At 40.0% G+C, this 115,795-nt stretch overlaps 2 protein-coding genes and 1 long non-coding RNA gene across 3 annotated transcripts; 1 reads left to right on the top strand and 2 right to left on the bottom strand.

Annotated features, from left to right (window-relative positions):
• Window positions 1-29,641: 29,641 nt before the first annotated feature.
• LITAFD (LITAF domain containing) lies at window positions 29,642-34,459 on the top strand. Its single transcript, XM_075105322.1, has 4 exons — window positions 29,642-29,754; window positions 31,957-32,022; window positions 33,158-33,317; window positions 33,781-34,459. The coding sequence occupies exons 1-4, from the start codon at window positions 29,649-29,651 to the stop codon at window positions 33,887-33,889; spliced, it is 441 nt and encodes a 146-aa protein (XP_074961423.1). The 5' UTR covers window positions 29,642-29,648; the 3' UTR covers window positions 33,890-34,459.
• A 3,006-nt stretch (window positions 34,460-37,465) lies between these two features.
• On the bottom strand, window positions 37,466-38,294 carry LOC142062645 (uncharacterized). The gene is made up of 2 exons (XR_012662527.1): window positions 38,178-38,294; window positions 37,466-37,898 (listed from the first exon to the last, which is right to left on the bottom strand). It is a non-coding gene; the product is annotated as an uncharacterized LOC142062645 (long non-coding RNA).
• Window positions 38,295-40,341: 2,047 nt separating this feature from the next.
• USP7 (ubiquitin specific peptidase 7) lies at window positions 40,342-112,654 on the bottom strand. Its single transcript, XM_075105316.1, has 31 exons — window positions 112,257-112,654; window positions 80,934-81,038; window positions 74,948-75,146; window positions 73,384-73,522; window positions 72,576-72,664; window positions 71,772-71,880; window positions 65,544-65,674; window positions 62,566-62,620; window positions 61,954-62,034; window positions 61,768-61,858; window positions 60,867-60,949; window positions 60,321-60,430; window positions 59,335-59,491; window positions 58,080-58,224; window positions 57,353-57,483; window positions 56,167-56,301; window positions 55,843-55,944; window positions 55,049-55,154; window positions 54,566-54,658; window positions 53,628-53,695; window positions 52,319-52,419; window positions 50,802-50,955; window positions 49,412-49,479; window positions 48,164-48,272; window positions 47,989-48,066; window positions 47,502-47,602; window positions 46,804-46,903; window positions 45,831-45,950; window positions 44,462-44,533; window positions 43,845-43,935; window positions 40,342-40,968 (listed from the first exon to the last, which is right to left on the bottom strand). The coding sequence occupies exons 1-31, from the start codon at window positions 112,336-112,338 to the stop codon at window positions 40,862-40,864; spliced, it is 3,312 nt and encodes a 1,103-aa protein (XP_074961417.1). The 5' UTR covers window positions 112,339-112,654; the 3' UTR covers window positions 40,342-40,861.
• Between the last annotated feature and the right edge of the window lie 3,141 nt (window positions 112,655-115,795).

The raw sequence follows: 115,795 nt of genomic DNA, 5'->3' as shown, positions 1-115,795 counted from the left end.
AAGTTGCCTCACTGGCCGCTCTGCTTGCCCAGCTGCTCTGTGGAGACTCACATCCTCAAGCCGCCTCAGCCTCTGCCCTCTCCAAAAGCTTCGCCTATGTTTTCAGTTGATACACTAGCAGACTTAGCATTGCATTCATGATCAGGCCTGTTTTCTATGAACTTGCCATAAGAAGTCAAAAAGCCAGCTTGATTTCCATTCTTTACAGGGATCCACACATGAGCTTGTGCCAAGTTTTGCATTATGCATGCTGGAAGGTCAGGCCAGCAGCTGATAGGCAAAGGGCATTAACATTTGGAGACAAGATGCAGCATCCCAGGTGAAGTTTCCTTTCTAAGGTACAGTGTATTAAGGAGAAATTAATCTACAGGAGCGATAGAGAGCACAAAGCAGTGATTAAGCACTGAACAGTGGTTATCCTTCTGAGTATACAATCTACAGTGTGTCACTGGAGACACTAACATACTGCACCTCACTAGTATATAGCATTGAATTAAGAAGCTACTTTTTGGAATCCAAAATATAAAGCAGCTGCTCAACAAACATATCACTATGGCCTTTATACAGATTTCCAATTTTAAACTGGAACACAGATCAAACTGACTCATATTTTACTAGTTCTGACACACGTCGTGATCAAAAGATGACTACGAATTAACCGCAGACTACTAAGCCAGTCTTTGACAAATGTAGCATATATATAATGTTATCTGTAGTTACTTAAATACATTTGCTTCACCATGCACTGGATGATCATATTCATAATTTACTGATTTACAATGATGAATAATTATTATAATGATCACATAACTAATGCTTATGAAATGGAGATAGCTTATTATAGCTGGGGGGGGGTGGGGAGGGGAAGAGAAGCTATGCTCCATCCAAATGAACACATAGCAAAATCTTTATAATAAAAAAGAGCCTACAAAATAATCCTAACACACAAGTGGGTTGGGTTGTTTTTATGACCTGCCTCGAAAGATGGCAACTGCCTGGAGGAAACCCACGAACACCAAGTGTGTAGACAGCAGCATCACTGAACATATGACAGCTGCAGCTGCTAGGAACTGAAATACAAAGGCTGGTGATTTTCACAGACAGCTTACGGTAAGATGTTTCTTACTCCTTCACTATCTGCCCGTCTTCAAAATATGCACCATTGTCCTCTTTTCCCAGCTCGTCTATTCTGTTTAGATGCCAAACTGCACACAGAGGCCATGTCTGTGCTTAAACATGACATCGTGCAAAGAGCTGTTGTTCATTACCAATTGATTCTATATGATAGCTGTGATTAAACTGGTATAACTATCTTTACATCCTGAGTTGGGCTGAGATTACTATTTCTTTTGGAAAAAGACTGGCTCTTACTAGCAGTATGACTTGAGCGGGCAGCTAGATTCTTCCAAAATTATTGTAAATGCAACATCCTGCACAGCATGGAAAAACTGTCAACAACTGGAATTGTGTTCTTGAAAAAAGGATTAGATAAAAATCCCAATGGTGCTAGAACTACTAAGCAAAAGAAAACAGAAATGGAAAAGAATACGATGGAGAGAGGTCAGTACAAGACTCCAATGTGCTACCATCTGGAGGATTCTCTGTACTTCTGTATCTAGAAGTTTGTATCAGAAACTGCATTCACAGTCCATGTAACAAGATACTATTTCCTGTATTTGTGATCAATGTGATATATGGGTTAGAATATTTGTGTTTGTTTCATTTTGGGCACTGATCCCGTTAGCATTTTCACTCCCACACCAAGGAGAGAAAAATGCATTCTCCCAGCTACATTTCTTAATGAATGATTATTTGTTCCAATCTACAAGATGAGCTAAAGGCACACTGCTTGTTTGCATCTCTGTCCTTGTTTTCTCTTAAAAACCACTGGATTTAAAATTTCATGTACACATTACCTGAAGTCTTCTGAAACAAACAAAGGCAACTTAGATTTGGTGAAACAAGGGTGTTTTCACAGGGTAGCAAGCCTGTCACTCTTGAAAGCCTGCCAGATTTAAATATTTAATGATCAGACATGGTGTTCATCTTCCTAATCAATTCTTTTTTTAGATACAAGTCTGAAGAGTCAGTCTTGCAGTCAAGCAGTGACTGGAGACCTACATAGGCTGCTCACACCAAACTGCACAACACACTAACTACACTTGCTAGGAAATGAATAGGGAAGGCAGAATTTTTTGCCTGGTTCCTTTAGAAGTACATTGAAGCCATAAAAAGGGTAGATTACCTTGAAATAAATTGGCTTTAGAAAGCATTTTTTTAGATCATTCATGTTAGTGGCATTTTTTACTTAGAATTAAATGAAATGGAAACTTTTACGAAGTTGAAATAGGCAAAATTCTTTCTTGGAAGGCAGTGGACAGGTATAAGTTCCACACATGCAGAAGAACATCTAAGAGATGTCTGTTTACACACCTGGCACATGCGAATCATGCAGTGGGTGCATGCAACAGTTGGCATGAGTTTTGGGTTTGGCCAATGAGTAGGTTACACCCTTTGTTTTAGAACAACATGGAGTATGCATGGGCTGATGTAATATAGGAAATGTAAGTGACAGAAAGTCAGAGAAGCGTGTCTTAAGTCACCTTTTGAAAAGAACTTAGGTATTTTTAGGCAAAGGCTCCTCCTCTTCTGACTAGGATTCCTAACCCTCCCTTCCTTCAGGAGCCTAGTATTTATCCCATTCTTTTCTGCAAAACAACAGCCAGAGGAGGCTTGGTGCTTTTCCCCTTATTTAATAACTGAAAGGACAGGAAACAAGCTAAACGTGGGAACCTCTAACTAAGTCAATTCCCAGGGCAGACAAGACTGTTCTTCGGTGTGTCTCTCTCAACTGGTCTCTGTTGGCCCAAATAGACCATACCTCTAGTCATCTGAACATCAAGGCATCTGAAGAGGGTCTTGAGTACTGGACTCTCCTCATCCAGAAGATTCCCCACATCAACAGATGATACTATAATTCCTTCACAACTGGATTAATAAAACTTGGATTAGTCTTAGCAAAAGAAACTGCATCAACAAAGAGCTCCAAGACTGAAGACCACATAGGTCCATCCACAAGAGATATATACATGCCAGATGTAGGCTCAAATCCATTCAGACCGAAGAACAGACTAAACCCCACTTCTCCCGTATCTTTGGTGAAGCGTTGAGTTTTATGACATCTTTTATTGCAGAAAATAGTTCCTAGAAAATTATTTTGTGCTAACTGAAGCCAATAATAAAATTTCTGTTGTCTCCCAACACAATCCGAGCAAGGCTCATAATGCATTCAACAGCTAGAGAAAACGTTTGTGGGGATGTCAATGTTAACAGATAAGAGTGCTATCTACCCTTGCATTTCTGTTATGGGCCCCATGGATGTAAGTTTAACTGTGACAGTTCATTAGAGCAGCTTTCCTTTGGGCCCAGAGTTTTATACTCTGCAGTTGGCACTTAGATCATGATACAAATATTCATGTCTAAACAATAGAAGGGATTTATTATGTGATGACTCAGAGGGCATCAAAGATTGGTTTGAAAGAGGTTCAGCAAGAATTCTGGTTTGCAGAAAGAGGGGAATGATGTATACAAGGATAAAAATCTCTCCTTACAGAGCAACAGGATTGATCTGACTTATTATACCCACCCAATAAATGGTGGTACTGTTGGTTTTTTAACTGCAGATTGTCCCTATGAAAGAAGCTTGTTTATGCTTTCCACAATGTTCACAGGTTCTTTTTATGGCACTTCATATTTCTCTACTGCACAACAGAATAGAGACTAGAAAAAAAATATAGCTGTGCTTTATTTCAAAGTGCTGTACAATAAAGACTATTGTACAGTCCTTTGGGTGAAGTCCAGGATAGTGACAACTGATGTCATCTTCTTGCAAGGAGATGAATAGGATGAGCTGATAAAGGTGAACATGCTTAAATATGATTGTACAGTTCTCAGAGAGTGCTTTTATAGATCAGATGCCTGATAACAAAGGAGGTATTAGTTTTTTGGGATGGAAAATGCATGGGGTCATCAGCCGTCATTTTCTTGTGTAACTGGTACAGGAAAATGCAAACAATCCTTGACGCAAAGAATTCAATGTACTTTCTGCAAGTCTGTGTACAAGATAGGACCAAGCGCTGACAAGACCTTGACAATTATAACACTGAATAAAAAGCTTTCATTTAATTTTGAATCTTCATCAAGAGATCAAATATTGGAAAAGCTGCTCAAAAATGTTGGGGGTGGGGGTGTCAAGGACAAGTCAGTATCTTCTGTACAAATTTGAAGGAGAAAGGGAGTAAATGTTGCACTAAGTAAACAGGGAATAAGATGCAAAATTTTCAGGCGGTGCCATCTCCATTAGATGAATGTGTATTGAGACTGCCCCGTAGTCATTACGGGGGGAAGGATCTGGAACAACTGTGAGGGTGCTATAACTCATCCAGGAAGTAAATCAGTTACTTGAGTTGGTGCCTGCTAAGGTCAGCACTTACTGTGTTAGTGTGACCTTGTTTCTGCAGAAGCTACTGTAGCTCCAATGAGCTACTAGAACATTTTGCAGCAGAGTGGGCTGGTTACAGTTAATCTCAGCTCTGATTAGCTAGAAAGGCCCCTGTGGTGATGTTAAACATAGGACATTTCCCAACAATAACCGTGATCTCATCAAGAGGAAATACTTTCCAACACTTTTGTTTCAAACAGATAACACAAACAGGAGATACTCAGCTACCTTGCTCCCAGTCTTTTGCCATCCATTTCACCACTTCCTGCTTAAGTCTATTCTGGAGGAGAATGGTTTATGAAAACTGCTTCTTTAAAAGTTCAGGTTTCACTTACACAGGCAGCTTGAGCCTTCAGTATCTCACTGGCTTCTCCTTCCTCCTACCTTCATAGTGGGGAAAAGGAAAGAAGCAAAAGGAGGATGAAAACAGAAGTGTTCACAACATCTGCTTCTTTTAGAAAGAAGGAAATGCGATAACTAACTAAGGGCTACTTTTCATAGCACAGAGGAATGGTTCATGAATATTCTCTGTGTAGTGACAGTCTGGGATCCTTTGACAGTGGAAACTGGGCGTGCAGGAGCAGACATCATAGTATTCTTATTACCCTTTAAACCAACAATTCCAGGTGTCTGATTCCATTAGTTGAGGAGAGTTAATCTGTATTTTTGGATGTTGGCTCTGTATTTTTGGACGTTGGCTCTGTATTTTTGGAAAAACAAAACAAAACAAAACAAAGAAAAGCCAACAAAGAATTTAATGCAGTCCAACAATTTCCTGCTGCTTTCAGAAAATTTGGAGGCATTGATGCAACATTTAAAAAAAAAAAAAAAAAAAAAAAGAGGAATACCTGTTTGTATGATAAATGTAAGGACAGAAGGATTTCGTGTTTGTATCACACTAGTGTATGAAACAGGAAAAGAAAAGAATGGAAGCATAAGAAAGATCTTTGCACAGAGACAGGAGCCTAAAAATGGTTGTGGTTTCTGCTTATGATGAGCATCAGGGAGCTAGAAACTGTGGTGCAGAAATATCACTTCTCTGTAGTTTTCTTAGAATCACAGAATGTCCTGAGCTGGAAGGGACCTGCAAGGGTCATCGAGTCCAACTCCTGTCCCTGCACAGGACAGCCCCAAAAGTCACACCATGTCTCTGAGGGCCTTGTCCAAGTGCTTCTTGAATATCAGCAGGCTTGGTGCCGTGACTGCCTCCCTGGGGAGCCTGTTCCAGTGCTCCACCACCCTCTGGGTGAAGAACCTTTTCCTAATACCCAACCTAAACCACCCCTTGCACATCTTCCTGCCCTTCCCTCAGGTCTTAGGGAATATTGCATTGTTTTAATGCCAACATCATGGCAGCTGACAAAGAAAAGGCCAAGATAAGGGTGCTCTACTCAGGGAATTTTCTATATTTACTCTCCTTTCACCAGTCATATTTCCTCAGGGGCGAAAAAATCAGTGGAAAAGCATAAGAAATTCCCAGATATATTGCTTGAATTAAATTACATTTTTAAAACAAAATGTAATTGAACACTTCCTACTAGTTCATCAGGTCAGTTTCCACCTTATCCACCTCTCTCTCATTTTACAGCCACATAGCTGTCTTCAGGTGTTTAATTCCTTTCCTTTAATGTCTAAATATCTTTTGACACTCTGGAAAAGGTTTCACAGTGTCCATAGATAGCTGCTCCTGTAAAATAATGTTCAAGAACAATAACCCCATAGGCATTCATACTCAATTTTATATGTATTAATGACAAAGACAGCTTTGAGAGGTGTTTTACATTCTTAAGCCTCTTGAAAACACATGAAGCAGAAACACTTACCAGCTCTGATTTTTTCAGAATGACAGTGTATTCAGTTCAATTACAGATAAAGATGATGCCAGGACTTACTCCAGTTTCAGTTGGAGTAAATAGGAATGTTCTCGCTAGGAGAATCAACGCCACACAGAATAAGTACCAAAGTAAGAAGAGGGCTCCTGTTCTTCTCTAGGGTTTCTCTGTATATCAGAGGCATATCCAGGGACTACAGTAATGCAGTACTCTTCTTTGTCCCTCTTTAAAATTTTCTCCTGTTAAGGACAGTAGCCTTATGTTTTTTCATTAATCCTCCTCCTGCAGCCTCAAATTCCAGATCGACAGACTAGAATTTGCTGTATGAAGGATGCTTTTATTAATGATATAAATCTTTGTACGTGGTGCAATACTTAGCCCAGACACATAAACGTTTCAGTGGGCATGAGAAAAATAAAATTGTAAGTCAGACACAGAAAGAAGTGCTTACTGAAGTCATTACAATGAGCAATGAGGTGATCCCCCACTCTTATGTTAAATCTGCTGCAATTCCACCAATGCTATCATTCAACAGCCTCTGGCAATATCACCTCACTAATAGGTTTAGACAGCTTAGTTTTATTATTAGTTTGAAAATGTCTTAAATTCTGCATCATGGGACAGATACTTTATGCCAAATACAACATTCTATTTGGTGCAATCTATATTTTTCAATTCAGTTCATGTTTTGTTTTGAGCTGATTCAAAGTGAAATTGTTTTCAAGTTTTCACTTTGGCCATGCAATTGAAAAAAACGGTCCTTCAGCCTTACCACTCTGTTGCCAGGTACCAAATTGTTCAATGATGCTTTACAGACGCAGTTACTCTTCTGAAGAAATTGGCCAGTCTCAGATCTCGCACTTATTTGAAGTTCTTCACAATCTATTCATGTTAAAAAGGGCAGAAAAAAACACCAACACCAACACCAAAACAGACATTAATTACATTTTCAAGTTCACAATGGTTTCCTCAGCTGCTTTCATAACAAAGGAAAATGTACTGACAAAACTGACTTGCAACTAAAGATATTTAAACTTGACAGTGTTTAGATACCCCAGCAACATCCATTCTTTAAAACTAGGAATCAACAGAAACATTTTATGGTCATGGGTTGCAGCATTCACACTCCTAATTTTCCTTAATTTGGTAAAGATATTCAGTCTGTATCCCGGCTTTTCAGACCATCTTGTGGGAGAACTCAGAAGGAAGATCTTTTAGTTAAATAGCAGAAGGGTTTGAATCGGCCAACTCACAGCTCATTATCTGAGGAACGGCCATGCTTAATGTACAACAAGACTCCCTCTCCTTGCGTCCCAGGCCACAGACCGATGCAGTTTTTCCATCTTCTCAAACTACATGCATTTCTCTGCTTTTTAAGTACTGTGCTGTCTCTCGAGCAGAAGATCTGGGGGCAGCCAGTTGTCTGGCACAGTGAGTAAAAGAATCTGTGTGCTTTCTGTGGGGCAAAAGGAAGGTGACAGTGAGCACAGGAGTAATGTTGCTTTGACAAGGCAGCTTCACAGCTTTGATGTTTCTTCTCTCTCCTTTTTTTTTAATTAACTACATGGGTACTCTTCCCACAGAGCCTGAAAAATGCTTTTCCACTGGAGCAACCTTGGTATTATTTTTGATCTTCTCATGTTGCTATGTAAGTCTGGTCCATACCAGTATTCTTCAGTCTGTGGTCTGCAGAGATACTATGGACTATTTCTTAATTTGGGATATTGGAATATGGAATATTTGGGAACCTATGTACTATTTCTTAAGGCAACACAAAAAATTAAAAAACTGTCAGTTAGTGCAAATTCACTGTCCCAGGGTGAAGAGCTCAGTGATCTCCCAGTTGCAGGAACTGGGAAGCTGCCAGGCTGGGATGTCTCCATTGTAACCTACTGTCAGGCCTTTTGTAGTCAGCATCACCATAACAGGTAAGTATTTACTGTGCAACTATCACACACCATGGTCCTGCCTTTTAAAATATTTAAAATCTCACTAGAAAACAGTGAATTTTGTTTACACAACACACCTATCTTGTGGCTCCATTCTCGATTGAGAAACTGCTTATATTGGTTTTCCCTCAAGGGCTCCACTTACAGTAAACACAATTAAGACCAAACACATTATCTACTGTATATCATCATTAGAAATTGCCTTTTGCTTTTAGCTTTGTCTTTGGGTGTAGTCTGTCCTAGACACGAGCCATCCCTCAGTGAACAGGATGCTGCACCTCTGTACCTTAAAAACCCTTCTTAAGTTTAAGCAGTGGACAGGATTAGATGCTGCAGACTCTAAATCACAGTACAATGACATTACTTATAAATTACTCCAAAAGATTTTAAAACCTGTTCCAAATTTAAGCAGGAAAGGCTGTACTACGACTAGCTGGCACACCAAGCTGGCTCAGAAGTGGGATAGGATGGTGGTACAGGGTTCCCAGCAATGCAGAAATCCATCTTTGCATTTTCTTTCTGCATCAGCCTTGTTTTCACAATAATGGTGAGGGACTTTGTCAGGAGTATGTGTGAAAAGCCTAAATCAACATTTCTCAGCTTTGTCCTGAAAATGACTTTGCTCTCAGAGGATGCCAGCAGGACAGGGTACTGATAAACTATCCTTCCAGATTAACTGGGAAGGATATAATTTTTCACACTTGTGTTTTTGAGCACATGCTGGTTTAGTCTCACTAATCCCCCTGCAAAAGGCAAGTTGCAGAGACAGACACATGCTTTGAACACACTTCCTTCCAACAGATCTTGTTACAGTCTCTCCTTATGAGAGAATGAGAGGGAGGATCCAAATCTGAACTCTCCTACTCTGGATTGCTTTGGTGTCTCCTCCCTTACAGAACTATGGAAATACCTAGAAGTACCTTCCTAAACCATAAAAAGGGAGCTCTGACAGTAGGTTGTTTGGAACTGTAAAGCTACTCTTAATTTTCTCAGTCTCTGTCTCTTCCTGCCCTCCACACTCCACCTTAGCAAAGCCCCACGCTATGCCCCAATGCAAAAACACTGTTTAAGAGTGAAGCAGTGAGCTGACGAGATCAGGCAGAATGTGGCTGATCAGCCCATGCAAAAGCATTGATGAGGCAACATCTGGGTCTTTCTTTGCTGTCAGTCATGTAATTTGGTTTTTGCCGATTCTGCTGATTAATGCTGTTACAACTATCCAGAGACAGGCTGCTAGGGCAGATGGGAAAAAAAAAGAAAAACACAAAACAAAGTGGTATTTCTGAGCTTCTCAATGCACCGGCCTGAGTGCTATAGGAAACTCTTAGCCGTTTTACCATAAGCCATTGAGAGCAACATGCAAACAACAGCAGAGCAAAAGAAATATTTTTATTTGCTTTGCAGAAAAACCTATGTATTTCACAACAATGCCACTGGCTGATCTATTAATCATTCGACTCTTTTCTGAGAAATAAAATTAATTGGATGCCAGGGACAAACGTGTCAGGGAAAAAGACTAGGTCCAGTAATGAAAGGGTTTATTACCTTTTAACTTCTTGCATAATGTCTTCGTTACATTTGCAATTGATAGAGGCACCAGGAAACAGATGCATTCTAACATATCGCTCTGACCAGTATTTTTGCAAGAGTTAATGAGACAAAGAGCAGTGCAAAGCATTTCCAGAGGTACATAATCTAACTTACTCTTGTTTAATTATAATTTTTGAGAAGAAACACTCCCCCTCCATACAGGGCTGCTTGAGGTAAGCATGCTGTGTTCAAATTAACCTGCTCTTTGACCTGTTGCATGAATTTCTTATGCTCCAAAAGTGAAACCATTTGATTAGGAGCACCACTGTGTCTTTTGATCCTTCAGTATGTAATCACTGGGCGTCTTGTCTGTCAGAAATATCTGAGAAGCAAGTAGAGCGACTCACATACAGCAGTGAAAATCCTCCTAAAAACAGTGCCTCGTAAAAGACAGGGAAGATCTGGGAATGAATGAGGCTGGCTGTGCTCTGGTAATAATGATATGTTTGGTGCCACAACGTCACAGTAATAGCACTGTGACTAAGTGCTCATGATTTCAGTCCTTAAAGGAAGGACTACTCCTGTCAGTAGCATGTTGTCTTTGATGAAAGGCAAACAAATGATGAACCTCTTTTACCAGGGACAGATTTTGCCACTTCTCTCTGCTCACAATCCTTATTTGCCCACAGATGCAAGGCAGGCAGCAGAGACATTCTTGACTAATTTTCTGCATAGAAAATACTGCTTTCTGGAATGATCTTTAAGTAAAAATATATTAAAGTCATGATTTATTACTTCCCAGTTAAAGTGGGAGGAAGGTGTGTGGATACTGGGACCATCACATACCTATTTCCTTTTTGCCTGAAGAGGAATCAGAAGAGGACTGAAGACAGGTGTTTGGAGCGGGACTGGGCTGCTCAGCAGTGACTCAAAACTAAGGAGCCCTTCTCAGGACTCTGCTTCAACCCAAATCACTCCTAACTGAGTAACAGCTTCAACCTCCAGCATAGCACAGCTTGCTGCAGCTGACACATAATAGAGTTTCATGCTGAAGCAGTTAGAATCACAGAATGTCCTGAGCTGGAAGGGACCTGCAAGGGTCATCGAGTCCAACTCCTGTCCCTGCACAGGACAGCCCCAAAAGTCACACCATGTCTCTAAGGGCCTTGTCCAAGTGCTTCTTGAACAGCATCAGGCTTGGTGCCGTGACTGCCTCCCTGGGGAGCCTGTTCCAGTGCTCCACCACCCTCTGGGTGAAGAACCTTTTCCTAATACCCAACCTAAACCTCCCCTGGCACATCTTCCTGCCCTTCCCTTGGGTCCTGTCATTGGTCACCAGAGAGAAGAGATCAGCACCTGCCCCTCCTCTTCCTCTTGTGAGGAAGCTGCAGACCACGATGAGGTCTGGTCTCAGCCTCCTCTTCTCCAGGCCGAACAAACCAAGTGACTTTAGCCAATCCTCGTACAGCTTCTCCTCTAAACCCTTCACCAACTTCGTGACCCTCCTCTGGACACTCTCTAGTAGCTTTGTACCCTTAATGTACTGTGGTGCCCAAAACTGCACACAGTGCTCGAGGTGAGGTTGTACCAGTGCAGAGTAGAGGTACATAGAGTTCCCTGTACCTTCTTTTTTTCAGCCTAACATAACTCAAAAATGCTTAAAAATTAAAAATGGCATTACAGAGCTTCAGAGACTTCAGAACTAATCTAAACTGCATAACTGGAATACTCAGCTTGTGTTCAAGATACCCTATGCTGGCACAAAGACATCTTCATCTCTTTGATACTGCCTCCTAACAACACTCATGCAAACCAATTAGTTTTGGTTGTGCTATGCTAGTGTTATCTCCATCTGCTGGGGTCAACATTTGAAGGACCTTCCAGGAAAAAAAAAAACCAAGGAGTTTAGAGCACGATGACTCTTTCTTTGGCTTATTTTTTGTCTTCCCTTTTTCCTTCTATAAAAATGCACACACTCACACAGATAGCCAGGACAATTCCCAGTTCCTGCATTTATTGGACTAACTAGCCTTGTCAATTCTTAAGGGTGTACAATTTCTGGACTTTGGGTGGTAGTTTTCAATTATTTTACTATGACCAAACCATCGGAGGTTTAATTGCTCTCTCAGTAATCCAGAACAGTTTATGGTCCAAGTGAATGACATGGTAGCCCAGCCAGCTAGGTACCAACAATTGTACACTATGCACAGGCAGACTACTTATGTTTTCATGCCAAAGAAAGTGGATCAGTCTGGTTTTCACTTGACCATAGTGATCACAATGAGAAACCTCTCCAGGATATATGACTGTTTCTTTGTGTCACAGTGCCTGCAGAATGAGGACTGCATTAAAAAGGATAGAATTTCAGCAATTAAATAGGATTGAAGTCCAAGAGAGCAGAAAATGCCTTTAAAATATTCTGCCGAGCACAAATGACTTGTAAATTCAGAAGGGACATACACCAATGTAAGGATGTGATTTCACAGCCTGACAGGAGAGCGTTAAGCAAGTTCTACAGTACAGTAAGTACCTTAACAACCATCCTACTTAGAGCTGATTTCAGGATAATTCTCACTCTGGTCTCCTGTACTACTTTTGCACACCTTTAACTCTGCAAGTCCCTCTCTGCATAGTTCCAGCTACAGACTGATAAACACTGCTGAACAAGAGTTTCAAGAAATTGTTTCAGACAGAGGACCCTACCTTCCTCTACAGTGACCTCTTGTGTCTTTTGTTTCCATCAAGAAAAGCACTGCGTATAAAGTAGATGGGGTCATTTTAATTAGTAAGGACTTGGTACCTCAGCTACTGCTCAAGTCTCAACAATAGGGTCATTCAAATGTGAGGGCGCTCTGGGAACAAGTCCAAAAATAACTTTGAATGTACCTAAATTATAAGGAACAGGATTATGGAGGACTGTAGGTTCTGGCCCCAAGTTCAGCTACAGAAAAAAACCTCATCCTGTCCCTAAACAGATCATTGAAGGGCCTATTTTGAACTCAGCCATGGAAAGGATTCATAGCTTCTAAATGATAGTCTTCATGTAGCACATAGAGAGACAAAATACCGGATTAAAGACCATTTGTGAATGACCATTAATAGGCACAACTGTTTCTTCTTACATTTTTGATGGAATGGACAGGAAAAGATGTAAGTAGGTGGCTCTGGGTTTTTATGGGGTTTTGAAGTTTTGATTGGTTGGTTGGTTTTATAATTCTGTAATTTTGTTAATTATTCCATAATGTCACTTAGAAGCAGATATTTCAGGATAGCAAATATGAATACATTTAAACCTGAGGCTTCTAAAAGTGAGAAAGAGATCTGACAGATTTGTATTTATTTCGTCAGTCACTGAATCAGAGAGATATGGACCAATGCAGACTGCAGGTGGCAGCATCCAGTAACCCAGCTGCAGGGTGAGCTGAGCCCAGCTGGTTTTGAATCCATGTCCTATATTGCAAGCTCTTCGGTATCTGTACAATTTCATTCTGACTTTTCCAGTTTAATACAATATTGATTCTACTAGTTAATGTATCATTATTCTGTATTTTAGTTTTTGACATTTATGACTTTGCTTTCTACATATTATTGTCACATTCTCATTCAACTGTAGCTGCATACTTTGCAGGTAACTTGCACAGATTTCTCTTTGACCAACACCATCTTCATCAACACAGCAGCCACAAAGAAAAGTTGTTTTGTCCTTCTTGCCAAGTACAGAGGATGCTGTTCTCCCTAAGTGGAACCTCTCTTCTGGCAGATTTTTGTTAAGTGCTCTGGAAGCTCAATCAAGGGAAATAGCTAAAAAAAGATGTGATCATCTACTGTAAAAAGGGAATGTATGTTCTCTACTTACCGAGCAGTTGAAGTAATCTCCTAAGAAAGACTTGGTATAGGAATTTCAAGAATGCTTAGCATTTCCACAAGCTAACTGATCAGAATTTGTATCTTTGATTACATTAGTAGCTCAGCCATAAACCAACCACAACTAGTAGTAACTGTGCTGTGCTCTCTTCATCTTTTCTCTTTTAGATATAATGTTCTAACATACTGCTTCTTTCAAGTGAAGAAACTGAAGGAAGTTCCAGGAGTTCAAGATTTAAATTTATATTCTTCCCTTGGAAAGAAAAAGAAAAAATCAGTTTCAGGTCATTTTGTTTGCTTCCAGAAGCTGAAACCATTAGTATCATAGAATATCTCAAGTTGGAAGGGACCCAACAAGGATCATCAAATCCAACTACCTGCTCCTTACCAGACTATGTAAAACTAAACTTATGAAACACAGGTCTAAAAAAAAAAAAAAATCCACATATGCTCATAAGCTATGTATGCTCAAAATTAACAAAAGGGTGCATTTGTCAGTGCAGCGCCCCACACTGGGACTAAGATTCGTTACTGTCCCAGTTGATTAGGGGACTCAAGAGCCTCTGGGAGCCTCCCCCAGGTAGGCACTGGATCCTGCAGCACCTCCCTTACCGTTGGACTCCTGGTCCCAGGGACTTGAAGCCCCTCTTCAGGAGAGGTAGCAGGCAATGGGATTCTGTGTATTTGTGCCTTTCATGTCCTTTTCCTGTGCAGTACCCGATAGGTGTGAATTCACCTTTTTGTGTACAGCAGGGTCTCCTGGGGGGGAAAGCAACCTCTAAAATATTTTGATTGCACGCACAACTAGTCTTTGCAAAGCCTGTGCAAAGTCAACACAGTCTTTGCAAAGGGACAGATATTTTTGGCCTATTTAAACTACGTTCAATATCCTTTCCACATTGTCCACTTCTGTAATTAAAACAAAGTGGAGTTGTACGGACAACTGAAATACAGAGATACTTATTCTTCTGACTGCACCAAAGTTTGTAATTAGACAATAGTTCAGTCATCTGCCCACATACTCTTTCTTACATCAGAAACATCTCTGGCTTGCAAGCCAGTTCTAGCAATCAGTTCTTTCCAGCATCACAGCCCTTACCATCAAAGCTGATTACTTGGCTGTGGATAATGAATTTTCCAAAACGACCCCAAGGGCTAATGGTCCAGTCCTCTTGCTTCTGAGTTCACTATGATGATCTATAAATGTGGCTTTGTCATATGCATCATGTAGATGGAAATCCTGTTGATTCCCATTGTCTAGAAAAGTCAGAGCGCCCATTAATTCAAGCAGAAAATTTTACAGCTCTTGGACATGCCAAACACAGCCCAACTGTGTAACCATCGGTGTCAGCACCACGGTCATGCCAACAGAATAAGCTTTGTCCTCTTGGCTTCAAATGTCTCAATTCTGTATTTTTTCCAGTCTGTGAGTCTAATCCTTTGTGATTCTGGCTCTAGCAGTTGTTAAGGTGTGATAATAACCAGTAGATGCAATTTCATTCTTATAGCAGGATTCCTCTGTTGTTGTGTTCCATGCTGTGGTCCATTACTCCAAAGCATGAAGAGCTCAGCAGTAATCTTGCAGGTCCCAGCTGACTTCCTGGAGCCTTGCCTGCCTTGTCCAAGCCAAACTGTGTGGTGCCAGGTTGGAAGCACAAATGTTACTGTTGGTAGCAGGGAGGTATTAGCATGAAAGTAGAATTTGTTGTGAATGTGAGGATTTGACTACTCAGCTAACAGGGCAGAGTCTGCCTTTGAAAACCTTTTAACAGCCAGGCTGGTCAAAAGAGCAAAAATTAACAACATACTTTAAATAACTTCTGCATCAATTTTGAAACCTTCTCACTGACTTTTTCTGTGTACTGTTTCAAAAATACGATTTTTCAAATACCAAGTTAGGATTGTGGATATTTTTCAACATTCAAAATAAAAAAAAGAAAACAATGAAACATTTTTCATAAAGGTATCCTTGCAAACCAAGGCAAATGTTCACCAATTTTCCTACGATTCAATGATTAACTTTGAATTAAACTGTTAAGCTTTTTCTGCCTCACATCTTTGATGATGCTAAAAGCGTCTTTCTGACAAGAGGCTCAGAGCTTTTAGAACTGTTATATTAGAAGGGAAAAAAAAAAGAAAGGAAAATCATCACTTTTGTGCTACCAGCAAAACTAAGTAATGGTCCCCACTGTGGCTTGGCACACAATCCAGCTACAGCAGGCTGGGGTTTTAGGTCAGATTAGTTGCAGCCAGTACAGTCATTTTTAGGATTCCTGCATGGCATAAGGCTGGTTCTCTTTTCTACATCTTATTTTAATAGGCAAATTACTAGAAAAAGCCTATGTATAATTTTTCACATTGGAGTTGTTATTCATTTGGAAACCATTGTGTATAAGCGGTTTCTGCTTTGTTTTGAGCTATGTGCCATGTGTCACTCAAATATTTACTTTGTGTTACATTAAAGCAATCCATCTCTAGATCTTATCTGAAAAGAATATTTCCTATTTGAATTGCTCTTATCCTTCTCCTGTAACCAGTGTTCTAAGAAATATATTGCATTCAGATAGCACACAGGACAAGCAAGTTCCCAGTTCATAGGATGTCCATTCAGCAATAGTAAACTGGCATTTTAATTGGAAGAGGAATTTTATTTCTAAAGTTAAAAGAATTTTTATGTAAGGCACTATATTTATCGTAGGCAACAGCAGAGATATTCCGATATTGAGATTTCTTGAATTACAGAACACTTCTAGCTCCAGATATCACCGACTGAAATACCTGCTGGTGTAAAAAGGAGAGGAACTGTGTACACAAGGTCTCTGGTTTTTATAACTGGAAAGATGGTTCAGAGTTTTCTCCAACCTTTATTAGGAAAGGACCTTTATTCATTGTTAGTTTTCCAGGAGCAGAGAAGCTATATCAAAATATATGTTCTCTGTAATAAGACCTCAAGTCAACTTCATATTTGTCATGCTTTCACAAAGATTTTGGTCAACTGGGATAGACCCTGAACACAAAATAGCAAGAGACAATCATGCTTCAAAGAACATATGAACTATTTAAAACGGAGGAACACATTTCACAATTTCATCCATTTACATGTTAAGAACACAGCATAAGCCAGTTGGCTAAGGTCCCCCTAAAGTCAACAGAGAGATACAGAAGACTCCATTGTGCTCCATTCCTCATATATGGCATGAACAAGGCCTGCCCAAGGAGGAGAGCTGCCCTGCCCTAGCAGGGGCTCGCTGCAGTGTTGTGTGCAGTCTCCTGTGTGCATCCTCAGGATGCTCTCTGTCCTGGCCCAGGCTCCAAACATTCCAGAGCTTCCACTGGGGCAGCTTCCCCATGATGCTGCCTTATATATGGGCCTGTGTAGGGCTCAATATCCAGAAATACTCAATATCCACCAGCAGCCGTGCAGGAATCCCCGGGTGAGGTTTTACAGCCTGTATCATACACGGTGATCCTTTGATCTTAACTCCATGGTTACAACACTCACAGTCAGAACCAGGGCAATCAACTACACATGGGGAAAAAAAAACCCATCTTGAATCCAGTTGTCCCATCGCATGAGATGATAGGAAAGAAGCCCCCAAATAATTGTCAAAGTAGCACCTACATGCAACAAGAGGCTACCTTTTGTGATAGGAAAAGCAATCAGCACTGATGGACTCATTTATAATGATTATTACACCCTTGTTTGTCTCTGATAACAAGATATTCAGGGGGTTGATGTAATTATTCAAGGGGACTGATACAATCTTTCTCTTTGCTAAGTAACACACTGATCCTCTTAAAGCAAACAGTGTAATTAAGATTGCAAAAGAAAGCCAGTGATACACATGTAAACAGAAGTTTAAAATCACTCAGTACCCTCATAGGCTGAAGAATCACAGTGAAGTTGATGGGTGCCCACAGCAGGGAGGGAAGTGTGCATGGCAGGAGACAGGATCTTTGAGTCCTCTCAACTCACCTATGATACAGGCTGAAGACATGAGAACATGTGCATGCCCTGTACCACTTGGAATAGGCAAAACAGATCTGGCTCTCAAGTGAGTGCCTGCCTCCTGTGCACCTGTAAACAGCCCTAAGAGCTTAAACAGCTTCAGATTCTTTCATGAGCATCAACTTGGCAGTATGTTAAGCATATTAAAGCTGTTCTAAATATTTTAGCGCTTAAGCCACCCTACACCACAGTAAGAATTTCTTGTGCATGAGCACTTTTGGATGCATTCACGGTTTCATGACTTTTTTTCCTCTACTCTTCAGAGAAAGAAAAAGATTCCCTTCCCCAAAGAAACAGGCCCTTTCTTCCACAGATTCATTGCCTGCTTAGTGGCAGTGTCTCTGATTGCAATGTTACAGTCACTGAAAAGCAAGGAGGAGTAAGAGATTTCAGGTCTAGTGATTACCATCTTCACAACATAAACAAGAAGAATATACATAATTACTAAATTGACATTTTTATATGTCAACATAGAAGAGGGAAACTGTGGCTCAGTCTAAACTCTGTGCCCTCCAGAACACCCGGCGTATGTTCAGAGAAAAATATATTTCATAAAAAATATATAGTCTCACAATATCCTGCCACGAAGAAATACTCATTTGATATGCAACCACAGCCATCCTAAAATCTGTCTTTAACCTACCTCATCAAATGTTTCCACAAACAAAAGAAAATCCAGCCTGTGCCAAGTATCCACCTGATTCCTCACAGAACTGGGCAGGAGCAAGAAGGGGTAGGAGGCAATCCTGCGCAGACAGCCCCTGCAGCACATGTCTTCGTAGCCATTCCTCTTCTCCAGTCTCAGATGCTATGGACACTTAACTTGAAAAGAGAAACATGCACTTTCTGGTATCCATGGCCTTTTTTTCCCCATACATACATACATACATGCTCACAAACCTATTGCTGAGGTTCAGATCGAAAGAGACCATCTTAGAAGCATAATTTCACAGATATTTAGCTAACATATATATAAACAAGTAATAGAAGTATAAAGGGACTATCCTTGACCCCATTTTGTTCTATAGGTGTTACTGTTTTGATACTTCTCTCTTTCCTTTCTTCAATGCAGAGTATTTTTACTACACCTTAAAACACCTCATGAAGGAATGGTATGTTGCAGTATGAACATGCAAATACTAAATCTGATCCGGCCTCTGTCCATACTGACAGGTAAGTTCTACTATGGAACCCCTAAAAAGTTAAGAGCACAGAATGTGCTTCTCTAGTGCCAGCAGGACATGTACCAGCACAGACAGGAACACCCAGAGACGTATTCTGACATATATTCTCTATATTCTGTAATGTTCTGTGGTTGCCTCAGAGTTCCAGATTCATTCACAGTACATCAGTCTCAGAAGGCTCACTACCCTTTCCATTTTAATTTGTATTATTATTCTGTTTGTGAACATCATTACTTCATTCTTGATTTTCACCAGTGCAAAGCATGTCATGAATGAACACGAGTAAGATGTTTCTAAGAAAAGCTTACAAACGTCTCTAATGTGCTAGCAGAGGGTCAGATTTTTATGGAGGGATTTGTTGTTGAAGAATTTGAGGCAACTCTTGACTGAAAAACTTAGGCTGATGTTTGTACCTCACAGGAACCATGAGTTAATGACCACATGTGCAAGGAATGGGATGAGTCAAGACACACATAGAGTGAGAGTTTGTAGTGGGTTAACCTTCAAACCTTCACTAAAAGCCAAACTCCCACCCAGCCACCTACGCACTGTGGGGTAGGGAGAGAAAATAGGAGTAGCAGGAATGAAAAGCTCATGGGTCAAGATAAAATCAGAGGAATCACTTACCTATTACCATCATGGGCAAAACAGACTCAACATGGGGAAAATTAACTTAATTTATTGCCAATTAAAAAATAAATAGTTTCAGGTAGTGGGAAACAGAAAAACACTAAAACACCACCTTTCCTCCTCCCTCTCCCAGGCTTTACTTGAGTCCTGACTCGTCTACACACACCAAGTGGGGCAGGGGGAGTGGGGGGGGTTATGGTCAGCATGCAGCGGTTCCTCTCTGCCACTACTTCCTCCTCATAATTTTCTCCTTCTCCACAGTGGTCTCCCCCAATACAGTCTCATTCCTTTTACTTATCCCGAATTTCAGCCTCTTCAACCCCCTCTAACTACCTGTTGTATTTATACATTGTAGCTATGACTTATAGCTTGACTTTTAACCTCATCTAGATCTTCACATTAAATCCAAATATCCTCAATCCCCTACCATATTTAGCCACACTCACAGGAGTGATCTTTCTCCCTCATCAGAAATGACCAGTGAACCCTGAAAAATAAAACCTTTCCTAAGAAATATTGTGAAAATTATATCTCCCCAAAGCATTTCTGTTTAAATAAAGCAGGATTACCATCCCTATTAAAATTGTGTAAGATCATTATGAGTCTATTATCCCCTTTACACAGCGAGAAGGTAGAGGAGTGAATAACTTCCCCAATATCACACAGGAAATCTGTTAAAGAGCAAAGACTTGAAGTTAAAAAAAAAACACCATAGGATCAGCCATGGTTACTGTCAACCACCCCTTCATATTTTTAGTTTAGCCTACAGATGTGGCTCTTGTCAGGGGAGCCTGCAACTATTTTGATGGTGGTCAAATGTAAGTCATAGTATGTATGCAGTGCACAAAGTGCTGAACCTTAATTCTTGCCAGTGAGGCAAATTTGAGGAAGTGTACCTGCTCCTTCAAGTCCGGATGAGACAGGCAGGTGACACGCTTTCACCATTAACAAACCATCCATTAACAACAAAAATCTCAGTTGCCAAGACTTTCCAAGTTATGGTGACAAAAGGAGCATGAAAGCTTGGAGTGCTCAACAGTTCACTCTCTTCTTCCTTTACCTATTGGCAGTTTTCCAGCAATACTTTAGTTCAAAAACCATTTTGCTAATTATTGTGCAATCCTGACCACTCAAGGTCAGGAGCTTCCTGCACTGCTGCAGCTATTTCTTGGGTAAGACTTTGGTTGCCCAGTAGCCGAGCAAAAAGCATGTTTTGGACCAGCGATATGAGTCCCCCGGGCAAGCCTGATGCATCATGCTCCCTCCTTGCTGGGAGAACTGCAGATGAGCTCCTGTTGTGGAGAACAGTCTTTGAACGAAACAGTTTTGCAGTCGGTTTGGATGAAGTGAGTATGATCCTTACTAAGAAGTTCACGGGGCCACTGTTATACTTGGAGATGCCAAATCTGTGGTATCTGGGGGAACTGTTTTAGTTTTTCTCTTTGTTTCTCACCATCCAAATATATTTTAATTGGCAATAAATTCAATTAATTTTCCCTGAGTTAAGTCTGTTTTGCCTGTGGCGGTAATTAGTATGTGATCTCCCTACCTTTATCTCGACTGAAAAACACTTCCATCTTATTTTCACCCCCATCCTGTTGTGGAGGGGAGTAAGAGTGTCTGGGTGGGTGTCTGGCAGCTGGCCAAGGTCAACCCACCAGAGAAAAAACATCTTTCAACAAGTCCAGTTCAGCCACAAACCTAGTTACCAAGATCCCAGATATACTGTCAATGGTTACCACCCTGCACAAATATCTTTGCTGATCTAAGCACAAACAATTGGTCAGAAAGTTAAAAGGATCATTGACTTCAATTAAAAAAAAATCAGACCCCCATATACAACTGTACCTATGGCTTTTCATCATTCTCTGTGGTGGTTTGTATAGAAGCACAATGAGTTAAGATACACGCTTTTCTCTCCATTGTCCTCAAGTTACTTCTGTGCTGCTTCTAATTGTCTTCATCTAGCTTTCAGGTTAGCACAAAGTAAAATTTCTGGGATATTAGAAAACTATCTGTGAAAACACTCTGGTGCAAGCCTGTCACACCACATTCCTTTCACTGCAGAGCAGGTGTGAGCAGTAGACTGGGAACGTGGGCGAACTGGGGTAATTATACACTGTCTACCAACCTGACTCACTCTTGTCTTCAACTGGATACGCTACCAAGGCATGACAGCAGGTCATGTCACTGGTCATGTGCTGCTTTCTTTCCTAGACACAGCAGCACTGCAAAGACATGGATTAAACGATCAACTTTTGAAGGGTTTCTGCTCCCCAGATTTGCCAAATCTACCTAAAGGTAAGAGTTTTCAAATCAGTTGGGATCAATTCTATGTTTACTCCTTAGGAAATAAGGAAAGGGAGGTGACAAGGACTAAAACGGACAGTGACCTTGACGAGTATGACAGTGGTGGCTCTCGGTTGTAAATGTTAACTCTTTATGATTAAATTGTCAAGCTCTCTCTCACGTTCCTAAAATCTGGAGGCAAAGGTTTTTCTCAGGGTATTTTAACTTTCTACTAGGACAGATCAGAGATGGGAAATAGGAAAAGTAGCTTTCTGATAAGGTGAAGATGAGAACAGTAATAAGAATGGAAAGTCAAACCAATGCACCGTACGAAAGGGCTTAGCTCACACGTAAAAGCAGGGCACACATCTGCTTTCTTCCAATGAATGTTCATTCATAATAACTTTTTAAGAGTTGCTAAGCCAGGTCCGGATGCTACATGCCACACTACTTAAGCTGTTCTATCAGTTTTCAATTGAAGGACAAATTATGGACATTATTTTCACATGGGTACAAATGAAATGTTGGCTACTTATGATTCAACGCTCTTGGTAAGGGAATGTTAATCCATAAAAGAATTAAATGAAAAGATGGCAAACATTAAATTTTAATGTAATGAGGAATTGCTGGAGACAATTGTGTAAGGCCACCCTCAATTCTGACAGCTAGAAGGGAACTTGAAAGACAAAATTGTGTCAATAGAGGACAAAGGCTGAATCTAAACTCAGCATTTCCTATACTCCGTTGTTTGCTTAAGTTCTAATACAAGGCATAACCAAACGCGGACCACGTCACTGCAGAATGGTTACAGTGTCTCCCCAATACAGTATTGCCATAAACAAGAGAGCTAAGCAAAACCAAGACTAATTAATTTGCTCATCGTCACTGCTGCAGAACAGGAACTGAGCCCATCTTTTTTTTCCCCTCAGTCAGGTTAATGCACAAACCACTGGACAATACTTCCTTTTAGTGATTAGTACTCTATTTTTGGAATGGTAATTAGGGAGGGACAAGTTCTAATGCAATTGCCAGGGCCCAGTTGTGCTCATCCTTCAGAGTAAGGGCCCCTTAAATGTGAGTGAAGTTGGTCATCTGAAGAAAGCAAGGGATTATACTTCAAACAGTAAATTAAGCAACAATATTTAAGAGATATATCTGGTTTGCATCAAAGGTTGACACAGAAGTCAGTGATGGAGCTTATTTGGTATTTTAAATTAATAACCTTGACAGAAATATAGGAGTGGCTAATGTATGAATGAAGAAACAAATTATGGAAGCAGAAAATCTATTAGACAGGATGAGAACGCCTAGAGAACTGCTATGACAGAATTTGTATTTATTGTAATGCTACGAAGCAGTGCATTTAGAAAATTATATCAGGAATTCCAGCTACAAGCTGGGAGTTCATTAGTACATAATTACTTTGGAGGAGAAAGACCTACTGCTAGTTAATGATAGCATAAAACAAACCATCAGCATGATGTGGCTGTGGAAAAGGAAAAAGTACGATGGGATTATTCTAAAGACAGCATTTCCACTAAATGTAAGATGACGTTCATACCATTATATAGGCTCAGGACAGAGCTCATTGGCTACCTGTGGCCAAGAAGGATGAATTCACTGTAAAGAAACGAGAGGGATTTGGCAAGCTTGCTTAGCCCTGTGAAGGAAATGCTGCAAAGAGACAGAAACGTTCTCTGGGCTGTCTTGAGGGGAGAAGGTTTTTCTATAAAAGCATGATGCTGGCACAATAACAAACAGGGATGAACTACCATGAATAATTTTAGGCTAAAAGGTTTGTGAAAGTTTACAGCATTTTGAACTGCTTTAGAGGTGAGAGCAACAGGAGCAGTAAATGTACTAAATTATAGACCGGAGCTCCTTTCATAAAGGAATAACACAACATAAACGTTTGACCTGGGACAGGACTGGAAAATCCAGGGAGTCCCTGCCTATCCAGCAGCCTTATGAGTCCACATAGGCAGGGCCAGGCTGCCAGTCAGCAATCAGCATGTACAAGTGCTGCAGCTGCCTGCACAAGCCAGGCAACCAGGCCTCCAGGTGCACATCACAGCAAATGAACACTGGGCTGCACTTTTAAAAAACAAAATAAAAACAACGCCCCAAACCTTCCAAATCTCTTCATAGTTGTGTCACCATTTACAATACCACGAAGGAGAAAAAGTTTTCTCCAAAATAGAAAAAGCAAAGAGCTCTTTCTATCTCAGCAGAGCTCAGTTCACCAATGTTTCACTCTTCAGTATATGCTTCCTCCCGATTTTGTGAACAATGGTTATGCTCATTTTACTCTAAACTTCCATGTAAGCCACAGGGACTTGGATTACACAAATATTTCTCTTTGCACACAAGAGGAGAAGAAGCAGTATATACACAGTGACTTTCTGGGTTCTGCCCAGCTCCCTGGCTCAATGACAAAAACATCCTGATGACTTTAATAGATGAATAACCAACTTCTACTGATCATTTCAAGCAGCGACCTTACGTATTGGCTAGTGAGCCAATGCAGTCAACAGACAAGCCAATGGAACAAGGTGAAGAGTTTGTAACAGGAAATATGTTTCATATTCAGCTGAATTCCCCATAGCTACATCCTCTCCATTTGAGAAAGGAAGCTGGTAACCTGATACAGGCTTAAAAGCCAGAATAACTGTATGGTTAATATATGAAATTTGGGAATAAGAATGGGAAATTGGCAGAGCGTCCTTCACGTCACTGAGAAGGTTGTCTACTTCAGACATTCTGAATACTTTTAATGTCCAACTTTTAATTTGCTGCCAGCAGCCATCTCTTTTATAGCTTCTATTTTAAGAATAAACAAATATCTGAATGCTGCTCCTCAACTCTGTTTATCTGTATTAGAGCTGGAATGATTCCTTTATGAACATCTGAAAATCCTCAGCACATTGTGAATGTTACCACGAATGACCAACTCAGGACTAAAGGGAAAAGATGTCTGCACTGAGGAATTTATTGTTTCATTGCTAGCCGAAAACTAGAATTAACTGCTTCAGTAAAGTAAAACAAAGGCACTAGATAGTGTTCAAGCCAGAGATGTAACTGCATGCCAGCAACGGCATTTTATGGTCACTCTTTAAAATAGCAGAAATTGAAATTGTCTCATAAACGCAGCTGGAAGGGCTAAATGCCCAAGAAAGTATTAAACTAGTGATGACAGGAGAACAAGAACACATTACAGCAAACTGTAAGCCTTTGGACTAGTATCCTAGAAGCCAACAGGTCACTGGTGAAAACTGCTATACCTCCACATGTCCATGAAGCCTGAAGATCACTTACTATAATGCTTTAATGTTAATCTTCCAAAATCCAAAACTTTTGAATGTATTACCCTGTCTTCTTCAAATACCTGAATCACTTAATGTTTCCTCCCAGATTCCACGTTTCCTTTTTTCTGTTTCTGAACCTGCTTTTACTGAAGTCAATGGCAAATCCCATACTGACATCAGCTGGAATTGAAATGGAGATTAAACACTTTTCTTATAAAGTCATTGCTTCCTGTCCTGCCCAAGATTCTGGATGCCATCCTGGTATGTGATAGCCAAATATAACAACCTCCTGCCAGATGACATGATACTGATCTAGCTTTTAGTGACAGCTATAGTACAGACAGGGCCAGAGACAGCCCTTTGCAACTTTAGTCCCTCTCTCACATATCCCAGTTGTCCCTACATTTTCTCCTCAACTCCACTCCAGAAGTGCTAGGTATTTTGTGCTGTTACATCCATATCTGGGTCTTGGGATCGGGTCCACTGCTTCAACTGGAACAGAGATAGACCAGTGCCAGGCACTTTTGAAAACTTTAGAGAAATTTGATTTGGAGTCTGCAGTAGAAGACCAACAATTAACCTTCTTGCTAAAAAAAAAAAGCCTCAGTTAAGTAGGAAAAAAAATTAGTGAATCATGATAAGCTGTCACAGAAATACCACATCATTTTTTTAAACTACGTCAATCTACTTCTGAGGAAAAACTGCAACAGAACAGAATACTGAGGTAAGGGAAATGTTACTTGGACTCTGATACACATGCACCTGCCAAATCCCATCCGCCTTCTCCTTTTCAGACTACAATTTCTGAACCTGAATGGAGAAGAATTAGTACTGCAGCAAACTTCAACTTTCATACGAAATTGTAAATACTTCATTGGCACAGGCTCATAAGACTAAAACAAAGATGCATCAGCACTCAAGTAATGAGATTTCTGCAATGACTGTCAAGTAGCTCCCCATTTGTGTTCTGCTGAGCTATACCTAGGTCGTAACAGACACGAATCCCATGGGACCCTCCAGGCTCATTAATGCTTCCATTTCAAATACCACAACGTCACCTTTGAAGAAGTGTTTGTGGGAAAAACATATTTCCAATGAACTTGAAATCAATCTGGAAAAAGTATTTTTGAAAGGTGAAAAATTATTTGCATAGACGGGACTGCCCTCTGCCCGCCACTGCAAACGTGCAGCACCTGAAAAACTTTTCTGAAAAATACCGCAAAGAGGGGAGGAAAGTCATTGCTCTCTTTGCAGCTATTTGAACCATACATGGGAGGTCACATGAGAACTCTGCCAGGACTCCTGAAAAGATTGTCCTCCGTGTGTCTCTGTTTCCCCTTTACAAAGCACACATTTCACAGGCACATGTCAAACTAGTCTCATCTGTGGGATTATTTAGCCGTCAGGGACGTTCAGCAGGGAACGTGCAGAGGTGTGGGTGAAAGCCAGAGAGCGGGGCCCTGCTGCGGAATTTTGCAATTCAGCAGCTTTGCTTGGCTGCATGACGACTGCTCTTCACACCAGAACACAAGTGCCTGGAGCAAATCCAGAGGAAGAGGATGGAAACTGCCATTGCCCATTCTCCCCTAGGACCTGTCCTTCCTGGAACATAAAGGCTTTGTCATTTCCACCTTCCTTTCCCTGAATTGGCTCTTTGCGTATATACCACACAGTGTGATTTGCTTTTATTTAAAAAAAAACAAACCCCAAAACTCATTTCCACAGGACTTGAAGTGAGCTTTATTTTCCAGTGCAAACCAATTCTACATGTATGTAGAAGAGACTGACACTTCAGAGGAGAGAAGGCACAAACTTGTTTCAGTGTCCCTGGGACTACAGAGTTTTGCCTGCAAATCAAGCAGTTTGCAGTTGCTTGTGCCCTGACTACATATACTCCTATCATGAGTGCTTCAGATAAACCAAGCCCCAACCTCAGGAGTGCACAAGGGTCCGCTCTGCCCTTGCAGAGAGCTGTTTGCTCAGTGTGACTGCAGAGAAGACAACTTACATCACCTCCCAAGCTATTAAGCATGGGCCTCCTAGATGTTACTGGTTTCTGGAGAGGAGTTTATAGGACATTTTTCTCTCTTCAGGAACTGCTGCCTGATTTTCTCCTTACAGCTTTTTCCTACCGGGCTACTAACACCATCTGTTTTCTCCCATACCTTTCCCTCCAGCAGATGATCCCATCCAAGAGAGGAGAGGAAAGTCTCTAGCTCTAATCTACGGCAATAACACAGGTTTGGGGATCACAGCCCCAAAGAGCTCTCAGGCATCACAGACATGGTTGCAACCAAGAACTGAGAGTAACTATTTATATGCCAAATGAAAGGGCCTATTGAGTTGCTTTAAAACACCCTAGAGAATGCCTTTCCTGGACCTCTGGACTAGCAGCATTCAGGCCTGGAGGGTATCTAACCCCCTGGTACTCTCTCCCAGGTAGGCTGAAGAAGCTCCTGCAGAAGTTTGAGGCCCAAGCTGCCAAAAAATCCAGTTCTCCCAGCTCATCTGCTCTGGGGCAGGTCCATCACAACACACAGAGCTACTGGCAGCACTATTAGAAGCACATAACAAGGCACTGAAAGTGAACAAATTCAGGGCACCAACTTTATCAACAGCCCACGGCCCAAGGACCACAGCTTCTGTGCTTGATGGCTCTAGTAGATCAAACACAAACCTGGCATCCAGTGGGACTCCCACGCTATTCCTGGCTCTGCTGCTGATTCACTTCTGCATCTCTTGTCCTATACATTTAACTGGTGATATTATACTTATACCTCACTGGGTGGAACAAGTATTAGTCAGTGTTTGCTTGCATTCAGCTATTAACTTGCAACACTCTCACTACGTTAACCATTATTATTCCCTCCTACTCTGTGCCTCATGACAGTTGTCTGGGCCCACAGTCACTAGATGAAATTCAAAAGCCCTTTACTCTTTTCCTGTTTCACAGTGAGCGAGACGAATTCAGCAGAAATGTCACCCGAACTGACACCACCCAGTATTTAGCGTATGGTGTCTAAGTACCAAGATAGCAATAAGCCAAAAACTTGAAGAAACTCCCTATAATTTTGCCCACTGATCCTTGTCCCAAAGAAACAGCCCTTGGGTAACACTGGCTAATATGATATGGTCTATCATCACACTCCTGAACCCACAGTTACTATTGACACACTGTCTTTCTTCTCTGTAGATCACTACTCTCTCTTGGCTCTCATAGCTTCATCTTACCCAAGTTCTCTCGATTCTCAGCTTTTCTTTTTTCTTCTTAGTAGGATCCTCATGAAGCTTCAACAATGGCCTATTAACACCTCTGACATTCCCAGTCACCCCATTTAGCTTCTTTATAACAAGTATACCGAATGCACCTTTCCCCATCCCTCCTCTCCAATCTGTCTATTAGCAATTTTCTCCACCATCTTCCATTCACCCAGATTTGTGAAAATTACATCACTTCTTCCCTAGTGATATTTTCAAATTCCTCCTTTTCTTCCTCCCTAAAAGGACTGATACCTAATCTCACTACCACTAATCCCCGTCTTTTGGCCACCCCCGTACATGTTGCCCTCCAATGCAGCTTGAAAACAGACCTGTTGCCTTGTTCAGCAATTTCTATCCTACTCCACTTCCACCTCACATATTCAAGGCAGCTTGTGCTGACTTCCAAATGTTCCAAACGTTTCTCAGCTTCTATTTGCTTATCCTTGCTGACCTGCGCAAAAGGCTGTAACTTTCTTCTGCAAAGGACTCCTACAGTTAACGTTACTAGGAAATCAACCAGTTAATACTGGTTCAAGGGACAGCTAGGAATAATTAACACCATTCCATTTACAGTAATACATACATCTCCAGCTGTGTCCTCTTTCTCCCGCTCTCCTTTATTGCAAGGAACAGTTCCTGCTAACACCTGCAAAACACACATATTTTGCGGCCTGATCTTGCTCAGAGCCTCAGGCAGTGCAGTCATATTTAATAATGATATTGCCCAACAAAAGCCTGTCACACTAGTGATGAGACAATAGTTTCACAGTACAAAACTGGTCATGGTAATGGTGATTATAAGGTTGCACAATAACCAGATGAAAGACGGATCCGTATTGCCACTCATTGCACTGTTGCAGGCTCTGACTTAATGACACAGGAAGGTTTTTCACAGGTGCTCTAAAGTGTGCTCCTCCCCACTTTGATTATTTTGACAGTCCATAGGAAAAAAATTAGGTTAACTTTTCTGCAAAGGTAACACTTTCAGTTATGAGTTTACACACTTTGAATACTGTGTTTTCTAGGGGAACATTTTTAGCTTTCCAGCACAAAGAAATATGTAAAGATGGTATTTTCTGCGCTCTCTTCCCATCGTCCTCATCCTGAGATGTAACAGGAACTGACTGCGCTTCAGTCTATAAAAAAGCCAGAATACGAGAACTGCAAATTTTCCTCCAAGTAAAAGCTGAGCGTGAAAACTAGAAATTACAGAAGCAAGCATTGACAAATACAGGGCACTGAAAAGTCACAGTAGATTTTATTTTTCACTACTTTTGGCAGGTGAACTGCAGAGATGGCTAGTGAGAAGGGACAGGTGGAAATTCCTATGATTATGTATGAAACACACCATGAACCCTACATGCAAGAACCCTCTGCACCACCGTACTGCAGCCAAGAGGGTAAGCAGCCTTCACTGGGAGGGGTTTGGAAAGAGCATCCTCTTGGTGGTTGTGTAGCAAACATTGATAGCTGGTTTCCAGAGCGTAACTGAGCCAGCTCATAAGGGGCCCAGCTTTGCCAGGACATGATGGGTTTAGAAAACACATGTGCCAGCATATAAAACCCAGGGTTGGGGTGGGGCAGCTGGTAGGAAATATTTTTGTTGGTTTAGTTAATAATTTTTCAAACAACACATGCTTTATTGTGAAAGAAATCGCAGTTGTATACCTACAATAATTTTCTATTCCTAATGAGCAAATGTTCAGCCAGACTTTGTACGTGGATGGGCTATGTCTTGCGTAAATTGTAATCTAGTTTTCCAGAGGACCGGCCTTTTCCCAAACACTCCTGCTACCCAGAGCTGCCCTCCCTAGAGGAGTCAGTTCTGCAGCGAGGTTCTGTAGGGACGAACAACCCCTCCCCATTGCTGTTTCATGGGGAAACAACGACTGAAGTGCTGACAATTCAGCTCAATCACTGCAAGCAGGCGCGGACAGCTGCTGCTCTGCTGGGTTGGCTTTACCCTCTGAAACCAGGCATTGCTCTCACACCTACACAAGTATCTCACAACACTCCTTTGTCTTCTGCCTGTTGGAGCCCACGCTCATTGAAAGACACACTGAGATATCAGTGATTTTACCTTTGTTACCTCCCTGCTATTGAGGAAATTGCCATTCACCAGACAGGACTGGAGCAAAAAACCAGAACGGGAGGTCAGAAGGTAACTAATAGGGCTAGAAGTGTCAGTACTGGACCTCTGAACCTGACCCATTTTCACAGCTTTTTACACTGATCAGCTCTTTCTGTAAATATTTTTGTCCTCAAAGACCTCTCTGACCTCTTTCTAAACTCAGAAGAGCTTGGGGGGAAAAAGTCTCACTTGTGAGCTACTCAACCAAGGAATTAGGCACTCAACACATCTAACACTGAGATGCAGTGACCTGTCCTTGCACAGGAAGCAGGTCCTTCATAAAAGCACATCAGGTGATAACTCACTTGTACTAAACACATTCCTTTTCTAGATTGGAAGGAAATACTTTACTTTTCAATTTTTTTACAATTTCTTTTTCCCCTACAAATTTTTTCTTAAAAAAAAATCTCCTCAAAAGAAAAACCTCACCAAAACCTAAACACCCCACCACCATTAAACCCAAATGCCATTGCAAATCTCTACCACTTCTGACAAGCTACTCAAGGAAACATCGCTAACGTTTTTTCAACTTTGCCATCGTATTTTGTCTCACTCTGGAAAATTCCAGTTTTGTATCCCATTTTGTATCCCTGTGGGCTTACTCCCTGACTGGGCTTACGTTGTTTCTAAAAGGGTCAACGGCGCAGGCTGGACTTCCACATCAGGGCTGCTCTGCTTGGGTGTGAGGACTTCCCTGACGCTGGGCAAGCTTGACCAAACAAGATTTCTTGTAGGGACTGTCCTCCTGCTGCAGACCAGGCTGGTAGTTTGATACCACATCCATGCTAGCGGGCTGTAAAGTTCTATACAGGAATTTATTTTGAATGTATTTCTTGGTATATTCATTTATTTCATGCTCAGGTAGGCTGATTGCATACTTAATTTGTAAGATTAGTAGAAGAACCTAAAAAAGCATGAGGTCTCTTAGTCACCAGCTTCCCTTCTCCCTTATCCACAACAAAAGGAAAAGGATCTTTAATTTTTTTCTAGAACAAAGGGTATGATGAAAGTACTTGGCTGGAAGCTGACAGCAGATAAAATTCAAACTAGAAAAAAAGGCTTTAAGTACTAATAGTAAGGGTAGGAATCATTGAAACTAGTTGGCGGTACTGTGGGTCCTTTATCAACAGAGTCCTTAAATTAGGACCAAATATCATTCCAACGTTATGCTGGAATAGATGCAGCTTTTGCTGAATACTGGAATACTGCCTTTGTGTTGAAAAAATGAATTTGTTTCTCTGCTTACGTTATATAGAAAGTGAGACTAGCTAGCCGCTGCAGGCTTTTGTTTTACACATCCATAAATCAATTCAGTAATGTTTTTTCCCCTGTCTGGTACTTCACTGAGCCACGCCAGGCCTCCCCTGCAAGGCACCTCCCCATGCAGCTTCTTGTCAGACTCCAAACAGGGCTTTCGGGAGGCATAAGCTGTATGCATTTTTACATTTTGCCCTGTTTTTTCTTTACATAGGGGGTTATGAGTATCCTTCTCCCCCACCTTACTCCTGTCAAGAAACAGCCACCCTTGAGCAACCAGGTAAGTGCTGGGGGACTGTGTTTCAGACAATGTTCGTGGTTCTACATGCTATCAAAAGTGAAATGTTTTTAGTTTTAAAATCAACAGAGAAGATGGAGTTTTCTGACCCAATCACAATCTAAGAGGCTGGAAATTTCCCTAGAAATGTTGGAAGATAAACTAAGACAAGAGGCTTAGACTTGTTTTTCCAGCATTAGCCAATCTACCAAAGCACCCTTTTTTTTTTAAACCACCTAGAAGCTAGGACTTTCAGAACAAATCAGTCCAGTGTATTTTGTTGTTCCTGTTCTATTACCTTTATGGAAGTGGAGAAGCTCAAAGGAGACACTGAGGAAAGGTTTCAAAGAACAGTCAAATAACATCTCTTACAGGAGGGAAGGGGCACATATATTTTTAAAAATCCCTAAGACCAGATGGCAATCAAACTCAGTTATGCTATATCCTATCTATCTAACAAACAATACCTTCCCACTCCTGAAGTTTTGCTTCAGGCTACAGTGTGAATATACCCTAAACTTGTTTTAGGATGCTTAAAATGGTATTTTTTACTGCGAACATTTCTGAAAGACGACCCTTCATGCACCTACAAGAAGCATGCCCCTCAAGGATTATGACAGTCAGGTCCTGAAAAAACACTGAAAAAACATGAGGGAAGCTACAGACTTGACCAACTGGGGACAGCACCAGCTTCTGACTGATTCATCTACTTTGATGAATTTCTTGTAACTACTGAAAAGTTGATCCAGAAAACTCTTCTATATCCTTCAAGTCTCTTCTTCAGGGAGAACATAGATTTTCGTATTATTTTAAATATCAGAAGATAAATTCTCACTGTCAGGGTACATCAGCCAGCAGGTGGTAGTGACTGCCTGACTACGGGGATTATCCTATAGGAGATTCCCTGTACATGTCCTTATCCAAGTAAATACTGGCTGCTGGTAGAAGCAACGTATTGGGATACACCTAAGTAGTAGTACAGTGACTCTTATGAATATACTTGAAATCAATAGTAGTAACATAGGTGCCTCTAGATCAGCCACATTAAGAATCTACATTCTCCAATTAATACTTCATAACTTGTAAAAGATTTTCTGTGCTTCTAATTTTGCTGCTTCTCATTTCCTCTTGAACTCAGTTTACTTGGTGTCTCAGCCTCCGATCATCGTAGCAGGAATCTTCTCAAGCAAACCAACATCCACAATATGCCCTTCGTGCCGCCAGCACATCACCACCCAGGTCACCTACAGACTAGGCAGACTGTCTTACCTTCTGTGCGCCAGCTTGTGTATGGTTGGGTGAGCTTTCATATATACTTCGAAGATTTGTCATAGCAGAAGGTTAAAAAAAGTAATTAAAAAAAAGTTCTAGGTAGGTCTTACATAGACAGTTTGCCCTTCTCTACTTGATAAGAAGTCATTCTGTCCATTCTAGATAACAGTCATCACGGCTACAAGGGATGCAAACTTGCTAAGTTTAACTGTGTTATTACTTTTCATGAGACAAGCAAAAATTAGTACAGTATTGTCTGCTTCCCTACTGCAATTCAAAATCAGGCTCAGAATCAGATTAACACATAAGATGTTAGCAGTGAAGACAACTAATTCTTTGGAAGATACTTTAAACATTAAGAGACTTGGAAAAGAAGTAGATTCATGCAGTGAAAAGACAGAATAAGGCAGAGAAAAAGCACAGATGTAGCCAGCAAAAAGAAAATTCAGTAAATTACTCCATGCGTCTCCATCTCCTCTTTGGTTGTAGGTGCTGTTTTGGATGCTGCTTCGTACCTTTCTTCGTGAGGATGTTCAAGGATGCAGACCATCACTGCCCATGCTGCCACTTTCATATTTATAGGTACAAAAGACTATAGAAACAAAGTTTATTTAACCAGATTATGCCAAGCCTCTGCTTCCTAATGCCATAAGATTCTACACATAAATACACTGCTATGAAACATATAGGAGTAGGCTTAGGTTCTGAAGCTCCCTTGCTGGTGAATCCATCTGGAGTTTACCATCACGTGGATGGACTGACTTTGTAACAGAAAGCTTTGAAGACTAATTTATAGTGTCACTTGAATTTATGGTCCATTTGAATTGTGGTCCTGACTTGTGAAGTGACCAGCTAGCAAGTCCTTCAGCGCTACTCCTCCTCCTCCTCTCAAATCTCCAACCCACCTGGGACACAGACTCTTCTGGACTTTTCAACACACCAGTAACCAAGAGGTTTGGACATGCACATTTTAGAGAAGCACTTACCTTCTATGCACTGGAACTCACTGGTCGGGATTTCATTTCTCTCTGCTCTTCTTTGTATGGGACCTACCCCTGCAGGGCTGCAGGTGGTACAGTGTAGCTGATTATTTATTAATGAAATACTAAGTTATGAGATTGTCGTTACTGTGTTATATATGAGGTAAGAAAATAAACCTGTTATTGTTAACAATACTGGCAAAACACCTCCTGTTGTTTCCATGACCTGCTGCATTCAGAGCAGAGAGATGCAGCTCGGACTGAGGTACCCTGTTTACATTCAGAAACCAAAAGGCAAACACAAAAAGAAGAAAAATCAGCAAGCACAGCTTGAAGAGAGTTACCAAAACCACAATGCTCATTTTAGCTCTCTGCCTTCCCACTGCAGTGCATGATTGCCCAAACAAGGACTTCATAGGCTTTACACTTGACAGAACTTTTACAATTCTCATCCAAAGTCACTGATCTTGTAAAATCAGATCTCCCTAATTACTTGCCCAGCAGGTGCCTAGAACCTGTAACCCTAACAGCAACAGCAGCTGCTGCTGTTTATTGTTGGCTGGAAAGATAAACAGAAGAAACCCCTGTATTTCAATTTTTTAACATCATTAACATTTTCATATTAGTATCATAATTATTGAGGGCAAGCGGGGTGTGTGGCAGGCAACACTCGGGCTGCTGCCCTTCCATTGCAATGCATTATAACTGAGGTACCCTGCCCATGCTCTGAAGGATCTGTAGGCACCATGTAGTTCTAAGAACTTTAAAATTTCTCACTTTGCCTGACATTAAGTCTGATCAAACACTTCGTTTTAGCTAGTTGGTCAACTTAAGCCATAAAAAGAAGAGCGTGTCCCTAAATAGCTATTTAGCAATAGCAACTGCAGAACCATGAAGATGCTCTTAAGGCCAGGATTTGCTGCAGGAGAGGCGTGCCAGCTGTGCGTACCGTGCAGCTGCTGCCCCAGGGGCGCACAAGGAAGGTCCTCACGGACCGTTATGGGAAGCCACCAGAGAACTTGGCCAACTCCAGCGGTTGCACAGCCAGTGCCGGGGCTGCCGCAGGCCAGAGGCGCCTGGGGACCATCCGTGCTGCCGGATCCGGCCCGAGCTGCTCTAGGAAGGGACCCGCAGAGGAAATGTCCAACTGCAGCGAGGAGCACGCGGCCCGGAGCATTACGAGTTTTTCTTCAGAAGCAACACAGCGTTCACCTGTACCCTTTTTCCTGCTGGTTTTATACAAAAATTGTATATTATATTACATATACAAAAACTGTGTATTATATTGAAACTGCCAGAGTGACAGGGCCCGAGCCCGCCCGGCACCCCGCGGTACCCGCCCTCAGCGCGGCCGGCCAGGGCAGAGCGCCGCCGCCCTTGCCGCCCTTCCCGCCTCGGGGCGCAGCGCCCGGCCAGCGGAGGGAGGCGGGCGGCGGCGGCGGCCGTGCTGCGGCCCTGAGGCGGCGCGGGAGGGGGCAGTAGGCGAGAGTTCCGGGAACTCCACTCATCTTAAACTACCTGCAGCTCGTCTGCATTACAAATAGCGTCTGTTTGGCTAGTGCACGTTTTAAAATGGCCTTAGCTAAACTAGGCTGTATGCGTGCGTGGTCTTTTGCTTCAAGAAGTACAAGAAATGCAGTCTTCCGGCTACAGAAACTCCAGTGTTTAGACTATAAGACGTGAAAAAAAGTACACTTGCATAATTTTAAGTAAAGCTTAAGTAACTATTTTCCGGGCAAATCAAACCAATGCACAGAGGCAGATCATGCCTGTGCTGGAGCAGTGGGCTGAACGTTCAGCCTGGTGGACACCACAAAATGAAAAAGACACACTGCCCTGCTGAAGATGAGAACAGCAAAACCAAGAGCTACTGCTGAAGTAAGCCATTCGTTGCTAGTAGCAGAACAGAAACTGTTTTTAGAACAAGCACAGTGTGTGATCCAGCCTTCCAGAGATGTTCAACTGTATCACCCAGATCAATGCTGATGAGCACTGGGGAGCCTGAACTGGGATTTAGTGCCAGTAGGATCCCGTGTTAACAAGCCCTTCCAGTGGCCTTCTTCAGGGCCCAAGCACAGCAGGTGGTCAAAGTAAGCCACTTGGAAACAAACTGTCCATTACCTGTGTTTGAATTAGTTTCAATATTTTATATATTTAGACACCCCCAACCTCTAACAGAAGCACAGGCTCGGTAGCACCATTTCTTGAGTGAGGTATTTCTGTAAAGAGGCTTTCCTAATGACTCAATGGCCCTGCATAAAGCCCAGAGCCAACACCTCCCAGCTTGCTCAACCCAGTGCTGCAATGAGGCCAACTCCCAGAGCAGCTGCCCCGGCTTTCGCTTTGTACTAAGGTCAGTAACTCTCCATCCTCTGGCAACCCAACCTACTTTGATCTAATGGTAAATAACACCACAACAATTAAATACACAAGCAGCCAAGTAGATGTTAGCCCAACAGGTTTTGTACCGTTTCACACATTTTTTTGTAATGTTACGATTTTAATCCATTTTAAAATCTGGCTGAGAAACAGCAAGCTTTGCTTTGAAGCAAAGCAAATGGTAAAATAATGCATCAAGCTGGATAACATTTAGGAGCAAAGGTGCACAAGCAAAAACACATTTACACCTAACAAATAAATTATATATATTATTTAAGATGTGCAGAAGACGTTTAAAAGAAGTAGTTAGAACATTTCTACACCAATATTTGGAGGCACAATAGTTACACAAGTGTTTCATAAAAAAATAAAGCCTTCCAGCTACAGCCTGCTGGTTTGCAAATTTAATTTCCTGCCCTGCTTGGTACGCAGCTAACTCCAACATCACCTGGGACAGAAATTAAGTTTAGCACAGATTTGAAGCCAGGTTCAGGCATATAACACATGAACATTTCCCCGTTTCTGACCCCAAAGGCCAGGCTCTTTAAAAGTCAACAAAAAATGACACCATACTGCTCACACACCAAACACTGATGCTGTTCCCCACCTCAAAATCCAAACGCTTGTTTAGCTCCTCCGAGAGAAAACAAGAGTGGAAACCTGGAAACTGCCACAGAAGTCAGAATTTACCTCCTGGCCAGCTCTCCCTAACTTAATTTATCTCTTTCATCTAACCAAAAATCACCCTGACTTCTGAGCAACCCATTAGCTTCCACTCCCAATCTTCTCTAAAATGAATGGACAAGACACCAATCCAGTGTTTATCCTAGTCTATTTTATTTACATTATATACAGTTCCTACAGAAAACGATTTCTCACAAAGGATATTAAATAGCAAAACCACAGCGTAGCTTAGATCTGAGCCCTGATGCCTGCAGCCAGCACGGAGCCCGCAGGACAGGCTGGTCCGAGCTCCAGCAGGAGGCCGGGGTGGGATGCTGGCATGCCAGCTCTGGAGGGGCAGCAGCTGAGGTAGATCCAGTACGCGGGAGGCACTGCACACTTTGCACGTCCTGCGGTATGACATCGGCCCGATCCCTCCAAGGCGTCTTGCAGCAGCACAGATTTGTCCTGGTGTTGCTAAGCAAGCCTTCTTGTATAAACGGTGTTTTTGTTGGCTGTCACTCTCTAATCATCAACTATTTCACTGGTATGACTTGCCTAGATTTCACAGAATGCTTTGGACTCCTTTAGGATAAAAGGCACTACATAAATCTACAGGAACAACGCTTGCTATTTTCATAGGGAGATTTCAGATGGGCCATTAACATTATGTTGCTCTGATCCTGTGTACCATGAAATTACATCCTTATTGCTTAACACTTACATTATCATTGACTTAATTTAATGCATTCACTGTCTATTATCCAGATAATTCCAAAATCAGAATAAGGAATAGAAAGCATAGTAATTTTGAAGACTGTATTCTTGTAAATTTCTAGAATGAACTAAACAAAGATACTGCACCTGAGAAAACCTCTTGTCTTCCTCTTCATAGGTGTGTGTGTTTCCACATTAGAACAACAAGTTACTTGTGCTCAAAAAAACTCCAACAAATTCTGAAAACCTGCAGTTATGGAAAACAGTGCATTTGGAATGCCTTAAAGTATCATCTTAAAAATTAGCATGGAAATAGCACAAATACCAAAGCATGTAAAGACTAGTCATCTAAAAATCAAAAGGCACCCAAAATTTACTTTAATGATATTTTAATCTTAAGTGGGAAGTATTGTAATTACTTAATATGTTCCCTAAAAGCTGCCAACATCTCATAAATAAATGTGAAAACTTAGTGACATTCATATACAAGCTCAATTTTATATCAGTCTACCATAACATTAACTTCACAAAGTATAATTAGGGCTTACTGCTGCTGACCAGAGGCTCTGATTTTACAGAAGTACTTTGAATACAAATCCTGACATTTACTGAAAGCCTGTAGAGACAATCCAAGTACTAGTAGAAATGCCACTTGGATGGTGTCGTAGTTCTTACCAGTGCAATGAAGATACAGATCAAGGGAAAACTTTATCCACTTAAGGCATGCCATTTAAGCACTTCCCTCTACCTGTAACCATCTGCACTCACAAGACCAAAAGAAAAAAGTAAATAACTAGTTTGCCTTGGCTGGAAATAAGAGACAGTTAAAAGCACTGCAAGATATAAATTAAAAATAAATCCAAACATACCTAAACCATGAGTGATTAGTTCATTTTAAAGCTGAAAGAATTAAATACATCTTAAAATTTACTTTAAAAATACTTGGTGGTGTTTTTGATAAGCACCAGAATCCATCTCAGAAAAAAAGTATAAAGGCCATCACATGTACACAACCCCTACTAAATGATTACTGATAGGTCTGAGAAAGGGAAGCTTCTAAGCAATACAGGGATACTTTATGGTGGGCATCTATTACTGTATTTAGAGAGCTTACCTTTAGAGACTCCAGATTTCACTTTACACCATTTATAATATTAGGCTTGAGAATCTGGACCACAAAATTTTGTACAGGCAGGCAGAGTCAAGTCTACCACAAAGACTCTACTACAAGCTTTACAAACAAACTAGTAAAATAATTCTTCCATTTGTCTTAATTGTACATGGCTCCTTCCTGGAAAACCTTGTATTTGTTAAGCTCGAATGTGACTAGTTAGGAGGTAAAAAAAACAAAACCCCCCAAAACCTCCAAAACCCAAAACAATTGAACAGAAACCCCCACAAATTTTCCCCAAAACAACCAATATGAAGGTTATACAATTGTCAACACTTAAGAAAAAACCCCACACCTTTAGCAAAACCTCACAAATGAAAACTTTTCCCAAAACTCTATTTCCAAGGAGAGGAGAAATCTTCTTCAATGTCCATGTCATCACTCACCGAAGAAAAATTTTATAGAAAATTTTATTCAACATACAACATTTTCCAGCAAAAAAAGGCAATATACAGGAAGAGTTGTTGTACACTGCGGCTACAGAAACAAAATAAAATACTGGAAAAGAATGGAAAATTAAGTGTGAATTGCTGATTCTATCTTTACTGCACTCAAAACTAGACACGCGGCTGGCATTAGCTCCAAAATAAAAGGAAGCAGTCTGGGGACTGAAATAAAACTACACACAATGAATATCAACATCAGTGAAATTCACTTGCAGACTCACCCAACAAAATTAACCTCCAAGTGTTAAATTGTACATGTTCATTCATTAAATATACAATTTCATTTTTCTTTTTTTCTTCTTTTTTTTTTTTTCCTCCTTTTTTATACAAAGTCAACAGCTTACTAAACACTAGTGAGCATGCCCTCTGTGCTAAAAGGCTATTTCTTGTGTTTTCCCCATCTCTTCCCATGTTAACTAAATTAATGATATTTATAATCCTTTCACTTGCTTTTGCCAACTTTTGAGTGTCATTCTATTTGCCAGAAGATGGCATAATAAATCACAACCGATTTATCAATGGTTGAAAATTTAATAAAAAGACCCGAATATCTCTTTTTAGGACTCAGGACATCCACTTGGCAAAATGGGATGCAAAGTAGTGACTAAATTAAATGAAAACTAGTTTATTAAAAAAGAGTCTATGCAGCTGGAGGAGACAAAAAATCCCGAATAAGTGCCAACAATGTACACAATGAAGTAGAGATTGCTATTTATTGATGATGTGAGTTTTTTGCATTTACAAATGCACAAAAAATGTCATTTAAAGTATAACTGAAAGAAATAAATCTGATGTGAGTCTAAACATAAGACTTACTAGCTGCAGTGATGGTGAATACCATACCGGGAAGGGCAGCCAGCCAGCTTATGCCATCTATAAACGTACTACAGACAAATATTTTTGCCAATGTCAACTGTTCTACTAAACTCTTCCCTCGTTATGCTGACAATTGCCTTGCATTACGTTTACCATAAAATAACTCTCATTGGCATCCAAGCTTTATAAAAACACCTTCATTTTGCTCAAAAAGGGCAGTCAATAGATACAGAGAAGCCAAACTGAACAGCCTCAACAAAATAAAATTAACATCAGCAGCAAATCCTCTTGCTGAAGACTTCAGATATAGTGCACGTGTACCAAAGTTCTACAGTTGTTAAAAAGGTGCACACACACACTTATTTTTGTCCCTTGCCTTGACAATCTGGTTAAGTAAGTCAGTTATGGATTTTAATAGCTTTTTCAAGGTAAGTGTAGCGACTTCTCTTTGGGGCTTTATTGAAATGGTCAAGCCCTAGCCATGGCCTTGGATGAGACATGTTGCCTAGAAAAGAAAAGAGAAAGAAAAATAATGAAGTTTAAAGACTAAATTGGAAAGTTTCCTTTACACAATCTACACTCCTGTGTGCCTTGTTCATAGTTTGCTAGGAATCACAGGGTATGGAAGAGGACTGCAGAACACTCCTACAGTCCACAGCCAACTGGGCGGCTTTCCTGACCTCTGCATTCCTCCCAATAATATATTTTACACAGCTGTTTCTGGATCTGGTAGCTGGTTCTTCTCCTCCTCAGTCACTTACAGGAGTTTACAGCACTGAAGTGTGTGCTAAAGCAAAAAAACTACTGTTACAATTTATGGCCACAGGCACATCAAAGTACCAGCTTTCACCAAAGTGCTGAGCCTGTTTGCAGCAGAAAGGCATTCAGCGTCTAAATATAACAAACTATGGTATTTGTCATAATACAAGTTATCTCTGCTGATAAGTTATTCTTATTCCCTGGTTGAAGTGGGAGTATTTGTTGAACACATGTAATACACAAATAATCAGTTAATTAAGAAATCATGTAACTGATCTCCTCTTTATTTTCTGAGAAAAAAATTAAATATTTAGATTGTAAAGAAAACACACAGATATTTTCACTTGTTTAACCCAATATGTTTTTATCTACCACTAGTTTTAATGAAAAACCACAGTCCACATACTTCTTACAAATGGGAGAAATTCTTTAAGATGTCTTCAATGTAGAGCATCAAATGTTCTTTGACGTAAAATGATAAAGGCAGAAACTAAATAGCCCCCCAGCAAGAAAAGCACACTCCTACATTCAAAGCCATCAACCGCAACCACTAAAGCATAAAACACTTGGCCTTTTTGGTTGCCTGCATCGCATTTTTGGATGTGTTTTCTTCAATCAAAATTATTTGTGTTATTATTTGACATATTGTCAACTTCAAATGTAAAAGAGAACTGCCGATCTTGCTGAGATCACTTGAATGTCTTTTGAAGAAAGAAATCAAGTCCTACACCGTTAGCGCCAGCACAACCATTGCTAGAGTGCATCTTTGTAAAAGCAGACGGGCACTACTGACACCAGCTACATCAATCAAATCAGAGAATGCCAAAGCTTTGGTTCAATCATTCCAGCATGCGTTAAAATTTGGTATTGGTAGAAAAGTGTGAGCCCCATACCTTGAAATACTACTTAAATAAGAAGGCATTAGAGCATCCTATTATCACCCCATAGGGGAACCTTGCGGGGGGGGGGGGAAAATATATGCGTTCTGTCAGAGTGTATTATATCAAAGGGGTAACAACTTCCCCTGAACTCTCCAATTAAAACCCTTTAATCTCACATTCCCTACAACTCCTACAAACAGTTCAAGTTCTCCCTTTTCCAATTTCTGCCATGTTCTGTACTTTTGACCTAGTTACCTGGGTAGTCTTTCACATTGTTTTAGCAAGACTGGCTCTGCTTTGCCCAGAAAGTCCAACAGTTCATTTCAGACTATTGCCTTCCCCTGCCCACCCCCAGAAAGACAACTCACAGAATAATATCAGGACCCTGCCTGCTCTGAGCACACAAGAGAGAGTTTAGATGTCCATGGAGAAAGTCCACCCCCGAGATCATCATCCAGAGACCCCTCACAACTAGTGCAGAGAAAAAGGCCCCTCCAGTGACACTCCTCTGCTCACAGATGACCTGTGCAGACACATGCATTCAAAGTTTTGGCAAGTCCCCTCATAGTCACAACCATGAGCCATAAACCTGGCTATGTAACATAGCACAACAGGACTTTATGCTAGGTTCCTGTAAAGTACTCCTAAATGGTATCCGTATAACTAACTCTCTGTGGGTTTTGAAATAAATGGACAGTTACAGGATTTCTTTACAACTGTTACATAAATCCAGAACACAGCTTGAAAAAAATCAGAGAAATTTTGGCCCTAGCACAACGTGCCAACAAAAACCAGAGCTCATAATTGTCAGAAAAATAGAACTGCAGAGAGCAAGTTGTCCTCAATCTTGTTTCTACCAGACAGAACAGCTTACAAAAAGGAACACTCAGCTTAGCTAGAGGAAAAAACCCTGATGAATTCAAGGCTTTCTACAGAGCCCTGCCTGCAGATTCAAAGCTGCCATTCCCAACTGAAACTCTCAAAAGATGACTGTGGGGAACTCCTGAAGGATTAACTCTGTTTCTCCTACGTGTAAATTCCTCAGAGGATAAAGCTTCAAATATCAGTCATGTAAACAAGATAGCAGACCATCCACAGACAAATGCAGAACAAAGCTACATTTCTAGCTTGGTGAATCACCTCTCAGGAAAAGAAAATCTAAACAGCATCCTATTCACATATGTAATACTCTTGTTAGATCCTTCAGATTCATTGAAGATATCAAGAACAAACAAGAAGCCTCTTCAATGAATATGAGAATTCAAATACCTCTTTGCAGCACACTTAAAACAAGAATCTTATGAGAATGCACTTTAAAATATTTTAGGAATAACATGAGCACACACTCCAGTAACAATGTGAGAATCAAGCATAGAAGGTAGCAGATGGTCAATACAGATAAGGTGCGACTGATGTTGTAAGTCTTTTCTGTAAAGTGTGTTATACTGATATTTGACCCATTTGGTCACTCAAATGCAAACTTTTAACTCATAAGGAACCAGATTATTATTTAGTTATTTACGTGCCTATAAAATACATCTTCTCAGCTAACATATACACTTAACACTGTTAATTGTGTACACAAGTGTATATAAATACTTGCTTAGTTACTACATATAATTTATTTCACATACAAAGAACAACCTCTTTCTGCATCCTGAGTTAAGGATAATCACATTATAACAACTAGCAGAGTAACTTCAGCAGGTCAAAAGAATAGTCAGGTTGTCTAACAACTCACCAGGCTGGGGCTCAAAATCTTTCAAGTTCACTTCATACTCATCTTCATTGAGATACTGGTGTCGGCCCATCATTACAATTGCAAATTTAAACTATGAAAAGGAAAGAAAAAACCTGATGAGATACCACATTAAAATACAGACTTTGAGTTAGACTTTCACAGTCTAACTTGCAGCTGGTTATGAGTGGTATTCTTCAGGGGTTAATAAAGGCCAACCCTGTTTAAAAATCTTCATCAACCACCTTGACAAAAGGATAAAATGAATGCTCAGGAAATTGTAAGACTGCATCTGGAATACTGTGTCCAGGTTCAGGCCCTCCACAGAAAAGCAGTTTGTAGGAAGTCCAGCAATTGTCTAGTAAGACACTTAGGGGGCTGGAGGCCATGGCATACAGGAAACTAAAGGAAATGGCGCTGTCTAGCCCAGAGAAGAGAGGGCCGACACAGGTAGCCCTTACACACCCTACCTAATTAATTCTCAGAAAAAGCATTACTTAAGCAACTGTTCTATTGATCAAAATCTACACTTATGACAAATCTGTGGTGTTCCAACTTCTTAAAATTAATTCATTTAGTGTCTACAATCAGCAATAAAAATTCTCCCAACTTCCCATTACCTTTTCAAATTCTTTTTCTTGTATGTCCAGCATTGTCTGAATCCTCTTCATAACCTCTCTGAAGTGTTCACCCTAACAATTACAACAAGATTTTTATTGTAAAAAAAAAATCTAGGGAAAAAAGGGATGTTGTTAATATTTCCTGCTTCAAGCTTCATTGAAATACATTGCCCTAACCTCTCAGTTGTTTACAAAATTACTCAATTGTCAACATCATCCACTACAACACAGAATAACAACGTACAACTTGCTATAAATTCAGCAACTGCCAAGTCTTATCGATTCATCATTATGCAAACTGTCCCATAAATCAACCAAGCACTGCTTGTGATATGTGCAAGTCACGTTAAAGTTAAGAAACAACGAAGTTAGAAAATTCAGAGCAAAACAGGCATCTGGAAAAAAAAATTACATATCCTTCCTAAGCAAGTTACTTTTTAAAATCTCTGCACCTGTGATGCTCCTCTTCAATTCGTAGCTGTATCCATTAGTGATGGATACCATCAACTTAAAAAATGAATGACATAGACCAGGAAATGCAGTGTAAATGGTTTCCACCAGAGGTGGAAACACAGAAGTGTTACACTGCGTTGATCAAAAGTATGGAAATATAGTAAAATTCTATGGAATGCAGAGACATGGACACTTCTCATTCCAAAACTTTCAGAAAAGTAGGTAATTTTCATACAAACTAACATACATGAACCAGAAGAAGTTTAGAAGTAAACTTCTAACTGCCCCCAGTTATTATTCGATATTAAAAGAATTAGTGTGACATTCTGTTGGAGCAGCGCCACATAAAAACTTAAGAATTTAAATTAAGCTTTCAAAATTAGCTTTCACTCTTGTATTAACTTCCAGCCCTAGAAGATAAGGCACATCATATTACAGAAGTTATGAAATGCAAAGTCATCTTAGAAAATGTTCAAGAAAGCAAACTCAGTTTTCATAATCACGTGTCTCAGTAAGAAGCCAAGCAGCCGTGGCCTAGCCACTTTTGTCAGCATGTTTCCATTGCAGTTACTGAAGTGGTATTAAAAATAGGATTCTGGGTTTGTTAGGGGTGGTTCTGCGGGGGGCGGGGAGGGGGTTAGTATTGCTTTGATACTATTTCAAGTTCCTTGCTGATGCTGAATGCCTGCTTTCTAGATATTGTGTAGGCTCATTAAACACTAAACAATCTGTATATGCAAAAGAGAACTGAGATGGTAAATGATTTAACTGTAAAAAGGCATGTATGGGGCAGAAGCTTTTATACAGGAGCAATATTTACCTATATACTTTTTATACTAACCAATTTCTTTGACAGTACTTTAAGAAAACATCGTAAGTGTAAGCTCATGAGAAGAAAAAGGGAGGCATGCTGTACCTGGTGTATCCTCAGCAAGAATGGAATTCCAAATGTCCCAAAAACCTCTTTGTGGAAATGTGCCACTGTGATTAGCATCTCGTTTTCTTTATCTATATCTACCTGGTCCAGGGGAATTTCCTAGATCCAGACATAAAATTATGACTGCAATCAGCTAAAACTTTCCCCAAAAGTAACTTATTAAGTAACTAAAAGCATAACTGATGTACTGTTACTGATGTAAAACAAGTGTATTTAAAACAATTTAAAACTACGCTGTTTGACAGAGTCTTTTTACATGAGTCATTCATCCCTGGAATGACAGCATTTCAGCTTCCCCTACTCTGTAAACGCTCTCCTGGCTTCCCGACATGAAATCTTCTAGCAGCTGTAGCAGCAGCTGATAAGAGTATCACAGAACTCTTGTCATCTCTTCATTACAGTTAACATTGCAAACTTAATTTTTAAAATTTTTTTAAAATTTTAAATTCTATATTATAGTTATATTAATAAATTTATCTTTGAGGCAAATTAAAAGATTTGCATGATAAAATATTTAGAAAAATCACATAAGTATCAAAATTTGGCTTGAGAATCTCAAACTTAATAGAAAAGGAAACGAAGTTAAGTATTCTAGAACAGTATGAAATTGTGTTCTAAGCATAAACATTTACATCATGAGTCCTCAAGCAAACCTTGGAATTATTGATAGGGCAGCAAATGTCTTATGGACAAGCCCTTGCCAAGTCTTCGTGTTTTGTTATAATAAACATGTATAAAACTTTAAAGAACAAAATCATTATGGGGAAGTAGATGGAACAAAAGAAAAATTTTAGAAGTGTTATCTTTAAACATGCATATATAGTCACATAATCTAGCTTGCTTCAAGTACCAGTGCTTGAAAATCAGGATCCAGAAAGAGAGAATTACCACTCAAGTTTCGTCTCTCAAAGTAAAAGTTTTAAAAAGTTTAATTAAGGAAAGTATTATTTACCTCTATTCGAAACGTTCGACTTGTTGCAGGTGACAAACACTCTAACAGCTCATCTTCCTGATGGACACCGATTATTTTGTAACTTACAATTTCTAGCAGCCTTAAAAATAAACAGGAAAAGCATTAAAAAAAAAAAAACCCAAAACAATGTAACATTTCTTTCTCAAACCTTGAGAAGGCTTAGTCTAGTCAGGATGTAAACAGATACTATTGCTGTATTTGTCAAACTTAAAATTCAGTCTTTAGTAAAAATTAAGCTGTAAAGTTATGAGAGGTTAAACTACTCCTGGCTTACGGCAAAAAAGGCCAGTACATGCAATTACAGGACAAAGGTTTTAATTTAAATTATTGTTTTTAAAACTTTCTTTAAATGACCTCACTTCTTAACTCCTGGGAAGTAAACAGCATGAAATGCTTGAACTGGAATCAATTATTAAATTGTGAGTTAACGAATGCAATTGATGAAACTTATGCATCTCAAGGATGCAACTTTATGAAATACAAAATGGATATATAAGCTCTATATTAATAGTTAATAAGTACTCTCAATGTGAATGCGGAAGCTTTTTTCCTTTTTAAACACAGTAGCAGACTTCATTTGATAATAATGGTTTCCACAGTATTTTAAATTCTACATATACGTTTCTGTGTGAAATCCACATGATCGCATAAAAGAAATCAAAATCTTCCAGCTTTACCTTAATTTTCCTGAACCTTTTTCAGAGAGTTCTACAACTTTTTTACATTCTTCTAACAGGTCCCGCACACACCCATGCTTATCTGGATATACTGTTATTTCCTACAGAATTTGAAACAGAAAAATCATTAGAAACCTGAAAATGTAACCAACGGTATTAACGCACAGAATGCGCTGGATTCTTCTCTATCAAAAATTCATCTTTAAAAGCTAACAATTACTAAAGCAAACACCTACGTCATGTTCAAAGCTTTTGTTAAGAACTAGCCCAATTTTTCTAAATTAATTTCTGAGTCGTATTCCCGCCCCCACCCCCCGTGCTTGGGGGTTGCGGGTTTGTTCGGGTCGGTTGGTTTTTTACATACGGTACAAATTGGTTCTAATTTTATTTTCTCAAGGACAACAGTGTGTGAACTGCACCATAATCACAGCCATACCAGCTTTAACATAGAAATGACAGCAAGTGTGTAACAGCCAGCCTCACTCACCTCTTCCCTAAACTGGCTGTTTAGCCATATGCATTTAAAACTTCTTCTGTTTTCAAAATCAGTTATTTTCATTTTGAGCTTAAGGAAGAAAAGAAGAAACACTTTAGGCATACTTTGTGTAGGGCAGAATTGTCTTTTTTTTTAATTCACACCAATAAAAACGAAAGACTCTTACCTGTTGATAGTAAAGTTTTTTAGGTTGCCTAGGCTTGAAGAACTGCAGAAGATCTCTTAAAGTACCTTCATAATTATGCCTAAGAGGATTACCAGGGCCATCCCTATAACTAGAGAAGGAAAAAAAACCCATAAATATCTCTTTACAGTCCATCACTGCTCAGTAAATCAAAGTACCAAGAACATTTTTATTCCTGGCTTCCAGTTCCATATAATTGCTATCAGAGCCTAAGCAGTATTATATTCAGTGCTTTAGTGATTTTTAAAAACAGGTGAGCGTATGGGAACAAAAATACCATTCACTGTGCATGTTAACTCTCTTGGGTGTTTACAAGCTTGCCTTTAATGCGGCAGGGTGGCAGACCCACATTCCTCTGAAACAACTAGTATAGCAGCACATGCTTTAAATTGTGAAAGGTTAATTTGTGGAGCCATATGACACAGCACATTCCAGAGTGACCACAGCCCTGTAAACTATAAAGAGCTACTCAAATTACAACAGGCTCATTGATGATGGAGGAGATACCTACAGGTTAATAAAGAGCAATCTACATTTACATGAATACAAAAAGACAACGTAATTTTTGTGTGTGCATTATTCCTGCAGCATATACATATAACTACTGCGATGCTGTTTTCTGCTATAGTTTTACACAGATTGAAATCCAGTTTTACACAACTGTGCCTGATAACACCACTTCAACGAGAAATGTCCCTTTTAGCAGCTGTGAACTTGTTAGATCATAGTCATCCTCATAAAACCTCATTTGCAGACTTTGGGGGAGGAGGGGGGAAAAAATAAACTCAGTGAAGTACTCCTGCATTTAAAGCTGTAAAATCGGCAAAAATCCTGCTTTTATGTGAACTTGTTTCTGCTCTCCCCCGTTCTAGAAATCTGCATTCACTGAAACACCATTTGCATTAGCTTAGTAATTTGTCCCATATAGTAAAGGCTTTAAAGTAATTAATGATTTTAGAAATTTAAACAGTGATCCTTTAAAAGGCATGCTTTTTCAATGACATTTACTAGAACTCATCTAAAACGTGCAATTCTTCAAGGCTCTAGAGTCAGCCACTGCAAGACTTAAAACTGTCTATGCAACTTGCTGTGTATGCCAGAATGCTAACATTTTACCAGTCAGGAATTAGTGCACAACCTGGAAAAAGCTACCAAGTAACTGCTCCTATCTATATTTGGGCTATTTTAAAGAATAGTTTAGATGCAGAACACTAAGGAAGTTCATCTTACCCTTGGGACTTGAAAAACTGTAATAGCATCGGATCCGTATTAAGTCTTTGCGCAACTGTCTTTGCAACCTACAAATAAATTTTTCAGTAAAGTTCTGAATTATTTCAGACAGTTATAACATTGCTCTACAATCACAGTCTTTCATTACACGTCAAGAACATTATGATACTGAAATTCTATGTCTACCTCCCCAAGGCAAAATAAACTAGTATCTTCAGTTTCTGAATAGTTGACACAGAATAAGATGGACTAGAAAAAAAAAAGGAAACTGTTTTAGTACAATAAATCACCGTCACCAAAAGGCCACAAAATCCACAACAGCTCTACTCCCTCTTTTGGGGTTTTTTGGTTTGTTTGGGTTCTTTGTTTGGTGGTGTTTGGGGTTTTTTGGTTGGTTGTTTTGTTTTGTTTTAATTATAGTATTATTGGGGAAATAAGTAAGGTGTGCTCTTTGAATATTCCCACTATTCTTTAATTCAGTCCGAGGAAGTTAGCTTGCTGGGTAATATCACCACATTATTCCCATCAGTGTATTTCATGTCATTGCCTCGCAAAACGCATGGGGATCCTCTGTTTTACCAAATTAAGCTATAAAGAACTTACGCTTCAAGTAAAAATGAAGTAAGATAAAACAAGTTGCTGAAAAGTAGACAATGAGAACAGGGCAGAAAAAGTTATCTCTGACTTCCCCTGTATAAACAGGTGCCCAAAGTTCCTGCCTTTGGTGACAGAAAATAAACTTGTCTGTTTTTAAGTCATCTTTTTGACACTGACAAAAGCAACTGCAGGAGAAGTGCAGGGAGCCAAATCCACTCAGGCGCTTGATAGATCAGACCAATTTTTTTTTTTTTTTTTTTTTTTTAAGTTTCATAGTCCAGTTTTCTTCTTCTAAACACTCCCTGGTCACCCTTTACTAACACAACAGGTTTGATCTGTTAGTGCCACTGAGCATGAAACAGCATTGTGTGAAGAAAGCAATACAGTTTGGCCTACAAAATGAACCTTGCTGGTGATACTACAAGCAGAAAATAGGTATCACTATACTCCCAAGGTATTTTTCTTTTAACAGCTAAAGAAGTTGGGCACGTTTTACATGTCGCTTAGAAAGCAAATGCATAATTTCATTAGAATATCATTTCCCTGACAGCAGAATGGTGCATCAAGAAAGAATCCTATTGTCAAATAACTCATTATTAATAAAATTGCATGTGTGTTATTTTCTCCTCATAAGCATTAGTGCCCTCCTTTAATTTTTCATTCCTACAATGCAAAAAGTGTGCAAGAACAGATCTACTCTCTTCTAAAAATATGTATAATGTGCTTGAGAACTAACATGAAAGTTACTTTGAGAACAGGAAATCAAGAGCAGAGAAACAAACAGGACACATGCCTGAAAGTAATTCATCCTATTAGATAAGGTAACAACAAAGCCTGGGTCATTGGGGATGGTTTTATCACAGAAAATGACATCCACACGATGATAGAGGTCTCGGAAGTATTCTTTAGCTGTTGGTAGTTCACTGTTATCATTTTCTGGGTCATCCCTACAAGAGCAAACAAATGATAATACATTACATATCCCATTGTTACACATACAAACAGTTAGGGTTTTTAAATACATGTTCTACAGTAAGTCAGCAACAGTTGAGAGATACAGAAATAAAGTTTAGAAACCTTTTTAAAGAAGAGCCACCACTCATACACGGTAGAACTAATACAGTCAGTAGTGACCCACACCCCTGAGTATTTCTGTGTGGTGCAAGGGCGAATGCACTCACACGCTGTGCTCACTCATTTGGCAATCTGGCAATACTCTGGTCACTTCTCAGCAGCACTCTAGCAGTAGTCTTCCCTCCCTCCCACCCTGGCATGTTACTGCGTGTCTGTATTAATGCTGCCACAGGTTTCCATATACTCCTGTGTGAACTGCGTTGCACAGAGGCCAGATGTACAATAGCACTCCTGGAACCACAGAAACAAACCAGTCGGCACAGACACTGGTTTGGGGCACTACTGACTGGTACCCCTATCTTCTCAGTGGAGAAATAGCACCAGGGTACAAGCTGTGCACTTACCCAGGAGTCAGAAGCCAGCCAAAGGTGCATAACACCAACTGGGTCAACAGGGAATGCGAGTTCCAAGGCATGACATGAGAAATACATTCATCTCACATAATCTGGGGTAAGAGTGCTGAAGATAGACTAGCTGGCTTCCACCCACTGTCAGCCCATGGAGAGAAACAGAGCAACACAGTTGGGTGTGACCATCAGGAGTGAGAGCACAGAAATGCTGATTTATAGCCCTGACAAGTTTATGAAAGATTCCTTTAACGGATACAAGATGTAGGAGTTCTCCTTTTGCCTTGGAGAAACTCCAGTTGAAGCACCAGTACACCTATGAGTCGCATATGCTCAGGCAAATCGGGAGCATCTCATCACCGTGGACCAATATGGAACTTATTATAAGCATGAGTCAAAGGAAAAGAAGGGAAAGCAGTTTAGTTCTAGGCTGAAAGGAATTCCAAGCCAAGAGCCTTGTACAGTGGTAATGGTACAGAGCCAGGGATCTGAAATGCTGGTAGGCTCTTCAGTGGCTCAGTTACAGTGGCTCCATGTAAAAAGCTGCAGTACTCAGATGTATTGCTGAACCACACTCTCTGGTAATATTAAGACCTGTTTTATGTTATTACTTTTCTAAACTAGGATGAAACCTTCTTTTCCTTAAGTAATATGGCATTTTTTTTTCATTTCCCCTTTGAATAAACAAATGAAAACTGCTGAGAACACATCTACTGTTGGAAAATTACACTTTGCTCTTGTTAAAAATGCTAAATTAAAGGAAGTTCTGCTTTCAAAGTGAACCAGATCATTTAATTGCAATGATAAACTGGCCCCTTAAAATACATACTTCTGAAACACTATGATGTCACCATCCATTAGTTCATCAAGAGCTTTATCAAGAGATACATCATAGTCTTGAATCCTTTCTGTTAAATTGGGTTTAACTTCCTGCAATAAAGAACAAAAGTTGTTTATCACAGAATAAACAAAGACAAAAATAAAGGTCATAATAGTAGAGAATTCATCAGATAAGGTAACTTGTATCTTCTTTCAAGTGCAACAAAGGGATCGATACGCATGTAAATTAAATGTAATCTTATCTAAGGTGCAGATACATCTAATTGCTAGTGATAAAGCTGGCTGCTCATTTTTACCTTTGGAGTCTCACTCAGGTTATCTTAATTTTCAAAATTATTTTAGCATTCAGCATTATCTTGTTAGCACTGAAAAGTTTCCAAAATTAAGAGATTTATCTTCTACTGATGCAGCTTCCAGGAAGCTTGGAGAACACAGATTATGCTCACTGATTTTAATAGTGTAGAAATTTTGTACAACAATTCACTTTTTTTTTTTAATAACAAAGCCATATTAAAAAATGTGTATATTATAAAATATCTATATGCATATTACAGATATATACTTGTAGGTTGAGCTTTTGGGATAAAAGCACCTGTCTAAACAAACTGGCATCAAACTGCAACCCTGACCCGCACAGAGTGTAAGTGCCTGAGAGTTTTGCTTTTTAGCATGGAGGTGTGCGTGCTCCCCTAGAACCACCAGAGAGAGCAGCATGACTGCTAACAAAAACTGCCATTAAAAAACCAATTCTGTGTTCTTACTACACCAAGGGTTTTGCCTTGGCAAGATCTGCATCTTCAGCACTCAATAAATACAGCAGTTATAAAGATTTACTATTTCTGTATTTGGGCAGAAACATGTTAGTAGACTAAGAGTTTTGTTTGCTGACTTCTAACTTAGAGAAGGAAGGAGAAGCTGCAACATTTTCTCAACTCCACTGTCTAAGGGGAGCACTGAAAATACAGCGGCCAATAAAGTTAGCAGCATTAGCTCCTCTAACACTACGACTCAGAGGATACGCACAGATTTAGCACAACAAAGCTGCTCATGTAGGACTTAATGTAGAGATTTTTTGTTTTTAAAGCCTCACACTTCTAGTTAATTTTAAATCTGTTTTGAAGTTAACTATCTGCTGATACTCTCTTGCTGCACTCTAGACTTCACAGCTACAGGTTACAGAGTGCTTGTGATATATAATATTGTTAAGACCAGCCCTTTTTTTAACCAATAAAGCTTCTTTTTCTCTAGTTATAGCACGTAAAAGACAAAAACGTTACAAAAAGTTTATCAGTCCAAACCTCATAGAGGATAAGGTTAGTTTCTTGTGGAAATCCTGCTCTCTCACACATAACTGGAAGCAAGTCACCTATTGGAAAAGAAAAGGAATGTGAAACACATTGCACTTTAAATGCTAGTCAGACCTCCTGCAAAAAGAAGAGGATGTATTTTTCTACCCTGTATGAATAGTTTTAAAACGCCTGAGACAGAGACTTCCAGGTTAAAGCTTCCCTCATTGACATTCAAGCCAGAGATACACTTTAGCGTTTCCTTCCACTTCATGTCATCAACACCAAAACCATGCAGAAGGCCACCTGAGATCAAATATATGAAATAACACTGTTCCTTGCCCAGAGAAAAATTTTAATTTCTTAAAAAAAAAAAAGAGATACAGCTAAAATACAAAAAGGCATGTACAAGTCAACAAAATGAGACATTCAAAATGACAAATTGAAATAATTTACACAGTGGGCATTTGCTTAATACTTTAAATGGACCTGTATGAAAACCAAGGCTCACGCCCAGTTCAGTCTGAGTGGCTGCTCTCAGGCTACAGAGTTATTTTAAAAGCTATTGCAGAAGTACATTCCACAAAAAAAAAAAAAAAAGCCCTTGCAATAGAAGGGAAAAAAACCCCAAACTGCGGAGCATTTTCAAATCACAAAGCTTTACAGCAAGTCGATTTTGTTCAGCAACACCTAGTGAATACAGCAAGCCTGTAACAAAAATATTAACTGACAGCCAGCGGTGTATTAAGGCAATGCTCTCAGCCTTGCAGAAAGTTTCACTGACATAACATGGGGAAGAAAACTCCCAGTTATTGGCAGAAATCAGAATTTCTTTCTGTGGCCTACCTTTGATTTCAGTGGTAAAACTAATATTAAAAGAAAAAAATACATGCAATCTATTGTCTTTTAAAAATTTCAATTATAACAATAAAATTGAATTTAGAACTCACGTATTTTACAGGATATAGGTGTGTAGATGTGTCCACAATAATTCAAACTCCGAGTCTTCGGATCATACATCTTCAGAAACAACATTACATCATCTACAAATTAAGAAATAAGATTCAATTTTAAGTAAGGTTTTACTGGGGGTGGCTGGAGGGAAATTACCTAGATATTATTCTTTACAGAGTAACAATGACGTCTTTGGTTTATTAATTTCATTCATGCCCTTAAAATATTCTTTAATATTGAATTTTTATAAATGAACTTTGTATATATATAAATTTATTCAGTGATTCTAAAAACGTGCAAAACATCTTACACTTGAAGATAAGTGATGGGAAAACTTAATGAGAAAAACTAATTTCACCACTATAGTTTGATGGGTACACCAATTCCATAATAGAAAAAAGGAGTGAACAGTATTTTCTGAGATATACCCCCAAATAAAAGTATTTTCTATTTACTCAAGTTTTAGCATGTATGCTTACGATCTTTATCAAACTTGGGTAATGTTGCTCCAGTAGCAGCCATCTCTGGATCTACTGTTTCCAAAAATATTGTCCATGGATTTTCATTGTCACTGAGCTCGATCATCTATGTAGAAAGATGTAGGAGAAGAAAAAAGTCTCTGGAGAATATAATATAACCTGATATCTGCATTTTCATCAGATACAAGAACTTTATGACATTCTATGAGTGGGAGAATACCTTTTTTTTTCAGTTGTGTTAATGAGAGGAAGTTTACGATGTTTATTAAGAGAAAAAATGACAGATATAAAAACACCCAAAAAGTTTTAATGAAGCACAGATGATAGGTTTTGTTTAAAATTGACCTTTTTTAAAATTTATTTTAAAAATATACCTACAGCTATCTTTATTATAGCAAGAAAATTACTTCACTTTAGAAGTAACAGGACAGTGAAACGAATCACTGTTTTTTGAGGTATTTAGACACAATATTTTACATTTGAAGTAACATATTTCATTAAATCCAGAGCTTCTGCCCAAATAATGGAGGACTCAAAAAGACATTTCTATTTGAAATCTAACATAAAAATCATGATCATGGTTTTTTTTCATGGAATAAAAAAATCATGTGCCACACTCCTCCCTCCTGTCCAAATCAATCCACTAAATCTCAAGTCATATCTGGTAAAGTTTGATACATAAGACAAGTTAAATAAAAACCCTGAAAAATCTGATGTCCCAAACTTACAGATTCTTAAAGAGAACTAAAAATCATGGGTGATGTACAGAACGTCCTCTATCGATTAATATTTACCGTTTTATTGCCATCTGCTTCATTATCTAACATCGCAGGTCTTTTTGTTCCATTACTTCTGGCTTGCATTGGCCATAATCTGATTTGATCCTGGGGAAATCCCTAAAATAAATAAAAATTATGACAGGTAACAAAATAAAAAACAAAACCAAAACAAACCAACCAACCAAAAGACTAAGATGGTTTTATTAAACCCGAACAGACCTCCTATATTAAAAGGTCTAAATTATGCCTCCTGCCAATACCTGGAGAAGATAAAGACTATGAACCAACCATAATGTAATAAAGTAAATACATACAGTTGTTCAGCTACAGAAAACTTACCATCGTTTGAGAAAGATTTTGAACGAATTCTGTAAGTGTGGAGTTTTTTAATACTTTGAAAACTGTGTATTTCACTTTTTCTTCATCATACATATCATTGCCTTGGTGACCACAGAACTGATCCTCTGCCACTATCTGAAAAATCACATTTAAAGGTTACTACTCATACTAACTCAGGTGCACAAACTTCTCATGATGCTTTACTATGCAGCGTCACTGGTTCTTTGGATAGTGCCACACTGCTAACACTATTCATGTTCTCATGAATAAAATTTACAAGTATACATATTATAATGAAATTTTAAAATTGTGATCGATACTCAAATCAGTGTAAGTAATTAAAAACCACTAATTCTTACAAATCCTGAACAATTAAAAACCAGTTGCGCTTAGATCCCAATCTTGGAAACATGTGCTCTAACAATCTTGGCACTTAAAAAAAGGCTACATAATTATTTTACTGGTGTAATGCAAGGAGGCTGGCCTAAAATATTTCCTGTATCTCCCACAGCTCCCGTGCATTCTGTTAACAAACGGTGCAACTCTGCCAGTCTCGCCACTGAAAACAGCTCTAGTGTAAATGCAGTATAAACCAAGTTGAACTTCACTGACATCTCTACTTATGAACACCAAAAAGAAGATGCAAGAAAACATGGAGGCAAATGGAAAACGCGTTCTGTTTTCTTCTGCCAGATGGGCTCTGGAAAGAGCCATGAACAGGGTTCCTTAAGGCAATTCATAACAATCTAGTCCATCTGGCTTTTCCAAAACGATAATTGCAAATATAAGCACCCTCTCCTTCTGCTTCTACTTGATGAGCTCAGTTTGGCAGTAGTCCAGGCTTGCAGCCTATGGCAAGATACATTCTAATTTTAGAAAATAATTCCTGAAGGAGATAGAAATACGGTGGCAGAACAGCCATTTAAAATAACCTGGTCCTCTTCCTTTCACCTGAACTTGCTATTTTTACTTACAAGCACATAACTTCTAGAGAAAACAGAAATGTCTATAACATACAGTAATGATTTTTTCATTAGGATTCATTGCATGTGTAAATACATTTACAAGCACTAAAATCATTATTTCACTTCAAATGCTAAGTCCAAACACAAATTAAAAAAAAAACTGAATTGGGTGGCTCAACATGGTGAATTTTAATGGTAAGGTAGTTGTTTCAAAAGCTGACCTGCACTTGCATATAGAGGTGAGCTTCCTGCCTCTCCTTCCTCTTCTGAGCTTCTATCCTTTTCTCTTCTTGAAGCCTTTCTACAAGTTGTTGAGGAATATCATGGTCTGTGACAGGCTGCAAAACTTCACCTACAAAGCAGATTTTGTGATATCATTTTAAGATTTACATCAAACAGGGTTTTCTTCATATACACTTGATTTCCCTCTGATTTGAAGTCAAACCCAGCTTTTTTCATCTCTTAATTAAAAACATGGTTTGATATCATCATGTTTTGGCAAAAGAAGTGTTTTCTATCCCGAGCCAAAATGCACTACTTCCATGAAATATGTTATCAGTCTTCTGAATTAAATATCACTTTCAGGATTAAAAAAATATTTACCACCACTGAATTTTTTTAGTATACATGTATCTACATATTTATAATTAATTGGATCTAGTTTCCATCACTGAAGTTAGTTCACTAATTTTTCCACACTACAGAACAAGGCTAAAGCACTCTCCAGATACACACTCTTGCCTTACTGTGCTAAGAGAAGACACCAATAGATTAGCACATACTTTCCAAAAGCAAGAGAAGGCTGGTTGATCCCACAGAATCTATAAATTCTAACTGTAACTAACAAAGCCCCTTTGTACAGGAAGACTGTCAACAATTCAGCAGTAAAATATAGCTGTAAATCCCTGGATATGTATCTAACTTGGAACATATGCAGCATATACATACTTAATTTTGATTCCCTGATGTAAACCAACATGTACGCATTCGTACAGTGCCGTACAGATAAGTCATCGTCATGACCTCCATAGTTGTGTTCAATCGCTTCTTCCTTTGTACATCTTGATACAACATCGTCATCAAATTTACACCACTAGAGAGAAAATTTTATATAAATATAATTTTACAGACAAAAACATGTTCTTGAATGATAAATTAATCCTATTTCTAGCATGTCTTTCAGCTCTCTGAAGTAAATAGAACTGCTCTTCAAGCAGCATGAGTTTTAAAAAAATTATTTCAGTATAATTTATGCTCCCTGTTACTCATGCTCAGCATATGAAAAGCCACAAATACTAAACTCTTACTGAAATATTTGAACATTTTATACTATCAAAAGCCCAATAATTATTCAAAGAACTTTTTCTTAAGACAATTATTCAAATACCTAACATTTCTATATGAATTTCAAAAAATTCACCTTATTCATTGTAAAATAAAATGCAGATATGCACAAGTTATCTAGTAATTATTTGTACATTTAAAGTAATTTACAGTGAATTTAAAATTAAAACTATAAAGCCAATTAAGAACGAAAGACAAATAGCAAAATTCACAGCAAAATCTGACTTCTACTTTTACTGTGAACAGTCATGCACACACAAAACCAGTCAACTCAAGGGAAGATGCACCTGACCTATAAACGTCCCATCCAATCAAGTTACCTACACCTGTAACAGTGGGACATGCAAAGGCATTGAACCTTTCATGAGTCATTAAAACATTTGAAACACTCATATTTGCTTCAGCATGAAGTCAGCCTAAAAAATTGCTGAATAAAATTTGATGGCAGTAGAACTTCAACACGTACACACACACTTTCCTGAAGGGATTCCCTTAGTTAAAAGTCTTTTGCCAAAAGCCAATAGCAAAGATAAAGCTGCTCCTCTTAGGAATGCAAGTGATTCTTTAACGCCTTCAAATGCAGGGTCCTCCCTAGAGAGCAAAAACTAGACACGAGGGCTGCTGTTTTTTCGTTTTGTAAATGCAAAGTAAGTTTCCCAACTATGTTCGGAATAGGCATCAACTGAAAAAGTATCAAGCTAAGAACTACATGGAGAAGTCAAATCCCTCTGTGAGGAAGGGAGTGTGCCAGCACGCTCTTCTGTTCGGGAACAAAAATTCTGAAGATTTGCTCATTATGAAAATCTGCAAGTACATATTTGCAAAACACAAATACGTTTTGGTGCTTTTCAATACTCACTTTGCCATCCCCCTTTGGATTTAAGTAAACAACGTAATGTCCGCCATGGTTATCTCCACTGTGTACTAGAACTGCATGAAGAATGTAATTGGCAGGATCTTTAGGATCTGTTTTTTGCAAAAATTCATCTAGTGGCAACTGTTCAGGAAACTCAAACCTAATTTTGGAAAGAGTTAAGACAGTTGTATTTGTAGTAAGACAGACACATGCTATTATGCAGGACATCAGTACTTACTCCTAAAGTGAGCCACAAAAATTGAACAAGTTATTGCTACAATGCCAGGATATATTGCATACAGTGGCAGATTTTATACTGTTTTAATATGCAATAAAAATAATCTTCATAAGCACCTGAGGAAAAAAAACATGCCCTCAGTAACAGGGGAAAGAGCACTGTACTGAAATAGTGCTGCTTTAGATTCACTGTGTCAAGGGAAAAGCTTCAAAACCTGTTATTTGCTAGCGCGCACATGCAGCTTTTCTAGCACAGGTACCACTCAACTGGAACATTATTTTGAAAGGTTTTTCAGCTGCTGCAGTCTCATCTTCTCCATGAGACTGAAGTCACTGCAATACAGATTTAGTTTACAACCAACAATGTATCTCCTTGAGAAATTATCAGCCTCTAGAGTGAGTAGGCATGGAAATAGAGGGAAAGCATAGGACTACTTATTCATCCTACTCACTCTTGTGGCAGCCTATGGGAACACACCAACTTTCCACACACGGCACAATAAACATTCCACAAAGCATTAAGAGACACATTCACTTGTTTCATACCCAAATCAGATACAAATGACTATTTAGGTATTCAATTTGTCATTCGGACCCTTAATATTCAACCAGTGCACCTTTTGGGGACTTCTAACATGTGCCAGTGCAGGCACCTGCCTTTGGAGTTGATTCAAAAATAGGATTTTGGCAAATTATTTTTTATTAAATACATTAACAGGTCCACATTCAACAATGGAAAAAAAAAACCTTACCTATCATTTATCTTGATGTTTTGGTCAGTCTGAGGATCATACATAAATCTCATGAGCTGTAGGTGTAATACTGGCGGCAATGTTAGGAACTTTACACCTTTCTCTGCCTCCTAGATGTTTTAAAGGAAAGACACGGTTGAAATGGCAAGATTTTTAGCAACTCAGAATACTTGTTTCCTGCAGACACTCTTGCTATGGACTTTTATTTTATAGGCTTGACAACACAATGTGCACAAAAGAATGTTCAGAATAGGGGTGGAAAACAACTGTCTTACTGCTGCACCATGAGCTACTCCACTAACGCATAAAAGAACTCAGTTCATTTAAGCCATTCGTACAAACACATGTGAATACCTCACTGCATTAAGAGTAAGTTACCTGTATAAATAAAATTAAAAGAGACTATGGAGGAGAAAACTCATTTTTGATCAATTAAGAATTTCATGCTTACTATATTCTGCCAACAAATATTTGGCTACCATAGCTTTGTTATTTTACCAAGGACAGAGAAATAAAATTTAAAACCAATTAAAAAAAAAAAAATACCTGTAAGCCATGTTCTCCTGCATCGTACTTGTTATCACCATCCAGCTGTTCCACTGCAACGTAGTCAATGAAGGACTCAAAAACTAAATTAAAAAAAAAAAAAAAAAGGTTGGGGAATTGTAGGGAAAGAGGAAACAAAATCAAGTTTACTCTAGCCTGGGGACTTAACAGCATATTAATCAAATAACATATTAAGACATGACAGCTTGTGTTTGAATAGTTCTGTACTTAAAAAAAAGTTTAATATTGCTTAAGAATGTCAAGAAATGCACCAAGTTGTAGGGACATACATAAGAATACCAAAAGATTTTAAAAACACAGTTACAACCGTCTGCCAAACATCCTATTCTCACTCTGAAAGTGTTAAGTATCACGCTGGATTATTCTATTTGCTGGACTCTTACATGTCCTTTTTTTGTGTCTTGTATGCCAAGGACTTGGTAAAGTGATGATAGGGGACCATTGTTATGCTGCTCCGATTAGTTCATTTTTATTTGCTTATTACTATGGTTATGTCTAAATAAGAGTCTATTTCCTCCAAGTTCATCTTCATTTATAAATTATAACCTACTGTGACAACACTACTGTTATCACCATGGCACAGTATGGACTTCTATGACACCAGGAAAACTCCTAAAATTCATAGTTTTATGGTATCAGTGAGATAATTAGCAGTGAAGGAGCAAGGAAGGGAAATGGGAGAAGGGAAAAAAGGTAATGTAAGCAAAAGCATTTTCTGCAGAAATTTTTTTCAATGAGGCATCAGACTCTTTCTTCTGAAATTAAAGCAAGGATATTTCCAAGCGCTGTGCACCAACAAACCCATTTGAAATCAACAGGCATTAAAGATGTCCAACATGTTGAAATATTTGATTGGTGCATATTGCAGTGTATCACTTACTATTTTTCTTTCCCTTTATACTTAGCTGGATGTCATAATAATCTTCTATTCGTTCAGATCGATAGTCTACGTGTTTGCATTGGATATATGACTGTAAACAAAAACCAGAACAACACACAATTTCAATGTATACAAATAACAGTTAATTTAAATTAAAAATTCAAAATAAAAATATTAAACACATACCACCATCTTCCCTCTGAACAATTTAGGAATAGTGCCTTCTACACATGTGCCTTTCATTTTATTTTCCACGTTATCAAGCAGCTGAAAGAAAAAATTGTTTTTTACATAGGATAAACTTGCAGTTTTTGAATTTATTCATCACACACAGGTGACTACTACACTGATTAAACTCTAGAGTCACTTAACATAAAAACAAATGTTAGCCTATTCATACAGGCATCTCCCTTCTAGTGTGTGAAATCCTCCTCTTCTGCTTAAAACCTGCACTGAGGGCTACCCCAGCTATATTCCTCTGAGTCTGGAAAACCTCACAAATTTAATGACGCATTTGTATCTTCAAAACTGCATTTCTCTCCATGGCTATACAAGGACCACTAGCATACTTTCCGTTTATTTTCAACCTTCCTTATCCTTTACAAATTCCTCACCCACAAAAGGCCACAATCATACTCTTTAAAAAGAGAAATAAACCAAGGCAAAAACTCTATGTCTTAGAAACCTAATTTAATCACTGCCACTATTACTAGAAGTGTTACTAAATTATATTAATATACACAATATCAAGAGACAATATTATGCATCACAGATCAGTAAGAAATAGAGAAAACATACCACTCGACATAACTCCTGGACATCATGTTGCATGAAGCTGTCTAAAGTTTCCCACCTTTGTAAGGCAAATTAATATAAAATTACTATATTATGAAGAAAACTTACAGCTTAAAAGACATTTTTGTGATTTTGCAGATCAAGAATTTAATACATAACAAGATGTACATAGAGTCTGAGATTTAGTACTGGCTGATGCATAGGTTTGGTTCTGGTTTTTTTTTACTTCTGTAGCATTTACTTGGCAGTAAGAATGGGCAGTGAACTTGTGGGACATTTTGGCAGCCGTTCTGCGCCCACCTGCCTTCTCTATGAATCTGGGGATGGGGACCAGGAAGGCAGCTGGAGCCAGCTGAAGAGGCCAGGGCCAGGCTGTTGCTAGCAGAAGAATTCTTCCAGTCTACAACCTAGACTCAGTTCACAAAACAAAACAAAAACACCACCTCTTAAGAAAAGGCCTAGGAGCAATTCAATGCTGTCAGAATAGTTTCCACAGCATGCTTCTAGCTGCTGCTCCTATGAGGGCCCTTCAGGTGCAGTCAAGTAGCATTGAGGGATTATTTCAGCACATGAAAGGAAGTAAATGGATTTATAGGAAATACTGGCTCCTTTGTGCTCATCTAAACAGTTAATCCTGGATGCACAGTAACTCCAAGAATGCAAGTAGACATCCAGCTTCCTGAACTGTCCACATGCAAACACGTTCACGTGGAAGGAGGGGTGTGAGCAGTCTCTAAACACCTCATAGCCAAGGTGGCACGCTTCAACAAGGGTATTCAGCACTACTGCCTTAAATAAAAAAGAAGCATTACGTGGTTTTAGTTTCAGCATTAAATACTTTCTCCTATGAACTCTTTACTTAAACTCAAGAACGCTTTTTAAATTTTAAGTCTCTGGCAACTCTTTCTGCAAGTCATCACTCCCAAGCATATGAAAAAATCTGTGTTTACTGTGGGCTTTAGCTTCAGCCTGAGGTTCAACCCCAGCCCTTGAAGCAACAAGCACAGTGGCGATCAGGAGCAATACTAACTTCATCTTCCCTTCCCACTCTTTTCTCAGTGACTCACCACCACTGTCACATGGCAGCATGCTACTCCCAAAAGTGTGCCAAAACAACTGTGTGGGGGTCCACACTTAAACAAGCTGAATTAAGTGACCTATCAGATAATTAAAAATAGAAAATAACCTCCTGAATCCCTAGGCTTTGAACACTAGCCAGCTTAAAGGACAAAATCAAAGAAAAAGGTTACATACTAATGTTAGAATTAAAAAAAGGGCTCCTTCAGACAACAGCACCACTTTCTACTGAAAGAAGCCAAATTTAGAAGCGCACAATATGCAGTAAAAAGTTATGCTCTACGCAACATACAGGTACGTCTCACAAGGTCGGAAACTCCAGTCTGACATATGGGGGGTGGGAGGGTGGAAACAGACCAGATCTTCAAACATATTCAAAAATTCTGTCCCAAGAATGAAGGCAGGCATGAACACATTTTTAATTTTGTATGTGAGAGCAAGGTTTTAAGTATCCGCAACACCCTCAGGAAAGATTTCTTCGTACTACTAAAGATGACACACGTAGGAACTTAACTCAAGATGAAATATTTACAATATCAGCAAGTCTTGCCAGTGTAACAGGACAGCAGCAGGGCTGATAAACTAAATAGTAGTGTGCTAGTAGGAAGAGGATACAACCCAATAAATATACAACACTGAGGTTACTGATCTCATTTTAAAGTTCCCCCAAAAGGTGGAAGGGAAAGATTACAAAGATGCAAGGTTACAAAGAGTCTTATCAGGACCGAGCACTACTACAAGCTTTAGCAGAAGAGGCGGGATCAGAAACCTCACAAACGTGACAGACACTAGGACAGCTATGTGAAAAAGATGGTACAAACTTCCTAGCCTGATTTTAAATAAAAGAATGCTTGTCAATATTACTGCAAAAGACTAGTCTACAAATACAGCTTGACAAAGTAACACAAAATACAATCTTTCAGAACAATTTTTGATAAAATCCTACTCCGTGCTTACATGACATGCAAAGAGGAGTCTTCTAAAGGTTATACTCATCCTAATCTGTCCTAACTTGTGCCCAAGTGAAACACCAAGCTAGTAAAAAAACCAAAAACCAATAACACAACCGCCAACAACAACCAAACAAAAAACCCCAAGCAACCCCCTCAATGCAGCTATATTGTATAATTCTACATCTAGATACCCCAAATTTAAAATTACACTCTGTAACACCATCTCACAAGAAGCACTGCCAGACTGGAAAAAATACAAGGCCGTGAATTGGATACTGGGCAAAAATGAAAATAAAAAGCAAGCCTTTTTGTAGATGTTTTACGGAGGAAAAGAGGGTGCTAGAATGAGGAAAATGCAAAGAATTAATTTGTGTGTGCGCGCGCTCCACCACTTTTTCTTCATGTAACAGATACTCCTCTTAAGCTTTAAATCACAAAACAGAATACAGCATTAAATGCTTCTAAATTGTGCACAGGCAAAAATACATGCATCTGTGATACGTCATAAGAAAATGTTACAACAGTCATCAATGCAGAACTAACGATATGGAAATGCAAACTGTTGCTCTTTCTCTAAATTTAAAACAGACACATATTTTAAGAAAATTAACAATACATGAACATGTTTCAACAACATATTTTGTCCTGAACTTTACATAAGTAACATCACACAATTTTCAGGTAACAGACAAATTATAGCCCTGCTACCAGCAGTTTTGTTTGACTGTGTACCACTCCCCTCCACCAAAAAGTCTGACTTTTGCTTCAGCTGTCTTTAGTACTGAGTATAAATAAAAAACTATCAACGTAAACTAAGAGAAGCTAGGAATTAACATAATGCTATATTAAGACTTCTCAGCATCTCTCTAAAAATAGCCTGATATAAATAAAACCTTTTTACAGAAAAGCTTTATGAAGCCTCTAATAACCCAATAAATTTCTGAAACTTACCCAAAAGATTTTGTTAACTTTTTAGTTCCGACTGGTTTGTCACTATGTTGCAGCTCATAAAACACTCTTTGCAATGCTAAAGGAACACTTTTGGATGAATCATCTCCTTCTGTGGGCATCATGTACACAGCCTGAAAAAGCATTTAGTTCAATTAGTATCTAAGGAAAAGTTTATTGCTCATTGTTTAATGCATTCTTCCCTCTTCATTGATTTACTTCATAGAACTCCATTTAATCATCACTCCAAGAGAGTCTCAAAAAAATCTCAGTACCGTAGTGTAAATACGTTTATTGTCTGGAATCGCTCTTCTTAGAGCACAGTGGTTAAAAATAAGTGAACAACAGACTCCGTTCACGGTTGGGGTTTTTTCTTTAAGAATCTAAATAGTTCCCTTATTCCACCCTAGAAAAGTAAATGAACTAAAGCATTCAACACCTTCAAACAACTTATCATGCCGTATCAACTTATCATGTCTCACAGTTATGACAGTAGGACCAGATACACTGATCAATACCATAGACTTTTGAATGTAACCTCAGTTTTGTGCTGTAGCTTGGCTATCTGTGAATATTGTCACCTATGGGGCGGGGGGGGAACCAACAACCAAAAAAACTCCCAAAAAACCCCAACCACATGAAACCATAAAGGGCAACAAGTATACAAAACTAGGAATTGTCCACATGGAGAAGGATGTCAGAGGAAGCTTTGAGATTCCCTGATACATTCATTCCCACTTAATATCATCGCTGTCCAGCAAATAAACAGCTTAACAATTCAATTCACTGATTATACTGATCTGGGAAGGATTGAGAACAGATAAATTACACAAACAGACCAAACAGGGATTAGGAGAGTTCCATAGGCACTGAAATGAGATTTACTTTTTAAAAGGGTACACTAATATATCTAGGGAAAAGTAACAGCAAAGAAAAGGTATTTACAGGGAGATGCTCATTTAGAAAGCATGAATGAAAAAAGAAAACATAGACAACTCTGGAAGGAGATCAGGTAATAACACATTAAAAAATAAATACTCCAATATTAAGTAGCATACCGGAAAATAACCTGGTAAGAAATAGAAAAATTGCCAGCTGAACTTTTGCCTGTGAAACAACAGGGAATGATATGTTTCTGCAAATGAAGCACTGAACCACATGTCAATAGTTCCCACTCAGTTTCTGCATCAGCCTAGAGTTCAGAGATGTCTGGTACCTCTGACTTATCTACTTCAGTTCCCTGTATATGGGGCAAGGTTGGTCCTTCTGCATAGCTGAACTGTTGGGGAAACACATTCGTTGTTGTATGATGCTCAATACAGAGGTGGTGGGAACCAGATGAGGTGGAGGTTAAATACAGATACGGTTGATACAAAAACAACAGAAGGGAATATCAAAAAAGAAAGGAACAAAGAAAAATGGTGGAAAAAGTTCTTCAGAATTTGGCAGGACAAATTTCCTATTCTAATTCTGAATACCCATAAAATGATTTTTGAGAAGTACAGAAACATAAACACTTAGAAAAATAATATGAGGAACTATCAGCAAAATAGCTATAGTAAGATGAAATAAAAAGAAACAGTTTTACTGAAATATCGAACAGTTTCATAAAGAAAGAGAATCCCTTATATTCAGACAGAAAACCACTGGTTAATTATGCAACTGTAAAGCATTATGATAGTTCACATGACTTTATCCTTTAATTTCCAAAATTTAACAGTAAACAGAGATGATATAAAGCAGAATCACGACTGAACACTAGTAGCCTCCAAATTTTATGTTTCTAGGTAGTTTTGAGCTACATCATTAATAGCACTATTTTTGCAGATAAAAGGGAAAACATGAACAGAAATCAGCTCAGGTTTATCATCAACTGTTTGTTGAAGGACAGCCAGCAGAACCCTTACTATATTTATATAATTTTAAGAACAGTCTAGCCCCACCCTAATGGCAACAAAAAAATTTTCTTTGCTCTGCTTTATTTTTAAAATTTGCTTAAACCACTTTCTCTGATTTCATAAAGTGAAGAAAATAGCATCTTCAATTTCATCATCAGCAACAAGTTTCAACTGTTGAAACTCAATAGTCCTTCATGCCATTATTTTTGGCAATACATTAGGCTAAATATGTGGAAAAATTAAGAGAACAAAACACAGAATTTTCTCACGCAGCTTCTTCAGCAACTTTTTTAATGAGCTAAGCATTGCTTTCAGAGTTTAGAGCTTATAGTGATGTAGTCTGGAAGAAAATGTTGTAGGTTCTCAACTCCAGTCCTGCTCATAGAGGCACCAAGTTCAAAGTTGAGTCCAGTTGCTCAGGGTCACAACCTGTTGAGTTCTGAGCACCTCCAGGATGGAGATCCCACAAGCTCTCCACACATAGTATTGTAAAGGTGGACCACCCTGACTGTGAAAATTTCTTTCCTAAGATCAGCACACAAAATTTCAAAACAATTCTAATAAGCTAATAAAGAAAATTATTTTCAGTTACTTCTCTATTTTTAATATTCACATGCAGAGTTACAGTTAACCATGCTGATCTGGGCAAACTCCAATTCAAATATTAATAAGCTAGAATTATACCTTTGATTTTACAAGCAAAAGGTTTTGTTTGCTTTAAAATATGAACATCAAAATGAGTCAGCATCTTGCAGAGTCAACTTAACCTCTCCTTGCCCCTGGTTTATGAACCCTTTTATGAGCTGGTCTTCACTGGCTAAGGGTAGAAACAGGAAATATTTGAATGACCAAGCCTTCCAAATCTTTATAATCAGCCCTTATTCATTGTTTTTAACACCTTGTAAATTTTTTTTTAAAAACCAAAAATATAGTAAGTTACTTGCTATGTTTACAGATAGAAGTAAGATATGAAAAATTAAGTAATGAAAAAATTCAACTATAGTCAGTGCTGATACATTTTCATAAAACTTTTTGTATAGATTTATAAATAATAAATTTCCAAATGCTAAATATTCTTTATAAGAAACCAAGATGACACTACAGCAGGCTAGAAGTCAACCTAGTAGTTTTCACTACGGCCACCTCCCTCCATTGAAGAGGTATAAATGGGAGTTCAGAATACCTTGATAACTGATCAAAACGCAATCCTTTCCATTCAGTTCCTATTTCATTTCCTCATACACCATCTGGACAGTTAATTCCTTTCCTACATCTCCCAAGTAACATTAAAATAATAATTTACCTTTTGTTTATATTGACTACATTCCAGCTGCCATTGAATAAAAACACAGTTTTATTTCTTTGGAAATTCTAAATGTGTTACACAAACTAAACATTTCACACATAGCCTTTCTCCTTCTGTTTGTGTATGTAAGTATGATTGAAGCCCATTTCTCAAAGCTTAAGTGTTTCTCCAAGCTAAAACAAACACTTTTCAAATATAATCCTCTACAAAGCTTTATTTTTATGCCTTACACTCCCAAACTCTGAAAGCTTGGCCTCAAGTTGAAGGAGTGAGGCATTTTGATCCATTTGAAAAAAGCAGAATCTCTAATTTAACACCTGAGAAGTTCCCTCAGGAAATGAGCACAAAAAAATGACAGAGACAGGTATAGGCAACAGCTATAAGCAACAGACACAAGTGATATGAGAAAAATTTTAGATATTTACATGGTAAAAGAATGCTACAGATAAGCCTGAACACACTGCTTAAAGTCAAGGCAATTACTTGAAGCAGGGAAGGAAATACTGTGTATGAAATTCCAAGGTAAGGTAAGATGTATTAGATAAATCAAGGAGAGCCAGATCAGGGAGAAATGTACTGGACCAGTATTTATGACTTTAGCATAGTTATATAAGCATTCTGCAGCATTCTCATGAATTGTAGGGAATTTTTTAAGGGAAGCAGCAAAGGAGTTTTAAAATGGACTGGATGCAGCCCGGAGTACTGACTGGCTGCAAGCACTGATGGCAGACACAAAGACTCATGTAACGTGGTCCAAGATCAAACCTGGACCTATTTAGGAAGTTACCACCATCCCTTGCGTGGGTGGACTATACTTAAGCATGCATTTATCACAAACAGACAATAAGATACGCTCTGAAGGGCAAGTTCCTTTGCTTTTATTCCCTACCACTGAAACCACCTGCTTGCTAATAAAGGGAGACCTCATTTCAAATACCCAAGAACCTCCCATCTGTTGTCTGGAAACAGAGCAAAGAAGAAAGGATCTCTCCATCAATCCTCACCCACGCTTCACCAGAGTCTGACTTTCCATAGGTAAGTGCTTGCATTTTACTATTCTTCATTGCTTCCCCAGCTCTACTCTTGACAGCAACTTCTCTGTTAACAAAGCTCTAAATAACAGCAATAGGAATCACTATTTCTTCTAAGTAAGGAGGATTAACAGAAATAATGGAAATGGTGATAAGCAAACTGAGAATACTAGACATTGTATTTTACTCAGTTTTAAGAGGAAAAAGTTTGCTTAAAGTGAAAACAAAGTGTTGCAGAAATTAATTTTTTCAGACGAGACTGATTCTTCCTTATCTGTAATAATAGCAAGTTAGTATTAAAACTGCCTAAAAAACTACTGCTGTAGTTTGTTCTCTTTGTATGGGCTCTGAAAGCCTGAAGAATGAGCAGAGAATTGGGCATTTCAGCCAATGTCCGGTAACATTTCCATAAAGGAAGCTGCAGTTAGCAGCTAGTAAATCAAACTTTCTCATACGGTCACCACCCAGATATTAACACTCCCTAAAAGCTGGTATTTATCTGGGGATTGGGAGCGAAATGCAGGGAAATGCCTGAAAAGATTAGCTTAGTTGAAACAAATCTGTATCACCAGAAGAACTTCTTCATAGAACACTTCATGGTACATATTGATTTACTGACTACAACTCAGTCTTGAAAGGAACTACTCAATTGGATTACATGTAGCTATTATGAAAAACACATTTTTCAGGAGCAACATGAATTTGTCCACAAAAATAAAATGCACAAACATTATGAGTGCTGAGTAAAAAGAACAGGCATTATAATGAATGACAAACTGAATGAGTAAATCATACCTTAGCAAAAAAGGAAAAGGTGAATCATGTAAAACAAGGCAAGTATTTATTTCTTGTACATGGCATTGCTAAGATCTCAGTTACAGTCTACTGGAGTTTGACATGCTATTTTTTCCAGTGCTTCAGAGTAAGCCGCACATTGCAAAAGATGAAAAAGAAATCCCAACTGGGACATTTACAGGCCACAGTGATATAATGATGGTAAGATGGTGCAAAATCTAAGACAGTGAAAAGAAGGTACATTGAAATGGGAAATTTTGGAGAAAAGAAAGCTTAATGGAAACGTAAGAACTAGTACACACAAGAGAAAGCAGAAGTCAGAACAGTTCTTCACTAAGGGATACACAATAAGCACAGGAACGTGCAGAAGGATGAGTGAGGATCAACAGGACACTCCAACAAACTAAATGGTGCCAAGTTACATTTTTGCCCAAGTATATCTCCTCTTCCAGATAGCCACCCCCAACATCAAGTCAGCACTTATGTTTTCATCCCATTTTAAACAATATATTATCTAGCATACTTCATCCTGGGTTTGGATCAGAAATTTATTAAGCTGATATTTAAAGCAGTTCTTCCTTCCAGCAAACAAATCACATCTACAGTAAATAAAAAACATATGAATAAAGCGAATATAAAATTGTTTAAACTACTGAAATTATAACGCTTCCCATCACTCCAAAGATGCTAATCATAATAACAGAAAATTAAACTGCATAATATAAATTAAAAGACAAAACAAACGAACTACAAAGGTCATATGCTTCTCTTTTCACACTGTTTCTGAGCTAAGAAGTCATAATAAACTTCTGTATTTTAACTATTTCAAGAAAGGGAAATGACTTTCATCTCTCATCTGCGAGGATGTAGAGTCATCCTTTGTTTGTTTTGTGGTGCTTTTTTTTAAATTCCAACAATTCATAACAACAATAACACATACGACAGTCTAAGATATACCCCTTAAGCTCAGATCTTTACCAGGTACTCTGTGTGCTTTCACAAAAAACCAAGATCCTATGTTCGAACTATAAAAGGAAGCTTCCTGTGCTCAGCCTCAAGATGTGCATCACCATATAAGTCTTAACTTCTTTAAGAGGACAAAGGAAGCAAAAGGAACTGACAGCTCTGTTTGAAGCACTTATATTTATAACATATTGGATATTTCACTTAGCAATCTCCTTTTCTTTCACGTATTAATTACCTTTCGTAGTTGATTTGTGAAAAATAAAGTCTGTAGCAAGCTGTTCATGTAACAAGTTGCTCCCTGGTTCTTTAAGCCAACATATCCTGTGTGCTTTTTTGAATCCCACCTAGAAAATAGTAGTTAAAAACAAGATAGTTTTGCATTAACTATAGTGAAGAGTATTGTTCTAAGTATTTGTTCTAAGGTAGCACTGCTGGTAGATATCAGCTGCTCCCCATTATTAAGGTTCAAAGAACAGGCTACACATAACTACTGCCTGCCAGTAACAGTAGCCTTTGCAATTAAGTGCTTTATGATTTTGTTAGGTATTGTTTTTTAAAATATTCTATATGGCAGAAAAATTATTTACTATGAAAGCATACTGGAACCCGGAACTGTACTTTCACAGGCAAGTCTGCATTTCAGTACAACCAACTTGTTTAAAAGTGACATGAAGTAGAACGACTCAGGCTCTAAACCGAGGCTAGTTAGATAGCTGAGGCACCTGACTGTCTGAAACCCTTATCTGCAAGATCAAAAATTTTGAGGCTAGATTTGCAGAGATGTTAAATCACAAATCAATTCATTCAGAAGTTAAAGTTCCACAACATTATGCTGACTAATGCAAATGGAAACTTGACCTATACAAAAATCTGAGAGACTAATGAAAAATTCTGCCATGTGAGAATTCATCAATTAAAGGTGATGAAGTGAGAATGTCTAACAAGAGCTACAGATCTTAATAACACAAAATACTTGAACAATCTCAAGCAACATAAAATATTGGAATAAAAATTTTTATTTTTAAACAAAGATACTTACGCCACCCCGTGTGGAGCATCTGCTTGAACATAGACTTCAAAAGTAACTTTATCCTCTTCTATAAAGCCTTTTTCAGGATCAGTAACTTCCTGTAAAACAGGAACGACACATGAACATGAAAACTGGATCTTGCAACATGACTAATATCCAGTTAGACATCACTTATTTCCAAGTCTGAGCTATCAGTAATAATAAACTGAAGAAAAATCGAAGGACACCAACAAAGCTGTTTTTCAGCTTAATACACTTCAATTCTTTTTTTAATGTCTCAATACAGGGAACTTGTTACTGGCTTTTAGACTTCGCAGTACTATTTTGTTTCTCTGTGGATAATAAGAGTCTGTAATCAAAGGCTCTGATTCTGGACAATATTCCAGCCAGATGAAAAGTTAAGGGCCTAACCTTTGAAAATGCTTAAAAAGCTGTCTCAATTAAAGACAAGCCTTAGCAGTAGTATTAGGGCATTAGATATCTGTACACATATACAAAGAACGTGGAAATGCAAGAAAATTTATGCTGCTTCAGAATTACATTGACTATCAAATAGTGAAAACAAAAAACAAGCATTCAGATACACAGAAAATGAGGGATTATTTAAATCACAACATAAGTAAAAGCAATCTACAATAATTAAGTACAGGAATTTGTTAGAAAATGAAAAAAAACATCTTCAGCAATGGCAGCAAAAAAGTAACATCTTGGAGCGAGAAATAGTCCCAAATCTTTCCTGTAAGTGTCTCAGTATTCAGGAGTACAAGTTCAAAACTGTTCCCATCTAGTAAGAGATTAAAGATGTCCAATTACTTACACTCCAGGCCATGAAGTTGGAAAAGCCCCAGTCATTTTCCTTATGAAAGAACAAGTGACTAATACGACGACTGAATGATTTTTCATCATCCTTGTAGTTTATTATCTTGAGAACTGCTTGTGCATGACAAGACCATGACCTATAAATACAGAATAAACATTTGAAACGCATTCAAAACCAAGCTTTTTATAGTCATTAAAATAAGGTACCAAAAATTCCTAACAAAAGGTACTTTCACATACAGGATTTTTTTTTCCCTTATTAGGTGTTAAGATTTGGTTAATTGTTATTGGGGGCATGAATCCCTGGGACTTTCTGAAGCCACATCATTAATGTGAAGCTGGAATGGAGATTTTCTTAAGGCAACACTGTTGTTAGGAAAGTAATGTGGGGCAATTGCAGGTAACAGTGGTTTAGGAAGCTAACTGCTCTCTAAGGTGAGCTCTTTCTAATCTACTTCAGTGTAGATGAGTAAGCAAATTCAAAGCAGCCTCAGTGTCTCCAGAGTGTGATAACTCAGCCTTTGGCTAAGGAGAGGAGGAGGTGGTTCTACCCTTCCTCCAAGAAGACAAACTCCCTAACACTCTAACTTTCTCAGCAGCACTTCTTTACAACCATTACTGTTCAAATTCATCCACTTGTGTAAGACGATCAGGCTGAATATCAGTTCAGACAAGGTCTTGTCACTCTCTCATGCAGTAGCAATACTGCTTGCTTAGCTCCACCAGCTGCACTTTGGTTGATACTTTTGAAGATTATAGTATCCTTTTTCTGTAACTACTTGTGTGTGAACCACTTCTCCTGTGTCTGGTTAATACTAGTCACTTTCTTCTTTACCTTCTGCACTGAGCACTCACCTTTTAGATTACAAAAACGACAGAAAAGAGCAGCTTATTATTCAGAGCGAACTATAAGTTGTGTGAGATTTGGGGCAAGAATGGAGTTACTCTGCTGGAAAGAGTATCTATGAAGGGTCTGCAGTCTAGCTGGATAAGCTGCAGTAATGCCCCAGAAACTTGTATTTACATTTTTTAATTTCCCTGTTATTTACAAAAGCAGTCAAAGATAGCCAATTTTTATTTGGACAAGTACACATTCATATCTCGCTTGATGAGCAATGAACTCCGTTTAAGGAGATGACTACCTCATACACCACTCTGCCTCAGTTGCTAGCAGTTACCTACTCACATGCTTTACAGGGCAGGATTTATAGCTCAGCAGGGTTAGAGAAGCTCCACTTCAATTTGAAACAAACCCCAAACTTTTCCCACACCAAGAAAACTGTTAGTCAAATACTTCTCTCTGGCAATCAAACAGAAATATATCTAAATTCTACCACAGACATGTAGCTACACATGCTACTTTTCACTCCTCCTGAAGAGAGGATTACTCTTATTCTTTGGGATTTAGAAAGGTGGGGGGAAAGGGGGACTCAAACCCTTGCAAGAATTCTTTCCTCTTGCAGAAAGTTAGATAAAATAATTTTCTTACATGTTTGTATTTCTTGCAATACAGATTTACTAGTAACAAATGAGGACTTGTACAATAGTTAGAAGGGTCTTACGTGGAATCAGATTCAGCATTGCATTGAAGGAAGAATCCTACGCTTTTTTGGTGTGGTCTGTCCGGGTAGAGTCGTGGCATAACCATGATCTTCCATGGCAAATTCCGTACAAAGCAAGGAGGACTGAGAACTGACTCACTTAATCTGTTGAAGCGTTCGACTGTAAACTGAAATGTTGCTTCTGATCGCCAACTTGTATCTGTAACACACACACAATTATCTGAAAAACCTAATGTTCTTATTATGCAACATGAGCATGTTTTATGTAGTGGGATATTGGAAGCAACCACAGAACACCAAACCCTGAGAGGCACTGAACTCCTTAGCTAGTGAAGATTCAATTTTTTTTAATTTTGAAAAACACTGCAACACCATTCAGGAAAACAGAGCACTGAAAGACGCATTCCTTTTGTATACCTTTAGCACTAGAATTTGCCACCACTCAAGTTTTCCTCTAAAGCAACAGGCACAGCAAGACAAAGACATCAAATGCTTTACAACATAAATCACAGCCCACTCTAACTCTTCTACGCTGTGTAGTATCTTAACAGCCAGTTTAAGTTAGCTGCTTGCATGAACCAGGACGTGCAAAGGATTTTCACAATCTGTTCAACTGCCCCTATTAATACCAAGTCACCATTTAGTTGTTTTCTGCTTGCAACAGTATCTTTTCAAAACAGATGAACCCCATTGCTGGTCATTGGGTTTTTTTAAAAATCTCATACCAGTTTGCTGAAGAATTGCTCAAGAGCAGGGTCCTGTATTCTTTATGTTATATGACAATTTTAGGGATTTTTAGTTCTCTAAAACAAAGTTAAATGAGACTCTGGGTTTGGTGTTTTTTTTAATAGCTTATTTTGACACACACAATTGAACTATTTTTGCCTTCTTCCCACATCCCCATTTCTTCATATACCACAATCTGTTCTGTTGCTGTTGTACACAACTATAACAGGGTGCTGGAGACTGCGACAGCTTCAGGAAGGCACAAGACTGGGCTCTACTGTGACATGCCTCATATTGCATACAGGGAGGAAAAACCTGCAACTTATCCCAGCAATTTTACAGGGCAGGGTTGAAGTAGCGAGTATGTGCAAGACAATCCCCTCTTTTTCTGTAGTTCCAGCTTAACACCTGTGTAACATGGAAAGATTTGCTGCTGGGTGTAAGTACGTTTGAGCAGCATGCAAGGCAGCAGACCGCTATTCTCACACCACCCATGGGCAATGCAGAACTGAAGCTGATACGTCACATATGCGGTGACACCCAAAAATCAAAAGCACCGAGGTACAATGACACCAAGCCATATATCAGATCATGAAATTACGTGACAAGATGCACAGTATACAGATACTGTACATAAAAAGCAGTAGTTCATTCTGAAAGCTTTGCATGGTGCCAGAGACACAAAAACACAAACAGGCGAGCCCTGCTTGCTAGCATACTTAAAAAAAAAACTCTCTTGATTACAACATGCAACATTGTAAAGATCATACACTTCAATACAGAAAATTAACAAGTTTTGTCCACAACTGCTGGGGAGCTTTCCCAGATTTCATTCTTCTCCCTCGCAAAATGGTTTCCTTTTCAAGCAGTTGTCCTACTTCTGATATTAATCTTGGCAACACAGATCTTTGTGTGTGGCCTGACAGCCCTAAGCATTCCCAATTACCTCTTGAAAGCAGAAATCAGCTTCCTCTCTCCTCTATACCTGCAATGACCTTTGCATTACCCTGTGCTGCCAGCTTCCTCAGTAACAGAAGAGTTCAAAGGATTATTTTCTCCTCTTTTTCCCTACATGTAAGTGGAGCTAACCAGCAGCCTTCCACCTGCTTAAAAACTGTTCCCTACCCATTTTACCTACTCACTGCTCGTTGAGAGTAGAGAGCTGGTCTTCTACACCCAAGAGTCAGACAGGCTGCAGCCAAAGGAACTGTACGCTCTCAAATTTGATATGCAGGCAGAATCAAAAAAATCCTTAACACAGTTAACAATCTAAAAATCAGACTTGCGTCACATGTATCTCAGACCAGCTCAAGTACGCCTCCCTATTCACAACCAAGATCAGTACTTCTGGGCTTAGTCTAAGCTTCCGAAAAATGAGCCGACCAAGTTTGCTTTCTGCCTCCTTTGATGCAGCTTTCAGAGCACTTCAGCACAAGGATGCAACAGCGCTGCTACGCCGTCAGCTAAAAAAGGCAGCCCACGCAGCATCTGCAGATGCTTCAGAGAAAGTTTGCCTGTATTTCTTGATTTCTTTTCAGGAAAGCCTGTGCACGAGAGCTCACCAGGGAAGGGTACTCTTCTCAGTAAAATATTTGAACAATCACCGGTAACTACTCCACAAAAACGCAGCCTCATAACAAGGGTCAATCCTAAAATAGAAGGTTCTTTAAAAATACAAAACACAATCCCCTGAAATAACAACTTTACTTTCCTTCCATAAAGTCCATCTTTTTAGCAAGTGTAATCTATTAAAACGTGCATTATATTTAAAAACAAAGCGTAAATAGTAAGTTTGATGAGTCTTCTGAGCAAATAAATAAATAAAACCTTTTTTCACTATCAGAAACGTGTCCACCAGTTTCCCAGAGAAGACTGCAATTGGCAGCAGGATAATTTAGTAGTGACTGGCAAATAAGACTATAAAACCCCGAGCTACAAATATGACACATGATCCTGAACACAGGGTAAAAAGAACAGACCCAGCTGACAATGCTTGGTGAAATTACATGCAACTGATTATATCCATTATATGGAAATTTCTTTTTTTTCCCACGGACGAGATGAACATCACATTTAGCACCTTGATACAACGAAGATCCTTCAAATCAGAGATCCAAATACAGAACGTGATCCATTTTAAGACTGAAGTACATATTTAAGTGTTTATACCTTTAGGAAAAGCAGGTTTCTTTATTCTTTTGGTAAATGTTGCTAACTTTAAAGTACATTGAGGTTATTAAAATATTCTGAACCTGAATTATTAATGGAGAAACTGGCAGAATAATCTATTAATATTTTAATAATGATCCAAATACAACATGCAATACTAGCATATGGCTAAGACTGATGCTTCTAAGAGCCTCCTAGCCTCTGCAATTTTTCACAGAAATGAGACTTCAGTAGGTAATTGCAAAGCTGTGAGTTTATGTTTAGCTAGGGACCTTCTGTTTGAACTTTAACTTCTAAGGGAATTTATTCTACATGCTGTTTCAAATACTGATGCACTTGCAAACAAAATTTGATCAGAACCTTGTTTTTATTATTTTTTATTTTATTTGCAGAAGCTGCTAATCCAGCTCACAAAGCTTGCTTCATTGAGTCATTCTCGGTACAGAGCATAGCACATTCCTTCAGCTGGTTCTTTTTAATTGCTAAGACATCATACATAGCAACAGGTTCTAGTCAAACCACTTGGGAAAACACAGCCTTATCTGAAAGTCCTGTTGGTGGTCCACTGCTGCATCACATGTTCTTCACAACGCCTGTGGTTAAAAGCCTGGCAAAGTGCATGAGAGCTGCACCTTCCCCTTCCCCTCCCCCCCCCCCCCGCCCCGCCTTATCAGTAATTTTATGCTAAGGTGGAAGAATAAAATCACCTCAAAAGTTTTGTGAACTCAGAAATTCACCAGAAATATGGTTTCTATGATCCAGCTGGAAGCATCAACCCTTTATCCTACTCTTCACCTCTTTAGCAGGAACCATTAAACTCATTAAGATTTTCACTGAAGACTTATCTGAATTCTCTTCATGCATTCTTTATCAGCTCAGAGTGATCCCACTTGCTATGAATAACAGCAATGGAAAACAGAGCATGTTTATCAAAGAGGACAATGTCTCCCTCCATTTTTTCCCTATTCTGTGAATCTCCAAGCTGTCCATTATACAAGTACAACATGCTGCAAACCAGGATAGGAAGAGAACAAACAGCAAGACAGCAATTGCACTGATGTGTAAATAATGCAACAGCAAGCAATTAATCTGATTTACAAGACTTGGAAAAGAGGCATCATCCACTTAGGTGATGCAAGTCTTCAGGAATGTTTTTCCAATTATAACATTTTGCAATAACACTATTTTCTATCTGTGTCAACACAGAGCTATAAGAGCACCACAGTGTAGCCAGACACTCCTTATTCAAATATGATAATGACAAACTATTAGTGTATTGCTCAATAATCACATTTTAACCCTGAATGATGCCCTACAGCAGAGTGGACCAAAGCTCCTGATGATACTGAAAGTCCAAAAAGACATCAACACAGAAGCCTTCACAAGCCTTTTGCCGAATACCTTCAGATGCTTATCCCTACTGTGACACCTTCATATCCAGTTCTCTGAGATGAGTCAAATATTTGATAAATGACAGAAACTGTTTTACAGACACTTTTTGGTCAAAAAGTCAATGTTGTTCTGAATGAAGAGGTGTACATGTGATTACTTGCCATCCTCAATATGGCTTGGGTTTCATCAGCTGTTTCTCCAGCTTAAATCCCTTTTGATTAATTTGTGCAAGTATATACAGACCAACTTCTGGAAAATTTTTTTTACTATCTACTGGCTGTATTGATAGCAAACACTACCAGGCTTTCTACCTATAAACATCGTTACTGAAAACAGAAGTTCAGCAGAGGTGTCCTTGCCAGCTGATGTCAGCCCATGTGATCTTCTCTTGGCACCCTCTCCAAATACTGACATTTGACAACTTTTGTAACAGGCAACTTGACTTTGATAAAAACAGAATTCCCTATTTCAGTCTTGGCTACTTACTCTGAGCAAGAAATCAAAGCCCCTCAATGAGATCAGGCAATCAGACCAAAAAATTCATAAGCTAAGCAGACCTTATTTCTACTTTATTACAAGAATCTGATCATAGAAAACTTTATCTTTGCCCACAATACAGAAGCAATTCAACCATGAGATGCTTCTGTCCTGAATTTAAACCGTATTTTCTTCATGGAACATTACTACTTTCCATCAGTATTCTATTATATGTTCCTTGAATACATGAAAGTAAGCACTTTTTTGACCTTCAGCCTCAAACTCTGGCTTTCCTCGAACAAAACAAAACAAAATCACTCAACATTTTGCACAAATCTAAATAAATGCTTAAACCTAGTCCTGAATTTACTCTCACAAGACAGCATGAAATAAGGAACCAGAGGGGAACAAATCCTACTCATATTTTGTCTCCGTTCTCCCAATTAGATTTTATTTAGTTCTTCAGAATGAGAGCAGTCCCACCCCATATCCTCTCCTAAGAAAAGAAACATCATTCTACATTTTCCTCACTAAACGTTAACAGACTTAAGTGACTTACAAACTCATTATCTTTCTTTAAATAAGCCCAGGCACATCTACTTAAAAATTATTTTTTCTTCTAACAGAAAAAAGCTGCACACCCTTATTTTCATTTAATAGACCAAAAAAAGATTTCAAACACATGTCCCCTTTTATTAACAGGATATCAATACATACTACTTCTTTTGCATTTGCAAGTAAAGGGCATCAGGGTTGGGGGGAAATAAAATGTTCCTCAACAGAATCGTTACCACTGACTTACGTACAAAGACAAAAACTAACCACAGCTGCCACCTGACAACAGGGTAGGACAGATAAAGATTCTAAGTGTCCTGAACAAAATGCATAACTGACAAAATTACTATTCAGCAAAGCACCAGCTGCAGTACATTTAAAGGGACATATCACAAAATATAACAATAGACAGTATTAGTTTCAGCAAATTTTAAATGAATATCTAGAAAGAGTAAGAATAAAACCCCAAGCCCTCAGATGTCTAATCCTATCGTATAGCTATTCTGAAAGGATGCCTATACAGAAAACAAGCAGTCAACTACAGTGGGTTTCATTTTTTAATGAGCTGCAGTTCAGAGGACAGAGATAAGACATGGACCATTTTGCCCTCAAAACTCAAAAATAAAGAAGCCAAAGCAGCATATGTTTTTGTCAAATATTTACTTACCATCTTCCATATCTTCTTCAGTGTTGTTATGTCCATCAGCCATTGCTACATTCCCATTAATGACAGGATTTTGAGTAATTCTTGGAGGATCATCTGTATCTCCAGCTAACACAAGAAAAAAAAAATCATCAGCTATATTAACATTTCTGTCTCAGCGCTTATGAGACACAAATGGCACAGTTTTGTGCAAAACAGTATCTACATTAATTATAGCACAACAATTGTACTGGTATGTGTCTATCTAAAATTCCTTGAGTGGATGAATACTTATGGATGAAGCAAAAAGTCCACACTAATGCAGAATACAAACACAAAAAATATAAATTGATTCTTAAGTTTCCAAATGGCCTTACAGTCAGCATCTCATAATCAAATCTCATTAAATAAAAACTTTAAAATTACTTTTTCTGGCATTCCACATTTTTACACAGATACAAGATTCTAAAAGCAGACTTCTTAAATTAAGAATTTAAGACTTCTTCAGTGTTAGTGCTTTTTAAAAAAAAAAAAGCCCTGAACATTTAATCAAAGGTAATGTTAAGATTTAAATCTTACTTGGGAAAAACTGGAAAGGAAATCCCTTACCATCCCAGGAACATTTTAGAGGTAAATTTTTCCAGTTTCTAGCTATCATTGCTATTAGGTTTTGCTACAGCAACTGTTTAAAACATATGTAAATGCCACAAGAGATACAAAACAACTCCATGAAATAAAACCCCACTATTTTAAAGCTGCATTGGTCTGATTGAAAGAAAGCAATTTCCTGATGTATCCAACAGCTGGACACCACCGCCTTCCATTGCTTGCACATAAAAAGCTAATGGATCATTTCAGCACGACTACAGGGAAGCACATATATTCTTGAATAAACTGGGTTTTATAATCAAACTGTAAAACCTATAACCCCTTGCAACCATCTCAAGGACAAGCACTACTTTACAGACTCTTTAAAGCGCCTGGTAAGTTTCTCTTTGATGCACCAGTCCTGCTATTAACTTGCATTAACTACACCCCAAACCCCCAGAAGTCACCGATTTCTGCACCTAAGAACAGTTTTATACCCAAAAGCTACACACCAGTTACCGACTGCGTGGGCGGCGCGGGACGCGGGTAGCCTGTCCTACCGGAAGCAAGCTGTTCCCTAGAGGAACACGGCGAGCTCGTCCCCGGCGCGCCCCGTCAGCACCCTGGACAGAGCCGCCCCGCCGCCGGGCCGCCCCGCGCCCCCCGCCCGGGGGCCCGGGGGCCGGGGAGGTGGGGAGGCCCGGCTGCCTGCCAGGAGGGCTGAGCAGAACCAACCAGCCCCGCAGGCGCTCTGCTACTGTCTGAACGCAGCTGGCTTCCTCCCACGCACGGTGGGCAAGCACGCGGGACAAGAAGTCCGCCGAGCTATGGCAATCACCGCGTGATGCTCACCGGAGCCTTGTAAAACCCAGGGAACTAAGGCCAAAGCTACGGAAAGCCACGTGAGAAGGAAACAGGAGCAGCCGGCAGTTGCTTCAGAGGCTTCCCTCCCCTCACAGCAGGCTGAAGTGCGCACAACACGCTTTTGCAGCCTCATTCCACTTCACAGCACACAAGAAAAGATACTTTCACAACCGGCCTTCCTATTCTGATTATTTACTCTTCTAATAAATCCACAGAACTAGTAACCTCTGCCCTGAGCATGAACAGAAACGGATCACGTCAGAGACTTACTTCTGGATTAGAGCTACAAAACCTCATAAACTTAACACTCAAACACGGCTTTCAGAAACTTACTTAGATGCAGCAAACCTCACTGAGGCGTGAGTGAAATGTGTATGCTGAAACATATAGTATACGGCACCCACAATAAAGCGCACACATTTCCCATTTCTCATTATTAGTACAAAAGCAAAACCAAGTATGATTTAAAGTTTTTATTTTATTAGAAAAAGGTTTGCAGAGGATTGGCTCCTGAGCGACACTGCTAGAAGCCTCTGCTAGCAGCCATCAGCACCGGCAGCGCTGCAGAACTGCAAGTTAAAATAAACAGAATTTGATTAGAACAAAAAGGGGGGTGGGGGGGAGGACAGGTTTGAACTGCTGCAACTCAAGAATGGGAAAAGTGACAAAAATAAGAGTAAGATGGAAAGATCACTAAGTTTATTTCCACAGCTTGCCTTTTTTTTTTTTTACCCCCTCTTCTAACAGCACAGTGATAGTCTAACAAAGAAGCTGTCCTCTGGGTCACTTCTACATGGAAGCATACAGCATGCCTACAGCAATGCAATCATTGCTTACTCCAAATAAATACTAGGATTTATATTACCTTTAAAGTTATCATCAAGGCAACTTAGTAACTAGAAATAAACTGAGGCAAACACCTGAGGAATAGTCAGTTCTTCACCAAAAGCTCATCCAAAATATTCTTTTAACAGAGGATGTAAATGTTGATACTGTATTTTATGGGGAAAGAACTGTCCTTAACTAAGAAAATAAAAAGCTTTCTTTAAGACCCTGTTCTACGTCTATGAGTGGTTAGCAGAGAGGAGGCAGAAAATGCAGAAGAGATCATAGCAAAAGTGATCAACTTAAAAGGTGAAACAGAGGCAGCTTCTGAGAGATATTATTAGCAGTAAGATAAACTGAATCATGATGTAGGCCACTGCTGCTTTTTCTGACATATATTGGCACATATTTTGTAACACAGCTTTCAGGTATGGAACCCTGACAACACCAGTGAATGTTTTTGGCTTCTGTGAATAAAGGTAATTTTTAACTTCTAATAAAATTCAACTGTTACAGTAAATACTTTGCACAAGTAAGACACAGTCCTTTTTCAACAGATTGGCTAGCAAGCGGTATGACAAAATTTATTTTCAACTATAGCACTGACAACCAGTAATTTATGTTTTCCTCTGTTGCCCTTAAGAGCTCAGAGGAAAGAATTGTCAAATCATACCAAGATTTAATTAAGAAACTTGTTTTCCTTTGCCTCCAGCAGAACAATGCCAAAGACTTATTCAAATACAGGATCAAGAAAAAAAAAAACACCTGCCCACACTGGCCAGGAGAACATTCCTACCAAACATACTACTTAATGCACTGCTGTCTTTAATGCAGCTTAAACTACAGTGTGTCAACATCACCCCAGTCATGTCATCTGTCAGTTCCTAGACCAGAATACCCAGTTTTAATCCTATCCCTGGAATAAATTAAAGATGCAGCCTATTAATCAACCAAAAGCTAGCATAAACCACATAAATTAGGAAAGTACTACAAAGCATGAAGTGACCTTATGAATACAGAACATTTTTAACTCTTTAAATATAGTACTGCAAAATATTAAATATAGCTTTCAGTATAAGAATTTTAGACACTGTCAGACTGTTCGGTGATGAGCACTTGAGTTGTTTTCTACCTCCCCAAAATGCAACACACACAACTTTGTAGCTATTCTTTCATTACAAAAAGGAACGCAAGGCAAGATGAAGAATAGGGATGACCATTTCTTCTGAAACATTGAATACTATACACAGTTTTCTATCTACCCATGCCACTGCATTACAAACAAACAATACAGCTGGAAGTGTTTAAGGAGGGTCTCTGCAGTTTGGAGGTTAAGTGACTTTCCTAGAAGAGGCATTTCAGATATTAATGAGTGAGCAAAACAAGAGCTTTCACTTATTTACTGAAAGATCATGAACACTGACATGAAATGAAGTCTAACAAATGATGTATGCAACTGGAAAGAAACTGGAGCATGACAATGTAGTTTGGGAAGTTCATAAGAAGTGTCAGTCACCTTACACAGACACATCAGTGGATCACATGTAAATGACTCCACAGGTGCACACTTCTCATGGCTTTATTTAATAAAGTCTGTCACTAAAGTGTTGAGATGAAAGCCTGAAAGAAAGGGGGGGGCGGGGGGGGGGGGGGGCGGCAGCGACACAGGACAGGGGACAAAAGAGAAGAAAACCTAAATTCTCTGAAACTACAATCTTTCCATGGGATGCCAGACCTTACAGAAAGTATTTAAAATAAAAAAAATCTCCTTGTTATGGACTATGACGTCAACATTATCATACTTGAATACTCGCACTGTTAAGTAATCAGAATAAAAATAGCATAAGTGATTAAAAAAGACTACTCAAAAAGAAAGGCTGTTCAGATGGATTCAGATGGTTTAATAACATGAAACCAATGCCACTGAAAGATACATTGCACTATTTTTCTACTGTCCACAATAATTCAAGTCTACAGGGAAGCAATATCAGAGTTTGCTATGTTTTTTCCCTATTAATGAGAAAGCAGAAAAGATTTTGTCAAGATCATGGGGCTTTTGGCACAACTGCAGAATTTCATCTCTCCAAGATTTAGGATATGTTGCTCAGCAGTACACATGTGCTTGCAGTCACACGTCAACAAAAGCTACAGATCAACTCCACTACTGCACCAATTAGATTATGGCAGAATACTGCTACTACTTTAACAACGGTGACAGCGAGATACTAACTTCACAGGCTTCAGTCATGACTCATATCACACCAAGTATTCAAATTTTGAAAAATTATCTATCACATTTGTCATTACCTTTTGGATCTAGCAGCCACAGAGGAGAAACTGAAGCAGTCTCCCTAGCTGGTTATGAAACATCTCTGTTTCCTTTTGAGGTTAAAGAGACCACAGTGGAGGAGTAACAGTGATACTAAAAACTTGCTTACAATTATCATGTACAACCACCTCACGATGAATATCACTAGTACTGAGGATTTTTACATGTCACTACAGAGGGTCTGCATAGACCTCCACGGAGAACTGCCAGAGTTCTCCCAGAATTGACAAGGGAGTTGTACTAATGGCAGCATTAGCAGGCTGAAGAAAAGTCAGACAGTCATTCACTGCTGGCAGCAGCTTGAACGCTTTGACATTTCAAACTTCATACCCAGGGTTCTGCCCGGGGAGGGGGGGGAGCCCGCGGGGAGAAGCTGAAAACACAAGACTTTCTCCCCTGCTGCTGGACTAAACGGTCATTCCAGAATCAAAGCCTTCATAGAAGTTTTTAAAAGGTCTTTTAACACTTCTTTCTGTTTTTCAAATATAGAGTTGTATATACAGATATGATAAATTGGGGATGGGGTGTGAATTCCAATGGATGAGTGAAGCTGCAGTAATAACACTGAAAATAGGGACTTAGTGAGCAAATTATAAGGTGGTAAAAGATAACAATGAAGTCAGGCTGAAAAATGAGCAAAGTCAGTCTTGTAGCAGTCAAATTACAGCAGCAGCAAAGGACATCAATTGCATGCTGAACATGCAGTCTGGGTCCAACCTAGCACCTCAGTGTCAGAACTCACTGGACTGCTTGAAAGCGGAAGAACCCGTAGTGACCCCCTGCGGCAGCCCCGCTGAGCTGCTGGTCCTCAGCGCTCACTGTGTAACTCCCCTTCAGCAGTGGAACATACTATAATGTCTTACAAAGAGTTTTAAAAATAAATATTTTTAAATTTATCTGACAGTATTTCAAATAAACATCTGTAAAAGTTTGCTTCTTCAGTGCATAATGCAGAATGCCAGTTTCACATGGATAATACCACACAAGTTTAAACAAAAAATTACCATTGCTAGAAATTATCATGAAGAAACATTCAGTAATTTCAAGTGCTGCATTAAATATCACCTGTTCACCACTGAGTTGACCTTTGCTATTGTAACTATTGGGCAGCACATCAAAATATATAACAGAAGAATTCCTAAAACAAGCAGTAAATGCAGTGCTTTCTGAAGCAGTTATCGAACTGTGGTGGTGGTGGTACAAAGAGGACACTAATGAGACTCATTCAGAAAACCTTGAAGCAAGAACATTACTTCTTGAAAGCAAACAGGAAACTTAGAACAATGTGAAGAAGATGAAGAATAAATACCTGCCTTTAATTGGAAAAAAACCAATGTGAACAGGTTACTACTTCACAACTCTCCATAGCAACGACTCCCCAACCATGCCTGCGAGCAGTCTGCAGGTAGTCTACTGAACCAGTGGAACCGTGTTTTTATGTGACTATACTAACAGCTTACAAGAAAACCTGCGAGCTCCAGCAACTTGCTTCTCCAAAGGTCTGGAAACCATTGCTATGAAAGCCAGATTAATAGGCATTACTCCCAGGAGGCAGGGGGTAAACAAAAAAACCACACCACCCTACAAAAACCCACATGCGCCAAAATTAGCCAAACAAGTTCCTAACTCTATGATCTGAATGAAATTAACTTACAATAGTCAACATTGAAAGAACTAGAAGCGTTCAAAGCAAAAATTTCCCCTCACTTGCTCTGGAAGAACTCAGCCTTTCAAAAGCAAGAGAAACTATTTGGCCCCTAATCCCTACCTGCAGTTAGAATACAACACCACTTACTGCACAAAGGGATGCAGAAGAAATGGAATTAAAAGTGTACTACACAGATTCACTTCTTCAAAACAGTCCTAGGTTGCTGTAATGAAAATCTGAAGAGGTATCAACCAATTTCTGTAGTGGACCTGCCTTTCAAAAGGCATCCAAAAATAAAGCAATCCACCTAAAACATTTTTAAAGGATGAAACAGTAACAGAAGTGAGATTAAATTGGCTACTAGAATGGGAGGAACGGAAAGGGAAGTACAGAAATCCCTTAGATACTTTGGACTGATGAATGTATAGATAACTGTCACAGATGTTTCCATTACTTGTAAAAATCACGTAATTTGCATTTACAGCCAGAAGTTAATTCTCACATTAGCAAAATGGTGGGTAATTTGCTTTTGTTTCATTCGTTATTTTTCTTCCTTCGTGGTTCATTACTTCTTCGTTACTTGATCCAGTGTCAAAAGGTATACCTAGCGATGTAAACCTCTACACAAGAAAGCTCTGAAGGACAATGACTAAATCTTAAGGGGGAAAGGCTTCTAGAGAAGTGTCAGGAAGCAAGTTTACAGATTATAGGAGAAAGGTTTTATGAGCATAGGAAGCGAGATGACTTGTAGGTAGGGAGACAATATTAAAGGTCTTCAGTGCTTTCAAAATTTAGCAAATTTTGAAAGAAAGGAAGAATGAAAGTAGAAAGGGCATTTATTAACTGAAGAGCAAGTAGCCAACGTTAGAACTTAAAAAAAATACAGGAACAGCATTATATGGAAGTCTCTGACCCTCTAATTGTAATCTGAAACAAATTATTGCATTATTGACTGTGAATTGCAAATCCCCCACAGAAGGAGACAATGCTACACAAGACAGTAAACGAAGAAGAAAACATTACCAGGATGGGACAACTTCCTGGAAGCAGACTCATCATATCTGCCATGCCTACAAAACATTTAGCAATGACCAGACAGACAGTAACCCTGCAGCCACCACTTATTACACCAATCAATCATTATATTGCCCTCATTTCCTATCATGTCTGTCTGTCCAAAGAGAACATTTGGACAAAACATAGGATGGCAAGACTGGTTTTAAATTGCACCAATGTACCTAATGAATAATTAAAAAATTATAATCTGATTAGATTAACATGACTATTCTCTTCTTGGGTAAAAGATGTTATTAGTGTAAGAAGCTACTGAACTCTAAACAACATGCATGGAAGATATCAGTCTGTGAGGCAAATAGTATCTGAAACTTCATCCTACTGAGAAAGTTATCTTTACTTGAAAGTAAAAGGGAGGTACAATGTAACTTTGTGGCTAGAAAAATAGCTGAGAACAAATAGCGTAGACAGAACCTGCTCTATATACTAGGCAATTTGCTGCAGCAACTCATTTATCTGCTTATCTTTGGAGACAGGCAGTCTGATGGCACTTTATAAAACAAAAATTTATGAGTTAAAAACGTGATTAACTTCCTAAAGACATGTATAAAGCCTTTAGGGTATTATCAATGCAATTACTCAGTGAACCAAAAACTGCTGTTTAAGAAGTCACACCAAAAAATTTACAAAAAAAAAAAACCACAACTCGAACAGTGACTAAATTACTGCCTGCTTTCAGCAGTTTAACTTATTGCTTTATGAATAATTCAGTGTTGAATCAATGACTGCATGAACCAGAGTTCAGTTTGGACACTAACACCACACCTATAATTATCCAACATATTTTAAACTTTCTACTCTTGAAGCAGTTTGTATAGACGACCTTCTCATTTTAAGAAAATTTTCATATACTTTTTAAGCTCCAGGTGTTTAATAACTTGGGGTACACAGCAGCACCAGCATTGGTTTTTCTTCAGTGCAGTGATGTTATTTATCAGAAAGATACCCACCTGCCTGTCTCACCAGTCTGGCTTTACCCATTCTGCAGTGTCACAAGCCCTTGGCAGTCATCAGAGCAAGAGAAGGTCTGCTGAAAAATCTTTCATAGTTCCTTGTCTTAGTCTGATGAGCTTTGTTATCCTAGGTTACACTCTAGAAAACGATCAGATCAGGAAGAAGGGAAGGATGCCTGTTTCTGGCTCCCATGTAATACTAAAAAAACCAGTAACTAGAACAGTTGACACAACATATTTTCTTCCACAATAAAGAAAGGCTGAAACATCAAAAGTGTCATGACCTATTATGGCAACGGCTACTGGACTTGCACTACCTTCCCTTTGCTGTATCTAGAGCAGCAAGGCTATAGAAGCAACTACCCTAACTCGTTGCGTCTTGTCTCTGCACATTCCAGAGATGGTAGCGTGATTACATCTTTGCTGAAGACAAGGCACTGGGTCCCAACCTACTGAACACACCCTAAACAATGTGTTTTTCCAGTATCACACCCCTCTTTATGTTTTACTGCTTTACTGAGAAATGGACTTACCTCTTGCAACAACAAATGCTAAGATCTTCGGCAATCATCACTAGAAAGGCAGAAACACTACTCAAAGAAAAATGAACTTCTGACACAGGGAAGAAAAAGATATACTCTCAACTGGAGCCAGGGCAGTCCAAGCATCACAGAGCATTTATGTTTATACATGACACTATACTCAGCATGCTATAGCGCTGTGATCACAATTTTTGTATTTTAAAGATGACAATTAAAGAGCAATTAAAATGAGTATATTTGGATAATAACATGAGCACATTATGGGATTGGTGATTACACTCCCATCAGCACCTCCCTCTCTTCTTGTGAAAGTATAGAAAAGTATACACCTTCTCTACTGGGGCCAGCAGAGTTTTTAGCAGTCAGTCAACTACATACATTTTTCAGAACTCACTTCTGTATCATTCTGGATGCACACAGTCCACTGTTACAGGAGGTTTGGGTACATCTATTAAAGTAAATACTATGACTGAATGCTTGCTATGTACTTAAGCAGCAAAAAGTTTTTTGTGTGTTTAAAAGGAATATAAAATATTGCCTTACTCTTTCTGAAAAAAGGGTTAGTACAATTACATATACCACTTGACCAAACTAGCTCTGAAGGTAGACTGATTCTGTGTAGTTATTTTGTTACGAAGTCAAAATATTATACACTTATTTCAGATTCTGAAATTCTGAGAATGGATTCATACTTACAGCAAATGCTAACTGCACTGCTCACTCCTGAACTCAGTCTTGAAGTATGCTGAGCTTTGCTCACACTAGCAGTGGCATGGAGAAGTAGCATAATATATTAAATCATCATCTTTTCCTAATACTGACAAGATTTTTTTGAACTGTTGAAACACTGTTGATCTCCATGTGAGAGTTTAAATGCAAAAATAATTTCCTAGCGAAGAACAAGGGATGATAAAACAGATTTTGCACTGCAATTAATTTTACAGACACCAGGAAGAAAGAAATGAACTTTTAGAATCATACCATAATTTACCTTTAAACAAGTCAGATCACTCTGAGCTAGAGAAACTGTCCAATGTGCACATCAGAGACCTCCTACCTAGGATCTAACACCTTCAGCATTTCTTCCTATTATCTTCAGCAATGCTTTTAAAGATCTTCCTTTATTACTAGATTTGCTAGTGTTGATCTTGTTTTACCTCTTCTTCCTTATACTTTCTGCTGCACAGAGAAATGGATAGATATGTAAAGTAGATTCACAGGAATCCGACGTAGCAACTACAGGTAGCTAGCAGTTCTGAGACTAGGCTTTTGTGAGAACAGGGAAAGGCAAACAGATTCAGGAGGAGAACTTTAAAAACTGTTATACAATTGTGAAAAAGAAAGCAAGCAGAGTTAATGGTGTTTCCTTCTCATTTGACAACACAAAAAGCTTAAATCCAGGCTTTTTTGCTGATTAGTAAAGAAGTCTAAATCAAATATGCTCACAAGAAATTACTCCTTTTAGGCTAACTATGTAACTACTAAACCTGTTCTAAAGATGGCTAGTATAGCGAAGCAGCACGAAATCACAAGCCAAATCATCTACAAAATTGATCTAGCAGTCCTATGGTGATCTAGAACAATGCAAAAACGTCCTTGGGTACACAGACAGTGGTGATCTATGCCATGCCACATGATGCACACACTGCTCAGTTGGGATGCACAACCAGAAGATCCTGGGGTTTCCAAAGCACGGTATCTGACTATACTGCTCTTGAAGCAGTGCTTCTATAAAGAACTAATTAGCACAGTGCACTGAATACTACAATGACCTGAATTGTAACATGGGAACAGATAGATACTGTTTATAAAGAAAGAACTGTAAATAAAGCCTGCTGTGCATGTTGGTTTGATTTCTTCATAGAATACATTAATGGGTTAGGAATGAGGACCCAGAAAACAGACTATGTATAATCACTTCAGAGGAAAGGTGACTAAGCGGGGATTGGATATGCCAGACAAATATCCTGAATAGCACAGATGAAAAAAAAACCAAACAAAAAAACCCATGAGAGAAAAATTATTTTCTAATACTTATGATACCATGGGCTTACATTATATTACCAGAATGCAAGTTTGAAGGACACAAAATCCTTTTCGATGCCGCAGGTGAAACTTCTGAAGGTTACAAAATGTTTTGTCAGAAGACGCTGTGGAGGCCAAGACACCTTCCCAGCTCCCTCCGGCTCAAAGGCAGCCGCACTAGTGCAAAACAGGAGATCCACAAAGCACCGCATGCAGGTTCAGCACTGGCCAACAAGGGAAGCCCTGACAGGCTGAAGGGAACAGGAATGGGGAGAGACACTGCTGTAGGGCACCCTCCCAGGCCCCCATCTCAGGGCTCTGGGATTTCCTGATCTGCGGATGGTGTCTGTGCATTTCAAAACGCTCTATGAACACGTGCCCCAACTTTGCAAAACAGTATTTACAACATCCCAGCAAGGAGTGCCACAGTTTAACTATGTTATACAAAATAACTCTTTTTCTTATTGTTTTCAACCTGCTCTCTGATGTTACAGTCCATGTTCTCCGGTCTTACATCACTCTTGTTCCACCTTCTCCTGCCACTTGTGCTTTCTGGACTTTTAGAACATCTTCCCTCAGCCATCCACAGCACTAGGGCCAGATGCTTCCGAGTCTGTACTTAGTCATTACTGCTACAGTGGCCATTTGATACCTCTTACGATGTTTATTTTCCTCGTAACTTCTTCACTTCTCCTACACCTTCTTAAGATGCAAGAGAAAAGCAAGGTTGTTAACCAGGCTGCACTCAGCGTTCAAGATGCAGAAGCACAGTGAACTTACACACAAAGCATATATTATTCCCCGTTCACTTCCAAAGGCAAAGCAATGAATGAAAGAAGATTCCATCAGGAGCAATGAAAAGGCAGAGGCAGCCTGGCCAGGCTCAGAGACCCTCGGGGTGAACACAGTAGAGAAAGGAACTTGCCATACCTCCCCTGCCCTAACATTTAACTTAAGCATCTGCTACTGACAGCCCTCAAGACACAAGACACCAGGTTAAACACAGTTTTTGCTCAATCCAGGGTGGCTGATCTCATGCAGATATGCAGAGTTTCTGTAAGAAGCTTTTGAACATTCATACCGAAAAACCCGTTACCAGCCTGAAGTTCACACTGTATAAAAAACAGGGTAAAATGAATGGGATTTTTAAAAAAAATCCAAGACTCCTGACTCAGAACACAATTTTTTACTGTCCATAATCTTTACTGTAGGGAAAAAAATGCTTATCACAGAAGCATTTAGCACTTTGCATTCAAAATAACAGCACACCCAAGTCATGCTTGTCTTCCACTTCAAGGAAAAGAGCAACTGCAGCTGCTGAGAAGCATCCCCACGGTACGGCACAGGGACCAGGACCCGCCCTGGGCTCCCCACCCAGCCCTACACCAACCACAGGTGATGGCTTCGCCCCCTAGCCCAGCGTCGGTGCTTCTGACAGCTTCCTCCTCGTTTGAGCGTGCCGCACAAGGAACTGCATCATCGCAGATTAGCGCCTGCAGTAGCAAAGCGCAGCGCTGAACCAATTAGCGTGGGTCTGCCCAGGGCTGATAAACCCTAACCTTATGTCAGGGTCACTTTTACAAAGCTGGATTAACCGTGGGGAAAACGACAACAATTAAATCATTCAAGGTTTGGTTGGGTGAGGTTTCGGTTTTTCTGGGTGGGGTGTGTTTGTGTTGTTTTGTTTTTGTATTGGGGGGGGTGTGTGTGTGTGTGTTTTGTTTGTTTTTTGTGTGTGTGTTAAGTCCTTCATGTGAACCAATACACATGCACATCCTGGTAACAGAGGAATGTTTACTGTTTCCTCCCAGCAATATAAGGAGCACTGCTGGCAAAGTCATCATTTAATACTAAAATTCAGTTTTTGCTGTTTAAGTTTATTAACACATACATTTCAAGCATAATGGTAAGCTATGATTTTAAGTGATTCCTACTACCAAAAAGAAGTCTACACTTATAGAGTTTATTTTACCATTTGTTTTCACTGTAATTAACAAGGCGTAATTATGCTCTTATCTAAAATTAACAACCAGAGAATGAGCAAAACAAAACCCATGCCTTTTTCAAATGGCATGCTTTACAATGAGCTGGACAAGAAACTGCTTTTTTGTTCTCTAAGACACAGATTTCAGAGCTTTCTATTCTCCACCAGTTTCCCAAATTCTTGAAAGACATGGTTCCCAGGAGTTTTTGAGGTTGTTACTTAATAAGCTCAATTTTCCAACCTCATCTGTTAGCATTGTTCCATGTTCTACAAAAAACTTCACTAAGCCAAACAGGACAAGCAGAGGATGACTGTATGTGGGAGGATTGTCTAGCTGGAGCAGGGGACTTGGTGGTGTCCCTGGCTTGGAACAGGCAAGAGGCTCACAGCTAGTGGTTTACCCCATCCCACTCCTTTTTGGCACAGAAATCTCCTTCCCTACATCAGAAGTGTCCCCATTTTGGCTTGAGTATCCACAAAGATTTTGAGGTCTGGACACTCCCAAGAAACCACTGCCATTACATTTCTGACCAGCCTTAATTTAGTGAATCATCTGCCAGGTGGCTACCCTGTGTTCTCCTACTTCGTAGCACAAACACTAGCAGTCTTTAAAATAATTCAAAAAGCCTTAACAGAGGACTGAACCAAGAGTCATCCTCAGACTTGACAACAGAACCATTAGGTCCCAAAGCAGTTTATGCTTTCCTCAGCATTCATTTCTAAGTAAGATTTAACCTTTATTTTCCCTTTCCATTCTGACAGCAACCTTTCTACCCCCAAGTGTTAATGCAGGGAAATAATTATTTAGGCTCTGAGAAAGAGCTGATCATTGTTGTAAAATGTTCTCAAAATCAGCTTCTCTTTACTGCTTTGGAGATATAAGTTACTGTACTGAAAACATCCAAATGTTAGCAGACACTAAAATTAGCACTAAACTGTGTCAATTATTTAATACCGTCTACATAAAGAACAACTTTCTTCAAACAAACAACACAGCTGAAAAACTGCTTATATAGAAAACATATGGAATCTGGGGGGTTAGCGTCCATTATTTACCAAGGAATTCTTAAAATAATGCAGAACAGGAATTTTATAATCCTCAGTTAAGCACTGCACTGATAATTTTATCTCTCTTTTTTTGGTCAGCAATTTCAAGTCACTTTTTTAAATGACAACAAAAGAGAACTTTTAAGAAGTGACAAAAAAAAAAAAGCTTCTTCCTGTTTAACTGCTCAGGTGTTCAATAGCCAACCAGTTGTTGTGGTGCCAAAAAGGCTGCCATAGGACCATGTAGCCAAGTCCATATACTAGCTGTGCAAACATAATCAGAAAAGAAGTTATACTTTGTATTCTAGGGAAAACAATATACATACCTTTTGAGGCTAGCTTTATCTTTCAAAACCTAACGCAAATGCACTGAAATCCATGAGGCAAACTAGTATATTTGTCCATACCAGCACTAGCTGAGAACAGCTGAATTCAGGTCTCCAAAATTAAGCTACTTGGAATACCAACAACAACAACAACAACTACTCTACTGGAACACCTGTAAAGCAGCAATCATTTTTAAAACAATTCTTTAGCACCAACAGGGCTTCTTGAACCACGTACATCAGATGGTAACATTTGCAGCTGCAAACTTCAAAACTACGTGGTTTATGCAAATCATGCAAACAACTATTTTAGAAACAGAAATTTGAGAGACACATTCAAGAAATGAGACCTTGCACCCATGTAATTTAGATTTCATCTTGCAGTGCAACCAAGTGAATAAAGGGTACAGGGATGATGCTTCAGATAGGGTTTATTTTACATGCTGGGCTCCTGCGTATTTCAGCACTCTCATTAATGTTCTGATGTGTCACCACCCCAAATAACCACCCAAATTAGTTTCTCCCTGAAAAGGGAGACAAAACAAGTTGGTCAGAAATCCTCTCCTTTCTCTTTGCAAAGCCAGTCACCTCACATGTGGCAGCAGTTATAACTAGCACATTTTTGAGCAAAATTACATTCTGAAGAGGAAGTTGTACTTCACTGCTCATGTTTGTTGTGTATTTACTTTCTTATTTAGTACATATCACATTTTATTTTTTGTTTCGTGAGCCAAATCCTCACACAGTATTTCAATAGCTTTCTGGTCAACTATTCTTAGAGCATAAAGGCAACAAAACAGACTTGAAAATGTGTTTTAGAACAGCTAACTACTGCATGACACCCAGTGAATTATATCCTTCTTATGCTCTGCAAAACACCCTAATTCCACAAATACACTCCCAATCTCAATACTCTATTCTTTCCAGCAGATCTTCCCAGCTACTTCTATTTTTGCTCCATTAGCTAGCACCACTCATCTGAAGCAAATTTTGAGGACTTTCAAAAATTGATTACTGCCTTCCTGCTTTGCCTCTGGCTAGAAGCTGGTATAAACATCACCACCGAATTAAGCTGCATCTCAAATTCCTTATTCTATTGACAATGAATGTTTCTTCCTTTGTCTCAGGAAAACCTTAAGTCCCTTAAGTTTTCTCCCCACCCTCTATTTTTCTCTCTAATAATGTAGCATTTGTGGCCTGTGTCATCATCAGCCACAAAAAACTCACAGAAACCCTCACTACTCACACTTCTTTGGCTCTAACTAGTCCATTTACATTTCCTGCTCTAGCTTTCATCCCACAAATGCTCTCAGTGTTTTGAGTATACCCCTGGAGCATGCACAAGCAGATTTTTTGTTAGTCCTCCCCACTACTGGATCCTCATCTCATTTCCTCTTTTTCCTGGACTACTTTTCCATTACTTTAAAACCACTAACAGTTTTCCTTGGAGGGGGGTGAGCATGGGACAGTGCCTGGCAGCAGATCACAGGGGAGAAGAGATAAATCCAAATATACAGGTACACCACAAACTGTCTAGTATGAAATTCCTCGCACTTCCTCAGCTCCAGACCTTCTTTAACAACAACAACAACAAACTTCAATTAAGAATTCTTAAGGATGTTTCTCCTTTCAGAAGCAGAGAGAACACAATTTAAGAGGTGTTGCTTAAGAAATAAAAGTACACACACACACACAAAAAAAACCAAAAACCAAAAACAAGTATTGCAACTGGTGTGCATTATTTGAAGGTTTCTCATCTAAAAGTCACTATTTGTTTAATACCTCAAACTGAAGGAACTGAAGCACAGAGTTCCAATTTAAATGTCATTACAGTCAGGTCTGACCCAAACCTGAAACGAGCTCCAGATGTTATCAGTCGAATTCAGAATAAGACCAGGATTTAAGAATTACTAGACACTGTAATAATTTAACTGCAACTGTTATCCATACAGCAATACCTTTCTCCTTCTGAAAGGGGAAACTTTCTTTCAGGAAAAAAGGAACAGAATGCCATGTCATGCTTTTGCAATTAAGAATTTAAGAAAGGATACAAAAGACAACAACAACAAAAAAGACAAAACAGACTGGGAGTGAAAAGAGAATGGTTATTTGCTGGAAGGAATCAAGGAGGAGAAACTGCACTCTGGCACTCAGCACTCGGACCAGCAAAAGAACCAAACCAACCCTTTGACACAACATTCAGTTATTTCACCTACAAAAACCAGGTGCCTACAAGTATCACTGTGCTGTGTTTATCAGGGTGGTAACACAACTCTGGCATACTTTTAACAGCTAAACTACACAAAAGGAAATTTAGCTGTGCACATCTAACAGAAGTCTCTTTACCTGTTTAAGCTTGTTCACAAAACCCATCAGACAATACACTGTGTAGATTTTTACCTAGCAGATACACTCCCCCCATTACATCCTTTGACCATAAAAATGTTAAAATAAACATACACATCTTGATTCACTCTAATTCATATGGCCAAATTCAGGTATTTTAATGTCCCTGTGGATATTTTATTGTTTATACACTTTCAGTGCGTTTTTTAAGATCAAAGAAACCCCACCAGGCCAAAAAGAGAGAGACACAGACAAGGGATATGGTGAGTAGATGTCTGTCCTTTGGCTTGGACAGTCTGGGTAAGCAAGAAACTTCACTAAACATCCAGATGATAATCTGTGGGATGCTAGAGGTCCCTGGGATTTTATTAGAGAACTTCTATCAAGCTGTAGGATCTCCTCATACCCCCCCCTTCTCAAGGCAAGGCCCTGGGACTTAACCCATGCGCAGCCGTATGGCAGGAGAGAGAAAGTCTATCGCAGTGACCAGACTGCATGCGCAGGGGAAATATCACACCCACTACTGTTGGGTCGCACAACTCACAACAAAAGAAGTGTTCCTTCATTGAGCAAACCACAGCAAATGCCACCCTCTCTGAAAAGGAAAATGTTTGCTTCAAACTGTTGACACAGAGTAAGTGATCCCAGAGCAAAGAGAAACACCTTTCAATATATCTTACAGGCACCTGGTTTTAGCTTTTGCAATTGCTTCTGCCACCATACCTGCCTAATAGATGCAGTGTTCACAGCCACATTTGTTTTTAAAGTTTCTGGGGCAGAGGGAATTATTTTAATTATTTTCTATAAATGCTATTAGCAACCAACTCCATGAATTTCACGAGCAAACAGGAAGGCTATAAATGTAAGAATTTCAATGCCAACAGTGCTTATTCCCTATCACTTAATAAAATCCAGCATTCTTGAAGTCTGAGCACACTTCAAATCCCTGCAACCTTCCTTCCTGGGCACAGCAATTCTGAACTCACCCTGCTGAGCTGTACAGAGAACATCTACATGAATGTTGAGCTCCAGCCACTGTGGAAAAGGAAAGCTTATTCCAGATCCACCACTAAATGCACCCCTCCATCCATTTGCACACATGCAAACTAAAACTCAAGACACCGGTGTCCAAAGCACTCCAGAATTAGGGCATCCCTCTACAGCTGAAGTTAAGAGCTTGCACTAAGTGGCAAATTCCTGTTACATGACAGCATTGCCTGTGCTGCATTAATTGCATGTTACAACTACTGTTCTAGGGATAATTTTATACCTTATTTTACCATTTAATTTTGTACATGTACAAATATTAAATATTTTTTAGAGGAATAGCATTTTGAGCATAAAAAGCCTGCTGGACATGCAGTTTCCATGCGATTTCTGTTACCAATTTTAACAAGTACGCAAACGGGCAAAAGAATGGTTCAAACAAGATATAGCTTTCTTACTTTCTGTTCCACAAGTGAGGAAATCAGAAACAACAGTATTGGTATTATTTACAGTATTTGGTATTATTTTACTGTTACTGATACTATTGTTACAGTAGTCAATTTACATTAATACTTTATCTGGGATCAAAAAAATGACCCCTACACTAATTCATATACTAGTGCCCTTGGTTTGGCCAGATCTCAGACTGAGACCTATCTAGCAGCAATCCAAGTGCCAGCAGTACAGTTTCTCAACACCCAACAATCAGAATCTCTGCTTATTGAGGTTCTTAACCCTCCTGATGCTTTATCTTAAGGTGGAAACAGAAAAGAAAAACTAGACCATAAGTGTGAATTCTATGTCATTAAGCATTTTCAAGACTAGACTGAATTTTGTTTAGAAGTAGAGAGAGTATCAGTGGAAACCACGGCATGTACACAGAAGAGCTGTTATTGCCAGTGGTTTGTACTGCTACCTGCACTGGTGCTTTTTAAACTTTTTGCAATGGTAACATGCATTTCAATACAGCTCCAACAACTTAACTCTAAGCCTTATATTTGATTATTGTTGCTTGAAAAACACATCTGAAAGAATGGGTAGAGATCTGTGGCAAGAAGGTATTTCTGACCACTACAAGTGGCATAGTTACAATAATTTGTATTTTCTCCTAAATCTTACAACACAGCAAGTGGTTAAACCATCTGGGTAGGCCATTAACCAAATTATTCAGGTATGTCCAGGTACTGAGCTACCATTAATATATAATTTTAAAATAGCTTTTGCTGCTGATTAATATCACGAGGACAGTCCAAATTTCTCTGCAGATCCAGGAGGCAGCTGCATACACTCAACTAACAACACGACTTAAGTTACAGACCTCAGTGAGTGAAATTACATGAGAGAAATACAGTAGGTTGAGGAAAGCATTCCAGCTCCCAGAAAATTCAAGCCCACCTCTATACAACCAAGTATACAGCTATCTTTTGAATAAAAGCCGAACTTCTGAAGTCAACATACACCACTAAAAATTCAGTGTTGCCCATCGGAGCACTGGTGCCGCTCCTTGCCTGGCAGGCAGTTAACACACCATCTCAGCGGCTGCAGGGGAAAAGGAGCAGATACCCCTCCAGCCTCTCCACTGCTCAGGTCCAAAGATCATCTAGACAAGGCTGCAACCAAGAACAAGGCACTCTTCTCAGCTGCCCACTTCTCCAGGTGCTCTTCTGAACTGGACCAACAGGTAGGGCAAAATTAGTCTTTTGGAAGTAGTGACCTACTTTTCAAAGCTTGTTCTTCCAAGGCACCCCCTCACCTCGGAAACACAGGGCCATAAAGCAAGCTTCTGCCATCCCCACAAGTCACCCAGCCGGGAGATTGCTCCCAAGGAAAGAGTGCTGCCAGTAACAGGACAGTGGTGAGATTAACTGGCCTGGTACACCACACGGCTATGGGGGCGCAATGCATCCCCACTGGAGAAGCAAGTTACCAAATTAACACGCCCTCCCCACATTTCTGAGCATAATGTGGAAACACTACCATGAAGAATAGGTTTGTAACACTGAGTGTTTGGCTAGCTTTTCATGCAACTGTCCATATTTAGGGTAGAAATGACCCATAAATTGCTCAACAATTCTACTTTTTTTTAAAGTCTTACTTCAGAAAGCACAAATATGTCTCTATTTACAAAGTTGTATCCTGCCAGAATTTCAAATACTTTTACTGTACACCTATCTTTTGATTTACTGAAGCGTGCAACTGAGGTGGTTAACATGCATTTCAAGGTATATTAAAAATGAGAGGTCAAAAATTAACATTAGCCCAGTTAATCTCTGCCAGTATTTTGCTCCAGCTCCACCAGCTTGACCCTACCTAGTATTATGCCAGTCAATACTAACACAGTTTTATATTCTTAAGCGTAACCTGTGAACACGATGCTAATAGCCATAGGTATACTTGAAGCTGAATTTAAAGTGACCCAAATTTCACGCATCTTCTCCTGTAAACTTTCCAGATTAGGAATCAGGTTAACTCTGAAATTTCTTTTAATAGACCTACTAAAAACTTGTATGATCCAACCACATTCCAGAAACCAGTGGCTCCTGTTTAAATAAGGACCATTACACTGACCAGTGAGCCTGGCTGATGGAACAGCTGCAGTAAGCACCAACTCCAGGTCTGAATGTGGAAATTTTTATCACTGTGCTGAGGAAAAGCTAGTTTGGACAGGAGGTTAAAACCCCGACAAATACATTTAGATTATGACTTGAGGTAACTGTTTGAGATTTTAATAGGTACTTAATTCAGAAAATAGCAACCTACTTCATAGAGATGAGAAAGCTGAAGATCCTCCTGGTATATATTCAAGTTAGGAAATGTAAGAGACTATCTTTAGCTACAAGGAATACCCTTGTGCAAAAAAAAGTAACAAAGAGGACATTCAGAAGCAGACCTGCAATGGGAACAATTTCATCCCTAGAAGAGGTTTGAATCTGAACGTTCGATTTCTATAATGGTAAAACCATGTGTCTGCACTAAGAGCTCTGTAAGCTTGGATTTGATACTCACCTTTGGAACTTTGCTACAGCCCTATCCCCTATTGCATTTCTTGGGGGAGACAGGACCAGGTGTCAAATAAAGGCCCTTGGGAAAGTTAAAAAAAAAGTTATAGAAGTTAATGATGGCTTAAGAGATTTTCCTCCCTCCTGCCTCCTCAGTCAAGCTGACCCACTTGTTTGTGGGGCCAAACAATAAAGCAAACCAGTGAACTGAGCTAGGTTAAAAATAAACCCAAAATAAGGAAGTTATTTTAAATTCATTCATCTCGTTTACCACGTGCTTCCACACAGTTATCTCAGTGCAAGTGAGGAGGCAAAAGGGAGGCAGAGAGGTCAAAAAAACTTGCCCTAAAAGATAGCTCTTCTCTGTAAGAGTGCTCGAGTGAACTAGACACAAACTCTTCTGGCAGCATATAAAAGTCATCTGATATAATGAAGCCTGGTGACCAGACTGAAATGCAAGACCTTCCCTGCAGCTTGTGCTCAATTTTGGGTTAGACTCCTCTTTCTTGCAGGCACCACTCTCAGCTGGACTGCTGCACAGCACAGCCACCTGATACCATACTAGCTAACAGACACTCCTTTGATGCAGGAGATGTTTGATGCTTCTGAGTCCAGAGATGTCTAGCACACACACCTGCTAACTGCATGTAGGCTTCCACTATATTAATTTAAGCAAAAGCTAGGTAACAATAATAATATTCTTGAATAAAATGGGCCTTGAAGGTGTGCTCAGGGTTGAATTCAGTGCTGCTAGTATAACTTTGCTAGCAAAAGCATGTGTTTGCACATTTGGACATGTAAGGAGAATTTGGAAGGCTCCCATGGCTCACGTTCAGACCTTGACTATGCTGTACTTCAAGCAACCAAGTACTTCTCTTGCATTTGATTTCAGTTTTGTTCTTCAGAGGTGTCACGAAGTATCTAAATTTTGATTCATCTTCCTTAGTAGTCTGCAATGTGGATTTATACAAACGCTTCTGGCACACGCATAATTTGTAAGACAACCAACAGATAAACATACTGAAGAGAACCACTTGAGTGCAGCACGGTCTCTCACTGCATTAATGTTAACACCTCTCAGTCCATTATATTGAAGGCTGCTGAAAGGTCTTAAAGAATTAGTTAGAATGCTTTCTTAATCCATCAAGAGAGGTCACTGACCAGTAAAGCTGAAGTGTTTTTATCCCAAGTTTCAAAGTCTGAAGACAGATGCTGCAATTCCACACACATCTCTTCAGTGGCAATGCCAATGTGCCCAGTCCCCAGGCTCATTCACGCCCCTACACCCTGCTCTTTGCCAGAGCCAGCTCAGCTCTTTGTTCAGCTGCAGGGACTGGAGAACCCACCAGTTTCACTACATGTCTCCAGCAAAGCAGAGGGGACAGAACAAAGTCACAGATTAACAGGACTGCTTATGAACAGGCAACCGACACGGGTGAAACGAGATCCATTTTTGTGCAACCTTCTAATTAATTTTCCCCTTAATCTGTGCATTTATCAAGATCAAGAAAGTTTCCCCACCAGAGCTCCAGTGGTAAGGCAAAGGAGCTGCAGCACAGCTTTCCCTCCTTCAGAAGGAAACCCCAGGATTCCTTTCCAGTAAGGACCCTATCCCTCCCACATCAACCCTCTCCTACTTTGGATGATACACTTCAGGGCACAGGTTGTGAGACAAAGCATAAGCCTGATGAACAAAACAGGTTAAAAAGAACAAGACAAATCTGCTGAGAACAAGAAAATATCTTAAAAATCAATATGGAACTGAAGCAATACATTTGAAGAAACAGTTATTATCAAATCCTGTGGTTAAACTGTTAAGTTTCAATTTCTGGCAGATTTTGGTTTGATTTTACTGCTGCTTATTTTTAATTCCTCAGCTGTAGGGCACTTTAAGAAGGGGGGGGGGGGGGGACCAAACAAAACAAAAAAACCCCACAACCCCCAAAACTTATGTTTATGATTACTACCTTCATGGCATGACAGAAATACTGCAAAGCGTTACACTAGTTTTTAAGGGGACTGTTTTTTTGGTGCAGGGTTGAAGTCCAAGAAGTATCTGAAAGAGACTGAAACAGAGGAGATAAAAACCACACAGGAAGAATGAGAAGAGGGAAAGGAAAGCAGAAGAAAATTGTGAAACAATGCTACTGTAATTGCTACTAGCAAGGCAGGTTTTACGTGTGGCTTGTGACCCACTGTTTAATTCATATAATTTATAGACACATTTGAATTATCTCTGTGTTCAAACTTCTAATATTATCTACTGTTCTCCAGAAATTAGATTCACCCTCAATATTATTAAGCAACTAGCACTTAACCAAGTGAAAAGTTCTTTAGCAGAGGTCAGTTCCTTGCTACTCCCAATGAAGAAGGAAATCTAACTATCCTTAGTTTGATCTAATAAACAATAAGAGGGTTCACACAGCCCCTGCTTAAGCAGATTTCCTTTAAAAAATATACATCTCAAACTGTCTTAGGACTTGAAGCCTGTAAACACATGCAACAGCATCCAAGTGTCAGCTTGAACATCTAACAGAAGCAAACCAACCATTTATCTAAATGGAACAGTTAAGACATGCTGTGAAGGCAAACTTGTGTCTAAAAATTGTTACCTGATAGTGATTACCAGAAATATTCCAGTGATATGTAACTGAGATGTATTTCACCACTACCAAACAGCAACGGCATAAAGTCGGCTGCATCAGGAGAGCTGCCTGGCTTTACAAGCAAGAAAGGAGAATGTTAAGTTCTTCCCCGCCTCCAAATGAAATGATCTCTGTTCTTGAAAAAATCCAAAGATGATACAGAAACCACCATGCCCCAGTACTAGGATTGCCAACTCCGCCTTCACGACCTAAAACAAAATGTATTTTTAGATTGGAGGAAAAGAGAGGGAGTGGTGAATAAGAAAAAAAAAAAAAAGGAAACTCATCATTCCTGAAACACTTTTTAATCCCCTCATTCTTTTCCAGTAATCACAGACTGTCAAGACAAAAAATGCAACAGGTTACTGTCCAAAAACTGTTTAGTGCTAAATAAGTGCAATTCAACACAGGTACTCCTCTAGACATACAGGGTTTGGAGCAGCCTCATAGGACCAGATCAGAAACGGTCCCTACCACAGCTGATGGATAAAATAGCAATGCATGAAAATACAGATCCCAGGCACAGGGTGGCCAACCTCCCTGACCTTAAGAACGGCAAACCAGAATGTTCCTATCACTACAAGTCACAACCCCCTGCCACTGCAACCATGTCCAGCACAACAGGAGAACCGCAGAACATGTGCAAGTTTAAAACACCTACCCCAAAGTCCTCATCCTCTACCAAGAGATAAGGCATAAACTGCACAGGTGAACAAGATGGGGTGGCATGCCGGCCCCAGCACCTGTGCAGGGCGGCTTCCTCCTCAGCTGGGAGGTCAGATTTTCCCCCTGCAGAGCCGCCCTGAGCTGCTGCTGGGGCCTGAGGGACCACAGGCCTGGAGAACCACACATGAGATGCTCCAGGGTGCAGGCAGACCACTGCATGGCCTAGACTTGAAAGTGTAGTCCATAATTTATCCCGTACTTTCATGGCTCAGAAGCAAGTTTTACAGCCAAAATTTCCTACCTAATCACAGATTAACACATTGATCTTATACTGGTAAGTCAGTTTCTTTTCTTAAAAATGTAATTTCCCTTCTCTTTATATGTACCAATTCATTTACTAAAACATTTACTACAGTCTATAGATTTTTAATTCACAAATTAGCCGTTTTATGAAACAAATTTACACCACTCATCCCTGATCTATTTAACAGTAAGAATATTAACCCACTAAGACAGATTTGGAATTTAAACCTTTGCCAAGTTTTAACAGACATTTGCACCCTCATATTTTTATCAAAATCTCTGTCAAAGTCCTGCTGAACAGTATCAGTGCTGTTAGGAAATAACCCTCTGAAACATATGTGAAGGAAAAAATCTCTGTTATGGAAATACAGGACCATTCTGTTTTTAAACACAGCTCAACAAAAAATTCATCCAATTGTTGTTAAACAACACATTTAGAGCTCTAAAACAAAATTTTCCTTAGATCTTTACAACAACACACATGCACAGCTGGAGATGCCACATTTTTAAGAACATCCTTGCAGTTGCACCTTGTGAAATCACCAGATGACCAAGCTTAGAGCTATGGTAAACACAAATCATATTCCTACACAACCTTTCCTATTTACACTAGGAAAAGGGAAATTATGAAAAAACAACCTTAAGAATTTTCACAGACCTCTGCATTTAAAGCAAGTTCTACCGGAGTGCATTCAATCCCTTAACATACAAAATACAAAGCTCCAAGTTCTGTGTTCTAGCACTTTTATGGTGTTTCATATCAAAGAGGTGTGACTGTATTAAAACACACTCATCACCTCTCCTAGGGTGCAAAACACTGCAGTACTGCTACAAAAAAATAACATCTATTTTGAACTTTCTTCTCCTAGGACATTCCAGCTCACTATCCACATTGTCTTCCTCCGGCTTGCAATATGCTTTGGAGTGCAAGTCGGGGTGCTCGTTTCAACCCAGAAAACCCCAAGATGTTCAGGATGCCTGGAAGACTATTTATTTCCACATACCAGCATATACATAAGAATAAGCTGAGGTTCTAGTGTCTTCTCTTCCCCAATTTAAATAGGACGATCCTGGCACATTGTCTCTGAGTGGCGTCACTCTGGAGCTCGCTTTACACCTGCAGTCAGGGAGAACTCCAGGTTTGCAGAAACCGAACATACTGTTCTCCTAAGATGTTTGATGCTACAAAGCATGATGGTTTTATTTAGAACTTCACTATTAAATGGGTCAGAAATGACTTCTTCCGGCAGTGTTTAAAACAACTGCCAAACAGCAATTAAAAACACAAACTGAGATATGCTATACTGATTACATCAGATTTTTATTTTTATCAAAATTCATCATTTAGTTTTAATGTCCGTATTTTTAAGAGATTTTGCTTCACAAACTTGCACATGCTGTTATGCTGAACAATCACGCTGTGTTATTCTAGATGCGTGTTAAGTCCCATATAAACCAGAATATAAACACACATTTGAAGACTGAAGAGAATCCCTAAGATTCCTAGGCACTATGGTAAAAGACCAACACTGTCTTCCCCAAACTGCAAATATTCAGTACAGTTTCAGTATTTTCAAAATCCACCTACTAATTTCCAGAAGCTTAGTTATTTCTAGTTGACAAAAATCTCAGCCTTCTGGAGAAACCAGGCAAATACAAGTCAGAATAAAACATAACTTCCAAGCTGACCATTCTTCACTTTGCTGGCAAGTCATTCAAACTCCATTCAGTGTTTCTAAACTTACAGAGCTTGTTTTACTACAATCAGTAAGCCAAGCGGAAAAAAAAATGGTTTAGCAGAAACATTAAAATGTGTTAAATCTAAGCCTGCAACAATATGCACAGATACATTATGCTACAGCCATTGCCCCTGATTAGGTGTACTTTTGCTCTTTTTGCTAGTGTATCAAATGAAAATGCTAAAATCATCAGAGCAAAATGCATTTTCTTAAGTGACCAATAAAAACAGTTTCAGAAAACAACACTGTATATTTAATAACTTCACAAATAAGATAGCCAGTCTCCAGCCCCCATCCTACTTGTCAAGACACTTCATAATAACTGTTAATCCTGTTGCTAGTAATGTCAAACTAGCACACAGCGGATTTTGCATACATTAATATACATATGTATTTGAGGGGGGGAAAAAGCACTCTTGCTTTGGATTACTAATGCCTTATCTTGCAAGCCACTTAATATTTTACTCCTTCACAACCAACACTTTACAGCCACAAGATACAAAGTTAAATTAAAGCAACTGATCTGAGACACCTCAAAGCACAAACTAAAGCAAACAATATCCTATTTGAAATGTATTATCATTTAAGAAAAATTGGATGCTTCACAAGCTCTAAACCAGTTCATTTTCACCCTTACCCCAAATATCAAATGATGTCATGCAAGATGTACTGGTTAAACTGGTTTAGCTGCTACAGGCTGGATGCACTATTTAGATTTCCTTGTGATAAATCATTCTGCAGCAATGAAACCAATTCAGTTAGACTCCTCTTGCTTGAGCATCATCTATTTCATGGAAAAATTTCAAGGCTGGAGAGGGGAAGGGGCAGGAAAAACATAAACAAGCAGATACCCACGGTCATATGATTAATTTAGTCTGCATATTCTCCTCTCAAACATACAGCCTCACTTTATCACAACTTGGCTACACGCAATATAGAAGACAGCAAAGGAGCTCAGGGAACAAGAGGGATACAGGTCTTCAGGAGAAAGGCACGGAAGCGGGCAAAAAAAGGCACGAACACCATGTTATGTATGCAAATGATATTAAATTGCTAGAAATTGAGAATACTAATGGGGACAAAATATAAGAGGGAAGTAAGCATTCAAAGGACAGGCAAAAAAATAAGTTATGTACTTGAGACCAGTATCACACAGTGGGTCACAAATCTAGTAAATTCCATCATTAGTGAGCAAAACAGGAATGAACAGCAAGCAACACAAACTTGCATGGTAAGTGCAGGAGCATGCAATTTTAAACTATTCACACACACACCCAGGCGTCAAGTTTTTTTTCTTGTTCTTTGTAAGTATCTTGCATCATTTAACCTGGAATTCAAATCTCAACTTTAAATTGCCCTAACTAGGGGAAAAGTTAACATGGCATTGCCTGAGAGGCTGCAGGGCTAACACAAGGGGAACACAAATGTGCAGCCTGAACTACCAGTCACTGCATGTTCACGAACTACGATACTGTCTTGATAAGTTTGTGCTGGCTACTTTGGAAAAGAAACTTCCATAATGCAAAACACACATATGTGCGTATGTAACTACAGGCAAAGACTGAACCTACAAAAAACCAGATTCAAACTATAAGAAAGGGAAATTTACAGTTCATAAGCTGCAAATGAGATCTTCCATGAAAGAACTTTATGAAATATGCAACTGTAGATTTGTATTAAGCCAAGTTCTTTGAAGTTCAGACACATTTGCGAAAAGATGTTACAGAGAAAGCATATAAAAAGTATCGGGACTTGGATTCAATTACACTTTACATAGCAAGTCACTAGCAACTAAACAGCCATAATTCTTTGCATGATAAAGCAACCTACGTGCCCTACGAACAGTACAGAAAAACTATTTTTTCCCCACTAAGTTTATTTAGCATACAAATAAACTCTTCAGAATTCCTACAGGAAAATTAACAATTTGGGGTGGCGAGTGGCAAATTAATCTAAAACTCAGGCACCAACAGCTCACCTGCACACTCCCACTCTGTTCTGGCCCAAAGGCAGTCACGGCAGCCAGAATCACATGCTTTTATGCAGCAATGCAGAAGGGGTGCACACAAAATCCATGACTAGTAAGTGACAGAATTTGGCCAGATAACTGCCAGCATCAAGCAGACCTTCTTGTTTCTTCCTGCCCAAATGCCAAACCTTCGCCACACTCATACAACACTAAATGGGACTGCAGGGTGAATCAAATTAAAAACCTGAACTACATTTTTAAACTCCACTTTTTGTTTTTAATTTTGAGCACTTCAGAGTCACTGAAAGGTGCATTAGCCCAACTGCTGGTGAGGCACATGAGATGAAAACCAGCAACAGCAAACGCCGTTTGCCCAACCGTACCCTCAGCTAGGGGAGCACCTGCCTTCAGCCAAGGGGACACCTCTTCTGACAGTTCCCATAAATTTATAGTTTCTCTATCCATGTATCACTGCTGCCGAGCCTCAGTTAGGCTAAAGCTGATTACAAACAACATCCACAGGTAACAGAAGACTAAATACACAAAGAGGTGATTTGTAACACCACAACATTCTAGCTAAGTATTGCAAGTAGGTAGGCCTGCATCACACCTGGCCCTGCTGAGCGGGTACCTGCACCTGATCAAGGCTGTCATTGCTTCTTTCCTTCATGACGCAGAGGTTAATTTTCCTTTCTAAAGAGAATACCTTCCTCTCTCGTGAAGTCTGATAGCCCTGCCTAGTACTACTTCTATTTACACAGAGTGTCCATAAGGTCATCAAGGAAGAGTAAATTAGTCATAAGGGAAAGGGAAGGGAGAAAAACAAGGACACGAGAGCAGACACTCGAAATACCATCTCTGATTTAATTCTAAAGAGTTTGATTCCACACTTCTGTTACTATGTCTGGAATGGTTATTTCACTCATCAAAAATTGCTCATCTAGTATAGCTGTACACAGAATGAGCGGACCTTCAGAGTTCAAAATCAAGATGTGCAATTTTCCACTGTGCATTCTTCACATACCTCCTAAATCTAACATGATCACTCACTGAAGAATGGCATCCGATACCACTCTGTCCATGTTAAAATTAAGCTAACTATATGTTATTAAGTATTTTCTTCACTGCTTGAAAGCATCTCTCTCAAGAAAGCACAAACACCCATACATTAAGATGATGAACACTGTTTTACACATTACCTGAATATACACCCATGGCATCAACTTTTAATAAAAGTTAGCAATAATCCAATCTTTGCAATCTTGTAAACTAACACATTTCTCAAGAAAAAAATCCAGCAAAAACATTCCAAAGGCTAAACTTTTTTGGTTTTGTTTTTGCATAAAGACAGTTCTATAAACTCTCACAAATTAGCAAGTTCATAATATTGCCCTGCATCAGCTGCATGCAGCCTAACAGATCTCAAATAATTTCAGAATCTGATTCAAAAGCACTGTGTTCTCAGTGTCACTACCTTGACATGCACAGAGACTCTTTCCTCACCCGTCCAATGGCAGTAACCAACAGCACAAGATTTCCACAACCCTCAAAGGGATTTCCACATGTATTTTGGACTCCTGGATCCCCACTGACAGAGGGGATGCAATCCAGAGAAGTTCAGGACACCTCTAAACTGCATAAAAATGTTCAGCATTTCACAGCATGCCCAGCACAGCAGAACATCAAGCCCATAAAAATAAAAACACTAAATACAGTCAATATTCTAAAGGACTTGAGAAGAATACTGAGGAAAAGCAGATTGCTAAAGCCTATCAAACAATCTGCTGGAAAATATAACCCACAAGATATTTCTTTGTATAAATACAAATAATAACATGAGGTGTATTTTAAATTATCTTCTTTTATGTATTTGTCACACAGTATACAAACACCAGTTTGGAGAGTTCTGTAAAACAAAACCAAAAATAGCCACTCCAATAGTAAATGAGTTTTAGCTACTATTTTCTGAAATAGAGATTTATGTTTAGGAACGCACAGCTTTCTGTAATGACCTTCTAATCTTGAAATGCAATCTCACAGTCACTGTGACAAGCTTCCACTAACACACCTTTGCTCCTCTGGGTTTCAATGGCTCTTATTTAGCAGAAAGGTACATTTGCTAAGTGGATTGTCAGTTTCCAAGCAAAATATTTTGTGTTGGCGAATATTTATCTCACTGATGATTAAAACGGTCGTAACAGAAGTGGCATCTTCACAGCCAGGTACTCTGAACGGTATTTAGGTAGTTGGCCTTTTCGGCCTCCAAGTCAAATACCATCCGTACGAGCCGCGTACCGCGGCTACCCTTCCTTAGGGAACAAAATCCCACTGTACATTTGCACAAAATAATCTTATGTCGTTGAATTCAGAGAGAAGGTGCTGTTCAAAGCAGGGGGAGGGCGTGTAAAAATAATAACACAAAGAAAAGAAACACAAAACAAAAAAAAACAACGCTAAAGGCACCATTGGAGACTACACCGGACGGGAGCAGGGTACAAGCCTGAAAATGTAGTGCCTCCTTTATGAAACCAGCGCAACTGCATGACGGTGCAGGATCCGGGCCGAGGGCTGTGCAGGCGCTACACATGGTCAGCGCAGCCCGCCGACCCCGCGCTAGGCCCGGCCGGCAGCGGCTTCTGTAAATAACCCTCCGAGAAGGGTTAATTAAAAATGGCGAGCAGCGTGGCTGCCTGCATACAATGAGCGGCCGGGCCGCGCCGCCCCGCACGGCCCCGGGCAGGGCCAAGCTGAAGCCCACCGCTCAGCCCGCCGGCGGGAGCGGGGGACGCCGGCGGCGGCCGGGCCGGGCTAGGCCCCGCTGCCCACCCCTCGCCGCCCGGCAGCCCAGGGGGCCGGGCAGCCCTCGGGACAGCCGCGTCCCCTTCCCCGCGGGAGGCAAAGCCCTCCCCCGAAATCACAACTACTTTGAAACAGACCCCGGCCCCCTCCCGCCCTGGGGCCGACGGGTCCCCCTCGGGGCGCGGCTGCGCGCCCCCGCCACCCCCCCGGCTCACCACACGGCGGGCTGCAGGCTGCCGGTGCCCGCCAGGCCGGGGGTCCCGGTTCACGGCCGCATGCCTCGCCCCGGGGGAGCAGGTCCCCTTTTGTAGCAGCGCTTCCCACCCCCCCACCCCACTCCTCCCGCGCCCTCCCCCTCCCGCGATGCAAATTCCTGCGGAGTCCCCCCCCGGCCCCGCACCGCTCCTCACCGCCCCAGCTTTTCCCAGGTGGCGTGCCCCCGCTCCCGCCAGAGCGCGGCCAGGCAGAGGTCCCCACGCCCGGGCACGGAAGGGCAAGCTGCGGCCGCCGCTGCTCGCAGCGCGGGGAGAGGGCCGGGAGAGTGCCGTGCTTACGGCCGAGGGAGGACGGGAGCGCCCCGAGGGGGACGCGACGCCTGGACAGCCCCGGGAGTAGGCAGGGGGACGTGGGGGGTGGGGGAACTCTCCTCAGAGTTGAGGGCGCGGGGCCCTGCCCGGCCCCAGCTTTACCTTCCATCTCCATGTCCTCGGGCTCGCTCAGCTGCTGCTCCCCGGGCTTCTGGTGCTGCTGCTGCTGCTGATGGTGGTTCATGTCGGGCTGGGGCTGCGGCTCTGGCTCGGCGGCGGCGGCGGCCTGGGCCTTTCCCGCTGGGGGCTGCGGGCCTGTGTCGGGAGGGGAAGGGGCGGAGGAGCGGCTGGGCCTGGGCAGCGGCCGGGAAGGGGCACCCGCCTCGGGGGGCTGCGGCTGGGCTCCGGCGGGCAGGGAGCGGGCAGCCGGCGGAGGCAGCGAGACGCGCACGTATTTGCTCGCTATTCGCCCAATCTCGGCGGCGGCACCCGGTCGGGGGAAAGGGGTGGGGAGGAGGGACCGGCCGGGGGTGGCGGCTTCCCCGGGGGCCGGAGGGGAGGGGACCGGGAGGAGGGGAAGGGGGGGACGGGAGACCAGGAGTCAGGGCCCGGCGGCGGCGCCCGGCGCTTCCCCCTCCCCCGGTGAGGTATCCCCGGCGCTGCGAAGTCGGGGAGGCGCCGCAGGGCCCCTCCTCTGCCCTCCCGCCCCCCCCAGCGCCCCGGCACAGCCGCTGGCCGACGCCCGGCTCGCTGCTCCCGGCCCGCGGGCCGCCCCCGTTGCCTGTGCCCCGGCGCGCTGCTGCCGCTCCGCCGCCGCCAGCGCTCTCTGTCTCAAAATGGCGGCTGCGGTAAACGCCGTGAAATGTCACATCCGCATGAGGGGCAGCCCAGCCAGCCGGGGAGGGAGGGAGGGAGGGAGGGAGCGAGCGGGGAGGAGGCAGCGCCGCGGCCGCCCCGGGAACAGCAGCCGCCACCGCCGCCACAGGAGGCCGGGGAGGCGGGGCCAGCGGGGCTGGGCCCGGGCGCCGCCGCGGCTTCCCTGCAGGCCGCCGCCACCTGCGCGCAGCGACGGCAGCACCGCGGCCGAGGGTCCCCGAGCGGGCGTTGCTGCCCGATGGCCGAGGCGCCAGGCCCTTCCCGACCGCTACGGCGGAGACCGGCTGCTGCCGCTGGCTTGGCGCGGAGGCTCCGGCTCCACCTGAGGGAGGCCCGGGGCCGCGCCCTGTGCTTGCCTTGCGGGGGCCCGGGGCCGCCCGCACCTCACCTCGCCTCACCAGCGGGCGCCTCACCGCGGGGCCCGGTCGGGGCCTGCCGAGATGCTGGCTGCGGGCCGGCGCCGGCACCTCAGGCCCCGCGGGGGGCGCAGCCTGGGCCCCGGGGGCTTCATTGCCAGTACGGGCACGTTTTACCCCCCGCCCCTTGCGGCTAAGCCCGCGTGTGCGCGGGTGGGTGCGGGGCTCATGGCGGGCTTGGGTCCTCGCGGACCCTTTCCGCCGCCGAGCTCCGGCCTCGGCACTGCCGGTCGGGGGCACACGCACTGGCCGCCTCCGAGGTGGGCCCTGCTCGGGGCTTGCCACATCCCCTGAGCGGGCACGCCGCTGCCCTGTGTCCCTGCGCTGCCATGCTTGCAGGGCAGGAGCGGGCGGGTAAAGGACGTATCTGTATGACGCGTGGAAAGAGGAAGGAGAGAAATCTGCTGTAAAGGAGGCTGCTCCTTGCCTGGATGCCACTATTTTCCATGAGCGTTGTATGGAGGACGTAGGCCCTCCCAGGGAAGGCACGGATGTGTTTTCCTCGGATGGAAGGAGAAGGCAGGTGTGCGGCTGAATAACACCCTGCTGGTCCAGTTTGGGGTTAGAGCAACGAAGGAAGCAACTTCACTTAGGGATGAAAGAGTAGTTGGAAGGCTATGGGGAGTTGGCATTAAACAGCACAGTATTTACTTCACTGTCCTGGGAAACCCAGGCAGCAGGATAGTTTCTGAAGGGAAGGGCTCAGGTCATGCAAAACTGGGCCTCTTGAAGGGACTGGAAATGTACCTGGGCAGATGGTGCTGGTCTGACTGCAAGTGGATAAGTGAACTAAAAGTTTGTTTACTTTTCTAGTTTATAAAATGAGCAAATCAAAACCAATCTGGGGGACCAGTCCAGCCAGCCAGGACTCCAGCTGGCCCCTTCTCAGCAACACAGGAGTCTGCAGGAGAGGAAAATAATGTCCAAGTCTGAAGCACTACCTTAAGTTGTAAAACTCCAGGGCTAGAAAGAGGGAAAATAAGGGAAGTTGAGGATATTAGTGGGAAGATCAGGTTTTAGAGACAGTTAATTTGATAGTTTGCCTTCCAAAAAATACATTCTGACTTTCCCTGTTGTTCCCCTCAGTTCTTGAAAGCTGTTTAAAGAAGAATTATTTAGGTACTTGGAAAAGGTTTGTTGCTGTTGACCCAGGCAAAAACATGACAAATCTAAAGCTGGGTTTACAATATCTCAGCAAAAGAGGGGAATGAGGACAGAGGTTCGGACAGATTGATGTATATGTCTTTAGTTTCTTAATGTCCTAAACTTTGAATTCCTCACCACCAGTCTTTCCCTATAATTACCTCCCAGAAGAATTGCTCTTTCCTAATGACTTCCATTCCAACCTCCTAAATCATACACAGGCTTAAACTCATCCCTCCATTCTCCCTCCACAAGTGTTCCCCAATACAGGACGAACCAGTATGTCACAACAAGAAGGTGGCCATGGGTTATTATCTGATTCTTCAGCCACGGATGCTGGGTTTGTGGGCAAGGATCAACTGAGTAAAACAATTCCACTACTGCAAACAACGAGTTCCTAAACATTAACCGTAAACTGATGTTATCATAACGTTAAAAACACCCTTTTATATACCAAAACTTCTCTGAGTTTCAGTTCATTTTAGGGTAGCTAATTTTCCAAAGTCGTTGAATGCTCCTACTGTTCTAGAGGAGCAGAAGTCACACAAAATACATCTGTACAAATCCTTTGCTGTGGAAAGGGCAGTACAGGAGAGAGAGGCAGGAATTTTCCTGTTGGTAACTGGATGCAGGAATGATGTATCATCGGTTTGTGAACACGGCATATCACAATCAAGCACCCCCTTTCTGTATACGCCTAATTTAAGTGAACTTTTATCATTTCAGAGTCCAGCTACAATACAGAGGTACCTTATAATGTTTTGATAAAATGTGTGAAAATGTGCCATTTATATTGTGTGAAAATTGTTCTAAGTTAAAAAATTCTATTGAAAATTGATTCAGGTACTTATATTTTAGAGGGAATATATTTTAAGTATGTGTATATAATAATCTCAAATGCTTCTCTGAAATAATTAAATAGCAGGCATTTTATTCCATCAGCCAGGGGTTGTAGCACTGTGATTGTTTCTAGACAGGAAGTAGAAATCTTCTTAATGGCCAAGCCTAAGGTGAAGTCCAGATCTCAACATATGCTAACATTTTATCCCAACTACATGAAGAATACTTCTGCTGAATACTTCTGGCCCATTGCCACTCCCTCCTGAAACTTTCTGCCATTCGCCTTTCTCCGGTACAAGACACAACAGCTCTGTCCTTTGAAGGAAAGGATGGTCACCTTATGTATAACCACCTGGCCATATCTTGCTGCCAGCATTTCACCCAGCCTCTACCCAGCACTGATATCCAATTATTTATTTATGCAGC

Source organism: Phalacrocorax aristotelis, chromosome 10, assembly GCF_949628215.1.
Source record: "Phalacrocorax aristotelis chromosome 10, bGulAri2.1, whole genome shotgun sequence".
NCBI lineage: Eukaryota > Metazoa > Chordata > Aves > Suliformes > Phalacrocoracidae > Phalacrocorax > Phalacrocorax aristotelis.
Note: the sequence above shows the minus strand (reverse complement) of the source record. Positions and strands in the feature narration are given on the sequence as shown.

Bases quoted from the DNA above. Each gene is read 5' to 3' on its own strand.
- LITAFD (XM_075105322.1), top strand. From the start codon at position 29,649: ATGGCTAGTGAGAAGGGACAGGTGGAAATTCCTATGATTATGTATGAA. The intron at 29,755-31,956 runs GTAAGCAGCCTT...TTCTTTACATAG, and splicing joins ACCGTACTGCAGCCAAGAGG to GGGGTTATGAGTATCCTTCT. The intron at 33,318-33,780 runs GTGAGCTTTCAT...CTTTGGTTGTAG, and splicing joins GCCAGCTTGTGTATGGTTGG to GTGCTGTTTTGGATGCTGCT.
- USP7 (XM_075105316.1), bottom strand. From the start codon at position 112,338: ATGAACCACCATCAGCAGCAGCAGCAGCACCAGAAGCCCGGGGAGCAG. The intron at 54,659-55,048 runs GTAAGCATACAT...CTTAATTTGTAG, and splicing joins ACCCAAGTTTGATAAAGATC to ATGATGTAATGTTGTTTCTG. The intron at 48,273-49,411 runs GTAAGATGAACT...TTCCTTCTCTAG, and splicing joins CAGTTTTTCAAGTCCCAAGG to TTATAGGGATGGCCCTGGTA.